Genomic DNA, 101848 nt, shown 5'->3' with positions numbered 1-101848 from the left:
TTTTCCACAGTTTCCCTGCAGCCTGGCAGCGTGGGGAACAGCCACTCGCTCTCTGGAAACTCCTCAGCAGAGTAAGGCCAGCCAAGAGTTACTTGATGAAGTTGGGATGAAGTTGGCCTTGGTGTCAGTGGCCTTTAGTATTCCCGCCAAAATGCCACATAAGTAAAAGACAAATGGCGTCAGGACAGAGCAAATAATGTATCAAGGCTGCTGAAGCAGGCAAAAATTTGGTTTCGGTGTCTTGTGTTGCTCAGCTACATGGTGCATTAGTTCCATTAGCAAGAACACAGCCCTTCAAAACCCATCTTGGGAAAGAGCATGTCATTGATTTCTTCCCAAGATAAAATCCCAAGGCAGCTCTCGTTGGGTAATATCTACATGGGGACATGTTTCAGTGTCAACGACTTCAGGAGTATATTTTGCAGTTTTCTATATGTCACATCTTACAAACCATCTGCCATGCACCTATCTTGTGGGGGTAGAGAGCCCAGGAGCCGTGGTGTTTGGTGGTGGGTTGGATGTCCCCTGGGAGCGGAGAGGCATTCCATGCATTCTGCATGCCAAGCACAGCGCTGCCTCGGGACAAAACAAACCCCCAGATACCGGGCTGAAGGAAGTGCCTCCTCGGTTCTGGAGAAAAGAGCTGCAGCTCGTGAACATCGCACTGATTCAGACTTCCTCTCTTACCAAAATTTTGAAGGGGATTTAATTATTTGAGCATTTGAAACTAAACATTTTTGAAGAACAAAATTAGAGTAAATTTTTGAGTCTTTATATGTGAAACCCCAACAATAGTAGCTCAGTAATGCGTGTGAATATACAATGTAAAAAAAAAGCCATTACAAAGTAGTTATGGTTTCTATGAATGTAAAATAAAGCTCATGGTAGTTATCATATGTCACATTGCAACAACTAGAAATGCCATTTTGCCAGCCTGTCTTTTGAAACCATTTGCATTCCTTTAAGTACACATATTGGGAAATATCTGTGTGCGAGTTTCAGAGCAAGATGTAAAACCACTGCAGAATGCTTCGGGTTGGGAAAAATGGCAGGCGAGGCAGCAGTGGCTGGGACGAGCCGATGCTCACTGCTGTGCAGGTGAGGAGCTGCCAGCCCTCTGTCCCTGCAGGATCAGATACCGTCCCCTCTGACAGCCACGTTGCAGTGCCCGCCGGCCGGGTTAGGAACAGCATCTCAAGCAAAGTGGCATGCAAGAAGTGCATAAAAACAAGTACTCCTATCAGTACTTCTCTGGCAGTGCACTCACTGAGCACAATTAATGCACCTGCCTCCAGCAGATCAATTCACAGTTACATCATCTGCATTACCTGTGGGCCCAAGCGAAGGAAAAGCCCAGCGCCACCTCCTCTAAACCAATCTTACCTGTTCAAATAGTTAAGCTTTCAGCCCCAGCAAAAACTTTGATTTTCAGGCTGGAATCGGTTGTAAAGCTAAGCCTTTTACTACATCTTCCAGAACTGTGATCACGAGCTGTAAGGACACAGTAAAATAAGAAAGGTATAAACACATTTGATGGCATTTTTTTGTTCATTTCATAGTCAGATGTTGAAACAGGTTGCCCAGAGAAGCTGTGGAAACTCCATCTGGAGTCATTGAAAACTTGGCTGGCCCTGGACCTGGGCAAGCTCACCTATGTGGCTCCTGCTCTGCCCTGGGGCTGAGCAGAGGACCACCAGAGGTCCTGTCCAACCTAAGTTATTCTCCTGACTCTAAACCTTTCCTCATATCGGAGCTGCCGTCCTCCCTAGCTACGACATGGCTTGGATAGAAGGAATGAACTCCAGCTGAGCAGAACACCAGCAATAAAATTTACTAGTGCAGTGGTAAAATTCTGCATGGGCACCGCAGCTCGACTGCACTGACCATACTGATGCTATCAGGAGGTCAGCTGTGCCACCAGGAAACGCGTGCCTAAAGGAAAGGGCATGCATTTGAAATCTGGGAATGGGGCTCTGCCCTATTAAAAAGCACTGAAAAGATTTGAAACAGCTCAGAGATGAACTCTAGGCTTTTTCTCCATGAGAAACTTGTTGCATACGTTTCAAACTGAGGAAACGAAGTCTACACCTGTAATCATCATACCTGCAGACTTCTCACCTGTTCTAAAAGGAAATCAGATTCCTCCTATCTGCCCATGCCTAAGATTGTCTGCATTAGTTCCCTAATGAATAACAACTTACTGCACTTAAAGTAACTGTATGTAATTTTTACCAACTTCCTCTTATTTAGGTGACATTTTTGGAAATATTTGTTACTTGAATATTTCCTTTTAGCAATTAAAACAATATTAGTAGAAAGTACACACTGGCCAGAGTAAGGACCAAATCCTGTGAAGCACTGGGGTAGTGACATTCAGCGTGCAGTACTGCCTTCTCCCATGAGTATTAGCTATGGAAACAAAAGAAAATTCAACATCATTGTGTTTTCTGTGCTGCTTCACACAGTATTTTCTTCATGTTCTGTATGGTTTTAAATGTTAGTTTAAGCATTTAGATTATTCCTCTATGCAATAGGCACACAGGAAATAGCTCGGTGAAAAGCTGCCAATAGTTGAGTCTATAAACACAGTTTGATCTGTATCTTAGAAAATTGTTTCCATTCCAAGCTGTGGTTACAAAGCACTTTTTCTTGTTGGCAGCTGGATTTTTTTTAATCCCTATGCATCCTGTATTTGCCCAACAGAATTGGCATTGATCACATGAAAGAAAAAAAAAAAAAACCCTGCAGATAAAATAACATTAAGGATCTGGCTGGAACTAACTTGAGCCAGTAGAGTAAGAGTCAAAGCTGAGCTTTTGTTTTCAGCTCAGCTTGTTTTGTGCAGGAGCTGCAAAGCACACAGTGCTGAACGTGAGTCCTTTTACTTGGCCTTCTACAAAAAGTAAAAGCTACTTCAAGGGGATGGGACTAGAGCTTGCATCAACTCGAAGGGGCTTCTTCTTAGGAGACTGGCAAATATTTAGGACTGGTTAAACTGTGATTTTAAGCAAATAGCAGTATTCTTCTGAAGGTACAAAGATAAATGTTCTTAAAAGTTGGGTTTTTTATTAACAGCTGAGATTTTGCCAATTACTTGATCTTTTCTTAGTCGATGACATGAGAACTGTAAATGGCTACACAAGCAAAAAAGTCCAATTTCAGTTGGAAAAAAATGTATTGTTGAGCAGGATATCCCTGGTGAAGAAGCTGATGACTAGGTGGCAACATTTGGGCACTGATAAAGCTGAATGATGGAATTTTGCAGAAAAATAGATCCTAATAAAAGACTGACAAATAACCCTTCCAGCCTTGCTGAGAGTGTCAGAGATCAGCTCTGCCTCAGGAGATTCCGGGAAGAAGCTGTGCGCTCCTAAGTACACAGGCTTTCCTGTCAGTACAGACTCAGGGACTGGTTTCGAGTCTGGCTTTAGAAAATCCCACCCCTCAGAGCACATAAGAGCTCCTCAGATGTATCTGAAATAGAAGTTACTTATTAATTTAGTATGTAACCATGTAAAGATATACTTTATTTTACCCTAGTAGGATTCATTCATGTGAATAAAACTGAAAGCGTCTGAAAACGTGAGGGAGCCTCCTTTTCATTAAAGCTTAGCAAATCAGTAGCTCTCTTCTCTCAAGACATGTTGCAGACGGGGGGATAAAGTGACAACTATATGACCAAAGTGGAGCTGGTGACAGCTGGGAAATGGAAGCATTTGAATGCCCCAATAAAATCTGTGAGCACTCTTTTTATTGAAAGCGTCTGCCTTCCTGACATCGAAATGGACTGAAATAAGAGTCCCATGAAACTCTATCAGGCAGCTAATAGCCGCGTGCATTATCTCCAGCCTGCCAAAGGACTGATCTCTCTCAGATGCAGACACCACTACAGTCATCCATACCTTTGTTACCCCCAGACCCTATTTTGAACTGGCCAGTTGAGGCACCCCAGAGGCCCACAGGGTCCAGAATACGGCTGGTTATCTTCTTAGGAAGACAAACCAATGGGAGAATAAAACATTTATATTCTAAACCTGAGGAGGTTGCTAGACAACAGGCTGGACAAAGCTGGAGGTGTTCATTACCAAAATGGCTCCACCATCTGCTTCCTGGTCTCTGGCTCCATTTGGAGTTGGGGTTGCACTTATTAAAACCAATTTGAGTGACTCCAAAAGCAATCAAGTGTTTGGCTCAGACCATGGACTCCCTTCTAGAGTGCATCCTTGCCTGACACCTCCTTAATCCAAAACTGCTCTAAGAGGCACCGCTGTTGAGACCTTATACCCAGTGCACCACACCTGCATTGCTGTTGCTTGGCCACGTCCAACCAAACTTGGTGCCTTCTCATAATGAGGTAACAGACCTCTGAGAAGCCATGCCACCATCAGTTCCTCTCTGACTCCTGTGGTATGGGCGTCCTGGGCTCTGGCAATGACTTGTAGCATCAGGACACTGGCAACCTTGGCTGTATGTGAAGTGCTGAGCCTGTTACTCCCAGTGGCATGGTCTACTTGTCCTGTTAAGCTGTAATCAAAATTAAACATGAGAGGATTTTAAGAACCACCTGAGGTTAACCTAGGTTCAAATGAGCAATGTGATGGAAATGCTTCTGTTCATAGCTATCAGCTAAGTTCAGCAGCAGGAGCACTCATGGCTCTGCCTTCTGTGCTTTGTTTAAACAGAAATAAGACAGTAATTCATGCTCCTTTTAGTAGCTTGCACTTATTTTTTTAAGTTGGTATTTGTCTTTTTAGAGAATGCAAGCTAACATCCCTATGAGCTTTTCAAAACGTGTCATTGAACTTCTGGGCTGTCATTACCACCTCCGACTGCAGTCTTACAGCATGCCAGTGCTATGGTAGGATGCCGGTCTCACTGAAGATATGCTAAAAATACCAAAGTATTTTGGATACAAAGAAGCCAAAACATTACCCATACAGTAAAAATAGTCGGTATCAAGATGGTCATCACCATTACCTTCTCCTAACATGGAGACAAAACCGGCAGATTGGTGACACTCCACCTTGGTTGAAGTGAAAGAAAACACCAGCAAAGACTGTAATATGTTCAAGCAAAACAAAAACAGTTTCAAGTTTATGCTCAAAACATTAGGAGATCCTCTATGAAGGAACTGAAATCACTGAATAAGCATTTATCTGTCCATTTTGTTCTGTCTCTTCAGACCAGGACCACATTTGTGGTCCTGCCATTTCTGCCCCAGGAGGGCAGGGAAAAAGCAGAGCTCTCACCCATGGCCACCTGCAGTCCATCTCTCTCCTTGGCCTCATGCCTTCACAAAGTCTCCACCGTCATTCAGTCTCTTACAGTATTTGGCTACTAATCCAAACTTAGATAAAATGTAACATTTGTGACTCTCATCCTCTAATTAGCTGAAGCCATAAGATTTGAGCTGTGCCCTGTACCAGTCCCTGGGAACGTTGTAGGGGAGGTGCTGTCCCCACTGACAGAGCCAAGGATCCGCCAGTCCACGCAACAGGGTCCAGGAGATGTTGCAAGGTCCATCCACCATAAAGCAGGGTCCAAAAACCTGCTGCATATGCAAGATTTATTTATTAGAAATCCTGCAAAACTTAAACACTGTAAGAATATATGGAATGGCTTCTGATTGCCTATTAACAGTCAACTAAATGCCAGAATGGGGGAACACATTCAATGAATATGTTCTTAGGGGAATCCACTTTCTTAAAGTTCCTTTCTTCCACTTCTATTGTTAGAAATAGCAAATTTTATTTTTTTCAATCATCAGCCTCAAAACTCTGAGTTTCAAGTCAGAGCAAAGTTTAAAGGGCTTCTAAATGACGTAAAAGGAAAGGCAGTCTTTAAAATAGAAGTGGAAAGGTCCTTAAATTGGAAGACTGATCCTTTTTAAGAACTGTATACAGTGTGTTGTGCTCAAAGTACTTGACTTAAGATAATCACGAGGATGCCTTAAAGATGTGTTCTTATAACCTTAAACGTTAAGCAACAGATGTTGCTTCTGTAGGCAAAATCTGCCGATGCCTTTCACATGTTGAAAGGTTCAAGTCTACTTTTCCTTTAATGTAAGCTAAGTAATTTCATTAGTCAAACAACTTTAAATGTGTGCATATATGATCATTTCATGATAGTGACCCTGTATGTTACAAAGCCAAAAAAAAATGGGGGGAAAAAAGCCAGAGAAACCCAGCATATCACCTCAGGCTGCTGAGAGATCTGTGGAATTTCATATATGAAATATTCTCTTCTTTCTCTCCATTGTGTGTGCGTCAAAGGGAGCAATCAGAGAAGTTAATAGTAAGAAACTATGACAATGAAGCCTGTACATGCATTCGCGTGCTCATACTTAGCTTGTTTGCAGAGGCTGAACAGCACCGCTTCAGTACAGTGACTGAAAACCAGAAAAGCATTCTTGTACAGCTACATAGATGAACCCTGTAGTGCAGCTATCAAGTAGAACAGAAAAAACCTGTGTTTCACAGAAGAAAAAAGTTTTCTTGCTTAGGCCAGGCACTCTGGAGCACGTTTTAACCCAAGGAGCTTTCTTGACTCGTAAGGAACAATGGAGCAAGGAGGCAGCTAGTACTTGGTTCTGCTGACTCTGGCAGGGAAAGTCCCTTATTTGCAAACTTGCCAGGATTTCTGCCTACCATCTGCTGACAGTTTGCTCCCAACATTCTCTCACTCCAGTGATAACAAGGAATGACAAAACCACAGCAGCTAACGGGAACGTGGCACGGTCAAACTTATTTTAGTTAACGTCCATCACAACATTCAGTCACCTCTGGGAGACAAAACAGAATCCAAGAAACGGAGGTGAAAAAAATAGATTTATAATTGCATTTGTGCTGCTTTAATCACACATCTCCTCATTTGCTCATATTCAGACCAGTCTCACTTTAAACATCTCAAGTTATAGGCTCCTACTATTATCCCAACAGTCCAACCGGTCATGTGGTTAGGAAGCAGTTCCAAATACTTCACCCAAATGTTAGTCAGCTACTCTATCTAGTCATGTCTCATGTGATACATGAGTGCAATGTCCTGCTAGTCTTCCGTGGCTGCTCAGACTATGGCACATGGTCCTAGGTGGAATCTCTTCCTACCCAGCCCGACAGACATCAGCCCCACAGGCAGAGGTGACACCAAACGCTGGCACAGGGGCTGTCAGCCAGTCCTGCATGGGTTTCCTCAAGTTTCCAGGAATATTATCTGGACAATATAAAATAGATATTTAAATGCAACTTAATCTTTCAAATAATCAAAAAGCAATTTACTTTTCTCTTTGAAATATTTTCTGAGTGGGAGTTGAAAGTCCATGTATCTCAGCTGATTTCAAGTAGACAGGAAAGGCTACAAATGCTTCTGTGCTTTCTCTAGTGGGCCCTCACAGTAAGGGCACTCTTCAGGTGAGATCTGTTATTGAGAAGCGTGAGCTATTGAAAATATTCAAAATATTTACATTCTTCAGTGGATACAAGCACTACTTTATCCTAATCTCTTCTCTAATTACTTGAGTTTCCAGCCGTGCCACAGCATAATCTGTGTAACGCCCACAACAAAGACCCACAGCACTTTAATACAACACATTTCAGATGGATATCACAATGGTGGGGCTTCTGAAAGGCCGTGTATATTTACTCGACTATATCCATTTTTCAAAGTAGATTTTTCCTTGTTTAACGCTCCCCCTCCAACCTTCCTTCTCATTGCTAAAATCTGTTTCCTAAATGCCATATTCTTCTGCAGAATAAAAAGACTCAACAGTACATAAAAACCAAGTATTTAAAGTTAAACTTCTGGGGTTTTGACATTGAGATGTAAGATCTAAAATTACTGATTTTTTTAAATCTATTTTTGGATGGGTTTAACTTTATGTGTTTCCGAACACCAGTTTCTGCTCTGAAACATCATGCGAGAGGTCATTTTCAGTATTCTTCCACTTTTTTCTGGCAAATTCCCCTGTTGTCTATATAGAACAGAAACACAGCTAAACAGGATATACTGAGTGTAAAAACAGAATTTGCATGGGAGGGACAAGGGCAGAGGGAAGTCTGAAGCTAAAATTACTCCAACTGGCTTTTTCGAACTGTGTTTCCAAGGTGACAGAAACCCTTTTATTGCAAGGTTGCTCATTTATCTTGAACAGTTGCCAGGATTTTGATCTAATTTTTAGTTCTGAAGAACTAAAATTATCCCCCTCCTTCTCAAAATAAAACTCAACCAACCAAACACAACAAAACAGATTTTAACCATATAGTGGCTTCTGTCATTACAACCAGCAACAAAGGAAAATCAGGTCAAATTGTAAAGCTGCCAATTTTAGCATCCCTTTGGAAGACGTATCCCCAAATAGCACATTCCAATCACACACATAGTTCATCAGGTGTCGCAGGCTAAATTATGCACTAAGACCTCATTAGAAGTTTGCAGCCTTTCTGAGCTGACATGTTGCAAGCTTCTGGGACAGACAGGGGTAACAGACACAAACTGGAACACATCTCAACATGAGGAAAAGCTTCTTTACTTTGAGGGTGACAGAGCACTGGAACACGCTGCCCAGAGAGGTTGTGGAGTCTCCTTCTCTGGAGATATTCAAAACCTGCCTGGATGCATTCCTGTCCAGCCTGCTCCAGGTGACCCTGCTTTGGCAGGGGGTTGGACTAGATGATCTCCAAAGTCCCTTCCAGCCCCTGTAATTCTGTGATTCTGCCTGGGCAACTGGCAGCAGGTCAATGCCCCTAGTTTTATCTCCTCTCTTCCCCTCATCACATCCTTACCCTCACTTAACTCTGCTACAGCTGAGCTCACTTCAGGGTTTTGGGACAAGTGTCATGACACGGCTCCACAGAAGATTCATTTCCTGAAGTGGGACTTTACCATCTCTCGAGCTCATGTCCACTGCAGCCCTCACACACCTCTTTCTTTGGCCATGGAAGGGGTTGGTCCGTAACACTCCCAGGGCCCTCAGCTTTGCCACACACAGGAGCAGAGCCCTCTTGAGATAGCTAAAATGTGTTTATCAGTCATTTTGACAGTTAGTTAAAGCAGTTTGAACAGTCAGCAGCCTCTGAACAGAGACAGGTTTACTGATCATTTCAGCAGAAATCCATGTCTCCAGGACCCAATGTGCACAAGCAGGCAGCAGGCAAGATTGGTCCCACTGACTGCCCCCACCTCCTCTGCCCACCCTGTGAAAACCAGCTCATGACTCACATTTTGTGGTCTCCAGTGGCTTTTCTGGTTCCACACATCATTCAAGAAGGACAACAGTAGTTATGGGTGGAAGGTAAGGACTGTTTCCCAAGGCATTTCCTTTGCAGCTGACAGGCGTGAGCCCCTTTAGGTCCCATGCTCAGCACTGTGGCTGCTGTTACCATGGAGATCAGCATCAACTGAAGGAGAATCCGCTCTTTCCAGGTATCAGGGTCTCCTGCAGAACTGTTGAGTCTCAGCTTTCACCATTCAGAAGACCTCACGTTGTCGTCCTTAGAGACTACTGCCAGGCAAGAGAGCCAAGATCAAAGTACTCATCGATTTCTTGTGTGGAGGAAAAGCAGCAGCGACTGCAGCCGCTGCCACTGGAGTGCTGCTCGTGCTCCGTGGGGAGGGGAGACAGGGCGCATGGCCAGCAGGATGCGGATGGATAGTCGCTTTCTCCGACTGTCTTTATTCTCAGATGACACGTGAGACATCTGCTCTCCCTGCTTCTCTAAGTCAGGGTTCTCCCCAGAAACCCGAAATCAAACTACTTGTCATTTGCTGTGCCAAGTCTTGCCAGCACTCAGCGTGTAACGTTTAGCAATCCCACCAGCAAACGTACCCAAAGCATCAAATAAAAAGTGAATGATGCATTTTTAATCTGTCCAATTCCACTTCAAAGCAAGCACTGCTGAGTCAATTGCCTACTGTGAAGGATGCTGAACGTGGCCTCTGTGGATCTATTTTTCAGACAGAAACATCTCTTCTGCTTGTCCATAAGAGATAAGGAGGGAAGCTCCAAAGGCTTTTAGCCCAGTCTGCAGGGGCGAACCCCATCTTATTAGTGCAGCTACGACAATGCCAATCTATGCATCTCAGGCACTTTTAAGATGCCCGTTACACTGGTTTGTGCTCTCCTTGTCAGATTTGCCTACAAAATATATATTTTTCAAATATATTCACAAATGTTAACCCGAAGCAGGATTTTTCTTTGCCTGTCAGCGAAGACCATCTGGAAATGATCAATCTCTCTCTCCACCTTGCCCAAATGTCCTCAGGGAAAAATTAATCTTTTAAGACAACTACATTGAAATGAAAAAAATGGTTTTTGTAAGCTTGCAAAATTCAGATGCTAGTAAGCTTTCCTGAGAAGAAAGCATAGCGGGGGAGGGAAAAGGATCCATTCTTTCTAAAAACCACAAATCACTTTCCTTATTCTGCTGCTAAGTGCACAACAAGGCTTCAGTCCCTATCAAGAATCAGAGGCTCAATGGTACGGCCCCTAGCAGTGTAAATCCACGTGTATGATTAGCTTCATATACAACAGACTTTTCACTGCCTGTAGTGGGATCATACACAGCTGAGCTTCATACACACATATACGTATAGATTCTTGCAGGAATAAATCCAGCATATCTAAGGAGAAAGCTTACCGGTCTGGGAACAACAGATAAGCAATGATAAGCGCTGCCATTTACTCTCACTCTCATTCTCCACCACTCCCTGTAGTTAATATAAAAACCAGTAAACCAATTAATTAAAAAAAAGAAAAATAGGGCAAGGGAAAAGCTAACTTTAGAAGGCAATATTGGCGTGCTACCAAGATCACAGACCTTGCTTTGCATACAGTTGTGTTTTTCCCAGCAAGACGTATTTTTGGTGCGAAGGCACGTCCCGGAGACACTGGGGTTCTGCACGTGCAGTGCTCCTCACACAGCCAGGGTGTGACTGCAGAAGTATTTCGGTTTGGATCAGGAGGCTGCTTTTGAAGTGACTCTCCCTATCAGCCTGGCAGACTCCACTTTGGTTTTCAGAGTGCACCAACTGGATTCCTTTCAGATGAAACTCAAACCAGAAGATGACTCAAACCAGGAGGACATTTAATGAGCTTGGACTGCTGCTGGGCATTGAGTCTATGGGAGCAAAGCCCACAGCACTGATCAGTTCACATTATAGGCACTCTCTTATTCTGCCAAATGAATTACTAATGTAAATGCAGCCTCAGATTAAAGAGCATTCTGTAGTATGATATCAGAAATAGAATTAAAGAGGTTATATCACATATAGCTTCCCAACAACCCTATAGCATTAACTAGGAGAGTCAGTAAACCTGCTTATTCTGCAGTAAAACCAGAACTACTTATTCAACAAATAAACCCCATATGCAATATAATGAAGAAAAGCAAACAAATTTTCAAGATGGAACTGACCTTCTGAAATGGATTCTTTCCCAGGTACCAGGAGAGCCAACTTCCCAACCGCTTTTATTTCTGGTTCTTAATGCTCAAGTGTGACTGCACGATCTGGGCTATAAACACAGGACTGATGGAAAACCCTATAAAGCTTCCTGGGAATTAGTACTGTTACTAAATGTGATAGCTTTTCAGATTAATTTCTTCAGAGTGCAATTAAAATCTATGGGACTTCTACAGAATGAGAAGGAAAAACGAAAATCAGGGTCTGCAAAATATTCCCAACATAAAATGACTGCTTCGTTTAAGCCCCTTCACGTTACTTACTAAACTCTAAATTTCAGAACGATCAATGAAGATGACTGTGTAGCTCCCAATGTTACTGTTTAGCAGCAGACAAAGCAGGTCTGTGTTGAGCCATAGTTGAAGTGGAGTTTCCACCTACCATGGGGCATATTCAGCCCCTGGCAACCTTTGCCCTTTAAGCAAATCACATTAGCTACTTCCACAGTGAACAAGATCGTTAACTTTCAGCTTCCTACGTTGCCAAAACCCTGTGAAAAATTAAATGAGTTCTTTTAATTAAAAGCCTAAACACATACAGTGCGTCACTTCTATCTCTAGGATCCACATTTCTTCTCTCATGTATAATGGTAGCTTCTCTTTATTCCTTCTGAAGATTCTTAAGGAAAAAGTTGGTTTTAAGGGCTAATTTAACTTCTAAGTGAACTGCAGGGCCTGACTGTTAAATCCTGTCCAGAGTTACCCCAGCACAGCAGCAACACAATCCTCAGCAGAAGTCTGCTCCAAGGGAACTTAGACGCAGTGCACTGGAGCAGGCCATTCTGACCAGGCAAACTGCCCTCAGAAATTATGTCTTTTGCTGTAATTCTGTCATTTAGCTTAGAATTAATTATTTTTTTTAATTACGTAAAATGTTCTTTCCCTTGGCTATGCCACAGCCAGAGAACCAAGGCAAAACCTGAGATAAATCACATTTTGTAACTCCAAATACATCATCCTGAGCCATTTACACCTGTGCTTACACAAGAGTCCTTGCTCTGTGCAAACACAAAACTGCAAACCATAGAGATGCTCGAGAGGATTATGTGTTTCCCTAAAATGGAAAAGGAAGTTATAAACTCTCCTGTTCAGCCACATACTTTTTGCTGTTTTCTACCGATTCATGAATGCTCCAAGTGGCCAGTGCTGGAGGAAGGGCCGGGGGGTCCGGCCGCCTGGCTCTCTCCCCTCCCAGCACTGCTTTAAAGCTGAGAGCTCCACCAGGAACGGCGTGGGTCCGGCTGGTCGGCCTGGGGCAGCTGATGGACTGTCTGACCTCGGGGAAGGTGCATTCCAGCCTTAGTGTTGTAACTCTCTATGAAATAAGTTTATGAGTCCAAATTAGATAAATGCAACTTTTCAAAGCCAATTCTTCCTCACTTTCTTATTTTGCACAAATTGGGTCTTTTGAGGGTTCTTAAATTTGAATCAACCATTACTCTTTCAATCACAAGATGGTAAGACCCTAGTTCTTGGGCTTTTCTCTACTAAGTTAAAAACTTTGAAACTCCATAATTAGTTTGTCCAAAATAGAAATTTAGCATGACTTTTAACCATTCATTATTTTGACATTGGTTTTCCCTGCTTTGTTGCAGACAAATACACCTGACTAAAACTGCGTTTGCCAAATAATTTTTTCATTGTGATCCATCAATGTAGGAGTTATTTTTGAAAGAGAAAAGACTACAGTAACTCTCCCCAGACAGCATTCAAAAACTATTTGAAATTTACAGTGCAAAAGCAGCTTAAAAGGCCTTTGTGGTATTAAGAAAATCCACAGCAAGATACCAGGAAAGCAACCAGAATACGTGTACTGTTTCAAAAGACACTTAAGTATTAGAAAGAAAATAAGAAGAAAATCAGGATCTGTAGTTTAAAGCAGTACTGCAAATTCAGACAGGCATCATGCCAGCAGTTAACAAAAGCACCCTCTACTGGAGTAGCACAGCTGAAAAGCCAGCAAATGTATAATATAAGAGCTAAATTATTGCAGGGCTTCATTTGCCCAGTAGATGATTTTGCTGATGGAACAATGCACAATTCTACTGCCGACTGATACTTTAATGATTCATCAGCTGTCCCAAACAGGCCAAGAAAAGCCAGGAAAATATAGGAACCCAGCAGGAGGATGGGGACGATACACACCTGTCCTGACAGAGTCAGACCAAAATTTATTTGCTGCTGGCTCTCAATCATTCAAGAAGCCCTGAATTTAGATATATACATTCTGTATCAGGTAAGTCTCCCTGTTTCATCAGCATTGGAATCCCTTAATGACATGGATTCTACTTTTTTTCATATTGCCAGCTTGAGGTGTCCATTATGCTTCCGTGGGGAAATAATACAAATAATCTACTAATGTTATAATAATATAATACTTCTATAGCATGTAACTGTGTTTTGCCTTATATAAGTCTATGCACTGCTTTATACAGATACTTTGAAAAATGTCAGTTTGTAAGATGTATGCAGTATTTCACTACTACGTCAAAGACCACAGTGACATGGCTTATTTAAACTGTCAGGGAGATATAGCTTATTTACAGCCATCCAAGAGGCACGCACAGAGGTTCCTGCGAGAACAAGTCACTTGACAAGTCACTAATGGTAAGCAAAACCTGGTATAATGCTATAAAATCAGTATTCCTAACTATTCAACCAGTATGGTTTTAAACAAGTCTTTGCCACTGCCAACCTTATAATAACATTAAATAATACAACTCTTTGAAACATTTCAGACAACATATAAGCTCTTAGTCTCACGAAATACTATTTTATCAGTTCTGAGGAAGGGATTTGTGTATTTCCCTTTGTGTCTTCTAATTACAACAGAAAGTGATACTTTTTTTGAACATAACGAGAGAAATGTTGTGGGTTTTTTGGTAACCCATTTTTTAGGTCTTTATTAAGTAGTTGTGTTCCTTCCTACAAAAGAAAGGTAATTAATCTCTCACATCACCTGGTCTAGCTCCTCACTGCATCCCCTACCACTGTGTGTCAGAGAAGGTACTTGTTTAACAAAACTGGACCATGTTCTGCTCCCCAACAGCCAGCCTCCCCAATTGCTTTTGCTGGCAGCCTGCTGCTGGGCTGGGTGTTGGTTGGGTTGGCTTGCGGCGAGTACATTAATCCTCTTCTGGTAAGTCCCACGGTTTAGGTTTAACTCCCCATTACGCTTTCCTGGGGTTACCCTGTATTAATCCTGTATTTGTTTTCATATCAGTCCACCTACAGGAAGAAACAGATGGTGGGAGAGGTTAAGCAAAGGGATGGGAAATCAATGTTTGCCCCAAAGAATAAGTTCACCTTGTTAGAAGGCAGCAAAACACAGAGTACTTGCATTGTTGCTCACAGCTACAGCAAAGCAAAGGTGTGATTTATCTTTTGAAGCTACCAAGACAAAAGCATTCTAAAGATGAAGAACACTTCATCTTCTAAATGAGCACTGATAAAATTATTTGATAAGGACCAAAAATGCTTATCTCCATTCATTGAATTCATTGCATTCTTCTGCCAATTCAGCTTCACAGGTCCTGGCTTCCCTGAAAATTCCTGCTTTTTTCAGAAGTGCCCTGAAGAATATAGTTCAAAGGGACCAGCAGCATAAACCCATTCCAATCTCTGGTGCAACTCTGCCTTCCAGGTCCTACTGATCTTTGCACATTTCTACCACCAACATAAATTCTATGGACTCCTCTGAAGACAACGTTGCTCCCTTCCGTCTGTGATACTCTATGCATGAAGGGCTAGCCCACTGGAATCTCTGTCTCTCTGTTATTCCCACTATTTCTTGTTCCTAATGATAAGACTTACAAGCTTTTAAAAAGGAATCCACTGCTACCAACATGTTTGTCTCGGGAACAGAACCATTCCCTGGGATTTCCATGTCCCACAGGAAGCCTCCTGGGCAATGAAAACACAGTATTTATTTTAGAAATTTTCTGTATTTTGCCAACATTTGACTCTAGAGAAATCCTGCTTTTGGTTCAGTTGTGACGTTTTGAGGCAGCTGCAGACTGCCTAGCTCATCGCCGCCTCTTCTTGCATCGTTCTTTAAACTTCACCGTAGCCAGAAAGCGCCTTTGGCGGGAATGGAATCTGATTTCTTAGCAAGGTGCCTCCATTTGCTCAAGGGTTTTCTAAACACATCCCATGCCAGTCTTCTTTTTGAAAAGTTTTTTCCTCTGTAACATTCGCCCTCCTGTGAATTAGAGAGCGGTCGGTGTCTCCTCCTGAGCACACCTGGGCAGCCATTTCCACTCTGTTGCTGCTACAACAACTAGCTTCTCAACAAGCTCACCTCCATAGCCCACCAGTACGACCATGCTTCTGCCCAGGCCTGATGGTGCTGGGATTTTTCCAGTTATTCGGAAACCAACCTTTCAGTATTTTCCAGTCTACCAAGTAATCGTGGTTGTCCTTTCACATTTGCTCTCCAAATGGAAATGCTGCACAGCTAGAGCCATTGCCAGAGGTCCCTTTCAACTGGTCCAGCCATTTATCCCTGAAGAATGAATGCTTCAATGGTGATCAGCTTCCACGCTTTTAAGAAGGTCACATGTTGTTCTCACATCAAACCCACACCCAAAGCAAAAGTACAAACAGCTGTGACCAGTAGTCAAAGGGGTGTGGAAAAAAATCAGCAAGCTAAGACGGAAACAGGCACAAGAGGCTTTCAAGCCCAAAAAGAAAACCCAAATTGTATCCTGCTGGTGACTGAAAGCATGACATCTTTTCACCCAAATTCTGCCATGATTTTGCAAGATGGCAAATAAGCTTCCTGTCACCAGAGAAAGAAAGAGTCAGCCAGCATTGCACAGCTTCTGTTTCTCTCTCTTGATAAAAAAATCCTCCTCCTGCACTGATTACAGATTTGCGATAAATTGCCCTTTGTGGAACACACTGCATTTCCCTGGATTCACTTTCAGATTGGCAGGTTTAAGCTTATCACAAACCATTTGTAAATGAATCAGTTCTTCAATAGTTTTAGTATGCATCAAGCCCTCGCATAGGAATAGCAGACTGAGGGAGGGATGCCTTGCAACAACATCTCCATTAGCATTTCTGGGAGGAAGCACTGCCTGCCATGAAAGCCATTATCCCCAACAGCTGTACTTTTATACTGATACGAATTCTGCTTTTCCAGATCATCCCGCCTTTCTTGGAAATCCAAGTAATGTAGCTGCTATTGTGCCAGCATCTGGAGGCAACACAATGTGTTCATTGCAAACTAATTGCCTTCCAGCAACGCCCGTTCTTCTCATCTTGACAAATTTTCAAGAGAATTTTCTCAGATCAAACTTGTAGGCATTTTTTAACTGCCTTTTTTCCCCCGTTACACATAATGATCATCATCACATTGGATTCAGCACAAAAACAGTGCAATGATGAGTTAATAGAGGGCTCATTTTCAGAGCAAATCTTACCCATTTGTCAGCGGGGGTGTATGTTCGCTGTCACCATCTCCTCTTGAAAGACAATCCAGGATAAACCATTCTCTAGTTAGTGATTTTTTGAACATCTGAGCTATCGGTTTAAGTTTAGTAAGCATTCACTCACGTATTTCTGATCCTGATGCACACAGTAGCTGATTTTTCATTATTATCTCTCCAAACCTGTAGAAAACCTTCAAGTTTGTTTCTTGTTCCATCAAGCTTTGTCCTTCAGCTCCTTTAGTCTTTCCCTCTTCTACTTTCAAAACAAATGAGAAAATCTTATTGCTCATTTCTTCACATTTACCCGATCTGCTTCCATTACGCATTGCGTCATTATCAATGTTTCTTGTCTTGTAAATCTGTGTCATTTCTCCTAATCATGCAAAAAGGGGTTGGAGAAGACCTGAATCCCCTTTTGGGGATGGCTGGATGCACTCCTACAATTTGCAAGCTTACCATGACCGCACCTTTCCTGGTAGTGCTCTAATGACTTACCGAGGAACTTGAAAGATGGCTGGTAATTTTACAACTTTGTAGCTATGAATGCCATAGATGCATTATCAGTAATCTTGACTTAAAAGCCCAACTCCAGATGAGTATTTATAATTTAGCCTCTTGCCTATTTTCCCTAGAAGCTTTTTATGGTATCCTTGGCAAAATCAGCAGGCTTTCTCTCCTTTTCTTCTTCTCCTGTCTAGTAGCCACATGCTGTCTAGCTCCATCCAGCCATTCCCAAACAGCCTCTTTGTACCAGCGACAGACACCTGTGTTTTTTCCCCCCCCACAGAAGCAAGTACTGCTTAGGAAGTACCGTACTATCAAAGCCAATCATTGGAAATATTTTTTGCTTTTCCAGGCATTTTCTCACCACAAATAGGACTCCAGCATTTTTTCCACTATGGGGAGTTCTGTACTTGTTTGCATTACAAGTCACTGATTATACAAGCATAACGTTTCTTTTATGCAGTCTCATCTACGTAAAATAAAATGCACATGCTGGCTGTTACCTCTGAACTCAGAAAGGTCAGTGCCCTCCCTGCTCTGGGCTTTTTTGTATGGTCAAGAAATCTGACTTGGTTCAGAAGCTGCAGCGCTAGCACTTCTCTCATCATCTTCTCACTGAAGCATCTCTACCAAAAAACTTCCAGCAGCAGAACCAGCCCACCCAGATAACTCAGCTTCAGACAGGCTCACAACCTTGTTTCAGATGTCTTACTTAAAGAAAAGAAGTTTAGTTGCTTTTGCCATTTCTCCTGAATAGGGAAGCTGCCATGGTCACTGCTTACAATGAAGATTGCCTCAACCTGCAAATGATAAGATTAATCACTCTTCTCCCAGATTAGCCACACTGGTTTTCTCCTTGGAAAATGAGTATCAGATGGTGTTAACTTCAAGACAACTGGATACCCCGTATGATATATCATATTTCAGATATGATCTGAAAACAAAAGGAGTGATTAACACGGTAACTTCCCGAGCTGCCCCGTAGAACAGCAGAGCAAACCAAAAAAGGACAAAAGCCTCCTTGGTCGTGGCAGTCATGGGGATGCATCCTATTTCCACAGCTGGTGACATCAACCTTCAGCGCTAATGTTTTTCAAAGAGCACCTCAGTAGCAAACAGAACTATTACGAGACTTGAGAATTAGGCAGTCCATTGAATAGCTTACTTCATGTCAAATCCCTCACATTTGAAGAAATGATACCATTCATCCCACATAACCCTGGCATAAATTCTGTGCATATAGAATAGCAGAGGCAGATTTATCAAAAAGCATCTTGCTAGACATACTAAATCAGCAACTCGCTGCCTGGACAGAAACCCAACCTTTGGGAAACTGACTGAACATCTAATTTTCATATCTGACCAGGAGCTTGCTGCTCTTCCCTACCATCAGCTCTCTACACCAGCTCTAGCATAAACAGTCCCATTAAAAAAGGGCCTCAAGCAGTCTTTTTTTTTTCTACCACATTCTCTGAAGATTAGCACCTTCAACCTAGCTATATTAGGACAGCAGATACAGAAAAAAAAATAGATTAGAGCAAGCCTTTTCATTTAGAGACTTCACACCCTCAGCACTGCAAGAAAAGCATCCTTCCTTTCCCTTATAAGTGAAACTCACAGAAACTGTTTGATCCCAGACGACCAGGACCTAGAAACTAGCAGCCACCCAAGTAGCTTATGACAATCCACATCCCGAAGTGGATGATGTAAGGCTGCATCAACCTGCATGGAGACAGCTATTCCTGTAAGAGATCTGGTCTGCTTTAGATGGTTAATTTTTAGTGGAAGTCTCATGCACTATTACAAGAATGAGAGAGAATTTACACTAGCATTCTAGACAAAGCGAAGTACAGGCATTTATAGCCTCTCAACTCAACAAAATGCAGATCTCCACAGTTCCTAAGCTGTCACGCTCCACTAGCTGTCCACCAGGTGAAAGCTCTATTTCAGCAAGGAGTAGACATCGCTGCTGTGAAGGGGTCTTCATCCCAGCTGGAACTCTGCAGAATCGTCATTAAAGGCGTGGGAGGTTTCCCCTCGAAGTCCAGAGGCCAGCTCTGCTCCGCTCCCTGCTAGCCCAGCCCCTGCTCCAACCCAGCCACTTCAGCCTCAGCCGAAGGAGGATCATGAGAAACCGTACACAGATCTGGCACCACATCAGCTTTACCTACAGCACCGTCCCTCACCTTGGAGCTTGCTACGACAGTGTCAGGTACTGGGGTTTGTGCTAGGAGAGCTGGTGCACCAGGAAGCCTCAGCTGTGTACTACTACTGCTTTTTGCATCGTTTCCAGACTGGCAGCACAAAAGGGGTGAAATATATCACCGATTTGGCCCAACAGCTGGTGAAATCGGCAAGGAGCGGTTGCGGAGTCTGCAGGTAGAGAAGGATCTGGAGAAAGCGTTATCACACTGCCAAGGCTAGAACCGTGTAACTTAGTTGCTAACTTCATATACTCTCTAAAAATGAATACATTTTTCGATATATCAAGGTTCCAAAGAATTTTTTAAAAACAACTCTTAAAAATATTATCATATTAGCACATATGCATACAGAAACTCTTCTCCCAAATTAAAGCTAATCCAAGTCAGAAGGAAAATAAAAATTATGTCTAAATTAAAAATTTAATTGCATAGATTTCTATTAGTAGGCCTAATCTCACTGCAGATTTCCTAAGGCACAGAAGCTTTATTTGAATATAAACCTAGAGCAACCCTCCCTCCAACCCAGTTTTGCTGATACTTTTTCATATCCAGACCCAAAAATCCATGCAGCGGCATATCACAAATACAACAAATACTGACTAGCACTTTGAGAAGATTAACAACTGTTTGTGCTGAAATAAACACAATTTGGCAGTGAAAACTCTATCGCAGCTTTGTCATAATTTTTTTCTACATAAATACCTAGATTCTATTTTAGGAAGAATACGTTAAATGCTGCAATTCTTCCTGCATCAGTTAGTCTCGTATTCCACGGATGAAGATCACATAAAATCAAAACCAATTATCAAATATTAAACTCCATTATAAGGACCACGTTTTTTTCAGTTTGCAGTTGTGCATTTATTACAAACAAAACCCTGAGGAATCTGTTGTGTCATAAGAAATACATCAGTGAAATGCATACAGTACAGAATTCATCCCTCCTATTCACCAAGCATGCAATGCAGTATTTACGCCACAGATGTTTTCAAATGTAGTTTTATTCCAGGGACCAATATGCAGTCTTTACATACACTTCAAAACAACATTATGCAAACATACCACAGGACAGTACTTAAAGAATCTTTAGTATATACTCCTTTATAAAAGGTTTTGACACGATGGAAAAGTCGGTCCACAAAAGTTCACGTTACCAGGTTTCTTGATAAATAAAACCCTGTAACTTGCATCAGCACAAGTATCCATCACAATGGATCCCTCTTCTAAATCCCTCTTTTAAATAAACAGGTTTAAATTTCGTTCAGTAGACGAGTTTCTACCACGACACTGTCCATTTAATTTTGTGCTTTCCAAAAGGCAAGCATACTACAGAAATAAAATTCCCTACCTGACGGGAGAGAGAAATTCAGTAAACATGTATTTGTTTCCCATTCCAGCAGAGGAGCGCAAGTTCATTGAAATTCTCATTATGGCTAAATCCAGCATGCCCTGCTTACAACTTCTTCTTCTTTGTCTGCTCCCCAGAGTCTAGTTTACGTTTCTTGGCAGAAGCTGGTTCATCATCTTTTTCACCATCTTTAAATAAAAGACAGAATTAATTAAAGTCAGCAAAGCCAGTATTTTTCTCTTAAACACCATCCTCATTCCAGAACAACCGACTTAGCGATGTCTGAGACGCCTGGAGAAAAACCACAGTTGTATTAACTGACAATATCCTCATTTTTGGAATGTGGACAATATGTGGACAGGACAGGAATGATTACTTGTTACAACCACCACAGACCATTGAGGATAAATAAGAAGAGGCCTTGTTATGCTACTGTACAGCACCTGTTCTAAAAAATATCTTATTTTAACAGATAAGACAAAAAGCTAGAAAATGACATTTTAGAAGCAGGAAGTAATGTCAAGATCAATTAACAGTTAATCTTGTTAGCCTCTGGATGATGGCTGACTAAGAGAAATGTGTACCGGGGTGGTGGTGGGGAAGCATACACAACAAATGGAGCAAGACAGAGACAGAAAAACTGCCACTGGGGAAGGAACACCCAGGAAAAAAAATGGACAAGACAGTAAAAAAAAGTCCTTGGAAAAGGTGTGATGACAACTGGCAAATCAAAACATTATCAAATGTTCTGAAAACCCAGAATTTCTTCTTCTGATTTTGTTCTCTTGCTTGTTACTGGCTAGCCTCTTTCTCCAGCACTTTTTTAAAAAATTAAGTCCTCCCTCCTGCCAATTATTTTTTTATTTCCTAGACTACCATTACAGCTTGTATCATGATTAAAACTGAAAAGGATAGTAAATATTTTCTTCAGTAATCTGTCATATCGATAGTTTTTTTAATTCCTCTCTCAAGCCCCAAGTTTTGCAAACATTATGATCTGCCCTACATCTACACCTCGGGTCAAGACAGCAGTCCTTAAAGATGCTCTCATACCGCTTTCTGTTTTAGCAGTACCACACCTGAACCTGTTGGCTTCATAGAACTACAGCTGTACACTCTTGAATCGCTCCCAGTTTCCACTAATGCCAATGGAAGGGGAGCAGAGGGGTTGCTGGAAAGCCCACGCTGATCCTAGGAACACCAGAGCACACCTGGCCACCCCTGCAGCCCTGCCCTTCAGCAGCAGTGCGGACGCAGAAGAGCCCAGCAAGAATCTCCTTCGACTTGTTAACAGGGGGGTCTCCACTCGCAGAACCCACCCACCCCCATGGCCTCCCTGCCCACACGCGTTTGAACCCTCCCACGCCCGTGGAAAGCCCGGCCGCCCCAGGGCAGGCCCTCACCCGATGCCAGGGCTTCCTGCTCCTCGTCCGGCAGGAACTTGGCCTTGCCGGCCTGCCGGGGCGCGTCCTCCCCGTTGTCCTCGTAGATGTTGGACCACTTTATGGCCATGTCGACGGCGGGGGCCGGCGGGGGCTTCTTCTCCGGCGGGCTGTAGCTCTCCGGCGGGGGCACGGCGTTGCTCTTCCACACCTTGAACTCTTTGGGGGGCTGCAGGAGAGAGCAGGGCACCCGTCACACCGGGCCTGGGCACCCGGCCCGGCCTTCCCCCCTCCCCCGACCGTCCCCCGCACCTCCTCGGGCGCCCGCACGACGCGGCTGTCCCAGTCGATCTGCTTGTTGAGCGGGTTGTAGAGGAAGGCGGGCGGCTGCGACACCCTTCGGAAGAGCTCGTCGGGCGGCGGCAGCCTCGGCCGTCCTCCCGGGCTGCCCCCCGCCGCCGCGCCGCCTCCCGGCCCCCGCTCGTCGGGCTGGGGCTCGTCGGGCTCCGAGTCGGAGCTGGAGCTGCCGCTCCCGTAGGCCGCGAAATAAGCCAACGGGTCCTCTCCCTCCGCCGCCATGGCGGGGGCCTGCCGCCGCGACACCGCCCGCACGGAAACCGGCCCCGCGCCGAGGGTTCCGGCCTGCCGGCGGGACCGCGGCCCACCGAGCCCCGTCGCGCCCCGCCTGGCTGACCCCCAGGAGGAAAACCCCCGGGTTTTTGCGCGCGTGGGTCTCCGGCTGTACCTGGCATAGGGGATGCAGCAGCAGGAGGTGGAAAAAGCAACGCTTTCTGCGGTGGCCTCGGATGAGGTGCGTGGGGTTCACCCCCACTAACTCCGGGGTTTTCTTCTCTAAGCGACCACGGACAGACACAGACCATCAGACGTGAAACCCAGATGTCCTCCAACACCTGCAGGCCAAAGTAGACTGAAAACCCGTTTTTCCTTAATGTTCAGAGCAGGTAAAGCTTTGAACGTGGCCTATGCTGTCACAGCTTACACAGGCACTTTGTACTAGACTTCCCTTGTCAACAAAGCCCATATATCTGTTTTTGCATCAGCTAAAATACTTACTAGCACTGTTCAGCCTACTCATGCTACCACAGAAGCAGGATAAGTTCCAAGGAATGGCTTTTGGGTATAATAGGGTCAATTATTTCACTGTAAAGATACTAAACCACGTCCAGCTGATCTCTCAAAATCAACACCATAATTATTATTTTGAAAGAAACCATACACACAAAGTACGATGAAAACAACCACTGAAGTGAGCAACATTTGCAAATCCTTTTTTGAGTCATGCTCCTCAGCACCCAAAGGTTTTGTTTCTCCCTTGCTATTAATAAAAGTCTTAAGAATGAAATCTTATATGCATATGAATGTCTGAAAGCAACACTTCTTACATCTTTTAAGAAGTTGAGTAATCGAGTCATTTAAAGAAAAGCAAGAATCGGGTTAGCAATACTAGTCATGAACCACAGAGACTGTAGTTAGGCAGCCGAGGTCTTAATTTCACATGCATGTTTTCCCTAGGCGCTGCTCCTGAATGCAGTCCTACAGGCACAGGTGTTTCACATTAAGTCAGTTTTTCCACCGCAGACAAACCTAACAGGAGAGTGAGAACAAACGCCTCCTGCACACACAAAACCAAACCCACACATCCAGATACTGGCACGAACTGCTCTTACAACCCATACATTTTAACAATGAGTGGCAGACAGGAAACCAGGCAATTATACAAAAGAATTTATTCCAAAAGTTGTGATAGAAATATTTCATTTTTTTTTCTTTTAAAAACATACATTATAAACGTTTGGTAAGACAATACATTCATTTAAAGTCTCAGGTTAACAGGCTGCACGGCAGGAGCAATCCCTGCACAGGTAGGCTTCCTGCAGGCTGCAGGGCTGTCTGCACCCTGAGCTGAAGCTGTTCTTCAGTTAAGGCCACACTTGCTTGCTCCTCTCCATTTACAAGAATCCAAGAAGGGACCCAAACCTAAGCACAGCTCTTAAGGTGGTTACAGTGGGCATTTAGACAAGTTAATTTTTAGACATCCAAGTATGTGCAACTACAGTTCAAGTTCATCGAAGAGAGGGATTTAAGCCTACCCTTAATTTCATGTTGAAGAGTAAAGTTTTGCTTGCATATTTAGGCACTTAACTTCCAGAGTGCCTTCTGAACCAAGCACTTTTGCTGAAAAGCATTATCACTGTCCTGACAGTCTACAACCTTAGACGTATACAAGAAAAACAAGGACTTTTATAAACACTAAACAGAAGCTCACATTTTTATTGAATGAAAGCTATTCGTATACCAAGTATGAAGTGTAGTTGAACATTGCAGTTTATTTTAACCTACTTCTGAAACCAGAGTAAACATTAAAAAAAAAAAAAATAATTAGAGACTATCTGAAGGTCCTGCAGATGGCCTGTCTCCACAAAAAAAAAAAAAAAAGAGAACACAGTTTAGGAGTATTACCTGGGTTTGAATTTGAATGGAATTACAAGGCTATAGCACTGTACGAGCGCCAAAATAATTTAAAGCCTTAAATACCTACCCTTTGATATACTGAAAACATCCCATCACTTTAAAGTGGAGTACTGCAGAACACAGCTGTACACATTTCCAAGTAAGAGCCTGTATTCACCTAGTAATTTTAAAGTTATTATAAACCAACTTCATAAAAATTAGATTACAACTCGAGTAGAGTATGAGAGGAATACAGCATGTTACATTGTGTCAAGAAATGAGAACCTTCCCATGTTGCAATAGTTTAAAATGCATTTGACTCCAAGCAATTTGAAATGTAAACCTGCCTATCTGCTTTGAAGAGTAGATATCTGAAGTGTAACATTTCCAAGAGTCCTTCAGGTATGGATATTTTCTTGCTACAGGACTCCTCATCTACTTACCTACTAAGACAAAACATACAAGTTTTGCTCCTTAACAGCATTTATATAATAACATTTTCTTATAGACCACATGATGCTGTCACAGCAGTTTACATTCCTTTTTCCAGTATTAAAGAGAATTTGTATTTAAAGTGCATCTCAAATCAGAAATCTCTAACTAATATACAAGAAGAACATGCTAAGGCTTGTGGAAGTGTATTTGCTAACTCAAATCACTGCGATACCAAGTGCATTTTGATTTAACTGCTAGGACAGAGAACAAAGTTCAGACGATTAAGAGATTTCTTGCAAATAACTACAGCTATAGATTTGGCCAGATCTGGGTGATTTTTTGCAAATGGAGCTGCACGCACATACACAGAATTTATCCTACAGAGAAACATTCAATTTGGTAAATAAGTTTAAGCTTTTAGTTCAGAAAGTTATTTTTCAATACTTAATACTTTTCCTAACCATCTTTCCCAATTCACCCATCACAGAAACTTTAAGAAAAACAGATATCTTCTTAGGAAGAAAAAAACCCATTTGTTCTATAACTGCAGCATGAATATCTGCAGTTAAGTGTGAAATCTTAAATACACTGGTTTAAAAAACAAGCCTTTGATGGTGTAATACCATGATTTTTTGAAAAAAGCTCCCTAAAGAACATAAAATCAAGCAGCTCCAGAGTCATCCAATTACAAAAAAAATTTACTCCTTAAAAACAGTAAATAACATACATTGTTCTCTCTGATTTTGCTAGGTAGCAGTTGAAAACATTTTTTTTTACCCTTTATAAGACATCATACAAAGTTTCAGTACCATTTGGATGAACGAACAGAAGTCACTCCGTTCACTGTGGTTGAAGAGAACGTGATCTTAAAGGCAAAAAGCAATTGTCACTTGAACTAGTCGATGGTTCCTGCTGCTCTGCCTGGAGCTCTGGGGGTAGGGGAGGTGCACCGGGGTCTCCAGGCCCTGGAAGGGTGGCTGAGAAAACAGCACACTCTGCATTTCCCATCTCTGCAATTGGCAAATTCATTGAATGAAGAGAGACAGCAGACACAAATGCGGCGGTGCTATAATCTTCTTCTGGATGATGTATCTGGGTAGATTCTTTGTCTTTTGTTTTATCAAAAAAATTAGATTCATCCGAATATGATCTAGAAAGATTATTTGTTCCTCCATACAGTGAGGTCATACAGGTGCTGCAGCTTAGACCTAAGACAGAAAACAGAGACTGGATTCAATTACAATATGGTGCGCTCTTAAAACCATGCTCTGATGTAGCACCAGTAAGATTGTCAAAGATCAGTTGTTTGTATTTTTAACAGACTAACCTCTTCATCTCACCTGTGATATCCCAATATTCACAACAAATTAAGAAGTACATGCAGGTTATCTAGGCTGATGTGAATGATTTCTCTGTATCTTTGTATCAGCTACTATTTGACAAAGATGCACCGTAATTTAAGCTTCATTTTAGGAAGTCACTTTAGCCCTTTGACTCATCTTTTGACAGATTTTTCTCACTGTGTTCTTCAAACTTTTAAAAGCTTCAGCTACATGGTTCTACTCCAGAGTGGACTGCATCTGAAGCCAAAGAAAACTTCAGGCTTTTACTCTCTAGGCTTAAAAAAAAAACGTACTTTCTTCCTTCTTTGTTTCTCTTTTGATGGGTGTGGAAGGGGAAGTAAGGTTTTTGGTTTAGAAGGCTTATGCTTTCTTTATTTGCCTTAAAATACAAATTCATATAGTCACTTCAAGCTTTGGAAGTCAAAAAAACCTCTCTACCTGTACGATACAACACATGCATACATTTACAGTGCCTAATTTTGAGTTTTGGCATTGAAGGCATGCAGAAGAATTCCCATCAGGTTGCATTTGCAGGCTTATCTTCTGCTGAGGTGCAAAGTTTAACAAAACCAGAGCATCCTGCCACTACAGTAAATAGCTTCAAAAGAAATGCAAGATAGAAGATAACCACATATTTTGAGTTCTGAATTACAACCTCATAGAAAGCAAAACTGAGATGTGAAGACAGACTTATCCATCATAACAACACATAACAGGATTTTTTGCAATTTGTTATTTATAATGTGTTCAGATAGTAAAAAGGCAAAGCCACTAGTATCTTAAACCCAAACTAGCAATATTTCCAAGAATGTTGTCCCAAACAGTAGAGGAAGAAAAAAAAAAAATCTGTACTAAGAAACATGATTTAAAAAGAATTGTTGGAGTTTATTTTGCAGACCCTCAAAATAAAACATCTTACAAAATATTATTATAAACTTCTCACCTTTGAGAGCTTCAAGTTTTTCATTTTTGACTTTCAACACTACGTCAGTTATCTTTTGTAACAGGAAGTTTTGTGTTCTTTCTCGTCTGATAGATTCAATCAAAGCATCTAGTCCCTTTGGGTTTTCTGCTAAGTAGTCCAACAATTTCCCAGTTTTTTTCCTACTAGAAGATCGAGAAGAAATTTCTTCTGTGTCCTCTCTAGTGAGTATTTTCTTTGAACGTAGGTAATCAAAGTGTCTCTCAGCTATGATTTTATCACACAGGTAAGGACGCATCCTTTCTAAAGCCTGAAAAACAAAACAATCTAGTGTTAGCTAATCTTTCTATTTATTTAGAAGCCTCTATTTGAAACCTATATGATTTTGATAAAGGTTAATGAAACAATTTTTAAAGCTGCCACTGCATTACCTAGCAGAGATTTTTCTCAGTATAAAATTTATTTTTTTTTAAAAAAACCCATTATCTAATTTACTTATCCCTTTCATTAGTTTTCTTGAGTGAACTCAGGAGTTTTAACGCATGTAAAGTAACAAGGTGAATACTTACTGAAAATGTTAATTAGATCAACTCTGTGGTTATCACATTTCAGAACAGTCACAAAGTAAAAATGAGAAGAAGTTATACCAACAAAACCCAACAGCACCTACTCACTTTGTCTACAGACACGCTCATTCTCACTGACTACCTGACTGCCACATTTCCATACTATTTGTATCTACAAGGCACAACTCCAAAATATCGCACTTACTGATGTTTTTTGTACATTGAGTAAAAGCAGCCTCACAGCAACAGCATGAATATACTCACTGTTTGAAGTGTCTGTTAAATAAACACCGCTTTTAAGTTCAACAGATGACTGGCATCCAGATGACTGGCATCCAAAATCCATGCACTTTCATCCAAGATGTACCAGCTCTCAACAACTTTACTGGCTGCTTTTTGTCTTCAAACTGCCTTTTTTTGGTTTAAGATTTTATATTAAACACCTGAAGCAACTGGCACACCTCTAACATGCTGCACAGATGACAGAGTGTTAGTGCAACTCTGAGGACTCTGGCAAAAGGAAATTGACTCTACCCTCTGCAGCATAGCTTCAGCATACAGGCATAAACTGGTTGCTTAAATCCTCTCTATAAAGAGCAAACAGAAAGAGGTGGAACAAACTGCCCATGGGAGGGGACTCCATTGTCTAAAGATCCTAACATATAGTCAATTAACATCAGGTCTGATGAAACAGAGACGCCTGCCTTTCGCAGTTCAGCGGCAGTGCCATTTTGCATCTTCAGGAACTCTAACACCTAGTATCAGATCACATTTCCTCAGAGATCTTCTTCTTGGGGAAACATGCTGTCTTTTGTAACCATACTCAATTCTAACCTAACTATTAATTTATTTATGAGGCAATTTTATAGGTGCAATGTCAAAACTAAAGACTGCCCTGTCATCACTTTGATTTCCTCCTTAGAAGATCAAGTGTCCTCTCCTATACTGACCAATTTATTTTCACAGTTATCAAAACAAAAAACAATCTTCCTCCACCTCATTCAGAAGCTACATACAAGCACAGGCATTGCCAAAATGTAAACAATATTCATCTTATTTCAATCTGTACATTAGCAAGCCTACTTGATATCGATACCGAAACAGAATTGCTGCATTTGTTCACAACTCTCCGGTTTCAGTATCTACTACTCTATGAAGATGAGTCACAAATAACATCTCTGTGCTTGAAAAACAAGCTCTCATTTTATATAACACTACAAAATCAGCAATTTCTCCCACCAACAGTTTTCATTGTGCAAAATTACACAATAAGTCAGACACCCACTAGCTTAATATTACTGATGTGAAAAAACCACCCTCACAAGTCTCATTTGATTCAAAAAGAGAAAAAAAAGATTTGAGAGCCAGAAGGAAAAACACCTTTACTTACAAGACATGTGAAGAGATGGAAAGAAATAAAACTTTCCTGAAGAAAGTTTTCAAATATCCTTCTGCTTTTTGAGATTAGATCCCATAACAGCAGCATTAAAAAAAAAATTGCCTTATAGCCATTTACTAGCTCAGTAAAGAGAAGCTAGATATAAAGGTGCTCTTTAAAACAGATTATTTGAAAAAGCAAACTACCGTCCGGGATACTGGTGCTAGGGAAAGCACCAACAACTCTTAAAGAAAAAACTTCCTGGACTGCTCCACGAAGTAGGAGGATACATGTGTTCTTCTAGTTGCTCTTCAGGATCCAACAAATACTAAATAATGAATAAACTGCCAGTGGACACACAGTTATTAAAGAAAACATCAGACAAGCACACACCAAAGGTAAAAGGCAGCTTTTGGCAGTAGGCTATCACAAATAGATTGAATACAACATAAAACCAAAACTGTAAGGGTGCAGTTCTTTGGTGGCTGATTTAAGATCAAGGAATACTTCCCCCTGCATGGCAGCTGCGTGTTCCTACACTCTCCCTTGTACTGGTGGATGCAAGGATCCAGTCACGAAACTGAATTGGTGCTTTTCCCACCCCATCCCTCCCCCAGCCAGGTTAATTACATGATCCAGTTTAATGTGCAGTCATGTTGGCAGTAGTGATGGCATAACAACTATGACAAGAGCAGAAAAGTGCAACAGTACAGCCTATATCCATTGAAGTGGCTCTGGAATACATCTCAAGAGTCCAGTTGCAGTGAGCCCATGCCTAAATGGTTATGAATGCAGTGGGCAAGACAGATTTCTTCAGTTCTCATGGAAATCTCATCCTACCACCAGCAGGATCAATCAACAAATTCTGAAATACAAGAGTCAGTCAATATTTCAACATTAGAAGAATAGAGTTGTTACTGAATAGAAAGACTATTGTGTTTTGACTAACATCTTCCTGTAATGAGTCTTTCACTGTATGAAGTGTATCGGCTCTGAATTCCCCTCTGCATTGTCCTCATAGGTTAATAGTTTATGAAGGACAGAAAGAGTAAACACATTAGGACAGAAGCTTTAAATATACTTTGCTCTATATCGATGGTTTTGTATGGCTCACTGCCTCCTTCCCAGCTCTCATGTAAGACTCTAACCTTTATAATTCCTCCTCCAGACAAATTTACCCAGACCAAGTCGCCCTTGCAAGTTAGCTTTCCAAGGTGTGCTGTCACATAATATACACAAAACTTCTGGTAATGCAGCACTTCTGTTTGAAGGGAACCTATCAGAGTTACTTAAACAACTTTGAAACAGCTAAGCAAGTTTAAACTGAACCAGCACTTCGTATCATGAAGCAGCAACATTTAAAATCTGACAGAAGAAGCTCTAAAGCCAGATTTATTGGATTGTATTTTGATGATTAAACAAACGTTATTTCTTTCTACATTTGAGGTTTCCATCAATTCCTCCAATTATTACAAGAGAACCTACAAGATTAAAGGTTGAAGTGGCATAAACGCACTTCTGTGAGATGTAGCCGTGAATCCAGTCACTGACACAGATTAATGTACATATCAAGTTACATATGTATTCCGATATAAGTAGTTCGTATCTTTTTTGGTGTGACTACTGTATGCTAACTATTGCATTATTGCCCTCTGGTTCCACAGAAGCAAGTAATAACTTGAAAAACATGCCTCACAAAACTATGACAAAGCATTTAAAGAAAACTATGTATGCATAAAGCTAGTAAGAAACCAAAACCAAACTCCAAACAGTCTTTATTGTACTTTAAAGGAATAAAAAAAAAAAAAAAAAAGTCAATCATAAGATTCTAAATTACAAACAGAAGCTACGGATGGTCATTAAATAATTGATAAACTGAGATTTTTTAAAAAGTTATTCTTTTTAAATTAACTGATCACTTGTTGAGGTTGGTTAGGTTAGCACATTGCTTGCTTCCCAGTCTAGCAAAGCGATAAGTAAATCCAGACTGAATCAGGATGAAGTCTTCTCTCAGATTCCACATATCAGTGAATAAATATTGGGGGAGGGAGGGAAATAATCAAGAAACCATAGAACAAAAAGCTTAAAAAAAATTAATCGAAATATTCGCGCTTTACAAGAGAGAATCTTATTAACACGAACAGAAGCATATACATTGGCAACTAACCTTTTGATACCGTATTAATTACTCATCACTTCCAGCCCGCCTCCTAGCACTCACTGTGATACAGGTAAGAGACCATAAAACCCAAACCCTCGCTACTCTGCCCTTAAAACGCGACAAAGGAGTGGAACACTTTAGAAGAAAACAAATGAAACCGGAACTTTCAGGTGAACACCTGGCCGCAGGATAAAGCTTCTGCGAGTCTTTATCGGCCTTACACCGGGAAGCCCCCCGGAGCCCAGGGCGGCGGGCCCAGGCCCGCTGCCTCCCCGCCCAGCCCCGGCCGTGCCAACCCACACATGACCCGCCCGCCTCCGCGGGAAGGCGGCGGGGAATTCCGGGCGGCGCGGTGGGGGCTCGGCCCGGCCCAGCCCGACCCCTGGCGTCCCTCCCGCCTCCGCGGCGGCTTCCCCCCGCTCTGGCAGGGCTTCCGCTTCACCCGCCCGGGCCCCAGCCCCACCCCAGCCCCGTGCACTACGGCCTCTCGGCCCGCACCACCACCACCACTTACATCCTTCTTCACCTCGGCCATCTCGTCCTCCGTTAGCAGCCGCCCCACGACGCCCGAGCCCGAAGAGCTCGAGCCCGAGCCCGGGCCCGGGCCTTCCATAACGGAAACCCCTCTGCCGCCACCGCCGTCGGGGAAAACCGCTCAGGGCAGCGCTTCCGGCGCAGGCCCCGCCCCTCCACGACCGGCTCCGTCCCTCTCCCGCCCACCCACCAATGGGCTCTCAGGGAAGGCACTCCGCCCCCGCCGTGGCACCGCCCATCGGCGCGTGAGTGAAGGGGCGTCACCTCCTTTCCACGAGGCGGCTGTTGGTGGCGCCGTCCCGAGCCTGAGGGGAGAGGCGCCGCACCACCCTCGCCTGGGGCGGGCGGGCCCGGCTGGGCCTGGCCCGCGGCGGGGAGCCACCCTAGGCAAGGGCTGACTGCTTTTCTTTCTTCCTGCCGGCCGCAGGCAGCGACGAACCGCCGGGTCAGGCGGCGGGGCTGCCGCCTCCCCTGCAGAGGCGCAGGGAGCGGCTCCCGTGACGGCTTAAACCCTGCCCTTCTCCGGAACCGTCACCAGACTGTGGCAGTCGTCTGTGTCTGCAGCTCGCAACTGCCTCCCGAGGGCGTTTTAACACCCACTCCCTTAAAACAGGTGTTTGGAAACCATGAGTGGGTGCGGGTGCCTCGGACCTGCAGCTCCTGGGGTTATTAGCAACGCTGTATGGAAAGGCTGGGGTTTATCTGCATGATGCGTTTCTAAGATAAATTATTGGTGATAGGAGGACATGGGGATTTACAACAGATTGTAGGGACTGACAGCGGTCAAAACCCACTGCTGTAAAGCTCCCAAGGCTGCTGCAGGTGTGAGAACCAGCCAAGCTGTATGCTACGGAGCAGCCGGTAGCTCCCACTTCATCCCTCTGAAGGTCAGACAGCCCCGTGCCCTTGGGCTGCTGCCAGTCCCAGCCCTGCTCCTGTGCAGGAGCAAACTCTTAAAGAAAACACAGAAGACAAAGCTTCATTCATTGGTGTTTTTTAAAGCTGTCAAAGATAAAACTCAGGCTATTGCTGCAGCCTCGAAAACTTCGTTTCCAGCAGTTAAACATCGAAGTGTATAGAGGTAGAAGCAATCAATACTGGGTTTTGTTGTCAGTAAGGCAAAAGTACCAGTTTTCCCATATTTTGCAAAGTCCTTTTGTTTGATATGCCTTGCTAATGCAATCGTACTTCAAATATTGACTGCAATGATACCTATTTTACAGTGCTAGCATTCCCAGCTTTTCAATAAACCCGTTGGATAGCAAAGGTTCCGCCCAGAATATTTGAAAAATAAAGGCCTAGTCACTGTTCTTACCTGGTGACAGGGCTTTTTTCTGTAGAGCTGGGTGTTAAAATCACAGCCAGTCCCCAGACTGGTTGCCAGAAAACACCCGACAACCTCTGCTCCCTGCCACTGCTGTGACGATCACTCCTGCCCCGTGAAAACTCCTACAGACTCACCCTCACCATCCAGCCCTGCAGACCTGATTGCTGGTAATCTGGCAGCACACATCGGCTCACAACCCACATCCTTCTGTGGTGTTATTCCCACTCCAAGAAGCATTTGTCTGCTGTAGTGCGATTGAATTTCTCAAAGCTGCCTGTGTATCTCTGGATTAAACATCTGAAATACAAGGTAAATGAGTGTTTGTCTCCCATTTCCCTGCTCAGAGGGCTGCAGGGCAGGCCATTTTTTTCAAGTCCAAGTGCCTACATTGATCCTCCCTAATCTGTACTAGGCACCCAAATACATGGAAAGGTTTCAGATTCTCTGGTGCTTCTAGTGAGATGGAGCCAGGCGTCTTCCCAGCCCCTGACTCCCATTCTTGTTCATTAAACCAAGTGCCTTCCAGCTCCTCCTCTTCAAGGTGAATTATACTGTAGACTTTGCCGGCTCTGTGCAATACTGCGAATAAAAATAGCGATTGTGCATTCTGGATTTAGGGAACTTGTTAATAACCTTGCTCAGTGAGAGGCACAGCTCAAAGCCACGTGATGTCTGCAGGGTTAGGCTCTGGATTCCTGAGCCATGTATGAGACAAACTGAAATGAATTAACTTTAGCAAGCAGGAAAAGAGCATGTGGCTAGAGAATACAAGAATAGAATATATTTTAGCAGACTTAATGCTGATAAACCCTAACAGGATTTAACGGTCCAGGCAGCTGGACGAAGACTACTCTCAGCAAGAAACTCGTTTCAAGAAGTTAATATCAAGTCAATATTAAGAAGCGAGCCTCAATGAAGAGTGAGTCAAGGGTTATTTCTTTCAAGGGAGCTGTCAAGATTTTGGACACTGCATTGATTTTATGAGTACGTACATATGTAATGTCCATCTAGAATACATTTCTAGAGTAAATTTCCAAATACATTTTGGAAACTGCTTACAACGAGGAGCTCTTCAAATCTTTCACAATATTAGTCCTAGAAAATGTTGCAACGCTGTTACAGTTTGTCAGAAGAGGTCAGTCAGCTTGTCAGAGCTGTGACTGGCTCCTGGTTTTCTTCCCCCTCTGCCCTCATTGATCAACCCCTCCCCAGCAGCCTCCCCTTACTGCAGGGCAGGGGACTCTACCTGGGAGCTTCACGTGCTCCCATCCCAATTTGCCTCCTGGTCCTTATTCAAAGGTCTGGGTCCTGCCTCAGGACAACTGCTTTTTGGAGCTGGCAGGACCCCCCTGGCCCCTGTGAGAGCAGCAGGGCTCTACACCCACAATTCCCTAGGGAGGAGGAGAAAAGCTGCCAGGCAGAGAGAGTTTGGTTTAGTTACAGATCAAGATCCAGGGCTTTGCCCAAACTGCATGGATATCTGCAAGTTGCAACTACAAACCCACAGCAATCAACCTACAGCTCATGAATTTTTGGGGGTGAGGTTGTTGAGAGATTCAGGATGTCCGGAGTTTATGATGCAGGAGACACTGACTGATGCTTTTTCGGCAGGATGTACTTACAGCAGAGGGTGAATTCGTATATCCAAGTGCAGAAGTCTCTACTTGCTGAACTAATACTCTACAGCTAAATTTTGCAAAGGGCACTCCTTTTGCTTTTGAAATTCTGTGAGGAACTTCTTTGTGTGGCAAGTGGGAGTGGCTTGTATAGCTTTTGTTATTTTTAATTATTGCCATTTAAAACCAAATTCAAGTAAATTGGTACCAACTCTCTCCTGTAGACATGGGTACACAAAGATGCACATACATGCAGTACTTTACTATATTAACTGCACCAAGCTAAACATGCCCATATTCGACATAGCACTGATTTAAATATAATAGTATAAAAGTCATACTTTTAATCAGTATAGTTAAATTAGTACAAAGGCTGTATTTAGATCAGCCCTAACGAAATTTTTCCTTGTCCCTGCTTCTGCAGCAATAAGAGTATTAGATTATGGTTTATTTAAAGTCCTATTTACAGCAAAGCTGTACGGTTTGGAAGTAATGTAATTCTTTGCTACAGTGCTGTTAATTTATGTTGGGTTTCTTAAAAAGTTGAAGCAGCAATACTGAGGCCTTGAACAATTGAGTCTTGGATTGCCACAAGGTGGCACTGAAAGCCCATGAGCACTTAACACTCGTGTCCATGAAGCCTGGAGTAACTGCATTGCCTCCCGAGATCGTTAATCCTAGTATCAATACCTAATGATATTAAAGCACAAGGGTACAAGCAGAGATTAGCCCCGCATGCACTATTTGTAGCACACGACAAGTAGTATTTAGATATAAAACATGCAACCATCTGTCATGTTACCACAAAGCAATGTCTGAAATGTAGTCACCTCCCTTGACATCCTGGGGGAGAAAAGACACAAGAGCTACGTGAATAATTTAACCATAATGGTCATGCCACTAAACTTTTGTAGCTTCACCTTTTGTAACTTACAATAAATACAGGAACTACAGAGAAAATACTATACCACAGTAACATCTGTTTAGTTATCTTGGACAATAATAAAATTTAGTCACAACCATTGTATCTAGAACACATAGACGATATCCTTCTCTATATGTTAAATGTAGAATCTAAAATAATGATTTGTTTTTAAAGAGTCAAGATTTCTTCTAAAAGGCTTAAAGGTTTTAGCACTAGTGTCTATAATTGGCTTTATTTCTAGGCATGTAACAAGCTTCCAAAATAAAAGATAGCATGAAACAGTATTAAATTAAATGCATTTGCTTTCAGTTTCAAAACAAAAGGCAAAAACTACACAGTGCACAGTACAACTGACACTTTATTCCTTCGTGATGGGGATATATAGTATTGAAACTGCAAGAGTCACAAAAAGAAAAAGTGCAAACCTCTATTAGAACATGTTATGGAATGTATTGGTGTTTTTGGCACAAAAAGTGGGGAACTATATACCGCAACAAGATTTTAAATTTGATGAAATGTAACACTTGTGTGTTCAGTAGTCATATTTGTGCACTGCAGAACAATACAATGTAAACCAGTGACTAACACAATTCACATGCACCCCTATACAAGTTACATCATACGTCCAGTTAAAACTTTTCTGAAAATACATGTGAGGTCCAATGATACTTTGTTCACAATCACTTAACAAATACCGTTCTTTAAGCAGTCTTATCTTTTCAGCTTCCTTATTGATAAAAGCAAAAATAGAGAATCTTAAATAGTAAATTATTTTCCCCAAATGGTTCCATGTGAATGTTGATGTTGAAGTAATTTGGCTCCAACTTTACCGATATAATATATGAGAAGCTGAATGAAATCAAAAGCTCGTTTTTTTCAATATTTCATCCCCAATTTGCTGTGAACAAACAGCATTCTGTGCACTGACTTTTTGTTTTTAAAACTGGACATAGTGTTGCCTATGAGCTCTGTACCTATCACATGGAAATCACCAAAAAATCAGAGCATAGCTTCATACAGTGGCATCTATTTAGGATCCAAAAGGAGTATATTAGCATGGAAAAGACAAAAATGCAGAAACAGAAGAATTCAAGTTTATCTTATAAGGTACAGTATGCATTCACATTTTCAGTGCAGAGAGAGACACTGTATTCACATTCCACTGAAGAAAGAAACCCACGTATCACAGCTCCCCCTAAACTCTCAGCAAAGATAACATCCGTGAAAGATCTATAATGCACATTGTAGCTCTTTCACTTGAACTGAATTAAACTGATTGCTCAAAGGAAAAAAAAACCTTTTGATGAGTAATTCAATCCCCATTGCTGAGCTATTAACCTCAAGAACTTCTGCACTGGCCTGCTTTGTCACGCAGTCTGACAGTTGTTATCAAGTGTTTTATGTGGGCAGCTATTAGTGTTCAGTGTCTCATCTCCTTTTTTGGTTTGGGATTTTATTATTTATATTAATCAAGGATGATGATTTATATCAGGCATCTGAGAAATGTTCTGGTGACAAGATGTACAGGATGCCCATTAGATGCATATGTATCACAGCAGATATGTCCCCACAACCGAATTCTTCATTTGGGCAACAGAAGAAAATAGCAAACAGCAAGAATAAGAAGCATTTGGCGTAATTTTAGTTCTTAGTACCATACTGCAAATGCACAAAAGTGCTCTAAATGTTTTTGCTTTATAATGCCAGAAGAAAGAATAACGCTAAAAGCGGAGAGGTCAGGGCAATCCACTAACCAGTGTAGGTAACTTCTGGCATCAGGCTAAGACGTAATTTAGAGCGTCTATGTTAGGAGGCTTTGGTACCTACTGAGACCAACAGAGAGAGCAGGCATGATTTAGAGCACCTGAATTCTGTGCCTGAAGTTAGACAGTTTGAATACAACTTGAAATCATCACCCGAGGGAACTCAGGTCCCTCAGCTACTCCCTCTCTCCTTCTGTATATCAAAATGCAGCCTTGAAGGCAAGGAAAGCTACATGGCAGTAGGTGAAAGACCAACCTCTCTGTCGATGCAGATGTTTCTCAGCTCCGAGATCCTGACTCCCCTTCTCCCTCCCTTGGGGAGCCAGGGGAATTCATTGTCACCTATTCTATTGCTTTCAGGGACACAAGATACCAACACTGTCCACCACAAATGTTTCTCTTTTCTGCAGTAATCCTAAAGAAGAGGAGTCACCCATGTCACTCTCTGGATCTATAGCCCCTGTTTACAGTCATCCTTCCAGCTCAAAAGAAGTCACTCAGAGCCAAGTGAGCCCCTAAGTTTCTCCTCCCTCCTGGAACCTACTCAAGGAGAGAGTGAGTTTAGGATAGTCCACCATGGGTTGGGATAGTTCGGAGTGAACAGCAAAGAGGGAAGAGTACAGTAGGAGAACTGAGGCAACAGAAGGCAAAATCACTTGGGGTTAAAAGAGAAAAGCGTTCATCATGCCATAAACTAGAAATGAGAGTTTGAGGAAGGGAAACAGGCGAGAGGTGAGGGAGGGTGGAAGGAAAAAAGAAACCACAACAGAAAGTTTGAGAGATCAATTGAATAGAAATCCCACAGCCTAGCGCTGTCCCGGTGTAGCTGGATGCTGCGGCTCCCTAGCGAGAGGAGGAGGAGGGACTGAAGGACATAGATGGGGACCAGGCCCCAGGGAGGTGCATGGACAGGTCAGGGGGATTCTGTTCCAGCTTTGTATGACAGCTCCGATGGCTGCACAGGTTTTTAACAGAGTACAGCTCGCCTCTAGAAGGTCACAGTTAAATACTACAGGGGCACTTTTTTGGCACAAAATCTTTGTTTAATGTGATGTCATTTTAAAATGCAAGATACTTTATTAGATATTTAAAAAAGTACCATGGGAAGGCAGAAAAAGAGATTCCCCCCTGCAATGTTTACATCCTTAGAACCTGATCACCCATGTCAGGCTTAAATGGTGGTGCATGGGAATGGAGGAGACAAGGGGGAAACATCAAGAGAACCCTCTGGGACAGCACACAGCCATAAAAACAGCACTTGCTGTTTGCCTGGCTCAAGACTTCCTTTGGGATATGCTGTCTTTTCACATACATCGTACTTGCTCATCATTGCTCTCTCCCTCGTGACACCTCGCGTCATCACCACATATGGTGTGCCCACAAAGCATTACATGTATAGTAGTAGCTGCCAGGGGGTTTCCTCCTCATTAGCCACTGAGATGAAGTGAGAGATACGCTGAGGAGTACCTACGGATACGAGTACTTGCGTTTCCTCCCTTATGACTGCACAAAAAAGCACGCAGGTTTCCAAAGGACATCCAAGTGTGTGCTCAGTTAATAGCATTTGCTTTCCTGAGGTCCCCCTGCTTCCTACTGTACCTTAGCAACACACCACAAGTGGTTCAGGAAAGGTGGAGGAGACGTCTAGGAAGTTGATAACATGTTCAGACTATTTGTCAGTCTCCGGAGAGTTCCCACTACTGCCTCTGTTTAGGAATTTCTCCATCCTTAGTTTACAAATGATTTAAAAAGAAGCGTGTGAATACAATGGGGTATGCTTCACTATACTGTGATGAAAAAAAGTATGACTCAGTGGGTAAACATGTTGTGGAATTTGCTGCAAAAATTATGTTTGTTTTAACTGAATACCACAGCAAATATTCATGCAATTAAAAAAAGTAAGATTGTTATTGTTCCAAGGAAAACTGCCCCAAGGGCAGATAAAGTACAAATGCCAATCTTTCAGGAAAAAATAGCTTTGCTTACTCATGAGCATAATCCAGGAATAACTGTCCTTCAACTCCTTCTATTACCCTTTTCTTTTGAATTTTGCTAGTGAGTGGCCTCCAAAAGAGGAGAAAACAGAAAGAAGAGACAGAAACAAATAAAAAAGTGAACAAAGAGAATTAACCCACCCTCATATTTTAGATTACTTTTGTAGGTTTAACTTTTCCAAAAGCATCCCAGTCTTTCATTTTTGTGGTCAGGGTGCTCCCTGGGATCTGGCCTTTTTAAAAACTCCTCTTCCATTCTCATCAAATTGAAAGTCATGGCATTAGTAGCAAATTGGGACCTGAACTTGCAGGTTTTATCTTGTGTGGCTGCACTACTCTCTGTTTTTCTGTCATCCAAGTTTCGCAGGCAGACATTGCCCTTGAATGCTCCCGTCAGAGGAAGCATTTTTCGAAGTTGCTACCTGGTGTCTGAGACTGATTCCAGCCCAGCAGCAACAACGTGATACAGCCGAGACAGGGAGCACAGCGCATTCATTGCCCACTGTTCCAGGTGGTGTATGGAAAGCTTCCCTACCACACAAGATACCAAATTCATAAGCACACTGAGTTTTCTTCAGTCTCCCCAATACCTTGCATCGCTGAAAGAAAAGGGGACCAAGGAAGGAAAAAAAGATGCAGAGCAAGGAAGCAAGAGAAAAAAGACAGGAAGAGTGTAAAGACAACAGAGGTGCTTGAAATGTTAAGAATTAGTTGGTTTTCATAAAGTTTTCACACAGATATATTAAAACACTAAAGCTAGGGGTTAGCCATATAATTGTCTTCTGCTAGCCCATGGGACTAACATACTTCAGAGTTATGCGCCCCCCAAACCGTACATCCACCTTAAATACCATCTGCAAGGACATAATAAAAATACACAAAGCAAAAAATTTGTAAACAAGGGTTAGTAGCACAGTGGTACAGTAGATTGTCAATAAAAACAATAAAAGTGTGGATACAGATTCATCTACCTTGTGTGTAACATTATTGCCAGGTACAAGGGAGGGACTCTGTAAACTCATAATTCTGAAGTTTTGTTAATAAGCACAGAGCAACAGGTGAGTGCCCCGTCTACTTTCTCCAGTTCTGTGTTGGCTATTGGGATCAGCATGTGGTCCTTCAGTTTTTCAAATACCTGTTTAGGAAAGAAAATGGAACAGAAATCGTTACATTTTACGTCTCTATTTTCCCTTTTCTCTAAGTGAACGAACAGAAATGGATTTATCAGCGGGTGCTAAGCCGGCTCATCACTTGTAATCAACACTAACTAACATTTACACTGTATGTGGCCTTCTGGCTATGGGATTCACACATATCTACACTGCAGTGAGGGGAACTGTTGCTACGTCCAGATATGCAGAAGAAGCACCAGAGGCGTAAGAGAGAAAGTAATTAAATCAGTAGTGCAGATGAGAACAGAACCCAGGCCTCCCACCTTTCACCATCTGGTATTTCCATGATGGGATACCAGAGCCCATTCTGGAAAGCAACTCAGTTTCAATTCCCACGAACATCCCAGCGAGGCCAGGATGCCGGGGGTCTCCCAGGCTCCCTCAGCGCAGCTCTCACCTTCGCGCTCTCCGGGTACTCCTCAGGGGCTCGGTGCAGCAGGACGTGGCCTTTGCTGGGAATGTTTAAGTAGATGCAGTTTGCTGCAGCATCGTCGGGCACCGTCAGCTTGTCGTAGCGGTGGTCGCTCATCTGTTGCATGGTCTGCCAGGAGACACAAAGGGCAGCTATTTAGACCAAACACATTAACAGCCCCAAGCAAATGGGAGAACAGAGCCTTCAAAAAATAGCTAGTTGTGACTGCCAAAGTCAGCCAAGGGCCATTTTGCTATGCAGCGAGTAAGGAGATCACTTTTCATCTACGCTCTTCAAGGAAGAATCTACTAACCCTAACTGAAACGAGCAGTAGAAAACCTTTGTGAACCAGTTCCTGCAAGCAGCAGGATTAAGCAGGGCACCCAGTAAGCATCCTCCGTGAGGTCTTTTCTTTAAGGAACGTGCATTGAGTATGCAAAACTCCTGCTCACATTGGTGGAAACTATAGGTGCTCAGTACCTTCCAAAAAAAGCAGCCATCACTCAATATTTATAAAACAAGTGTCAATTAACATAAACAGGACAGGAACAGTTCCCAGCTTGGATATCAGCCCAATCTTAATTCTTTTCAAGGACCTCCTTTCTGCTTTCCAAGCAGTTACTCTTTCACTAAGCACCTGTGCTGGGGAGCAAGAAGGTTTGTCTGCGCTAATCCTCGTTCCCAAGGGGACAACACAATAACCTCCTCAGAACAGAAGGCCTGGTGGGTTTCCGAGGTTTGGTTTATAAATATAGGGCTCATACACGAATTTGGATCCTGGCTGGAATTTCAGAGACAGAGACTGCCAGCACACGAGAAGCCTGAGATCCTGTGTTTGGATCAGGCTCAACTTTTTCATAAAGATGGGAGAAGCCTGGAGACAAGATGCCTGACTCCCCATTGTACCGTTCCAGCTTTACATCAGCTTCAGCCTGACAGAGACCTAGAATAACACAGAACTGAACAAAGCTCAAAGTCAAGAACTTTGGTCCTGCTGAAAGCCTAAGCAAATTCAAGTGTTTCAATTTCTTGCCTAGCCCCGCTATGCTCCCACATACATTGCAAAGATGCAAACAGAAAGGGTTGTTTTCAGCTTAAAAATACACTAATATTATCTTAAAAATAAACTGATATTCTGATAACAAAATTTTTCAACTAAATTCCCTTCTCAGGGAAAGCCCAGAGATTTACATCACATAGCAGAGAGCAGACTTTGGCTTTAGGCACAGTTAAATTCATTTTTAAATTATTTGCAAGTTCATTTGTAATACTTCTCAGTCATTAAAAAATATTACATGGAACTGAATTATAATGAGGACCAACAACATATTGGGAAGCAACAAAGCAACTCCTGCTTGCACACACCTACAGTAATTCCTTTAGAGGTCTGGGTACATTTTTCATGTTGTAGCCTGAGTCATCCACATCCCGCTGAACATGAAACTTACAAGGAAGAATGCCTTGCATTCTTGAGGAAGTGTTATCAGATTGTCATTTCTTGTTCCTTCTGAAATTACAAAACTTTCCTGAGTTCCCAAGGTTACATCTACCTCCATAAAAGGTTAATGTGTTTTTCTGAGGAAAAGTCCTTGCACCTTTACTTCACCGGATGTATTTTTATTACGGTGCTTACCGTGGTTGACTTTCCTAATTATAATTTTGTTTCTGTGATGTTACCAAGATGTATTTTATTATGCTTCCCTTGATGCTGCAGACATCTAGCAGCAGGTGACATGCTTGCACCCAGTGCAACTCTTCTCCCTGGTAACCACAGCCAGTAGATTCGTCCTCTACCTGCAGCTTCTCTTTTCTTCCCTGCATAATCTTTTTAAACCCGGATTAAGGAAACATATTTATTAAACCTGCACTGAAATACACGTATCAGTAGAGGAAAAGCCACCGCGCCTGGTTTCGCGCAGCTCCCAAACAACTGTGCTTTCTCCAGTCCTTGTTGGAAACAGAATATTGCAGGTTTTCTGTAGGAACAGCTTATTCATCAGAAATACATTGTGAATCACTGTGAAACATTTCCATATGAAATTATGAATTAATTCTTAAGCAGAAGGGTACGGACACATTTCCCATTCATTTGCGTCCACAAAATGCTGGAGTGAGAACAGCAGCAGCAAGCAGAAATGAAGAAGGAGTGGCAGGGCTCTGGCTGTGCCTCAGGAACCAGCTTCGGGGAGCCTGGGGGATGATGGTGAGGGCACGTTAGGAGGATTGTTTTCAAGATTAAAAAGCATAGAAATGGTGGCTGAATTAATTCAGGTACAAATGAGAGAAAATGATAGGGAAAGCAGCACAGGAGTTTGAGTACACAGCTGCGACAGTAGGAATGAGATCTCAGCTAGCTCAGACACCACCGCAAGAAAGTGTTTATTAGTAACTGGAGGTTTGACAGTACAAGATTATTCTCTTCCTCGTTTCTTAAGATAAGAAGGAAATCATATTTGCAAGCTTTCATTGCTGGTACAACTACGCCCGCACGTTGAAATAAAATTTCAAAAACCACTTTCTTGAGAGAGCGCCCAGGCAATAACACCCCAAACCTGCCCTGCAGGGAGACTCTGGATGCAGCAGAAAAGCACCGATACGACACAATCAAGTTATTTTAAATGCCTGTGGGGTTCTCCATATTTGTATTATGTAAAGTCATTGAGCACATGTGCCTGGCCAGATAGGACTCCAGGGCAGAGAAAGAGATAAAAGCAAGGTCCTTTGATTGTATTTTCTACCACATAGACCCCAGAAATATGTATTTTTTGGGAAATGACAAGTTTACAAAGACTATAGCGTTCGCACAATGCTTTTGCAGAGGGCTGGCTTTCTGCCCGCAAACGTTGTACGACCAGCTACGTTAAGAGCCAGGCATTTCCCGCATGCCTAGTTTTTCTGGGAATTTTCTTCAGCCTGAAAAGGGTAATTTTCATTGCGCATTCTCTCAGCCCTTAGTCACGCTTTCCTTATGTTGAAGTCATTCACATAGCCTAAAATGCCTTTTCTATAGTTTTTTACAGCGTGTCCTCAGACAACTGAGGTAATGGATAAGCTAAATAATCCTAAATATGAAGCAGCATTATGCATGAAGGAAAAATGTGTATGCGTTTAGGGCCTATTATCACCAACAGAGTTAAGATGACTGCATGCTCTTTCAAAACAGGCCAAGCCTAGTTACAAATTTTCCCCCTCCATGAGATCTCAGCCCCCGTCTGAGCTCTGCTGCCATCCGGGACAGCGACCAAACCCACCACACCTGTGCACATGCCGTTGTGTCTCCAACACCCCACAAGCAAAACCAAACATACAGTGAACCTTCCTCTTGCTAACATGGCAATGAACGCTGCACTTAAAAAGGCCCGTGTCATGTTGATAAAGAAGCAGAAGCGCAGATTTTCAGGCTCTGATTTTTTTTTTTATTAGCCCCTGGCCCCCAACATTTAAAAGAAAAAATCAAACCATAAGCCCAAGTCAAATGCACGTAACTGTACAACCACAGGATCATTCCCTCACCAGATTTCAGCCACCCTTTCCTAAATCCTTCAAGTCACAGAATCCTTAAAATAAAACTATTCACTTAAAACTATTTCAGATATGTTTTCTACCCCATCTCTTCTCCTTCTTTCCAAGCACCTTAAAGTTTGGCCTGTTTTACACTGATGCTTAAGTAACATTTGGCCTGCGGTATAGAGCAAATTGGAGTATTTTAATCCAAGAGACTGAAAGTTGTGAGAAAAGATTAAGCTACCTCAAGATTTATGCCTACAGTGATGAAAATGAAGTGGTTTTGTAGTGCAGGGCACCTAACACGGATGAGAAGAATAACTCAGAAACGTGGAGCCGCATCCCCCTGGCCTGGCTGGCAGTTTGAAAAGGCAGGGTGCTTCTCCTCTGCTTGGAGGAAGGACCACTTGTCTGGGAACACCACCAGGCTTATGCCCTTACACACTTAAGGCAAAAGATGAGGAGAGGCACCTGGCCAGTACATTGCCATCTGGAGGCACGACTGAGAGAGAAAGGTAAATTAATGCTTGCTACCTGGAAAACACTGCTGATTATCAAACCTGCCATTTTTTAATGACTGCAGAACCTGGAAGAGCTTCTTTTTCAGTGCTGCATGATGGGGGTCCCCACCCCCACATGAGAGGTGACAATATCCCACTTCTGGATTCTAAGACAAGGACTGGGGGAGACCAAGATTTGGTGAGCAGTTCCCAGGAACCTCAACTCATCAGCTGTCATACAGAGCGATACCACCTACAGCACCACCCCAGGACTCTGTCCAGTTGGCTTTTGAACCTGTAGCAAGGTAGCTTCAGAGTTCAGACACATACTGTGCGCGGAACCATGTCTTTTCCTTTCTTTTTTGAACTTGCCCCTAGCTTTCAGAGCTCCCCTGGTTCTTGCACTGGAAGAGACAGTAGTGAACAATTGATCCCTGGTTGCCTTTTCCACATCATTCCTGATTTTATAGGCACCTATCAACCCATCATAGTTGTTTCTTTTTCAGTTTATAGTCATAGTTTGCTTAGTTTGTCTCCTTAGGCAAGCTGTTCCAGGTATCCATCCATCCTTATTGCACTTCCCTGAATCTTTCCAGTTCTACTCTATCTTTTTTGGAATGAAGGATTGAGCATACGAAGTGCACACAACAGTCAACATGCAGATGCACCACAGCTTTAATCAGTGGCATAATAATGTTCTTCATTTGATTTTCAGCTCAGCTAGCAATTCCAACAAGCCCAGGATCTCATTTCTATAGTGATGATCAGTCAGAGCACATTATTTTGTATGTGATGTTCACACTGTCATTCTCCCTGTCCCTGCTGCACATCACTTTACACTTATATACACTGAATTTCATTCATTGTTTTATTGCCCTATCTCTGCCTGTTAGGTTATTCCTCACTTCATATTTGGAGAAACAACTGGCACTGGAAAGAGAAAGCAACAGTCTTAGGGTTCAACACAAGAAAGCACAGGACAGAGTGGGGCTGGAGAGCTATGCCATGGTGCTACGCGCCTGGGTGCAGAGACTCAGCCTGCCATACAAACAACACTACTACTCAACACCTTCTCAGTTTCCTTGAAATGCAGCAGTGCCAACAGTGACCATGAAGAGCTGGGCAGGCCAACCAGAGGGGACAGAAGAGCAGAGCTGGAAAAGCCAGTGATCTTGCTTGAACGTCAAGATCTATCAGGAGTGTCATCCCAGAAATGCAGACAGGCGGGAGAGATACCAGTGGGGTAGACACAGTAGAAAGGGGACAAGACAGCCACTTTGAGCAGCATAAATCACAGTAGAATGATCTAAGGCTTCTTGTCAGGCATTGAAAAATCTCCTAGAGACAGACCCTATGGATGCAAATGCAGGATCCCACAAATGCAACAGAACAACTGCACTCTAGATCTATTTAAAATGAGCAATGCCCCAGTCTGCCGTGGTCAATATGTGAAGTTTCTTAGCCCATACACAGCCAGAGCGTTACTTCAATTTCCACCTACCACCCATGTTCTCAGCAGCTGGGCTTTGGGCTCTTCCTCCCTGCTGCACCCTCTCAGTCATGTTTTCCAGAAGGCAGAGTTCTTTAAGCAACCTCTCCCACCCTGCTCCTCGGCTTTTCCTGGCACAGGACACCTTCTGCATCACCGCAGATGTGATGGGTACCCCATGCTGTTCACACCTGTGCTACTCTGCCCCTCTGAACCACCTCGTGTCACGGCCACCCTGTCACCTACCGGCCAGCTCTGCCCAAGGACCGATGCAAAGGGAAGCCACGACCTGAGCAGGGGAAAAGGAAGCAGCTTACGCTTCTTGTTGTCAAGAAGGCAAGAGGATAAACATCCTGCCTTTTGGAACAGGAACCCAGTGAGAGAACAGTCAAAGAAAAAAAAGCAGCAAAGGAATAGGAACATGAGTCCCCATTTACGCAAGTCAAATGACATTGTCTCAGTCAGCCTCTGACCCAGCTTCTGTGGCCGACAGCCTTACTGGAGGAACATTTCCGTTGCCCTTTACAAAAACAAATATAAATTGACTAATATAACATTCTCTATTCTATACATATATACTTCTGAGTCTGTATCTTCCAAAAGACTAGATTCTCCTGCCTATATGCAAACTGAACAGCAGTGACACTCAGTTAAGCATAGCATGCTTACTACAACATGTAACTTTTAGTTAAAAGAAAAACACAACTAGTTGCCTTTTTAAAGTAGCAGGTCATATGGTACTCAGTTAAGACTTCTGTCCTCTGAGAGGCTGTACAACCATAATTCGTATAGTAATGGAAAATCAGGAGCTGAAAGTATGCAACCTCTCATAGGATCTGACCTGGAGCAACAGAATATGAGCTAAAGGAAAAGTGCACAGAATTTCATAAATTGACTAACCATCCTATCTATAAAGTTGAAAGCGGCAAAGTCTCATCTTTTTTTTTTAAATTTATTTTTAGGGGCAAGTTGTCAATTGTTCACTGGATTTCACTAACTTTTCTTTGTTGCTGCATTACAGAAGTCAGCATTCATCTGCACTTTCTGCTAATTCCCTACCTGATGTCATCCTCTTTGGTTTATTAATATTAGTAATCATTTCCACAGCAACCCATTGTGATATCGTAAATAGAGTATTATGACTTCATGTGGGGAATACGCAGAGGCACAAATGATGAATTCTTAAGGAAGAAGAGATAATGTTTTTCAGGCAAACTTGTGCATTACTAGAAAAGTCAGACCCTATACAGACAATAGGAAGAGCAGATTTAGATGAGCTGTTTCACGCTGCCCAGGGACACAGGCTGCTTTCTAAGAACACTGGATAGATGAAGTTTTCCCTTCACTGCCCGTTCTGGAAGCACTTCTGTGGCAGAGCCGGAAACCCCCCAGCTTTTATGCAAGCAAGGGGTTCTCTCACACAGGGAAAGGCAAGTGTAGGGTGCTGCACCTGGGGAGAAACAACCCTATGCACCAGTACAGGTGCTTTCTCTGAGGAGAAAGATCTAGGAGTCCTGGTGGACAATAGGATGACCATGAGCCAGCAATGTGTCCTTGTGGCCAAGAAGGCCAATGGCATCCTGGGGTGCATCAGGAAGAGTGTGACCAGCAGGTTGAGAGAGGTTATCCTCCCCCTCTACTCTGCCCTGGTGAGGCCCCGTCTGGAGTACTGTGTTCTGTTCTGGGCTCCCCAGTTCAAGAAGGACAGGGAACTGCTGGAGAGGGTACAGCAAAGGGCTACAAAGATGATTAGGGGCCTGGAGCATCTCCCTTATGAGGAGAGGCTGAGGGACTTGGGCCTTTTTAGTCTAGAGAAGAGAAGGCTGAGGGGGGATCTGATCAATGCTTATAAATACTTAAAGGGTGGGTATCAAGAGGACGGGGCTGGTGTTTTTTCAGTGGTGCCCAGGGATAGGACAAGAGGAAATGGGCACAAACTTGAACATAAGAAGTTCCACCTAAACATGAGGAGGAACTTCTTTACTTTAAGGATGACAGAGCACTGGAATAGGCTGCCCAGGGTGGTGGTGGAGTCTTCTTCTCTGGAGACATTCAAAACCCGCCTGGACACATTCCTGTGCAACCTGCTCTTGGTGGACCTGCTTTGCCAGGGGGGTTGGACTAGATCTCCAGAGGTCCCTTCCAACCCCATACCATTCTGTGATTCTGTGAAATAATACTCGACTTTTTAAAACTGGCACACTGCAGAAACTTCAGTTATACAAGACAGAATAAGAACAAAAGGCATTTAATCACCGGAATGGGGGCAACTGCCAATGGCTAGAACAACTGCTGGAGCCCAAGTCTTTAAAAGCACTGCTCTGATGATAGGTTTGGATACAGACCAAGGGCCTAGTTGCCAAAAAAAGACTCCTTTCTAGTTTATCCTTAAGATGTGGTTTTGATAAGCCTCCCTTGACCTCTGTTAAAATGGCATACAGAGATGCATTTGCAATAGCACAGGGAGTAATTTAGGGGATGAATGAGGAGCTCCACTCCCAACAGAAGATACAATCATGTCCAAACTTTTATTGAAAGCAGGAAAAAAAAGAAAGTTATTTGCTGAAGTCTTGGTATTGCACTACTGTACATATTCCAATACACTTCTGACCATAATGAAATCCCATTGACTAATGAGGTTGGAGCCCAGGATACCAAGGACAAGCTCAAAAGTGCAGATGTCACCACTGCTGCAGGTCCTGCTGAGGCAGGTCTGTGCAGGAGACATGAGAGCTTACAAGCTCAGCTGTGTTATCTGCTCTGCTTCGCACCCCTCCTGGCGATGCCACTCAACCCTGATATCTGCCATGGCCATGCTGCCTTTGTAATTAGCATCTATTCCTTTGTAACAACCATGTTAAATCCCAGATGTTTCACATGAAACTGGGAAGTACTCCATTATCCCAGATCTCGGAGGGCATACCTCAGACACAGCGTCCACAGGGATTAAGCTCAGGCCATAAGAAAGGCTGAGAGAGCTGGAGTTGTTCAGCCTGGAGAAGAGAAGGCTCCAGGGAGACCTTGTTGCGGCCTTTCTGTACTTAAAGGGAGCTTCTGAGAAAGGTGGGGACAAACTTTTTTAGCAGGGCCTGTAGCAATAGGACAAGGGGTAATGGCTTTAAATTAAAAGAGGGTAGATTTAGACTAGTGTAACAGGAAGACATTTTTTACAATGAGGGTGGTGAAACACTGGAACAGGTTACCCAGAGAAGCTGTAGATGCCCCCCCATCCCTGGAAATGTTCAAGGTCAGGTTGGACAGGGGTCTGAACAATCTGATCTATTTGAAGACGTCCCTGCTCATGGCGGGAGGGGGCCGGACTAGATGACCTTTAAAGGTCCCTTCCAACCCACACCATTCTATGATTCTATATGGTGGGATAAGTGTTCTCTACATTGCAGCCCTAGGCACTATGATGGGTTTCTCACCTTCCTTCTAAGTCCTCTGCTCCCTTTTGAGATCTAGTACCAACCACCAGGCACCCAGCATTACCCTGGAGCAGCAGGGTCAGCTGGAGGCCTTCTCTACCAGTTCCACGGGGACACCCTGGGGATAGTCCTGACTTCAGAGCCTACCCAAAGGACAACCCTAATTTCCCAATGGATGAGAGGACAACATCATTAGCAGGCACTTGCTACAAATACAAAACTGCTTGCAAAGGAATAGTTGAGATTACCAAGGCTGGGAACACGTGTAACCCTCAGATCCCTTGGGATTGCTACCAAGTTATCCAAAGGGTAACAGAGAATGGTTTGACCATAAACAAAGCTGCTTAAATCAAATGGTGGACTGTGTCCACCATCATCTGCTGCTGTCCTAGTCCTCGCTCATCACAGAAAGCAGAGGGGATTTGTGCTCTACCAATAAATACAAACAGCCAAGGACAGAAATGTGGCTTTTCAGGATTTAGTATAGAGCGAGAAAGCACAGAAAGGAGCGTGTAACAGATGCTGTGTCATGGTTCCCATTGTCATCTTGCCTAGTGTTTGCCTTTGCTGCTGGAGCCTGAACTGCATTACGTCCCGGGCCAGTTCCTGCTCATCTGCTGTTCCAGCAAGACCCCAGGGCTGTATCCCTTGTTGTGGAAAAAGCAGTGCAGAGCGTTTGCCTGCAGCGCTGCCCCGTCACCTCCCCACACCAGGGACAGCACCGTCACAGCCTGAGTTCATCCTCATTCACGGTCACAGTAAAGGTCAGCGACTCCAACAGTGCAGTGTCAGAGCCCAAAGGTGACACGTTTGAAGGAAATCCTGGCTTCACTGAGGGAACATAAATAATAATCCCAGGCTTTACCGGCTCAACAGCCATGGCCAATGTTCAACTACGGAGTTACGTGTATGGAATTATGAACAGCTTTAACTACAAGGAGGAATTAAATGCATGCTGAAAACAGCAGAGCGAAGTTGAAGTTTCAGATGTGAGAGCCACTACAGGCCCCAGTAGTTTCTGCAGTTAATTTGTCTCTCTCTTTCACCCAGTTTCCTCAAGTGCCACTTTACAGCTGCAGTCCAAATATTCTATACTTGCCAGAGCCTGAAGAGGATTTCCTGGTTAAAATGTCATTTCTGATTTATTATCTGCTTCTAGCATCTACAATCCTAAACTCTGTGCGCTCGTTTCCCAGCTCACTTGCAGCACTTTACATCACACACACAGCGCTAAACTCATGACCAATTGCACTCTGCCATATGTGAGCACCAGATGCAACTTCTTTTTCTACTTTAAAAGCATTGTAAGGATACATGAGTTGCACCAGTAAGAACAATCAAGAAAATTTTTTCTTTCAAACAAGATTGTTAGTAGGAAGATAAATCCGCTTTTAAATATAAATTGTTAGCATAGCATGACATAGCAGTTCACTTGTTGCCTAACAAGACACGCTACAGAATGGAAACAACTCAACTACCAGAGATAGTTAAAGACAGCTTAATCATCTTGCTTGTATGAATGCATTTCCAGAGCAGACATGAAAAACAGCAACAACAAAGGAGAGGTTTAAAATAACAAGCTATCACAATGAAGGAGTGGCATGCTGCGCTGTGCCAGGCAAATGACTGAGCAGAAGCCCAGGGGACTGTACTGCCACACAGATTGCGATGGGTAACGAGAGGAGCAGCTGACAGCACTGCTATAGCTCAGTCGATCTGGTGTAATCAGAAAGCAGCTTTTAATTCAGTGCCTCATAGAGATCCTATTGCAATTGCATTTCCACAAGACTGGAAGAGCTGATTACCAACTGAATTTTTTTTTTCCTTTGGAGGCAAATGAACAAATACAAAGAAATCACTGAGGTCAAAAAGCAAGAATTCAAACATTAGAGGAAGCTAGTGATAAGCAGCACTGCCAACTCTGTCATTTCCCAGACAGATGCTTTACCTATCTGTTTTCCAATAACTTCTCTGAAGAGATTTAGGCTCCTGGAGAAACAGCTAGAGGTTCCCCAGGATAAGAGTGGGGTTGAATCCAGTACGCTGAGCAAGAAACACACTCTGGGTAACTTCATATATTGCTCTGACTGCGTTGTGGTTGCCAGATGTAACCTGCCAGCTCGCTGGGAGGGTGAGAAGGGAACGTGCTACGGCACAAAACTGCTGCTCCAGGCCAGAGTCCCTAACCTCAGCTGGCAGGATGCGAGCAAACATGACCATCACACACATGTAAACATGCTGTGAAATCTCCAACGCAAAGAAACACACAGAAAACTGACATAGTTGATTTATATTTTTAAAAGATATCCACCAACAATCAAAGACTGATAGATCATCTTGATAATTAGCATTTTCTTTTAAAAATGTATCTGCTTTTTACTGTACCTTGATTAATGCTGGTATTTACTTGACATCTAGTTACCAGCAACATTTAATCAGCTTACCCCAAAAATATTTTTGGCTACAATAGCTAAATAGATGCACTGCAACACGATTAGCCGAGCTGTGCAAAAGGCTTTAATCAAACTGATGAGTTCTCAGATTAGTCCTGGCTCAAGTTCAAATTGCAGCTCTGAGCAACCCGTATTGTACTTGACTTTTGTTCATGTTTATAAACACTCTATACAAGTGTAGGGCTGTCTGCATATCTGCAAACTTCATCAGGCTGCTGCTCACGATGCATTTCGAGTTTGAGCCTGAATATTTGGGACAGTGCATATTTCACAGGGAAAGATGCAGGGCGTTTTCCATCCCCAACTAAATCAATCTCACCATCAGAACATCAGAACTCTGCAACCAAAACCCTGTTTCTCAGGGGAGAAGGCATGGGTGACAAGCTGGGAATGTGTTCCCAGAGCTTCACATAGTGATTTCTAATAAGAAAGTAACTTCGACAGGTTGCTCAAATGAATGAGCAAACTTAAAGCCACTACAAACTATGTGGGAAGCCAAGGGACTGTCCTCTTGTTTAAGAGCTCCTCTAAGCTCACACAGAGCAATCAGGCTGCTATCCTATTCCCATAATTGCTGCCAGGCTGCAAGTCTAAGCCAGCCAAGACTGCACTTTCCTGGCCTCCATAATTCAACCCATGTCCAGCAGAGGAGATTCTGAGATTTGAAATGTTGGTTTTATCTTAGCTGGGGACTGAGACATTTTAAATCTTGAACTGTCACAAGATAAGAAAAAGAAAAAAAACCCCACCAAATCTCTGCTGAGCTCTGATAGTAAAAATGATGCTGCTGGGAAATGATAAGTCCTAGGATTATACCCATGAGGAAGATGTATAAATCTGAAAAGCAAATGTGCAATGAAATATTGCAGCATGGCAGTAAGGACAAGAAGTCTCTCAGGTGTCCATCTTGCAAATACTTAAGGATGTTTTAAAGTAATAAATATCACTAGCTTACTAAAGCTGAGGAGGTGTACAAGACGTGCAGGATGGGTTCCTAAGCTCTTTGGAGGCCATGGATGTTAATTTCAGAGTTACATACTATTTCTGTCATAAATGTTCTGCCTGGCACAGATTCAGATCAGCAGCCTTGGGCACTGATAGCAGAACTGTTCTTTAAAATAATTCATGCTTTAGAATCAGGGCAAGAGATACCAGTTGGGTTGCTTAAGTTGCATTTAAACTGAGAAGATTTCAGAGACCTTTCTGACTAGTTAAGCAGAGCTATCTCCACTCCTTCTCATTTACTGTAAGGGACACACAGGTGGCTTCCTCCATGCCTTAATAATCATGTTTCATCAAGGAGGATTCTGCAAAACCAAAGAGCAAAGCCTAAATTTATTGGCAAAAGAATCAGTGTAATCATCAGCTGAAAATCTGGGACTTGCTGCCATCACTGAAAAGTAGATTTTGGTTTTACCTTTGGAGGCGAGTTCTGATAAAAATGTGTAAGACACTTAGCTGTAATGCTTCCAGACACGCTCTGGGTTACCTGCGTCTCAAACCAAACCATGCAGGACGGTAGATCCTAATTTATCAAGAGGGATAAACCGCCTCAAGCTTCACTTCAGGTATAGTCTCAGTTGCACTTCGCAGTTTTGGTGTTTCTGCTGCAAAGCATCAGCGCCTGCAGCTGTGCTACCATGCACCAGCAGAGATGCTGATCGCTCGGGTGAGCTGTCTCCTTGCCTATGTGTGTAATGATATTCATGGCCTCAGGTGTCTCTGTGCCTACAGCTCTGAGAAAGCTTAATTTGGTAGATTTGCTCTGAACACACCCAGCAGGCAGGAAAGCCACAGAGCCCAGTGTAAACCACAGGAGCAATAAATATTTCCCATTGAGGATGATGGTGGTAGTACAGCGTTGAGCTGCTCCACAATGGCTTACTGGTTCACAAGTCTGCCAGTGAAGACAGACCCAGATTCATGAGGCCTCTTAGCCTGAGGGTTCAAAACCCACACCCCCCACTTTAAACACCAATGTTCAGAGACTCAAATTATCAGCAAGGCTGAGGTAAGACTGCTCTCACTCCTTTCTGCTGTTATAAGACACTCATGGGACTAGAGAGGAAAAAGCGTGACCAGGTAGGAACTTGACTTTGCAGCCAGGTGATGGAGGAAGGAGGGATGGGAGTCCTGGACTCTGGTCCCTGCAGCTGGAGTTACTTACCGATCTTATTCAGAAAGTCTGCACTGCAAAATGTGTACACACGCCATTTTTGCAACAGGGATCAGACCCCTCTCCCTCCTCCTTCATGCCAAACCTTTTACTTCCCCCCTCTGGCAATTTTAAAAGTCACGTTTCCTCATGGCAACATCTGAAGTAAACATCTCCTGCTGCTCTGATGGTATCTCCTTTCTCCTTCCTGTCACCCAAATTACCACCTTTTTAGTCAACAAAGCTGTAAGTAATAACCTCCATACTCCATTTTAACCTGTATAATCCATTTATTTCCTGAAGATAGATAAAGCTAAATTAACATCACTGTTCTCTTGCCTGATATAAACATTCTTTATGGTTTGCACATACAGGAGATCCTGAGATGTTCTGATTTCCTCTTTCATTGATCTATATCTATTCTAAAATTCCAGCATCCTTGAGCAGAGATTAAAAACAAAAAGCCCAAATTTGTTGTTTAGAAAATTTTCTTATTTGCTTTACCTTGAGGGCTTTCTGTGCAGCTTCACTTGATCCAATAGCAATCAAGTTTGGTCCAGCCATGCTGCAGAAGCTCTTCAGATGCAAAGAATCATGAACAGGGACCGTGGAGACAGCATAATCCTGTATGGGAGCAAAGAATGATTGCTATAAATATTTTTAAATTGTCCTACTTCCATAATTATATTGAGACATTCCATAATTAATTTTACTCTCTGCAAATTAACAATAGCAACATATCCCAGGGTACAGTGTCAACTGTTTAAGTATGACATACCCCTCTGGACCAGCTTGTCTTGTCTGGTGCGCTGGAATAAAACCCAGAACATGTTTCAAATATTACTACTGTTCAAATATTACTATTGTGTTGCAACTGTAAAGAAATACATTAAAATGTGAAATTAAACAGTACGTACATAAAACCTCTCCAGGGACCAGCAATAAGAACATTTTGCCGATACATGAGAACATTAAGAACATGAGTGTTGAAATGCTCTCAAATAGTAACAACCTCCCACTATCCACATTACTTTTATGCAGCAATCTCACATTTCAGATCCAACTTCAGGTCCTGTCACTTTACAGATTCAACTCCTGTCACTTTACAGGATGTTCAAGCCTTTGCACTTGAGTATGACAAACGTCTTGGCCAGATTAATTTTTAAATTGATTCAGTGGATGGTAGCTTATATTTCCTGTGGTATGAATGAATCTACAAACCTTAAATGTGTCAGCCAGAATTTCTGCACCGCGTTGATTTGTCCGCCTGGAAAGACCCACAAAAAATTCTCTGCCTGGAATGAAAAAATGAAGGGCAAAACAATTACAGCTTTTTTTTTTTCCAGCCATCCAAAAAAAATCACCACATCAGCTACTTCATCAGAGCATACACATTTTAAAAACAGGACAGCTTTACAGATGTTCTGAAGCAATCTTTCATGGGTATCATTTTCTGTCTTTCTTTTCTCAAGTTGAATAGTAAAACTGAAAATTCAGCTTATAAGAATGCAACCTGCAATTGTAAGCTGATAATTTAAAGCAATTATCTTCTGCCAGAAGACACATTTCACCAGAAGCATAAATAGCTTCCTCTTCTAAAGCTCTGCAATGGTCATTGAGTCAGGAAAGAAACAGCTGGGCTGGATTAGTACAGCATTGATTGACCATTTCCCCCTCCCTCTGAGATTTCCTCTGGTCTGGAAGGCAGCTCTGCAGCCACCAGCATCCTCCAGCTCCAGAGGAAATCAGTGCTGGATCTGCACTGCATTAGAAAGGCCTCCCTTCCCGCTCTGCCTCTTTTGAGACACTTCTTTCCCCTTGGTGAGCTAAGGCAAGCAGCCAGGCTACTGTGATGCTGATCAAAATAAACAGGCTCATTCAGCACAGGCAGGGAGCAAGCGTGTGCGCAACCGATGTGAGAAAATGCCTAATGGGTTTAATGACATAAAAAACATAGTCAGTATCTTCATCTTTGAAGTCAACCATGCATGTAAGTTGTCTAGCACATGACATCTGGCAGGCAACTCCACCACTTTCCCCATAAACTAAAAATGCATTTTTTACATTTGATTCATTGAACTAGTGACAATTGTCTGCATCAAGCTTTTAAATGAGTCTGGTGAACGTAGCTGCTTGTAATAAGAAATATAAAACAACTGCAGGCAGCTGACTACTGAAAGCATTTTTCTTATTGGCACTTTACAAGCTAAAATAAAATTTGTATGCACACTGCAGGTCTTTGTACTAGGTGTACTGCAACTTCATTTATTCAGGCATTAGGCAGGACATCAAGGGTTGCATTGAAAATTCATCTCTCAGCTACCTTCCTGACATTTAGTAAACAACTGATTTAACAAACCGCACGAATGACATGTTATTGCGTAGATGACAAATAACACGCGGTCTTTGAGGCAGTCAGAATATCTAAATAGCAAATTCACTACCACTATACCTGTAAATAAGACGTCTCCACCATCCAAGGTTGCGTTTTCATCTACCATCTCTACTATATTGAGGTTGAGACTTTCTAGTGCTCTCTTCATGGCTTCAACCTGTTTAAAAGAAAGTTGTTTAGAATATATTGTATCATTTAAAAATACTACCAGAAACACATGTTGTTAATAGGAATTAAAGTCCTTTAATGTGCCTTTAGCAAGATGGATGGCAGGATCCTTTGCGTCCCTGCCCATCGCAGTTCCCTGCCTCTCTCCAGAGGCCTTTGTGGTCTGGAGGGGATGGAGTGTAAAGCAGCAGTGATCAGGCTCTTGCCTTTGTACGGGAGCCACGCAGCATCCAAGGGAGACAGATGAGGGGTCCAAAACACATACTAAGTTCATTCCCTCTGCACAGTAATAGCCTCTCTTGCAAATCCTGTCCCTTGGATTTGAGCAGGAAAAAGCACCAGCAGAGGATTGTCGTTCTCTCCTTCCACACTGCTCAGACACAAGACGTGGCTCTACCAGCCATGAAGGTGGCAGCTCTGCCTCAAGCCCCTTTTCAGTCAGCAGGAAAAAAATATCCTCAAATCAGTAAATGTTCATTTTCTTTACAGTCTTGCAATTTTACTGAGCACTAGTTCTCCTCACATTTTTGAGCTACCTTGCCACAGAATTACAAGACCTTCCATGTCTATACGTTGTGTGGCTGGCTGCTCGCCGCAGAGAGCCGCACGCATAGCAGGGAGCCAGGGGCAGGGAGCCTGGTGCTGCTGAGCCCATTTCCTGCTGAAAGGTGCTTGTAACAAGAGCAAGGACTGCAGCTTCAGCAGGTTTCCTCTTTCCCAGCAAGGGCTGCTGAGGATGCCTAGAGGAGAACCAGTTTCTACAGAGGCTCACATCATCAGCATCTGTAAGGGGCTAATGCTCACTATGTTCAAGCACCATCATCTTGATGCCAAAAGAAGCAACTAACCACTCGCCAAAAGCTTATGACTACAGCTTGCAGGATGTCAATATAAATATGGGCTCGGAAACCTGTGAACCTGATCCCATACAGCAGCATCTTCGTGTTCAGTGAAACCTCCTCACCCTGATTAATCAGAGGTGCCCAGCAGGCATTAACGACATGGAAGACACAGTGAAGACCTGCTACACAGCTCTGATTTTTGCATGTCCCACAGGTCATTTATTTATTTAATGTGATAAATTTAGCATTTCTAGAAGAAACACAGGAAGCTAAAGAAGGTGACATGGTACTACTAGCACCATATACCAACAAAAGCAACTGTAGCAGCCCTACTCTTGGGCTCTGCCAAACTATACTTGTCACGGCAGAGACAGGAGATGTGGTGTCATTTAGTCCTTCACCCTCACTGCAGCAGCCTCAGAGCAATAGCAGCACATGCTCTGGCTGTCATACCTTCCTAAGAGCGGTGCTGGTCTCTGGGAATAAGGGAGGGAGCAGATGTGATCCACCTAAGCCCCCTTCTCCTGCTCATTTTCCATGACTTGGCTGTATGGCATTTGTGAATGATCCAATTAACCCTGAAGCCCAGGCCCAAAAGGCAAGAGCAGGTCTCCATGGGCTACCAGGACAGGGGATGTACGTCTATAAGGGATACACTGGGGGCATCATCTTATCCAAGATTGATCTGCTCTCTGCAGGTTCCTTTTTCTCTCTAGCACGTCCTTGCTCTCCAGTCACTTTACAGAAAAAACCTTGGATGAGCCACTGTTAAAGTAGATGCTTCAGTTTAAAGTTGAATGGGATGAAGGCAGGTCTTTGTGCCGCATGAAGAATGCCGATGGGTTATACTGCAACGCAGAACTGTAGCTGGGAGCTTCCCAAAACCAAGAAACTCATCCTCCCCACACAAAATCCCATCTAAGGGTCTGGCACGTGGACCGGAGCGAGCCTGCAGCACGCCCTTTACAACTATTAACACTTCTCTTTGCTCCTCTGTCTTTCATTTGATGCTAAAATGACTTCAGGCTGAAACTTGGTACTCAAAAGTCTCCAGGCTTAGTAGTAAGGCTTCATCTTTCTTAGTCTTGTTGCTCTATCTCCTGTGATCTTTAAAATTAGGTTTACAAGGAGGACTGGACCAATGTGGTATTTTAAAAATAAATGGAAAACAGCTGAGTTAATATTGGAAAACTGACTGTTGTACAAACACAGCAATATTTTGTAACATCTGTGTGCTGATAGCAGAACGATTTCTTTTGTCTGTGAAGCCCAGTGTTTTTTACTGTGTGAGTGCTACGTGCTTAAGAGCCATAAGACCCCAAAGAAGAAAACCACTGCTGAATACGGAGTAATAGAGTTGCAGCATTATATAAGAAGGTTCCCAATCCAAGAAAACCCAGACTCCCTGTTTCGTGCTGACGAGAAGCAGACATGCAGACTCATGAGCAAGACACCCTGAGACAGGAGTACACCAGCCACACGTAGCTGGAATAAATAAAGATACCCATCAGATAGGGTTATTTAAGGCAGAAGGTCAAACTGCAGGAAAAAACAGGATCACCCAGGCTGTTGCGTGGTCACCTATCTCTAGTTAATCCAGCAGCTTCCAAAATACCAAGAAGAGAAAGCCCTTTCAGGAGACATGCTGCTGATCGGGTGCTACCAGGGGGAGCTGTCTGGGCTTGCAGAAACAGCCAAGCCAGAGGCTGCCCCCACCAAGCACCTGCTCTGCTCCTGTCCTCCTCCCTGAAACTGTGTCCCCAGCAGCCTGGAGCATCAGCAGAACTGCAGATGTTATGGTGGCAGAGGACCACCCTACCCGCTTTCTGCAGGGAGAGCCAAAAGAAAAAAACTTCTCTGGACCACAGTAGACCATCTGAGAGGGGTAACATGTAAAACCTGGGCAGCCCACACGGGCAGAGAAGACATGAAGATGCCCTCCGTGTGTTGCCAGGCTGCCTGCAGACCTTACAGGGCCAGGAACCACGCAAGGTTCATTGCAACCAAGCTAGGTCTGCTGGCTAGAAAATTTGCATCTGTTAGTGGTTTAATAAACTTAATGGTCAGAAGGAGACATATTACTTAGGAAAAGCAGCATGCATCTTGGCTATAAAGATGCGGTACGAAAGCTTGAAGGTGGACCTGGCCTGTGAGAAAACGTGCCTGAGACCAAAGCAAACAACCACCAGCCACGGAGGCGCATGTGGGCTCCCTCCGGCAGGTGGGAAACCTGCTTTTTACCTGAGCAGTGCAACCATGCAAAATGCTGCACCATCCTGAGAACGACTCCAATGGAGTTGGCAAAAGGCCACAGAGCTCCCTGGGGGAGGCAGGCAGCAGCACTTAACATCCCTGGGCCAGAAGGGCCAATTAATAACACTTGTGCTAGAGTCCCAATTAAGTAAAGTGCCTAGCTCATGAGAACAGTGGAAGGTAAATGCTGACTTTGGATTTGTGATTTGAGTCATATGTATGTTTTAATCACCAGCTGCTGATTACCATTTAACCACCAGGCTATGTCAGAGATGCCTTGAATTGTTTCTTTATTTAATTTACAGGGCTTGATGCAGCTGTAGTGCAGGCATTAAGGAAAGTTATCAGAACTAAAAGTTGTCCCAAATCACAGAAAACTAGTTTAATTCGTTTCATGATTGTTCCAGGCTTTGAAGATATTTATAAGACACTCAAGATGTTTTTCCCCAACAGTTGAGCTCATTTTAGCTTATGAAACCAAATTTAAATAAATATAATGACTGCCATATAAGTAACTGGATCTTTTTTCCATGATGGGTGTTAATGGATACAAGTCTACAGTTCAATGTTTTGCAGGGCTTTTAAGCAACCAGTAGAAATTCCTAGAGTTTTAATTGGAAAGTGCTGTTCACACGTCTGGTGACATATGCTAGGAATATCTTTCAATATCCTTTGGTTGTGTAAAATAGAAGTCTCAAGTTACTGTTTGCTTTCTATGGGCAACACCAGGAACTTCATCTAGTAGAAGGAGAAATGAGAAAAGGAGCACAAACTGAGATGGAGAAGATCAGAAGGAAGACGACATTATTAAAAAGGCAGCTGGGAAAAAAGAACTTGTAAACACAGGTTTCCAGAAAACAAAACCAAAAATGAATAGCCCATCTGCATTTGCATGTAGTTGAGTTTCCTGCATGGAAGATATCACAGACTTGCATTACCCCCACCACATCATCTTTAAAGCCATCCTGCAGCAGTTCTGAGTAGGGTCTCCAACATAGCATGTCCATGGTATGTGTTTGACACATGACCATCTTGGAAACAGCACAGTGCATCACTCAGAGTTTGGGTTAGTATGTGGTAAAGTCCACACAAGTAGTTTGAGTCTGTATCTCATCCTTGCAAAAGGGATGCATCCTTAAGCCTTCCTCCATCACGAAGGATTGTGCCACTTTCCAATGGAGCTCCTACCCTGGAGAGAAAACAAGATACAATCTCTAGCTAAGGAGAGACAAGTGATTGTTATCCTCAAGTAAGAAGTTAAAAATAAGGATGCAGCAAAGGAGTCTGATTTTACAAAGCCCTCTATCCTCCTCACATTTTACCCTCCCCAAACCACTGCTATCAGTTTTTCTGAAGTGTGGAGTCTTAACACATACCGGTAAGATTTTATAATGAATAAAAGACTAATTCACAGAGTTGGCTTTGATGTATGAACAAATAACTACCTCTTGGGGTTTTTTTCCAGGACAGAACTGAAAAAAGGTGGATGGAGAAAGTCCTCTGTGAAGCCACAGTTACCCAGGAGACACCAGTAAAACACAGAAAGTATTTGGACATGACCCGATTACAAGCATATTCACTATGAAGACGACTTACTGCTTCCTTTTATCCTAAGTAGCCAGGAGGAGAAGTCACCTTCCCTCACTTTATCTCCTTTACTTAAAAATTAAAATCCCAGGTAGTCAGAATTGTAGCACACAAAGAAAACACTCATCTGTATTCTTTAATATTTCTGTATCGTATTATCTCAGGTCAGCTTAAGGTTGGTAACACGATATTGGCTTTTATTGTACATGTACCCATTAGTATATCGGTTGAGTGTTAAAGCTCATATGCTTTGTGTAGTGATGCTTTTTCAATAAGCACATTCCTGGTGTGAGACGGGATGTGTCTAATCCATAGCAAAGCTTATTGAGAGACAATGGGCTCCAGCCAGCTCAGCTCTGTTTCAAGGAAAGAGGACAATAACTGCGTTTGACATTTATAAGAATCTAATTTCCTCGTGCTTTAAAAATGGAGCTCATTACCCTCCGGACTGGTGCCTTCCACCAATTACTGTAACTGATGTGTGGGGATTTTTCCTTCTCTATATTAGTATTTGATGCACTCTAAACGGAGGCTACTTCCTAAATTATTTACTGGTCTTCTGTGCACTAACCACATTACGGGATTTACAGTTATTGACAATAAGAAGGAAATTATCTTTTCAAAAGACAGTGGAACCACGGAAAGGATTTTGCGAGCCACAGGCTCACCCCTGCCAAGAGCAGGGCAGCTTTTCCCCCGGGGTGCCAGGGCAAGGCGCCACCGAGGCTCCCAGATGTCCCATGGGCAGGGGCACAGCTGGGGCTCGGCAGAAGTTGTGGATGGTACCAAATCAGGCATCCCCTAATGACTGCAATTACCCATCCACCTTCTCCTCCGAGCTCTCAGTGAAAGGGGGAAGATGGCTGCAGACCTGTTTCGAATGAAAGAACACAGAGAGATTCAAAGAGCAGAAGACCATTCAATGAGCCAGAGATAAATGAGGTTTCTAAACCAGCAGAGCTCAGCTCTAAGTGCTAACATCTCGGTTCTCCGGAGATTGACTGCAGCCCTAAGAAAAAGGACTCTCAGCCCAAGACACGCTACCGCACTGTCTCCTGAAATTTTACATCCACCACCAATTTCTCCAGCATGGTAAATCACAATTACTGCGTTTCAGTCTCCATTGTGTTTTAACCTGTCACTTATAGCTGTGCAAAGGAAGTGTCAGAAAATATATGCGGAAGTTAGACTATGATATCTCCGAGGTGACTATTTCTGGAGCCATTAGCTCTGAGTTCACAAAGTGCCACTGTCAATATATAATGCATTTTTCAGCAAGGCTCCCAGTGAAGGCTATAAATAGAGATGGACAAATCCGGAGCCAGGAAAGGGTAGACTTCAGTTTTGCAAAACCAGATACCAGTTCTGGTCATGATCCAGGTTCTTGCCTGTCTGAATCTGCTCCATTTGGAGATGAGGAAAGTCTGTCTCCTCTTGATGATAAGCATTGCCCTTCTGTGCTTGCAGAGGCTTCAAAAAAAACAAAGCAGCACTGTAATAGTCTTGCATTTTTTGAGAAGAAAACCCCACTACTAGCTGTTTTCTTGCTTTAAGTAGGTCAGATGCACACCCTTGTGTATATTGATCTTGGAAATTTGTGGGACGGGAGTTGTGGCAGAGTTTCCCACTCGTGCTCCCAGTGTTGATACCAGAAAGGGCTCTGGCTCTTGAAAGGTCAGCGGGAAAGCTGTGGAAGAACAAGATGCTCCAGCACTGCTTTTCAATGCAGATCATGCTGTAAGAGCGTGTTAAGTGCAAGACAAGTAAGGTCAGCTCTGTCCCACAGACAGCTGCCAGCACAGCCTGGTAAGGACGCCCTGTACCTGCCATTCCTGCCCCCACCAAATGACAGACCACAGTTTGCTTTGGCAATTGATCCCCCTTTCCACCCACACAGGGCCTTTGTGTCCATCCCTCTGCCTCTTTTGGGAAAGGGAGATAAGGTGAAGATCGGCACCAGCCTGGCCCCGAAGTGAATCGCCTGCTGGTCAGCAGCACACTCCTGGATGGTGTGGGTGGATGCGCTGCTCCCAAGGCACCCAGAAAAATCGCACCGAGACTGCTCAGTTCAGAGTGACCCAAGCATGACTTCAAACTAGGCTGCACATCATGACATGTGGAAAACACAGTGTTATGTCAGAACTCCCAGAAAACCCTTTTTTGGGAGTTTCAGTTGATGCCACCTTGCCACGGTCTGCCGACATGGAGCTCCAGGGCCAGGTCCCTACCCAAATGGTGGGGAAATTGCAGTGTAGCATCAGCCATACTCATGGTGCCTTGGTGGCTGTGCTGGAGTACCCACCAGCACACAGCCAGCACCACTCGCGGCTGGCAGATAACACTCAGCCAGATGTGCCATCCAGCATGCATGCAGCACAGCTTGCCCTCAACCATTTCTTCATCAAACGAGACCACGGGAAGGCCAGGAAGGGACACTGAGGTAGTCCCAAGCCATATCGTCAAGCAGAAGACAACTTGTTCATTGCTCCACACACACAGATCCCACACCAACGCTTTCAGGTCGCAGCTCTGAGACAGTTTCACCCTTACCCAAAGCTTGCACCAAGCAGGCGCAGCTTTTGGCAGTGTTTGGGTAGTTTATGAACCATGGAGTTCAGAAAGTGCCACATGGATAATTACCCCATTTGTTATTGCCCACATACTGCTAATTATGGATCCAAACCTGCTTACTGCCCTACTACTGAAAGAGTCACAAACTGTGCATCTAGAGCTGATGGATGCGGTGCCGAAAGTCCATTGCCCCTAAACAGCGACCCGAAATTAGAGCAAGTACAGCACAACTAGGGATTAACGGGGAAGGGGACACATGGAAAGAGCTGGACCAGGGGCAGCACAGAGAGGGACTGGCACACAGAGGAGGAGCAGAAAGTGGCAGGTGGCCTCTGGGGCTTGTTGTCCCAGAAAAGCTCCTTGGCTGCACAGCTCCAGCCTGGCGGGTCTTGGGAAGTCAAGAGGCAACCTCCTCTTCCAGGTACAGGCAGTTAAAAACACAATTAAACTGGATGTCCTTGGAGCATGTTGTTTTTTAATAGCTAAGCAGAACCGAAGCACAGGAGAACAACTCCATGCGGCTCAGCAGCAGTAAACCACGTCTGGGTTTCTCCTTCCTCTCTTCAACAATTTAGCCTTTAAAATGCAGGGACATTATTTCCCACAAAACAGGAGCCAGCAACCTGCTCACTTGTTACACAAAGTTGGGCTGAAATTTCAACCCACAGCAAGTGCAAATAATTTCAATCAGGTATTAAAATTTCACAGAGAAAAAGAAAAAGGATGCTTAAAAAGATGGGGATTTAAAGTTGCTAGAAGAAAAGGCTCACTAAGACCCACCAAGCATAAAATCAGGTTAGTGGAAAAGTTTAGGCAGCATGAATGCATTGTTACAGAAAAACAGTGAAGATTTTGCCGGATAAAGACGATGACATGAAATTTAAGTCGTATGCAAGCATGCTGAGAAAGTAACGTTCTAAATACTTTCTGCTTACAATTACAAAATGATCAATTGTTAAGTGTTGGACAGAGAAATATATTCCATTCTGCCTGGACATGCAGAGCAGGCCAAGAATGCACCTGGATAAGCCAAGCATTCATTATCTCCCAGACACTCAATATCCCATAATACCCCCAGCGACTGCCAGCTTCTTGTCCACCCTTGACCACACGCCATGTGCCCCATTTCACAGCTGAAAAGTATTTAAAATTCATGAAGCCTGTTGAAAGCTCAACTGTCACATTCTGCTCATTCCACAGGGTATGGGAAAACCGCGCAGAAGGGACATTTCAACTGGGGCTATTATGGCTCTTGAATAACCAATATTCCATTAAATTGCTAATAAACCCACTTGAAGATAAGTTGATCACAATCAAACCATACAGTAGCATTCCTTTCCTTTAATGCCGAGTTGTCAGGTTTCACTCTGTACTGTACTACTGTTTCTGTGCCGTTTGTTCATGCCTTGACACGGAGCATTCAAGATATTCACTTTGTCCCCAGTAATCTAAATGCCCTATTCTAAAGAGGCTGAAAGATCTCTGGCAAGGATAATACTCTGCTTATTTTAAGGTAGGGCACTCTTTTCAAAGGAAAATCTATGCTAAAGAAGTGAAAAATAATTATACCTCAACTGGGATATTTGGGGTTTTGTAACTTCTGGAATGGGGTGCTCACAATGTGAATGCAGTGGTAAATGGCACGAGCACCTCCCGGCTTCCCTAGCGCCCAGTCAAGCTTGATCTGGTCTGAATTTTCAGTTCAGTTTGCAGTTCAGCAACTTGTTTCCTCCTCCCTCCACCAAATCTTGGTTTTATCAACTGAAATAAGTCTAAAAAACGGCTGAAAAAAAATTCAAGAGTGTTTGTTTTGCATTAAAATGGATTTTGCTTAGATTCCTTGTAGTTAATTGTCAAGCTGCTGGCATGCCTGCTGTTGCCTTCTGATCTTGCTGCCTGCACATGCCATTGTGCCAAGAGGACTCCCAATTTTGTAATTTCTAGCACTGAAAGCATGTCAGTCTCCTTCTCGGAAGGGGATTTAGAAGCTTTCATTTTATATTAACTAACCTGATACTGCTGAAAAGCAGCTCCCACCCAGCTCCATTCCAGCTGGGAACCATCATCACCACCCAGCTCTGAACTCTCCCTATCGCCTCTCTGAGGCATGGGAGAACCAAGCTGCAGATTTCAGCTGCACAAATAAATGGCTGAGAATCATCATCAGATTTGGCCTCATCAAGCCTGTCTGTTGGGGAGCCACGGACAAGATCCAGTGGTCGCCACCAGGTCCCCACTGCCACGTACCAACGATGGGCAAGGAAGAGAAGCAATTATTCCAGCAGGCATCTGCCCAGAGCCTCCCAGAGCCAACCCAGCTCGAGGAGCAATGACCATCGTCACAGGCAAAGTGAATATTTTTCTTCACATTGAATTCACTCAATAACTGGCCTTTCACTGAGGAGCATCCGGTTGCTCCTGTGTTATTTTATAACAAGGGCCCCACGGGCAGAGGTTATACTAACCCAGCATTTTTTCCCCCTCTAATAATAGGTTTCATTCATGCTTTCGGAGAAGTTGACTTGTCTGTCTTATTTTAGCTATGCTAACACATCCTGCAAGAGTGCCCTGAAGTGTCTAGACATATATAACAACAATAATCGCAGAAAATGTAAATTCTGACCATTTTCTGTCTCCCAGCTAGTTCCAGTAAGGTTTCTACTGCCGGCTAAGAAAAGTGTCGTCCCAGTAGGGTCAGGGAATTTTGCTGGTATACATGAAATGAGATTAAATCCTTGAAGGCAAACCAACATTTTTAAGTAGTCAAAAATACATTTCAATACAAATAAGCAAACTGGGAGTCATCTATTGAACAAATTGCCCATCATAGTATGAGGTGGGACGTCGAACCTGAAAATAACCTCCAGCAGTCTAATACTATACTGATGAGTTTTAACAAATTCTTAAGCTTTAAAGAAAAATATGTAGGAAGCATAAGCAATTACCCATCTCTGGCTACTGCTCCTTGAACTCAAATCAACAAAGGTGAAGAAAGAGCCAGCTTTGCCAAGTCCTGCTTCTGCACTGACTTCCCATGTGAGCCCTACAGTCACAGGGAGGAAAGGAGAATAAAGCAGCAAGCGCTAAAACATGAAGAGTACATGCAAGATACGGCAGTTGGTGCAGTCTCTCTATAACCACATATTTTTAAGAGGTAGAAACTTTTGTAAATGCAGTGCCCTGCCTTTCCTGGCAAGCTCACCAACTTTTGAGGGAGATATTCCCCCCTCAAGATGCTTGCTGTGCACCCTGCAAAGGCAGAAAGGGACGATGCCGCCTCTCTTGGGCTGCTCCAACAGGACATCCCTCGCCCTCCCGTGCCTCTAGCGACAGAAGGATTGCAGTACAAGCTCTCTTCTCACCTTCTGCATTTTTAAGCCATAACACTCACAGGCATTATTTCATTTCAAAACACCTACATCTGTTGGCAGGCTACCTTCATTGTCATGTACATTACATTAACACGACACTTACAAAACACAGCTCCTACTTTCAAACCAGCCTGCCCACCCTCTGCCTCCCCTCCTTCCCTGACTAACGTCTCACGGGACTCGGGTCACAGTTACTTGGTAAAACTGCAAGACCAGAGAGTTATAGAATGGGAAGTTTATGACAATTAAACATCCTATGTGACAGCATTAAATCTTCCTGCCCAGGAGGGACAAGGACCCACCAGACGCAGAGCCATGCCTTCGGCCCCAAGGAGGGAGCTGGAGAGCCTTCCCAAAGCCACTCCAAAACCTCAACATCAGATCTGCTGTGAAAGGCATCCGTCTGCCCCGTGATTGAGCACCAACTTCAGATATTGGCAACACATCACCAAAGCCCTGAAAAATTGTGAATTTCTTGTTTATGACAGATATTCTTGGAAAAAAAGGAAATAGGCACCTGCGCTTCATTCAGTGATGTTTCACCCAGACAAAAAGGGCACACACACAAACTCCAATCTACAAAGCCCTGATCTATGCAACAAATATTAATGAAGTACAAGCCAAAGGAACTCCTTTAAGGCCTCCCTGCATTTAATTACCTTGAAGTCTACATGTCAGTTTACTGAAATTTACACAACTGCCTCAATTTCTGCAATTTAGGCACAAGGACAGAGAATTGAAAACATTTTGTAAAGATGCAGCACAGCAACACGCATCCTTTTAATACTCAATGATGGATGAGTTCTGATCAAGTTTAAAACCAAAACATAGATTAGAATGCTACTTTTTTATTAAAAAAACAACATAAATTGCTTAGTCTAAGTTCAAGTCATAGTCATTTCAAATCTCAGAGGACACTGTTGCTTTGATCACCTGCAAGAATCACCAACACAACTCCACAGATTTGCTAGGAGAGCATTTACTTGTGGGTGGGAATTAGGAGTGTCAAACCTGAGCGCAGGACCTGAGCTCTAGGCAGGAGGCAAAGGATCAAATCCTGGCCCCACCAGAAACAGAATCTCCCTTTATATTTTATGCAATAAATGCAGAAATGCAAATGTCAGCATCCCTGTAAGGAAAGCACTTCACCAGCACTAACAGGTGTAACGTGGTTCATTGTTTTGCTCCTTTCCCTGCCAAACAAGCTGCTACACACTTTTATACACCCCAAGACCATACTCTTTCAATAGAGCTAAATATGGTGTTCAGATAGAAGTGCAGTGAAATCAGGGGGGGCAGAGGGGTATTACATTTTCAAAGAAATAAATTTCCTAGATGTGTCTGCAACTCAGTTACTCTGCTACTGTATAAACATCTTCCACTTGTACGTGCATAAAATACAAGTGGATTTAAACAAAGGGAAACTTGTAATGCACGGTGGGGGGGGTGGGACGCGAGACAGGGACGGATGAAGAAAAGCAAAATAAAGCTAAGTAAAGAGTAACTGTTCAAAGATTCTACTTAAAGCTTTTCTAGTAGAAAGACACTTTAGAAGTGAGACTCCTAACTCAACTGTGCTCCTTTGGCGAGGTGTGCTTTTGCCAGCTGAGCCGTCTCCACTCACCAGTCCCAGTTACGGGATTCCAGCCGTGCTGGAGATGCAGCTGCTTCATACCTTACTCTTTTGTTTTGCAAACAGCTACTTTGGGAAGGCAAATATCTCTCTGCAGGCTTTTAAACGCACCTTAGACATTAGGGTTTCACTTAAGGTATAATTTAATAAGAGCTGCTCTGAAGGGGGAGTAAATCCAGTAAGAACTCTTCCCAGATACAGTGCACTGGGCTAACTGAATTTGATGACCTACGTTTCCTAATTATGCCTCCTGTATCCGAGGCGGCACATGCCTGTGTTTCACCGCATCCAAGCCAGTGCCCTCCACAGAGCAGCAGCGATGCTCCCCAGGGGTTACACACCGGAGCATCTGAGCTCTGCCCTCCTGCCTGCTCCGCGTGGACCAGCCACTGCTTTGGGGGATGTGGCGATGCCATCATCCTCCCAACAGGTCCCGTGTTTGGAGCCCAGCCCAAACCCACCGCTGCACAGAGCACACAGCAGTGGCACGACTGATGGACACGAGGTAACAGCAGCCTGTTTCCAGACTCGCGTGGGAATAGGCAGCACGTCTGCTGGAATAACAGCCAAGAGCTGATGATACAGAAGACTGCAGTATTACTTTATAGTCAGCCTAATGGCTTTTCCTTTCTCCGCACAGTACTACGTAACTTCACCGCCATACAGAAATAAAGGGTAATACTGAAATTTATAAAATTATAACTAAATGGAAACTATTACCTCACCAGATGCTATCAACACCATCAGAGGTGTGGAAGTAACCTGACAGCTTGTAACTGTGGCGTTCCCAGACAAAGGCCGTGCCAGAGCCTGCGGGTACCTGCAGGACTCGCTGCAAACAAAAGGTGAGCTTGGGGCTGGAGCAGCAGTCAGTCCTGAAAAGGTTAAATGAAAAGCACTTAATGCACTCCTGCCACTGAGGAGCTGAACTGTGTATTTCCTAGGCAGCTGTTTTTGGTTTCGGCTGCTGGGGGCTCCTGCCCCACTGGGGAGGACGTCACTGCTGCCTAGGGTGGCAGAGCCTCCCCGGGGACCATAGTCCCAGCCAGACAAGCCCCAGCCCTACCAAGAGGGCTCATCTGTGGACGTGCCATGTCATCCAGCCTGGGAAGAGGGAAACGATGCCAGCACCGTATGGCAAGTGTGAGGGGAATTGCCACAGGCACCTGGTCTATGGGCAGCCACCTTTGACTGCAGCATTGAGCCCTTAGTGCATCTCCTGCAAGCATCCTGGAGAAAATAAAGATGTCCTAAAACTTGCTAGTTATATACCCCCATGTAAGGAAGACAGCTCAAGAGTCTCTCATTAACTCTTATGATCACTGGGTTACACTTAGGAAGACCAGAGACCAGCACTTATTGTACAGCAAGTTTTTTAGCTGCTTCAGTAGGAAGGGAGTTCTGCTGGCTGGTGTAACTCCACACTGCACACACTTACAGAACTGTGGGTCAGGCAATAAAGTGGAAACCTGGGAAAATAATGACTCCTATATTCTTTGTTGATGTTAGCGTTGTTTTTAAAACTTGTCTCTATCTACTGCCAAATGCTTTTGATGTCCTACAAGTGGTAAGTGCTCAAGGGGAAAGGTAGAAAGCCTGTTTTCTTACCTGTTCTGGCTGGTGAAAGAAAGTTATAACTGTAGTTACACAGAAGTGAAGAGAAGCTGCAGAAACTAACACAGTCTGCAAGGTCAGAGCAGATGGAATACAGTATTTTCTTTGGCCTGTTCCAGATCCATCTTCCACTTAGCAGAGTAATAGGTTGAAAGAAGGGCGAATGTAGGAAGCAAGTCTCCAACGCACTGGAACACACCAAGTCTTTTCAATACTCACTTGGTTCAAAGGAAGAAATATAACTTCTCCTTCAGAGACCACTTCTTACAATGACTAGAAAGATGAAGCTCCTGAATAGCCTAATGCACAGTTAGCGGATGTTAATTTATAAGGGCACAATGATTTGTTCACAATATGGATAACACTCTGTGCTCTTTCAGTTACAGATAAAGCGGTGAAGCTAAAATGCACCAAACAAGTGACAGATTTCATAGACAAAATGGATGTCCCTAACAATTAAAAGTAGTTACATAATGAACACACAGAATTAATAATTTTTGAAAGCCTTATTTTCACGAAGCTGAAATCATTGAACCAAATCATTAAGCAGCTAATTCACATGCTAAAAATAAGTGATGCCCAGGAGCAGTTTTAAGAAAATGTCATTAAATGTCCAGAAAGCCCACTCTCATGTTAGAAAGAATGCTGGACTAGCTTAAGGATAAAAGATAATGGCTAAGTTAATTGGTGTAGAGGGGAAATTAAATCAGATATAGAAGCCAAAACAATTATAAGTAAGTAAGTTTTAATGCAATATATAAGAAATTAAGAGAACTTATAAAAGCGAAAGGACCTAATGATAATCTCTGGATAGCAGAATCAAGATTCACGAGGGCCTTTTTTTTTCTCCTTTGCTTCCCTACCTTAGGAACAACAGGAATAGCAACAGAGGTGCTGATTCAATACTACCTCGAGAGGGTAAAATTTTCAATATTCACACCAAAAAGGTGAAAGTACTGCGTAAATATTTCTGCTCTGGATGGGGAAAAAGCTAGTTAAATACTCAGAGTAATCTTCATCCCAACCATAACACAGGAGGACATTAAACAGCAGTTATTAAAAAGTACTTTTAAAACAGCAGGTCAGGATGATTTTCACCTAAGGAAGGTTCTGCAGCATTCATAATCCTTTGGTTACGAACAGCCTAATGGGGCTGCCAGAAAAATTTGCAAAATGACTGACAGGGGGGTAACAGGAAATTCAAGGATAAAATAATTAACACCACTCAGCATGTGTTTACAGAAAGTCAATCTTGTATAGTGTGATACACCTTTGGATGAAAGGGTAACTACAGTCAATAGCAGTGATAGCACCAGGTTAAGATGTACAGGTGGATAGTGCTGCTGGTATGCAAATAGACTGTTCTCACACGTCTCAAGATCTGACAAGAATGGAAATCATTGCTGAATCGGTGCGTTTCAAACAGAAACCCATTGGTGCAAGGTCACTCAAGTTTCACACAAACAGCCTGCAGGCACACAATCATCACTGGTCAGTGACCAAAGGAGTGTTAAACTGTGAGCAAACCAGGTCACCGGCAGGAACGACGGCACAAGAGGTACAAGCGACCAACTCATGCTGCCATATGGCCACCACGAAGGCGGTGGGGCTGGCGTGAGGACCTCAGGCCACAGCCAGAGGATGGGCCATCTGTTTAGTTTTGTAAACCAAGCCACCACACAGGATCACCGTCTGCACGTGAGCTTTAACCCCAACCCTGCAATCAAAGAGAGACCTTTGGATGGACAAGCAGGGGACACTGTGTAGGGGGCAGAGAGATCCACCATCCCAGCACGTGCCGATGCCACAGTTACTGCCAGTACCACATCCACCACACCAAGAACGTCCAACAGTCACGAAGGGCTCAGAGAGGAGCCACCAGGAGAAAAGCATCATTTCCAAAACCTCAGTCAAAGCAGCATTCACAGAGCTCAATCTATTTCACTGATCAAAGATAGGATTATAAAGGCCTTCAATCATGTCTGCAAAGACCTCCACGAGGAACGGAAAATCAGTAATAAGTTCTGACAAAATACAGCACCTAGAAACTGAATCCAACCCAGGAGCCATTATTGATGCAGAGATAGCATTTTTATTTTTAAAGGAAGACAATTGATTATTCAGATAACTTAGCAAGGATTGTGTTAAAATCTGTCCCCTTCTTTGCAGCCCGAGCAAGGGCACCCATGGCTGGGCAGCGAGCAGCCCACCCCCAATGCAGACAGCGTGGGCCTGGGAGAAGATGATGGGCGAAAGGCTGAACCTGGGAGCTTACTGCTAGTCCAGGCACCAGAAAACACTGTTGGACTTCACAACTTTTCCTCCTTGTTCAATGAAGGGGAAGAAGATACAGAGCCTGGTGATAAACTAAGGCACTTCTCAGACAGTGGCTAATACCAGTGCAAATGATGTAATTTTAGGAACAGATGAGTCTGTAAATCCTGACTGAAGAACTTTTTTCTTTTACTTTTTTTTAATTGCTGCCACACATCCCCACACAGGCACAAGTATGCTCACAGAAACAGATGACGTAATCAGTTTACTACTGACAAATGGATCAATTTTCTTTTTGCGGGTAGTAAAAGGCCTCCCTGGAAAAGCTTGTGGCTATTTCGGACAGGCAAGGTGGTTAAAGATCTCTTATAGTACTTACTCACCACTTCTGCTGGTGTACTTAGCAAACAGGAACATTAAACGGCACGATCCTGAATGAAAGCACACAGCATCTGCAATACGTACGCAGCACGTCCGAGCGATGGGATAACTGGGGAGGAGCAGTGTGAACAGCAGAGTTCACTTGGGAGGGGGCGGGGGGCAAAGCAGCCTGGGGAACACTGACGTATTGTCTTTCCATTACTAAAAATTACACTTTGTGAAATAGCATTAGATCATTTTAAGAGGTTTATATAAGGACACTGAAAAACAAGTCCTCTTGCAAATTCTATTTTTTTAATGTCTCCCTCCCCTTTCTATTTCCACTATGCATCAGGTTGTGAAAATCCAACGTGCAATAAGTCTAGTGTTCCCAGACAGAGGAGACCAACCACAACCTAAGTTAAATCTTCCAGCTGTTCCCGGTTCTTTCTCTTCTCTCCATCAGACAGGCTCATAGCAGTGCCTTAATTACTTGTTTAGGAAGGATGTGACATGTTCCAATTTAATACATTTAGCCCTTCTTAGAGCAAATGTAGAATTAAGCCTCAGTATGCACTTGACAGATCTCTTAGCAACTAGAGTGCAATCAGCCAACAATGGATGATTCACAGTTTTAGCAAGAGTGTGCAGAACTGCCTGCCAAAAGTCTGAATAAACTCACATTGCTAGACACTATGGTAAAATGTACCCTGATCTCTTTTAAACTATTATATCATAGAGGAAAGTTAAACTGCATGCATTCCAGCAGCTCGCCCGAGTCTGGAAATACAATTGAACTGCAACATCTCGATTTTATGATAACTGAGACTTTTTGGTGGTTATTTTCACTTAATTAGGATAATGGTACCTTTCAAGGGAAACTGCTAAAATCCATCAGTTTGTGTAAATAAGGGACAGCTTCTTCCGTTTCCGTTGCTCTGAAATGGGAAAAGGAAGAGTCTGGAGGACACTAAAGGGGGTAGTCTATCCAGAGTCGTGCTGATTAAAAGATGGGCTTAATCTCATGTGTACTGCTGTGGGGCCCACTGGCATTTAAAATATTTAGAGATCTCTGTGCAATCCATGAGTCACAGGGAAATAGCAGGAAGCAGCACAAGAGAGTGCAAATATCCATCCTGACACATTGCTATACTCTCTTTATCACCCTCCAAAGCCCAGTTGAGGATCAGGCTGCCACAACAGAGACAGGGTTGTTTGTATTTCTACAGCCAAATTTCTGTCTTCATTGACCGGTTTCACTCCAAGCTTCAGATTTCGCTCTGGAAGAGTTTCCTCTATACTTTCCATGTAGGATATCTTCCTACACAAAATCAGACTCGAGCAAATCCTTTACGAAATACTACTGAAAACTAAAAAAAAAAAAAAACAAAACAAAAAAAACCCACCCCACCAACAAAAAAAAAACCAACAGGAAAAGCTCTGCTGGGATTAGTCCCACACAGCGAGGGCACCAAGCAACAGAGGGTAAGTCACAGACCCTTCCCATTTGGCTACAACGATGAATCATGACCAGAGCTTTTCCTGTGACACACTGGACATGAGTGAAGTCCCTCGCGAGTAACAGGATTTGGTCCCAGGAGATAGGGACAGCCCTCTCCCAGCATCCTAGCCTCATCTTAATGTCTCTACAGCGAAGAGTCCCTTTGGATCTCTGGCACAAACTTCATCTCCAGGGGTCTGAAAAGCTTTTCACTCTATTTTATGGCAATTTATCCATTGCATCTGCTCATATCTCACATTTTGGACTCTTCTTTTTATCGTCCCTTCCCTGAGACATCAATATTCAGAGCAGAAGAGAGCTGACGCTCTTGTCCTTTCTACTTTAACTGCCTCAAGCCACCACTCACTTGGTACCCAACTGAACGCAACCTCATTTGAAAATTCAGACACCTTAGCCACCTTTCTTTGCCATCTTTTCAGCAGGCCTTATCCTCCAGCTCTCTTTCGAGGCAGGGGACGATGGGGTGGGAGACCCACCCTTAGCTCCATCCAGGCACCACGCAAGTACCCTGACCCCACATCGCTCCCAGGAAAGAACGCAGCGGTCCTTACAGACCGGGCGCAGACCCAAGACGATGAAAAGCTGCAGCACGCTAAATCTGTTTACCATTTCAGCAACGCACCCTGGCAGCACCACGCTGCCCCAGCCACCAGCAGCCTGGGGATCTCTCCCGATGCCAGCAGGAGCCTCGCTCCAGCAGCCCTTTTCCAGGTAAAGCAGATATGTTTGGCTAAATAAGTAGCTTTCTTTGGCACAGAAGAGCGGGGCGTCCGCGTCGGTTGGCAGACTTCGCCTCTGAAAAGAGGGTTGTGGTCAGGGAAAGGAATTTGAACACACTGAGCTCCACGGTGTCTTTAATACTGGGATAGTCACAGGTTTCTGCTTGTATGGGCTGACGATCCTCAAAGCGAAACGAAGGCAGCAGAGGAGGTACAGAGAGTGCTGGGAAAATGCACTAAGTGCAAAAACACCATAGCTGAGAGTTTCTGTAAATGTACAAGGACAAAAATTAGGCAGGTAAAGAGAGAAGCAGGTACAAAGTAGAAGGTGCTTATACATTTATTGCTTTTGTAAAGAGAAGCTTCCTATCGACAACGTTCTCAATAGACAAACCAGAGCCTAGGAGATTTTTCCATCTATTTCCATAAGGATTAGATCAAAGGCCTGAAAAGAATGTGAGCAGTGAGGCCACAGGGAGCAGAGGCACAGGCATCTTGATCGGGGAGGGAGCCACAGGTGGGAGGGGGATCCAGCTTTCGACTTCAATCAGGCAGCAACGTCTGATCAGTGGCATGTACTACCGGCATCACCACATACCACCAGCTTAAAAAAGCACCGTTATATCTAGAAACAACATACGCTAGGGACTGATTTTGCCTCTGTTCCGAGCAGGCTATCCTTCGCCTGAATGGAGGCAGATGGGATGTCATTTTTTCCATCCCTGACTTGCTCCGCTGCAGCTCTTTTGGGAGCTCTGCTACCGCCTCTGCTGCAGAGCGCACGTGGTGGTATTTCTGCTTTGGGGAACTCGATGTTACTCAATGGCTGACGTGAATCCCCGCGTCGTACGAGGCAGCGGAGCAGAATTCCCTCACTCCCTGTTTTACCCTATAAGGGCATTCAGTGATGGTGCTGCAAACCTGCACCTTCGCACAGATTTTCTGCAGCTGCTGCAGCACGGAGAAGCCAAGCCCAAGCTTGGATTCTTGCGTGTTGTGATAATCAGCTGGGGTTCAGAAAATCCTTCAAAAAATCTAATATTCTGGCAACTTAACAAGGCTTCTGAAAAAATAACAGTTTAACATCTGGAACAAAAATACTCTGAGGAAGTCCAAGACCAACAGAGCACAGAACATTTTCCCCCCATAACTGTTGCTGTACAGCACTTCCTTGTCCCTAGCTCAGTGAAACTGGAACGTTTGCATCAAGATGCTGAAACATTTTTATTGCAGTGAGGTAGAAAGATAAAGGGCTATTCATACACTTGAACATTTTTTTTAATTTTCTGGGTTTTGTTTATTTTTATTCCTGTCCCATGAATTTCCTCAGTCTTTTAATGCATCTTAATCTTCATCAATATTTAACTCTGCAGCAGAAATACTGCATACTTTGTTTTCCCATTTAACTTGAGAGGGGGGGAAGAAAAACATCTATGGGAAGAAGAAAAACAGCCAGTTCTAAAGGAAACGACTTTTCCTTTTTCCACACGATGTCCTGGAACAGAGTCAGGGAGAAGGATGAAAGAGAAAGGTGAGCAGCAAGAACACCACGCTAATTCAGAGAGTTAGCTAGGGTCATCATTTAGGACCCTTCTTCCTACCTCTGGGTCCCAGGCTTAAGATCTGCCTAAGATCAAGACTGAAAATATTTCTTAATGATGGACTTAAGTCTCAGCAGACATTAACATGTAAGAGCAGCTCCCTGCAGTAATAAAAACTACAGTATTGTTCACAATGAACAAGTAACCATATATATATAATTACATATACTATGTACGCATACGCACATTACACATGTATATGCATGAGAACCTTTCAACTGGGGATGGGAATGCTTAGTGAACTTTTGCAAGCTAAGGGAGATCTCTCATCACTTTCATACAGCAATTTTCCATCACACACAACAGACAGGTCTGTAAGAAACTGCCCAGCACAGAGCCGAACTGATGTAACCCCATGCTAGCAGAGACACTCCACAGGACATTACCTGGCTCATTATACCACGCTAGAGCCTCCAACAGAAAAACACTATTTTTGTGTTTCCTTTGTCTCTTACTGAAATTCGTAAGTTCAGATCGTGCCCTGCAAAGTCTCACATACCTAATTTTCTGCCCACTCTGCCAGGGAGCAGGACCTAGAGCAGTGCTTGTGCATGGGACATTGGTGGTCTCCATGCATATGGTTAAAAATAAAATGAAGAAAATCTCAGTTCAAATGTATGGAGGGTTAAGCTTTCCAACATAGTATTTTCAGTGTTGGCTATGAAACACTACATGTTTTTTCCTTGGGGGAAAAAAATAAAAAAAGAGAGTTGCTGTGTTTGGACAAGCTCATGCTCTGCCCTCCATCAGTTACTGGGACTCATACTGCGGCAAATCAGACCTCACATAAGAGCTACTGCAGCATTAAAAATAGGTTGGAGTTCCCTGCACACTGTTACCCAACAGAGTGCAAAAGATCCTAAGCTCCCTGAAGCACCTGTGCACACCCTCAGCTCAGCCAGAGGAACTGGGTACAATGGAGCTGCTCTAGACCTTGGATCCAACAGGAAGCAAACCCAAATGTGGAATACATTTTTATTTCCAAGTATTGCACAGAGGATTTATACACTTTAATCCTGGTTGTCCTGGTTTGAGTGACACAGGATTAATTTCTCTTTCAGTAATATTACTTTTCACTAGGTTCTGTTCTAATGCTTGGGAAAACTGCATTTTTAGAAGACTCCAGTGCTGAATTTTTGAAAATATTTACTTTCTAGCCAGCTATGGTATGCGGGTTTCAATGTCTCAGTGTTGCCAAGTTAGCCAGGTGCAGGGATGAGGAGTGAGACCTAGGCACTTGACCCAGGCCAGGCAACAGGATTATTTCACACCATGAACATCATATTCAATATAAATTAGAAAGTTTTCTGCAAAGCTCTCTCTTCCTTGATGGTTGTGATCCTGAGAACTTCTTGCCCCGGTGTCGGATCCCTGAGCCCTTCCCTTCCTCCCAAAGCCACAGAACTTGCAGTGTCCCACATAGGCTGTCCCCTGCTGGGAATGCACAGCTTCCTACTGGTAGAATTGGCTGAGTATAATCCGTGTATATTTTATATGGGTATTGGGATGAATATTGGTTCCGTAGTATTATCAATGTCTATTATTTAGTCTTACTCTATTAAATTGGTTTACATTTCAACCCCCTTGTTTCCTTGTTTTTTTCCCTGATTCCCCTTCCCGGGTGGGAAGGGGTCACCAACTGATAGAATAATTGTCTGAACAACAATAAATTGTTGTGGGTTCCTCAAACCATAACACTGGTGCATCAAGCTCTCCTGCAGAGGGGACTTGGACCTAGCAGAGCACAGGAGCTCAGCACTTGTATCATCCCTCCACAGGATTATTTCTAAGGAACTTCGCTAACATAACAGGAGAGCAGAAACCTGTAGTATTCAAGTCTGTGAATGAATGTGTTCAGATGCAGTCCTGCTCAGCAGAGGGGGATGATGCTATGCAAAGCCCTGTTGTGCAGGAAGCCATGTAGACTTGGGACCCCTCTGGATTAACTGCAAAAACAGACAAATTAACCTCATAAATCTCATGTGCAGGTACACCTCCCAAAAAATGTGGAAATATTGAGAAGAGAGGAGCCCTGACAGAGCCACCTGTGGAAGGCTCACATTACAGAACCGAGATGTTATTGCGTCTCTCCATTCCCGCTTGCAGCTGAAATCCAGAGTCACATCAACAAACACTTGGCACACAAAACAACAGCTTTCAAGTGCTCTTACAGAAATTAATGACTCATTCCCACACCTCTGCAGCTCAGGGGGTTCATTATCTGCTGCAGATGGACAGAAAATGGTCTCTGCTCAGCCAGCTTGGCCAAGGGAAGCCACGGGTGCTCCTGGGAGTCTCTTTGGGAGCAAGGGAGCTTCTGGCTCCCCACTCCTGCTTTGTCACCGCCTGGGATCCCGGCACATGGCACAGCAGTGCCAGGGCACGGCTCCCTGGTGACACAGCTCTGCTGGAGCACAGCTGGCAAGGGGGAGCCTGACCACCAACTGCTGGCTGCAGCAGGTAGGGAACCGAAACGCCTTCAAATGCTAAGGAATTGAGCAAGAGCCACAAAACTCATGCTAGAGAAGAATCTGCACCCACCATTTTGTTGCCCTGAATACCGAAAACCCTACCCAATTAAGCAAAAGCAAACCTGAACAGACAGGAAGAACTGGGACACGAAGAAATAAGTGTTGGGTTTCAGTAGTCTCCTCACAGAATGGCTGGTCTAACCAGTGATGCTAGGCTTTCTGATGGTTTATTTGTCCGTTTAAGATTTTCCCTCTCGATCAGAGCAAACAAGATAACTGGCACTTCAGAAAGAATACAAACAAGCTTCTTTAATGTAGCCTGGAATTTTTTCCAAGCTTATGGGATTTATACTGAAATGCCCCTCTCCGTCTAAGTTTTTCCTCTTTTCAAATACAAATAGGAATCATCAAATCTTCTCTCATTTCAAGCCAAAAAAAAATCCCAACCCTAAACCCCCCAAAACCCCAGTACCCAACTCTTCATCCCTGTCTTGATGCAGAAGTTGGATCTACAATTTAATGGCCTGTGTGTATGCTCCACGGCACCACTTGGGGGAATCACAGAAGCATTTCTCAAGTGCAGAGCAACCACCACCAAGGTCCCTGGCACAAAAGGTTTTCAATGGGTCTTTGGAAGCGTTTGTGGCTGAACAGCTACTTGAGAAACCACTTCTCTCCCCATATACACACACAGTTGTGATACAGGACCAAAAACTAAGCCAAGCAGTGGTGGTATAACCAGTGCTCCTGTCTCAAACCTGGTACATCACTTTATGGATTTCCATTCTCTGTCTTCTGGGTTGCTGTTTCCTCATTCCTTAATGAGAACCATATAACTGCAAACCCTACAGGCTTTGAGAAAGGTTGCAAGAGCCCATCCTCTATCTTTTGTGCTGTCTACACTAAACCTTCTTAGAGGGCAGCAGAGGACAGTGAGAGGTGCACCCTCCTATCTACAGGCAGGATAAGTGCATCCCTCAGATGCACACCTACCCTGCTCTCCAGGACTGGAAAGCCCCCGGACATCCACACAACCTCTTCTAACACTTCACTGTCCCTCCCATTTCCCCCTAGTATCAAACCTGTATCTTGCTCACTGCAGTTTAATCCCACAACTTCCTACCCTATTTCCTATCCCTCCCTTTCGGCAGCTGGCTGCCCAGGGGACATTTCTGCATTTTCACTGTTACACTACACAGAATGTAACGAATCTTTAATTAAATGGGCTTGATGAGGAAAAGTCATTCAAATTAGGCTTCATCAGCAAGACAAAGCCCCAGCTGTCCTTCCTAAAGGATATAATGAAGCACAGTTTAGAATACCTGGAGTCCAATTTTAGCACTGCAGAACTACAGTTCCCAAAACCAGCATTTGTTAGGTAAGCAGGATATGGCCAAAAGAGAAAAAACTCCAAGATCTTAAAACAATCAGGCACATTTTAAGCCATGCAGCTTTTAGGGCAATTCCTTCATAAACCACGAGCTTCTAACAATATAACGAGCTTAATGCAACCAGTAGCAAGAGTGCATAGTGGTTTCACAGGGGTTGTCATTTGCACATCCAACGTATTACAGAAAAAAGGTACAAGCGCCCTGAAAAAGGCACCTCTGGGAAGCTTATCGTAGCTCCACAGAAATGGAGTAAATAAAGCACACAAGGTCAGCACATCCTCAACGAGCTTCTCATCCCTTTAGGATGAGAGCAACATTGGGAGTTTCTCTTGTTTAATCTGCATGAGAAGATTCATTTGCTCGGTACTGAACGACTCTTCACATTGACTTCAGTGGGAATAAGCTACCCTGGATTTCAGAAGAAAAAAGCACTAACAGAAAGTTAATGAGGTACAAACCAGGTTATGAATGGACCGAAGAAAAAAATCTCCTAAAGCTATTTCCTGCCCTGCTGTGATCGAATACATGCCTTTTAAGGCCTGGCCTTACCCCCACTCCTTTCTTTAGGCAATGCTTTATTGTACCCTGAGACTTTCTCCACTTTTCTAATCAGTTTCCATTATGTCCTTTTCCTTTAAAGTTTCCCACTGTTACAGCTCCACCAGGAGCAATAATGCTGAAAACGGCAGCATAGACTGGCTACGGCCTTTTAAATAGTCTTGAAATGGAGCCAAGGTGGAATAAGTCTACTGGACGGGGCGGGGGGGTGTTAAAGCACCAGGGCTCTCACTGCAGCGCCTGCATCCCTGCTCCTGCCAAGGCAGCCCTGCACACGACAACATGGAAAGTTTTAGAGCAGAGTCTAGCCTAGGGTAAGAAAAAATTCCTGACCTGCAAGTTTTAAAAAGGATGTTACGAACCAGGGGGCTGGATTTGGCCCCCTTCAAACCAGAGGGAGACTCAAAGGCAGAGCACAGAGGCAGATCAGCTCTGGCGGAGGAGCGCTCAATCCATACAGTGAGTTTTCTCTATTTCCTTCTCCACTGGAAGAAGGAGGATGATCCAAGTTTGCTTTGTGTATTCACGTCTTGCTTTTATGTTCAAAAAAGAAAACCCCTGCACACGTAGTCTGCTATCACTTCTAACGAGCCATTTTACCCACCTTCAAATATTTGTCCCTCAACCACATTCCCACCTCACCAGCTCACGCTCACAACCAGCAAGGCTCAGAGCTGGCTGGCAATCTCATGAGACAGGCTCTCACAAGAATTTCCTGCTTCTGGTTCAGCCAGACATACTGCAACGACAGACGCTCTCGCAGTATTTTGGCACCTCCACTCCTTGTTCAGGCCAAGACCCAGGAATGCAAGTGAAAAAAACACTTTTTAATTTTTAGAATTTTAAAATAACTCAGCTCTTCCCTCTGCTGCCGTGGGTGTCTGGTTGGCTTCCACGCTAAAAGACTGCTTCCACCGAGATTAACTGAATTTGGAAACTACAGTGCTGAAGGTATCACCAAAAAATTTGCTTCCCAGAAAACAGCTTGGTAAGACACCACCACAGTAGGGTGTTGGAGCATTTTACTCCAGAGAAGCGAGTGTTACGGAAAGAACAAATGACTGACCCTCCAAGTACACCGAATTAGGTTTTCCACGAGCCCTGGGGTACTTCCAGCAAGTGTTTCTATCAAGATGACCTAGCTGGTGAAAACTCTGTGTCTTAGGCAAGACCTACAGATCTTTCATGCATGTTCCTAAAAGTGCAACTCATGATGGACTGAGCAAGTCAGAGTTTCCACGTTTTCTGGTCTCTTCTATTGAATTACCACACAAGCTTGCACTACAGCTAGACAAGGCCATTTCTCAGTGTGACTAATGTCTCACCGTAAATACTTCAGATACTTGTAGGCTTCTACAGCTCACACCTGTACTTCAGGGAGCATCCTTCTAGGCATCACTGCTGCATCAATGCAATTCCTGCTGACAGGTCAGCTTGGGAAAAAGTCTTGCTGTAAATTCAGAATTTGGGCCACATACAGATGCACTCAGACAAATCCCCTCTCCTCATAGCAGAGCCTGAACTCATGCATGAAGGATAGACCACACTGGATGCTGTGTAGGGTCCTGGCTCCTTTCAAGAGGGGTGACCCTCAAACATTCTTCTAGTTGTTCACTGGAAATGCAGCTTCCTACAGCCTGTGCTGATACAAGCAGTAGTCACAGCTTAAGATACTTCCAAACATACTTTTCCTACCTCCTGCATGCAACGGCATGCTCCTCTGCCTCATGCTTTAGCCTTCTTACAGCAGCAAAAGCAGAGGAAGCGGGGACAAGAACACCTTTTGTGAAAAACAAGAGCTCTGCACCTAGCATATAGGCAGCTCTAGTTTTAAGGAAGAGTTTAGAAACAGAAGACCAAACTTCTCGGTATGAGTTGGGTTGGGCTCCTAAATCACGCATAGGCTCAGGAGGAAAGAGTCTGCTTTTCAGAGACACTGAGCCTGTACTTCCCATTCAGGGCTTCGGCCAGGGGTCAGAGGACACATACCAAGGTACGAGCAGTTTTTCAGGCATGTTAAAATACTTTTAAAAGATTCTGCTGCTGATCTCATCTACAGGAGTCATCACCTACGCCGGTGTCTGTGCAGAGCTGGGGTCAATGCCTTGCACCAGACAGGGTATGCCTGACAAGGAAAGCTGGCATTGATGGCAGCCACCTCCCCGTCCCCAGCTCCTCTGGAGCACCTTCTCCAAAAGCTAAATGAGCACATCTATTTTCTACCAGGTATAAAGGGGCAAACCTACAGAAAACCTCATAACTAGAGCAGTCAACACATATGGGAGGCACGTCAGATGCTTTATGCATCACCAGTGAAGAGACAGCTTTCCCAGCCCTGGAGGAGCATGTAGAGAGCAAGGCACAAGTATTAAGTGTTCTTTAAAGATCCAGGCTCCACATGGATTTAGCTTGTTCTTAAAACTCATCGCAGGATCTATTGAATATTGCTACACGCTGTATTTAATATTACTATGCATGCAAGTTCTATTGTACTGTTAACCACACACTTTCATGGGCACGACACTACAACCTAAAATCTAAAGTCTAAAATATTTAAGGCTAAGAAACACTTTAAAGCTAAAGCCATATCATCTTGACAAATGTTACATTACATCAGACTTTCCACTATTGAAAAACATGATGATGAGATCAGCTCAGAGAGATGGTAAGTAAGCAGACACAGGGCAGGAAAGAGTTTAAGTGCTTTAAACTAAGAAGACTGATAACAGGCTCTGCATTAAGCACTGGCACCTTACAGGATTGAGCCACAGCTACTTATATACTTGCGTCACAAGCACAAGTCTTGGAGTTAAAAGAGAAAGTCCCTCTCCTTGAATCCCAACGTTAACATACAGAATGCACAGCGATTGCCTGTCTTTATCCCTTCACTCCTTCCTGGGCTGAAACCATCAGCTAGATCTACATCCAGACTCCCTACACTCCTCCCTGCTCCAGATCCCACCAGCTTCAGCGCAGGCAGCCAACACTTGTACTTCTCTCGTGGACACCTCTAGGCTATTTCCCATGCTGGATGCCTCCTGCTAGTATCAAGGCTGCAGTCCATTCCGTGTGTTTAAATATTTAACGTGACTGTTGATGTGTATTTTGTAAGGCTAATAAAATTAAAATGGGTTTTCAGTGCTTTTCATACCACTCCCGAGAAGTTCGGTTTGTAACCAGCATAGCATTTCATGGCAGATGTAGGTATGCCGTGAATCTGCTTTCAGGAATGCAAAACAGGGCACTATTTTTAAACATGGTCTCAGGATTTATATAAAACTGAGTAAGACCTTACACACTGTTTTATTAGCAGCCCTTTGTTTACATTCCATCCTGGAGAAATACAAACCCATTTCTTAAAAAGTTTTGGGAATACTGCTGCGCGTTGGAGGGCTGGCAGACATTTAGGAGCTCCCGTTAAGCTTCTGGTTGTGCGCAGCAATCTTGTAAAGAGGGTAGGGAAACTAAGCAAAGTGGAAACTAGGTTAAAATCAGAGGAGCCTGGTGCAGAATTACAAGCAGTGCCTTTAGTCCTTAAGATGAAGCGTGGACAGAGCACATTTCAACTGCACAAAAGCTTTTGGCGGTTTCTGGTGGCTGCTGACATCTGTGCCAAGGTTCCCCTAAGGATGGAGAAAAGAGAAAGATAAAGCCATGCTTGGCAAATATCAAAGCCAGGACATGAAACAGCAAGCCTCAGGAGGGACAGGACATACTCACAGCTAGCAGAGGAGACAGTCACAGGAGTATTTTCCCACCAGTACTGCAAACCCAGCTGCCCTTGTCAGAGCCTAGATAGCAGTCACCCTTTGTGTTAGTTTCACCTTCCCCGACATTTACTTTTGCTACTCCCCAGTCATCCTGCGTGGCCAGGACACAGTGCCACAGCAATCCCAGCTGCCAGGGAGCCACAGCTCCAGCTACTGGGTCAGGCAAACCCATTGGAAGTGTTATTGCAGCCAAGGAACTGCCACCAAAGCAAAGAGAGATGCAGCACGAGGACCCTTCTTCCCTGCCCAGCAGGCCAAAACACCTACAGGTCCCAGGCTCTCACAGCCCCTGTTTGATCAGAGCATCACTGGTGCCATGGGTCCATACCAGGCTTCCATGCAAAGGAATGACAGCTGGGAGGACTTTTGGAAACTTGGCCACAGAAGACTGTTTCCCATCCAACCCTGGCCACACGAGTCATAGTCCTGTTCCTGTAAAAGCTCTCCAGTGAGACCTGCTTGACGTATGGCTGGTTCGATGCTCTTCTGTCAGAAATGGCTTTCAGGCTGCTCGTGGCATTATCTCAGATAAGATGGATGCCACTCCTGGCAGCCTGCCATTCATCAAACCCACCTAGAAATGGCTCCTGCTTCTGCCATTTGCAGGCTTAAAAAGATCAGCAGTTCTGCTTTGCAAATTTTCAGTGATTCAATTAGCTGTGAAGCAGGGGTACACAGGCAGAAAAGAACAGTGCCTTTTCCAAAAACGAACTCTGAAAATGAACAACTATTTTCTAGCACTGGTGCTGATATTTTCAGGCTCACTTGATTTATATCAGGCTACTCAGGAAAAGCCTGTCCATCAACTCCACAGCACAAACTGGCAGGTTATCAGCTACATCAACTGTTCCAGAACAAGAGAGACTCCAGGGGCCATGGGAGACTGTTCCCCGCCTCTTCCCGGCACCTTTCTGCAAAGGCTCTTCCAGGACACTCTTCCATAATATTAAGCCTGGCTCTCAATATATCAAACCTCTGTATGCCAAGTATTCATTGCTAGGCCTTTCTAAGAATCATTTTGCAAAGCTTGGATGGCAGTATGTTTTCACAGCTGATGTGGAAAACCTAGAAACAACATTTCCCAATAAGAAATCTCTGCTTTACAAAGTGTGCACTGTTTCTTAGGGTTAATCTGACTTGCTAAAGGGGAAAAAAAAAATCCTTTTATACTGTTGACATAAAATGCCTCTGACTGTCTTAATGGTAGAATCGTTCCATTTTCTACTATCTGTTCTAGGATGGATATACTGAGGCAGGGAAGGAAAAAAAAAAAAAATTCAACATCTGACCTCAGGGCACCCATTTCTGGTGCTGGTGATGGCCTGTTTTGTGCCATTGGACACCCTGATTTACCCTGAAAGCAGGTTCCCCTTGCCCAGTTGGATGGAAACTCCAGCAAGATCTCTGCAAGGTTAAGGCAGGGCAGCTGCCTCCCAAAGGGCAGCCTTTGGACAACTCATGACCTTCAGGATCACAGCAAGCAACTCATAATGAGCCTGCTAAACAGCTATCAGTATTACAGCTTATTCATAATACATGAACAGCTTAAGTGGGTCACAGAGACCTGTATATCCAAGTAGCCTGACTCCAACAGCGGTCGGTACTGGCAGCTTAAGGAAAGAATAACAGAAAGACGGCAAGTATAGAGTGCTGCTGTCTCTGGTATATTTTCCCCAGCTTATTGTAAGAGGCAGTGTACATATTTCCAAAGCCAGATATTGCATCTGGATCAAAGTGTTAAACAGCTATTGATGGATCTCTCTTTCATTAGTTGACGCCCATCTGTACTCTTGGCCCCCACAACATCCCGGCAATGAATCTGACAGCTGAAGATGTGCATTGCATGACAAAGTACTTCTTTCTGCTTGAATTTGCTGCCTATTTCTCTGGATGTTATCAAGTTTCATACTATCATTCCCAGTTCATTTGAGCTATTGTAGACCTCTCCTATTTCTCCCCTCCCCCAAATAACTTTGAGCTTAAGGCATTTATCTAGTTAGAGTCACTTTATACAAGGTCGTCTAGTCCACCCCTACCTTTCCTGCTTACACTGCATTTCCAGAATGGGTAACCAGAACCTCACACAGCATTTCAGGCCCAGATGAATAATCAATTTAAGACCAGTCAAAAAAAGGCTTTTCAGCAATACCAGAGGTATACAGAATTTAAAAGAGTTTTGGAAATGCTCATCTAGAAGGGATTGTCTTAACCCCGATCCCTGCAGTCAAGGCAAGCTAGTTGTTTTACTGTGTGACAATAAGGCCACATCCCAGAACAAGAGAAGGATTAACATAAACACTTGCTTTAAGGGTCATAAAGATAAGAGAGTGCCATATGGCACTACTGAAGCTCCATTTCATATGGATTGGAGTTTCACAGTTGGACTTGCAAGCACCAGTGAAGATGTGGCATCCAGCACGATGCATGAAGTGCTAACAAGGGCTCTTCCCTACTTAGACTGCTGGGTCACACCCACCCGTTTCTTCATACTGGCTTTGACAGCATGTCTCTTCTACCCCAGCTTCTGCCCTGACTACTTTTCCTGCATTGGTGGGGTTTTACCTTTCAGACAGTTTCCTCCCTTAAAACCAGTTCAGATCAAAGGGATCAAGAAATTATTGGACAAAGGTCAGTTAAAGCCAACAGCAGAGTAGTATCTGCCTGATTTCTTCTAGACCCTGCATTAAAACCAGTTGTTCTTTGCACACATTTTGAGCTACTGCAGCCAGGAGGAATGTGGAAAAGGATCTATCATGACCCTGTGCTGCCTTTTCCTCTAACACCCTCTGCTCCAGGAAAGCACCACATTTGGAAGTTTCTGAATACATGTGACTACAGGAGTCACCCCATGCCACCTTGAAAAAAAAAAACCAAAAAACACAAAACCAAGCAAACTTGTAGAAGACTTCAGCGTTTACTGGAAAAACACCGGTATGCAATTAATATCATCCTCCATCAGTACCTATTGTTTCTATCAGTTTCTATTTGCCTCTCAACAGCACTGCTCACTTCAGCTCTTGCTACCACACTAGTATTCCCATCAGAGGCTTCTAACAGATACCGAGCCATGAACTAGTACATTAAACTTCAGTGAACACCTAGTGACTAGCAACAGCCACACCACCTCTCCTTTGTACAGTGTTGGAAGAATATGAGATACTTGAGATTCATCAGTTTTATTGTTTTAAGCACAGTGATGACAGGCACACTCAGCTATCTGGGTAGGTGAAAGTCTCCAAAGCACTTGTAGCATTTGCAAAACTAAGTCCTGTAGGACTGGTGAGTGCCTCTCTTTAGACAGGGAGAGTTCGAAGTTTATTGCTAAACATCTAAAGTATTTTTAAAAACGTCTCTTGCTATTTCTGGAGAGCAAGCCAAAAACTAGCTCCATCTCTAAAACGCTTGTTTTTCTAGCTTGGGTCTGCATGGAGATGACCACCTCCATGGCTGCTGGTCTGTGACTCAAAGGACATCGACCCTACTGAAGTGCAGCGACGTGCGCACAAACAGGATCCTTATCCCGTAAGACCACCCTTTCTACGAGGGATGGGATTCAGCTTCCCTGACAGCTCTTACATCAAGCCCCAGAAAAAGAAAAGAGAAATGCAAAATCAATCACAACACTGCCAATAGTGTCCAATTCTGTGGCAGTCTTGTTTCAGTTTGCTTCACTGGCCAGCTGGGACTGCACTGAGACAGATGATTTCATCTTACCAGAGAACTTCAGTTGACATCCAGAGACAGATGTGGGTAGCCAGTTCCTTTACTATCAACAAACATAAACCTTCCAAAACCAAATTATCACTATTATTTTTTAAAGATAGTGCCTAATGCTGAATTTCTACAGAAGTGAAATTGAGTTCTGCAAGCCTTGAACAAGCTATTTTTGAAACACTTGCTTGTCTGGTTTTGCTATTGACTTAAAAATGACAGAAACACAGCACGTTACAGAGTAGTCAGCTGACTGGCATGTGATCCGCAGCCTTGGATTAATGCAAGACCTGACCCAGGTGCATCTCAGCCATAAAACATTTCATTTTATTTTTCCTGAAGGAAAAATTCCTCATACTGCTACAGAAAAGGCATCAAAAAAAAGATACTGTCATCTGATACTGTGAGTGCATCATTTATCTTCACCCTAGAACTGTAACTACCCAGACCAGATACCAAGAGTGAAGCTCTCTTAGAGCGTAAACTTGATTGATTAGAGATATGTAAAAAAAATATATTTTTTAAAAAAAGCAGTTAATGATCAGTAATTACTGACAGTAATTTCTTTCTTAGTAGGAACACATTCTCTGCAGCTACCAACCCCTGCAAGCCTGCCATAGGCAATGACTTCTACAAAGACAGCTGTATGTACTGGGGTAACGTTAGGACAATGAAGACTCTGCTTTGTATAGGCGACTTGTGTTTCAGGTCAGACATTTAATCAGGTCTACATTTTTGGGCCAGCACTATTTAGCAGGAGATTTTTGACAAAGACAAGAAATCCTCTGAAAACTGAACAGCACAGAAGCATAGGCACTGTCTGCACAGTCTAATCTGAACTGCTAAGCTCACAGAATGGTCATACTGAATGGAGTATCGCAAGTTAATGCTTGCTATATGGTCACTTGCCACAGCATCCTCAGGACAGTCATGCTGCATCTGCAGCAGAGGCCAAGTACACCTTCCAGAGTCACTCCATAGAAACCAGCAAGGGAAGAATAATCAGTAATATTTGGTAGAAATTAAAGTCTGCATGTGTTTATTTTAATAAAAAAAGTCAGTGTTTAGACCAGTCATGCTTGCTGAAGAGTTGCATGCCCTCTTCACCTCACCCAGAGGGATGATTGGAGGCAGCAAGTTTGTTAAGGACACAACTGGCCTTGTTGATCAAATGTGGTTTTGGGAGAAACAGTGGCAAAGCAGAGGTTCTTCTGGTTCGCTCTTTCTATATCAGAAGTATGTTTTACAACAAAACAGCCCATCCACTGCCACAGCTGAGACTCATGTTCTTGAATTAGCATTCAGGGAATCATACTGGTTTTATATGCAGCATTAGAAGTTTTTAATAAAGTAACGGGGACCCTAGAACTAGTGGAAGCTTGACAAGAAGCAGCATTGGGGCAATAAGTGAGCACAAGGAACTTCGCACCAGAATGGGGAAAGTACTGTCCTTATAACTATCCTGGTGTGAATGACACAGAATTAATTTCCATTTCAGTAATTTTACTTTTCACTAACTTCTCTTCTAATGCTTGGGAAAACTGCATTTTTAGAAGACTCATGTCCAAGTTTGTGAAAATATTTACTTCATAGTCAGCTACTATATGTGGGTTTCAAGATCTCAGTGTTTTCAAGCTCACTAGGTGCAGGGATGAGGAGGAGCGAGACCTGGGCACTTGACCCAAGCTGGCCAACAGGGTTATTTCCTACCATGAAGGTTACATTCAATATAAACTAGAAAGTTTGCTGAGGAGTTTCTCCTCTCTTCTATGATGGCTGCAACCCTGGAACTCCTTGCCCCAGTGTCGGACCCCTGAGCCCTCCCCTTTCTCCAGAAGCCATAGCGCTCACAGCTTCCCACATTTGCTGTCCACTGCTAGGAGCACGCAGCTTCCTACTGATAGAACTTGCTGAGTATAATCCTTGTCTATTTTATATTGGTATCAGGATCAATATTGGCTCTGTAGAATAATAGTTAACACTAATAATACTATTAATTCTGTTTATATTTCAACCCCCAAGTTTCCTTGGTTTGTTTCCCTGATTACCCTTCCCAGGTGGGGAGGGATTAATTGGATGACAAAATAATTGTCTAAACAACAAGTTGTTGTGGGTTCTTCAATCCATAACAAAAGCCAACTGCCAAAAGCACCTGCAAAGAAACACAAACACTTAAAACATAATGGAAATAAAAGATTAAGGAGTATCTGTTCCACTAGGTTATATACGTAGCTAGACAGATAACATTGTATAAAAACATGAGACATCTCTTCCTAGAAAGTGGAGCTTGAAATGAGCATTGAAATCTTTTCTCAAGACAGAGTGCTTTACAGCAAAAGCTCTATATCAGCTAAAAGACTTGGCATCATACTGCTCAGGAGAAGTGCTAGATTGCTATATAAACCTATAATGCATTTGTTACTGAAGGGTTTAGTTGAAAGGGAAATTAATCAAGTTTTGAGAAGTTTAATGAAGTGACAGACAGGCACCTCCACAAACAGCTGCACTTAGCCTCAGCCACAGCACAGCCCTGCAGAGGTGTGCCCGGCCAGTGGAGATGCTATTCCCACGGGAAGTGCAGCACAGCCCACACTCTGCACAGGAGCACGGTGGGCAGGGCAGGACCCTGGCTCAGGGGACCAGTACAGGGGGGCTGTGGGAAGCCAATCTGGAGACATGGAAGGCACGAGGTAGAGAGACATGGGACTGGAGATGAGTTTGCAAGTGGAAGCATGTGGAAGGCAGAGGAGGGAAAATGAAGATACAGGCTTCTGTGCATGTGTGCGTGCTGGCACAGCGCTGGGAGCAGCTGCTGCTTGAGCCATTGGTACAGCATGGGAAGCCTCAGCTGGGGACTTTGCTCTCCATACTGGAGCATCTCGGAAGCCAACAGGCAGAGGCAGAGCACACACAAGCTCTTCTGCGTCACCCACTCTGCTCCACCACTGTCCAGAGATGCTGTCAGATCCCACAACGAGCAAGACAGCACTGCAGTCCACATACCGATCCTCTCTTTAGCAGAGCATGTAGGTAGCCGCAGTCTTGCACGGAGCATAGGATTAGAAGAAACCTAATCCAGCAACCTATACTGGGGATGTTACAAACCCACCTTTGAATCTCAACAGCAAAATTCCAGCAGCGACTGTGGTAAACTGGTTTTTACAATGCTTTTAAGAGAGGCAGTTACCAAAGAAAGATTTAGGTTCAATTTGAAACTCCGGGAAGAAATCTCTTGGGGAATAAGCAAGGTAGCTCCAAGCCATACGTATAAGTCAGAGCAGCAGAAAAGCCTCTTTTCCTTTTTTGAGGAAATGCTTATGGTTATTTGGAGCCTTTAACCACTTAGCATTTGCACTGAACCGTAAGCTCACCAAGGGCTATTTATCAGCTAAAGGAACAGTGATTAACAAGGTACAAAAGCTGACATCAGGCTTGCACAATAATAAGTGTCCACAAGAGATTTTAAAATCAGGCATTTAATTTGGGTTCTGCCTTTTTTAATCTTCTGGTCAGCAACTTCAATATTCCTGAGAAACTTGACATTGCAATTTAATAACAAGGTCTAAATATTGCCTCTGCTAGAAAAGCATGAAACCCAAGTTGCTCCTAGACTGTCCTTAAAGATTGGTTTCTATCTATAGAACTAAAACAATTATAATGAATACAGTCCACTTACATTGATCTGACTAGAAGCTACTTCCTAACATTTTCATTAAATCTGTGATCACAGAAGCAAAATTGAAAATTAAAAAAATGCAGTTCTTGGCACAGCCAATTCACCTAAAGTGTCAGCCCTATTAATGTAGGGTCAGAGCTACATCAGCAATGAACTTTAAGACTAAAGAACCACCTAACCAAACCAAGAGGCAGCACTGAAACTGCAAAGCCAATGGAAGGGAGAAAGCCACAGAAACAAATTAACTGCTTTTGAAATAGTCTGCTTTAGGAGGCTAAAACATCCCTTCTCATGTCTACCGATACTGCCATAAGCTCCTTATACAGGACTGCCTGATACTGTCCAAAGGATTGTTTTTTAAAATTCTCAATATTGTTTAAGAGCAAAATTATGTACTGCTTAAGAAGCTTTTCTCTTCTACTGAGTGCTTTTCAGTTAATTTTTATGCTAATACCAAAACACTGAAAATGAAAGATAATAAAATATATTAAGAAAACAATGATGCAGATTCTGACAAGAGTTTCTTCATTGCCTTCTGTACCCCATGATGGGCATCACCCATTTCCCCCTATGGAAAGCCTTCAAGTGACACACACTTCGTCAAAGATCATTACATTTGATTCTGCCAACTGTATGCTCTGCAGAAGACAAGACTGAGAAGATGGTGAAAAGGACAGGCTAAGGGAGCATGTGTAAGGCTCAGTGTAGAATGGGAAAGATATTCAAGAAAAAAAAAAAATCTCACAAGAGGGCAGAAAGGTACCTAGTGATATTCCTAATTTTTGTCAACATTCAAGTAAAGCTTTTGCCCATGTTTACTCACCTGCTATTTCAAGCACTAAGCAATGGCACAGCGGTAACCTCTGTGCTTTCTATCCTAACCTTTTAGGCAGAACACCAGTTAGCAACATCAAGAGAAAAGCACAATAAGGACATGCAAAGGGGTCAGTACAAATGTACATTCGTACAAATGTACAAATGACCTCCAGAAGTTTTTGTGACAGTTTAAAGATCTATGAGTTAAAGTGGTAATAAAATGCTTAATCTCTTGCTTCTTTAGTGATCAGCAAGTGATAATGCTCCATGGAAATGAGACAGATCTTTGCCAGTTGTGCAGAGAGGCTGTTTTAAGCAATTAGTCAGTGAATATTGGTTCTTTTGTACCAGCACGTGCTATAAAATAAAATATAAACCCCATAACCTAATTAAGCACAGAAGCTAGCAGAGCCCTGAATCGGTTTCTCCTGAGCCTAGCCCTTATTACTTTGCAATAGATATCATTATCCTAGAGAACTGGCTAGGACCACAGAGGGACTGGAGAAAGTGTCTAACATTTAGCAGCAGCCATTTAGTATTACCTGAGTTTATGCAATACGTACATAACTTAAACTCTTTTTGCCTTCTGTTTTCTCAGAAGCTTCCACCAATGGGCCTGAGAATCCTTCCTGCAAGCAGCAGCTGGGATTCCAGCGCAGGGTTCAAGCTCTAGATCATACAGGGCTGCACAGCCCCACAGAAGCTGTACAGGGTGGGAGGGGGGTGGCAGCTGAGTAGATGAGGGTTCTCAGCACTGAGGAGCACATTACCTGGCCCAGCACAGCTGGAAGCTCTACAGAAGCACTGCTGTGGACAAAGCCTTGCCACCCAGCAAGCAGATTCAGGCAAGAGGTACCCTGAGATGCTCAAGAGGCAATTAGGAGGCTTCTCCAATGCTCTTTGAGAGGATGCAATTTGACAAACATACTTCTCTGCTGCTCATCCCCTCTTCATTGTTGAAGGACTGTCTATTCTGCAGCACAGGAATGCAGCCCCACAAGTTGTCCCCAGTGGGTCTTGGAGGCAGTGGGGGTGGGGGCTTATAATAATATTCTTGAGTGGAAGTTTACTCTCAACGACTAAGAAATGAACCACAGTGATCTCTTCTGCAGCAGCTCCTGAAGCTTTCCCAGCACCAGCTATTCTCCCTTCTTCCCTATGCAGCAGCTGAGAAGAGGCCAGGTCACTGTGGGTGCATTTTGCTGAGCTTTTGGGTTTCTATCTGTCTGCATAAGCACAGAAATGGTGGAAATTTGTGCTATCCCAAGCACATTAAGACAACTTAGGCAGTAAGAGCAATGTGCTGATGAGGGCTCTTCTCGGTAACTAACCCTGTTGTATTCAGAAGGTGACGTGAAGAGTTTATACTAGAGGAATAAACAACTGAGAACATACCGCTGGAACAAAAGGTGCTGGAACTGGCAATCTGTTCAGCGATCACAACATTTCCATTGGAGTTACTCAACTTGAACATCAAGCACACTGGTGACTGCACACAGCTAAACAAAACAGCAGCTTATCCGCATTGGCTATCTACCTCTGGCTTACTTCAAAAGTCTCCCCCTTTTGCCAGACCCAAAACTCCCCAGAAACTACAAATTTTAAAATAAGTTTGGAAGTTGATAACACAGAAACATAATGCCTTGAAATAAGTTTGACACTTGCAAACAAATCATTAAATGCATGAATAATTCTACTTCACTAAAAAAAAAAAAATACTGGGTTGTTTCCCAGTACCGACTGAACATGACTAAATTTAATTCAACTCTTTTTTCTCCCTACAATAACTTGGAGCAAGAACAGACATAACCCTAGATTGTTTTATTTTGTTTTGTTCCAGACAGACAACCAGTAAGAATCCAATGGTGCTGGAGGGGTAAGCAATAGCATCTATAAAGCCTGAAAGCTCAATCAATGCTATTACAAACTACTGCAGGAATTTGCCTGCTGCATACAGTGTTACAGTAATTGATGACAAGCCTTCTTAATAAGGAGTCTAGTCAGTGAAAGAACATGCTGCATCAGTTCTTAAATATTGCATTATGGGCTTTCAGTAGCATGAAACGGTGGAGATGGAGACAGTGCTGCTCAGTTCACACATCTGGCAGACAGTTTATCAGGAGGCACAACACACCTGAAACAGCACTGCTCCAGCTGCATATTCCACCAGGCTGTCATCTTCGGGATGCATCTTGGCAGCCCTCTGTGCCCTTCAGCTTTCACTGGTCTGATCAGGATCCAGAGCCTGACCTATCACATGTCTCTCGACAGGTTTCCTGGACACAAGCCCTCCCTTTGTTAATTCTTTGCAGAAATGGCACCCTACAATCCTGTATCTCTCATCCCCTCCTTCCTCAGCTGCTCCTGCCCTCTCTGCACAGAATTCCCTTAAACAGTTAAGAAATGATCAGCAAGACAAGCCTGGATGAGTCCCGCCTTACAGGGAGGCTCAGGTCAGGAGTTCATGCTCAGGAGTTGGGCTTTACATTAACTGGGTTAAGCCAAGCGTACGCCAACTGTACTGCTAAAGTATTCATGGGTTTGTGCTTACGTTACATAAAAAGAATAAGAGATTGCACTTTGAGAAGCTGGTGCTGTACAGAGACCGCATCCAGGCTCTTTCCCTCTCTGTCATCCAGTTAACTGTACAAGTGACAGTGCACTTTGCAGCCTTGGTTCAGTTTCATACCAGGTTGAACAAGCCAGCTGAAGTAGGAGTAGTCTTTCAGAGGCAGCATGAAGAAGCTAGTTTCACAGGACTTCACCCTTTTGATTTTCTAGAAGTGGACCATCAGACCAGATCAGAAGCTATCCAGATTTAATGACCGCCCACTATCTCATCAGTGAAGATTTCACGGCAGTTCAACTGACAAATGCTTGACTCCATGTATCCTAACATACAACAGGTTTCATGCTCACAGAATAATTCAGGTTGGAAGGGACCTCAGCAGGTTTCTATGCCAACCTGCCACTCCAGGCAAGGCCAGCTATGAGAACAGACCAGGTTGCAAGGGACTTTATCCAGCTGCATCTTGAAAACCTCCTCCAAGAATGACAACTGCACAGCTTCTCCAGGCCCTTGTTCCACTCCTGGGCTGTCCTCACCGAAAAGCCTTCTCCTTATACCCCATTTAAGCCTCATGCTTCCATCTATGTCTGCTGTCTCCTGCCACTCAACTGAACAGCCTGGCTTTGTGTTCTTTATAAGACGCTGTCTGCAAGTGCCGAGTAGAGACGGCAATCACTTCGATCAGTCTACTGGTTCTGCTCTTGTTATTACAGCCCAGGATCCTGTTGGCCTTCTTCATTGCAGGGACACACTGCCAGCTCATGGCCACTGTGATGCCCACCAGAACACCCCCCCTGGGGTTTTTCTGCAGACCTGTCCCCCACCCACTCAGTCCCACCTAGGGATCCTTCCTTCCCTGAGGCAGGACTTTGCATTTGTCCCTGTTCAACTCCATAAGGCCCCCAGGGAGTCAACCCCTTTCTTCAGCCTAGGAAGGTGCCTCTGAACAGCAGCCCAGACCTCATGTGTATTACCTCTCACTCTTGCTCCCCCCATCCCAGTTGGGGCTGTTCATAGCTCAATACAGATGCCCCCATCTCCTCCAGGTCACTGATAAAGACATCTAACAGGGCAGACGCTAGGACAGACCCTGCAGCAACTTCACTTGCCACCAGCCACCAGGAATTCTCTCAATGGGGAATTCAGAGACTGAACATAAGCCTCAGAAAAGCCACCCACCAGCACAAAAAGGAGGGTCAGGAGCAGCCACTGGGCTCCCTCAGCTCAGGGTGGCCACAGACCTTAGTGCCTGAACTGCCTGGGCACCTGCAGCTGGTACCTCCAGAACCAAGGCTGGAGGCAGCAAGAGCAGAGAAGCTCTGGCTGCAATAGGAAACACCCTCTCAGGAAGCTGTAAGAAACACTGCTGCTTCTTGAGGGGCTCTTTATAAAAGTGAGGTTATCATCGATGTTTGCCGAGATGTCCAAGGCATGTGCCAAACCATCCACCACAGCAAGTAGAGCTCTGGGCAAAGTAGTCATGACCACACGTCTGCTTTCTAAAGCCTTGCCATGTTGATGTTTTCAATGACATCCTGGTCACTAACTACTCAAAGCAGACTCTAAACAAAGCTAAACAACTGACTCACAGTCACTGTCGCAGGGAGGGGAGAAGGACCAGGAGCAGCCAGGCATCATCCCACAGGAACGAGCATCATCTTCTCCCTCTCTCCACATGATGTTCCCAGGAGGAAGAATTGTTGTTAATAATTAAGAGTTATGTGTTCAGACAAGCACTACACTGCAGTGTCATGCATTGTTATAGCTTTAAGAGGATGTTTGTTCAATTATTTTCTTTTTTTTTTACTTCACAGAAAACTCAGAGGAGGGATCACTCAATCATTCAAGAAAACTAATAAGGTTCAAATTATGCTTCAAAGCTTTTTCTCTCCTCTTGATTCATGACTCTGCCTGGACAAGTCACCCATGGAAAGTAGTAAAGCTCTTCTGCTGTTCCTAGTAAAAATTTACTATGTTCAGGCTTTACTTTCAATCACTTCTGAATGACTACTTCATGCACAATAGGGAGTGCTGATCAATAAGAAACCTGGTATCAGGGCCAGCAGGCATAGGCCAAGCAAAAAACCACTCCAGAATATAAACAGAAGAGATTTTGTATTATTCTCAAACTGACAATAAACTGTGTAATTCAATGATAAATTGTTACCATATGCGTACCCCACAGCACAATTCTTTTTAATTTTTGTGAGTGCTGGGAAATAACATCTAATTATTGTTTAAAACAATTTAACATATTTAGGATTACAAAAGTAAATGTGACATCCTGTGCTTTTTTGTTAAAAGAAAAAAGCTTTGCTTTACCTGACTGGCACTGTAACAGGCAGGATACAACTAATTTGGTGCTTAATTTGCTGGTTTTATCCCCAGGAGAGGCCTAATGCTGTCAGGTACTCACACCCAACACTGTTTTGCTCAAGGGTCCAGCAAACTTCTTCTCTCCACTTCACACATCACTAACTCCCTGCCATTACTCCTGCGATGTTGGGTTATGTGCCTTTGTCCACCACCTTTGCTGAACCAGAACAACTATCCTGCTTCGGCAGGGGAGTTGGACTAGATGATCTTTAAGGTCCCTTCCAACTCTAAAAAATTCAGTGAAATTCAGTGAAACTAAGCACACTGAAGGGAGGAGGTGGAGAAATTAACCTGCTTCTTTGTAGAGAGTAAAAAACACCCTACATCCTTTACTTCCTTATTTCATGTTTTTTAATTTCCTTGTGGCACCTCAAATGGTATAGAAAATAGTTACAGCCCCTTTTACATTCGGCTCTGCTGCTATATCTTGTCTCCTGTAATTCACTGTGTGTTGGCACAACTTGAGACCTCAAAATGGAAAAAAATATATTGAGCCAGAGCCGATTCCCCTCCCACACACTTGTGAATTTGCACAATTTCCCCTTCAGGAGAAACATCTCAGTTACTGAATTTGCACGAAGTGCAATAACTGAGATACTGTGCAAATGACAATGGGAGTCACATAGCTCCATAGCAGTGAGTCATGGGAAGGACCAGGGAAAACTCACTTAGACTTTGGCTGAGAAACAGCTGCTTCTGAGAGCTCCATGTGGCAAACACACTTCACTCTGATGCTGTCACCTTTAAGAGCATTCAGATGTGCTTCCAAGAGTAAATACACATGGGTATGCACAAGGAAATGTACATGTGCAGTATCTCAGACTGTTACACTTGGACAAAATTGAAGTAAACTTTGTTATTGCTAAAAGAAGGGCACTACAGCAGACATACCAAGTGGAGACACTCATCCATTGCATTCAGTGCCCAAGAGTAGCTACTGGCATACTATAGCTAGTGGCCCAGCCCTGTCCCACAGACACAGCAGTAGGTGCTTGTGTACCACAAGACAAGCGATGGTACCACAGAGAAGATGGGAACTAGAAGAAGGTTATGTTAAGACACCCTTACAGGAAGGCAGGTTGCCTGTGTAGTAATTCTGCAGCTTCAAATAGGGTAAGGTTCATTTAATTTGCTACTCACAACTCATTGAGGAGATAACTGGGCAGCACTTCTATGCATGCACTGCTACATGAACTAGTTTATGAATGGGCTGAGCGTATTTAAGAAGTCCTAAGAATATCTAAAGTAAGGCTTCTGCAGCTGCGCATCCTTCACACCACACTCCAGTGAGACAACCAGTGTCCCCTGTACATCCACACACCTCCAGCCCACAAAGTCTGCAGTGGCCACACAGGGAAGGTGACACCAGGTTCAAGGGCACCCAGGCTAACACCGAGCATAAAGCAAACACCCGCTCAGGCCCGCAGGTACAGTTACCGTAGGTATCAGCAACGCACCGCCTGGCACTGAGCTCAGGTTGAAAGTGTCCTGAAAGTGGGGTTCGGACCAGGCAGGGCTGCAGCAGGGACACAGACCCGCACAACCCACTGCCCATCCGTCCCGCCGGCCTGAGAGGGGCAAGTTCACCGGGAGCCCCCACGCCCCAGAAAGGATGAGTCACAGCTTACACCGTCCACTCGTTTTCCGGAGCAGGAGGGCACTGCTCTCCGATAAACCGGGCTCTCCGCGGCACCGGGCGCTGCCGAGGCGGCAGGAGCCGCTGCCCAGGGCCCAGCGCGCCGGTCCCACCGAGGAGGGCGGCTGCTGCTCCGTGAGCGATGCCTGCTGCCGCCGCCCCCCACACCGCTCCCGCCGGGGCGGGCCCGGGGACACGCCCGACGGCGCGGCCGCCCCGAGCCCACCTGCACGGCATGGGCACCGCCGCCCCCGGCCCCGGCCCGGCCCCCGCCGCCCCGCTCCGTTACCGTACCGCACCGTACCTCCTTCCTGCGGCTGGGCGCGCCCGGGCGGGTGAGGAGCGCCGTCTCCTCGCAGACCACGGCCGCATCCTCCACGAAGACGCAGTCGGGGAGGCTCTCGTCGGCCGGCAGCTCCAGCACCTGCAGCCCCAGCTTGCCCCGCAGCACGCCCACGTACAGCTGGTGCTCCCGCTCCGCCCGGGCGAAGTCTACCTCGGGCCCCGCCGTGCTGCGCAGCGCCTGCCGGCACAGCGACTCGGGCAGCGCCCGCACCACGGCGTGCGTGCAGCGCCCGAAGGCGCCGGGGCCGCCGCCCAGCCCGGCCATGCTGCGCGGCGGGGACGGTGGGGCGCGGAGAAGGAGGGAGGGAGCGGGGGACGGGCGGCCGCCGCCGCCGGCCCTGGCAGCTGATAAAGCGCCGCCCGCGGCCCGGCCGCGCCCCATTGGCTCCCCACCAGGCACATTTCCATGGGGCCGCCGCCAAGCGCGCTCCCATTGGCTGGCGGCGGCGGCCGGGCCGCGCCATTGGCCGGTGCCCCCGCCAGGCGCCGCTTACCTGTGCGGCGGGAGGGAGCGGCAGCGCCGCCCGCTAAGCCCTGAGGGGCCGGGACCGTCCCTTGAGGGGCACGGCCGCGGGGCCTCGACCCTCCGTGGGGTGGACCCGGTGCTTACCCTAGGCCTTGCCGCTGGGGCTCCCTGTGCCTGCCGTGGGGCTCCGGGTACCAGAGCGTGGCTTAAGGGGCAGCGTGGTTTGACATGGTGGTTTCACGTAGCTGCGTGTAAACGCGCGGCTGCGCTGACAGAAT

At 44.0% G+C, this 101848-nt stretch overlaps 3 protein-coding genes across 3 annotated transcripts; all 3 read right to left on the bottom strand.

Moving 5' to 3' along the window:
• Positions 1 to 20439: 20439 nt before the first annotated feature.
• On the bottom strand, positions 20440 to 22932 carry C8H1orf52 (chromosome 8 C1orf52 homolog). The gene is made up of 3 exons (XM_074152511.1): positions 22639 to 22932; positions 22348 to 22555; positions 20440 to 21132 (listed from the first exon to the last, which is right to left on the bottom strand). Exons 1-3 carry the CDS (start codon positions 22903 to 22905, stop codon positions 21050 to 21052), a joined length of 558 nt encoding a protein of 185 aa, XP_074008612.1. The 5' UTR covers positions 22906 to 22932; the 3' UTR covers positions 20440 to 21049.
• Positions 22933 to 24057: 1125 nt separating this feature from the next.
• Positions 24058 to 32286, bottom strand: BCL10 (BCL10 immune signaling adaptor). Its single transcript, XM_074152370.1, has 3 exons — positions 32118 to 32286; positions 27520 to 27808; positions 24058 to 26441 (listed from the first exon to the last, which is right to left on the bottom strand). Exons 1-3 carry the CDS (start codon positions 32214 to 32216, stop codon positions 26074 to 26076), a joined length of 756 nt encoding a protein of 251 aa, XP_074008471.1. The 5' UTR covers positions 32217 to 32286; the 3' UTR covers positions 24058 to 26073.
• Positions 32287 to 40780: 8494 nt separating this feature from the next.
• DDAH1 (dimethylarginine dimethylaminohydrolase 1) lies at positions 40781 to 101369 on the bottom strand. The gene is made up of 6 exons (XM_074152362.1): positions 101064 to 101369; positions 57328 to 57427; positions 56097 to 56170; positions 55380 to 55499; positions 41332 to 41475; positions 40781 to 40897 (listed from the first exon to the last, which is right to left on the bottom strand). The coding sequence occupies exons 1-6, from the start codon at positions 101367 to 101369 to the stop codon at positions 40781 to 40783; spliced, it is 861 nt and encodes a 286-aa protein (XP_074008463.1).
• Positions 101370 to 101848: the final 479 nt, after the last annotated feature.

This window comes from Numenius arquata, chromosome 8 (genome assembly GCF_964106895.1).
Source record: "Numenius arquata chromosome 8, bNumArq3.hap1.1, whole genome shotgun sequence".
NCBI classification, from domain to species: domain Eukaryota; kingdom Metazoa; phylum Chordata; class Aves; order Charadriiformes; family Scolopacidae; genus Numenius; species Numenius arquata.
The sequence above is the reverse complement of the archived record's forward strand: the minus strand, read 5'-3'. Positions and strand labels throughout refer to the sequence as shown.

Coding starts and splice junctions, on each gene's coding strand:
- C8H1orf52 (XM_074152511.1), bottom strand. CDS start 22,905: ATGGCGGCGGAGGGAGAGGACCCGTTGGCTTATTTCGCGGCCTACGGG. Junction 22,556..22,638: donor TCGTGCGGGCGCCCGAGGAG/GTGCGGGGGACG, acceptor TCTCTCCTGCAG/CCCCCCAAAGAGTTCAAGGT. Junction 21,133..22,347: donor GCAGGAAGCCCTGGCATCGG/GTGAGGGCCTGC, acceptor TTTTATTTAAAG/ATGGTGAAAAAGATGATGAA.
- BCL10 (XM_074152370.1), bottom strand. CDS start 32,216: ATGGAAGGCCCGGGCCCGGGCTCGGGCTCGAGCTCTTCGGGCTCGGGC. Junction 27,809..32,117: donor TGGCCGAGGTGAAGAAGGAT/GTAAGTGGTGGT, acceptor TTTGTTTTTCAG/GCTTTAGAAAGGATGCGTCC. Junction 26,442..27,519: donor AAAACTTGAAGCTCTCAAAG/GTGAGAAGTTTA, acceptor TTTCTGTCTTAG/GTCTAAGCTGCAGCACCTGT.
- DDAH1 (XM_074152362.1), bottom strand. CDS start 101,369: ATGGCCGGGCTGGGCGGCGGCCCCGGCGCCTTCGGGCGCTGCACGCAC. Junction 56,171..57,327: donor TGGAGACGTCTTATTTACAG/GTATAGTGGTAG, acceptor TTTTCATTCCAG/GCAGAGAATTTTTTGTGGGT. Junction 55,500..56,096: donor TTCTGGCTGACACATTTAAG/GTTTGTAGATTC, acceptor GCTCCCATACAG/GATTATGCTGTCTCCACGGT.